A 139508-nucleotide genomic window follows, 5' to 3' on the forward strand; every position below is an offset into this window, starting at 1 on the left:
CGCCTCTCCTCCTCGCGTGACCTGCTTTAGCCGAGCTCTGGTGGATGAAGCAGATCCGTGTACAGGGTGGTCTTGGGCTCTGGCACCCGCCTTGCCATCTCCCCCCCGCCTCTTGCCTCTTGCCCGGTTCTCCTTTTTATAGACTGGGAATAATAAGCAGCCGATTATCCCCCCGCGGCAAAGGGCCAGAGTGAGAGGCTGTGTGCACCTGACGCGCAGGAGAGAAGCTCTGCTCTGAGGAGCCGCTGGCACTGCAGGCCCACTGGCCTCAACCGCAGCCGCAGCGTCCCCGGGGCAGGGTCCATGCCTGCGCAAACACCGTTCCCGCGGAACTGGAAGCTCTTTCGCTTGGTCTCTGAAGCACAAATGGAGTTAGTTATTAGTCAGAGCACTCTTGCAAAAGGGTAAACTTTAACCAGCCGCGATTTAGGGTGGCTTTCGAGAGGAGGGGAGAGTAGCAGTAACTCCCAGGTCACCTGCACTAGGAGAGGGGTCTTTGAATAGAGTAACTGCACAGGACTGATTGGGGTTTGACTCTTCAGCTTCTCGTGGGGAAATGTATTTTCATCCAGTGGTTACAAGCAGTGTTCCTAGTTACGGGACATACATTGCCAAGGAGGGAACACCCCTTGGGACAACAAAACTGATTGGAAGTACTTGTCAGGGGCACGTTTCTTGGTACATGAAATCGTTATATTTTTGTGTCTTGGGTCTTTTAAAGTTCATAGCCGAAAGGAAGCCACGAAACTATCAATTGGAGCCCTCACCAGGGACAGAACCCGGGGGCTCCACTGAAATGTCTGGCTGGTGCCAGGCCACCGCCCGTGATCTCTGGGCACTGGAGCTTCCCCGGCTCCTGGCAGGAGACCCTGTTACAGACAAACAGCGTCGTGGCAACTGCACCCCAGGGACCAGCTGCCGATGGATGCCTCCTCCCCCGCAAATTCTCTTCAGTCTTTAGGGAAGAAAGACCCAATTTCAGCAGATAGTGAGGAGACCTTTAAAAAAAAAAAGTTTGATTTATGTAAGTTGAGTAACGGCCAGACCATCTAAATACGGAAATTCTGGTCAGGGGCCTGCTATCTTGTAATCCCTCTTCCATCTGATCTTAAGCACAGCCTTGTGCTTCTTGTAAGATAAGATAACTCCCAGGAGGCGAAAGTCCCTCTTGTCATGTAATCTCCCTTAAGGAGATAAAGCTGGTCCTGTGTCTGTAGTAAAAATTTCACTTTCTCGACCCAGTTACCATCAGTTCTGTTAATGTGCATGACACAGGCTTCCCCTTCATTAAGCATTTCAGATCAGTGTCTGCATTTGAGGTCGTGAGAACTGGTTTTTTGTTCCCTCTTAAGAGTGTGGAATTAAAAGAAAACAGCTTAAAAACTAGGGTAGTCAGAATGCTCGCTGGTTTGCACCCAGGCAGGTTCTCATGCGAAAGCATCCCATGCTGAAGGGCCAGCAGGAGGAATAGGATAAGGGGGCCCTTTGACAGGCCCTCCGTTCTGTCCTTTGTCCATCACACTTTCCAAAGAGATTGATTTGGGGTGGTGTTTTTGTTTTTCTGTTTTCTTTCTTTTTTTTTTTTAATTGGAAGAATATTCCTTTAATAATATTTGTTCAAACACAGTTGTTATGGAACATATATATTGCACAAATCATAGTTCCCCCCAAATTTTTCCTACACAAAATTTTCTTAAATTAATTCCCATCAAATATTTCATATATTTCTCTAGCAATCACTTAATTAGAATGGATATAATAATATACACATTATTATACCAATATAAAATTTGAAATTAAACTTTAAAATAATATACATTAAATATTTTCTCCTCTTCACTATTTTCCTTAAAAAACAAAGAAACACACACATACACACACACACACAAAAAAAAACCCCAAAGGCAAAAATTACTTATGATAAGAAGAATATTCTTTTCAGCATACCACTGAAATAATTTTAAATGTTAGATTTTTTTCGGACCCCTGCCTCTGTATGTTTATCCATATAAACATAAAATGACCAGTGTAATAACTTTTACTTACATGGTGGGCACTCTGTAAATGTCTATAACAATTGTATATACAAATTAAAAGTAGTTATGCCCTGGCCTTGCAAAAAGTAAGAGTATGTGAGGTTTATTTCAGAAAGAGAAGTCTAATTTACATAAATCAGTAGAAAGCATATTTTCAAAAATGTATTTCCTTGAACATTAACCTCACACCATATACAAAAATTAACTCAAAATGGATCAAAGATCTAACTGGAAGTCCTAAAATTCTTTTTTTTTTAAATTTTTTTATTGTTTAAAGTATTACATGTACTAGTACATATATCTCCTTTTTTTTTCCCCATTGACCTTCCCCCAACCTCCCTTACCCCCTGTCACATGCCCTCATCCCACCCCTCCAGTGTCTTGTGTCCATTGGTTATGCTTATATGCATGCATACAAGTCCTTCGGTTGATCTCTTACCCCCCTCCCCAACACTCCCCAGCCTTCCCGCTGTAATTTGACAGTCTGTTCGGTGCTTTACTGTCTCTGTATCTATCTTTTGGTTCATCAGGTTATAATGTTCTTTATTTTCCATAAATGAGTGAGATCATGTGGTATTTTTCTTTCATTGCCTGGCTTATTTCACTTAGCATACTGCTCTCCAGGTCCATCCATGCTGCGGCAAATGGTAAGAATTCCTTCTTTTTTATAGCAGCGTAGTATTCCATTGTGTAGATGTACCATAGTTTTCTAATCCACTCATCTGCTGATGGGCATTTGGGCTGTTTCCAAATCTTAGCTATGGTGAATTGTGCTGCTATGAACTTAGGGGTGCATATATCCTTTCTGATTCGTGTTTCTAGTTTCTTGGGATATATTCCCAGAAGATTACTGGGTCTGTTATTTTTCTGTTTTCAATATAAAGTTCTTAATTGAGAATACATGTCAATTTCCAATCAATGTGATAAAAGAGAGGAAAAGGCTAATAATTCAATGCAACTGTTTTATGTATTGGAAAGCAAGGACCTGTATTAAGGTTTGTGTTTGATACACCTTGGCTGGCCATAGAAGAGTGCTTTCAACCAGTGGTTCTCAAAATGTGATCCCTGGTCCAACAGCTGGGAACTTGTTCAAAACATGCACCATTGAATGCATTCTCTTCGGCCCCATCCCAGACCTATTGGATCAGAAACCCTGGGGGTGGGGCCCAACAGTTTGGGTACAACAAGCCTTCTGTTTGGTTCCGATGCACACTAGAGCTGGAGAACCACTGCTGGTTTATCTCAGGCCAAAGGATCCGCCGGGACCCAGCCCTCACCCTTTTTTTCACATTGGAGAAGGTAACTTGGCCTCAGTGATGTTGAGACAGACCCGTATGGCACCCGTCTGTCTGGCACGACAGCACCAGTGGAATCCCGTGCTGGGAGCCTTCTTTGCCTTTCCTGGAAATCATTTCCTTCGCGCTTGGATGCCTCGTCCCTGTGCAGGAGTCACCGGCGATAACACGAACTCTTTTCTCCTCGACGAATCCCACTGTCCTTTACCTCTTCTGCCGCGTCCGCTTTTTATCCTGTGACTTTGGATAAGAATCCTGCCTGCTATTGAACCTCTCACAGATTCAGGTCTTGGTTCTGAGTTTTGTTTTGTTTTTCTTTTCATTCCCTTTCTGGTAAAAACAACTGGTCCCTGAAAATGTCTTTGACAAACCACAGATGTTCATGTTAAGACTGGAGCAAAGAGGTCCAGCTGGTGCGGCTCAGAGGTTGAGCATCGACCTAGGAACCAGGAGGTCATGGTTAGATTCCCGGTCAGGGCACAGGCCCAGGTTTCGATCCCCAGTGTGGGGTGTGCAGGAGGCAGCCGATCGATAATTCTCTCTCATCATTGGTGTTTCTATCTCTCTCTCCCTTCCCTTTCCTCTCTGAAATAAATAATATATATATATATATATATATATATATATATATATACACACACACACACACACACACATATATATATATGTATGTGTGTGTATATATATATATATACATACATACATATATATATACACACATATACATATATATTTTTTTTTAAAGACTGGAGTAAAGAGAACATGCATATTGCTCCTTTAATGGCCTGCATCTCACCCTGGATAACCCACCCTGGCTAACTTGTACTTCTTCCAATGTTGTCTTGCTAATAACAGTAGCTTCTCTTGTTGAGTGCTTATGTTTGAGGAATCGAGGAACCCCCTTGAACATTTCCCATGCCTTCTACCATTGAACCCTCCCAGTAGTTCCAGGAGGCACAGGCAATATCATGACACCCCATCACAGAAGAAGAAATTGAGGCGGAGACCGTCATACAGCGTGCTCCAGATCCCAGAGCCTGACAACGCCACCCTCGGCCACCTTTTGATTGACACTGACCAGTTGCCTTTTGGCTCCCTTCACTTGCTTCCCAGAATATCCAGCCTCTAGCAGGAGCTTGGGGAGCAGTGAATTGACCAAAAATAGATGAAAAGAGAGATATGAGGAAACAACAAAAAATACAAACCTCTCGACAGAAAGTCATGGACCTGGTTTTGAGCTCCGGTTCTCACTAACCAGCCAGGCCCTTGGCAAGACGCTTACCTCCCCGGGTTTCGGCTTCTCAGATTGTTCTCGATGTCCGATGTCCGTAACACACGCTGCTCAGAGCTGTGAGGATCAGAAGTGGCACTGCCTGGCAGGAGGCCTCCCAGCAGTCATTCCCCGCGGGGACGAGAAGTAATCAGGCCTCCACAGCCTCGGGAGGAGCAGCCTCAGCTGCGGAACCACAGGGCCTGCCATGCCCGCTGCTGAGGGAAACTGCATTTCTGACTGTTTTGTCTTGAGGGTGGGATGATGGTGCGATGTAGGTAAATAAGGGGATGGGAGAAGGGCTGGGAACCATGCCGCCACCTGGCCTCCATGCTTCTGGGCTGCCTCTTCTCTGCCCCTCTCCATGTGCCTTGCTTCAGGCACTATCTGTTCATTTACTCTGAGTGGCCAGGTTATTATGATCTCTGAACGCATAATAATCTGGTCACTCAGTGTGTGTGTGTGTGTGTATGAAAAAATATATATATATTAGAGGCCCGGTGCATGAATTCGTGCATGGGTGGGGTCTGGCCAGCCTGGCCAGGGGGAGGGGACAAGGGCAGTTGGCCGGCCTGCCTGCTGGTCAAACTCCTGGTCGAGGGGACAATTTGCATATTAGCCTTTTATTATATAGGATATACACCGAGTGGCCAGATTATTATGCGTTCAGAGATCATAATAATCTGGCCACTCAGTGTGTACTTTCCTGTGAAATAGCTGCCATGCAATGGGCTTCTGATGCACATCAGGGTACTTGTGGATGGAGCCAGACATCAGGAAGGGCACAGACCCGGCCTGCCTCAGAGCAGCTCTCTCCTGGCTGGTCACATCTCCCTGGGCAGGTCGTGGGGGTAGCGCTTGGTGAGAACGATAGATAGCTAGCATCCCTCAGGAAGCATTTCATATGGGAGCGTTGCCTAGGAAATAGAACGATAGCATTGTGGACTGGGGAGGAGAGGGGTCGAGAGTGGTGTGAACTCCCTCTTAAGGCTGCAGTGGATTCCTGTAGAGGAGGATGGGGGGTGATGGGAGGCCTGGAATTTACACCCCACCTGGGTGGGTAGACTCCAGCGGCCAGCCTAGGACAGGCCTCTGGTGGCTCAGTCTTGGGGAGGGGGGGACAGCTGCTGGTGAATGGAAAGTGAGTGTGAAACTTAAGTAGGGAAAAAAGGGTGACAAGCTAGTTCCTCGAGGAAGTGGCTCACGGCTAGGGGTGGTCCTGCACCTGAGTCCACAAGATTTCAACGCTATTCCATGTACGCTCAGACACCTAGCGTTCTCTCTTTCTTTTTACAGCAGGATTTTCTTTGTAATCCTCACCTGAGGATATGTTTTCTTATTGATTTTTAGAGAGAGAGAGAGAGAGAGAAGGTAGAGAGACATAGCGATGCCAGAGAGAAACGTAAGTCAGTTGCCTCCCATATGTGCCCTAACCAGGGATCAAACCCACAACTGAAATATGTGTCCTGCCTGGGAATCGAACCTGATGCTCTTTGGTGTTCAGGACGATGCTCCAACCCACGGAGCCGCCTGAATGTGGCTGTGCTCGTGTGTGTGAGAGAAACAGGCAGAGCATCAAGTGTTTGTGTGCCTTGGAGGCTGGGAGGCTGGCAGGGGCTTCTCTCCGAGCTCTGCTTATCAACGCAGCCCAAGACCTGTTCCCCTCTGGGTCTCCCGTTTGTCTCCCCATAACGACATGCTCTTTAGGAAAGGAAATCCTTTCTCAGCTGAGCTGGGACGCTCCAGTGCCTGGTGCCGCCCCGGTCGGTCGGTCGGTCGTGGGTATCATGGGCAGGACAAGAAAGGAGGCAGCTGCTCGGGCTCCTGGCCTCCCCTGCCCTTCCCAGGAGTGCCGGGCCCACTCTGGAGGGAGAGTGCCCTCCCCCCAGCAGGAGCCTGCCAGCCTGCCGCCGGGCATGGCTGTGGCACGGATGCTGTGAGGAAACCAAGGCCAGGCTGAGATTAGGTGGTGGAAAGAGGCCTGTGTCACAAGGGCCCTGGGGAAGCTGAGTTGTTTATTCACTGCCCCTCAGCTGCTGCCTGGGAGTGAGAGGGAGCGTGGCCGTCCCACCCCTGCTGTGTACAGCTGCTGGGGACAGAGCCGGCTGCTTCAGGCTTGGCTGGAGGGAGGCTGGGACACAGTGGGGGGACAGGGGGGGGCATTGGCTGAGGTCCTGGGACAGGGCTGCCAAGCCTTCCTCTCCCCCGGGCCTCCCTCAGTCAGCAGAGTCCCTGGGAGGTGGCTTTAGAAAACAGTCCCAAGAGGGGCTGTAGGTGAGGGGGGCGAGGAGGGAGCGTTTATGGGGCAGGAAACAGCTGGGCTGCTGCTTCCCCAGAAAAGTTACTCATGAAGCAGATTTCAGGATGATGTGAGGGTTATGGGCACCTTTCCTCTTTCCACTCTTGGGGGGACGGAGAGGGAGAGACAGAGACAGAGAGAGAGGAAGAGAGAGGACACACCCCACCGTGGCTCAGCAGTCTCCTCAGTACCGACAGGGACTCAGTGCTGGGCAGCCCGGAGGGAGCGGGCCTCTCTGTTGCTTTCTCTGACCCCCTGACCTCGGCTACTCCAAGGTTCTAAGTGCCCCCTCCCAATTCGCCTTTAAAAAATGCCAGGGCAATGAGGGGATCCGGACACATATGTAATACCGTAACCAATAAAGTAGAAAAAAAAAATGCCCACGTTTGGGAGGAGATGGGGATTGGAAAAGCAGGCAGCGCTTCTGGTCCTTCACTGCCCGCTCGGCAATTTCTTCCTGGGAGAACCACGTACTCGGCTTCAGCTACATCCAGCCTGGAGTCGGAGGAGCAGAGAAAAGAAGCGGGGCACGTGGAGACTCTAAGCCTCTTGAGCACAGGGGATCGCTTAAGTCTTTTTTTATAATTGGATTTTTTATTGAGATCATCATAAATTCACAGGCAGTTAAAATAATAATAACACAGAGAGATCCCTTGTGCGCTTTGCCCAGTTTTCCCCTGTAATAAAGTTTTGCAAAACTACTAGTACAGCCCTAGCTGATTGGGCTCAGTGGATAGAGCGTCAGGCCTGCGGACTGAAGGGTCCCAGGTTTGATTCGGGTCAAGGGCACATGCCCGGGTTGTGGGTCCGGTCCCCGGTTGGGGGCGTGCAGGAGGCAGCCAATCAATGATTCTCTCTCATCATTGATGTTTCTATCTCTCTATCCTCTCCCTTCCTCTCTGAAATCAATAAAAATATATATAAAAAAAAAACAAAAACTACTAGTATAGTACGACATCACAGCCAGGGTGTTAACTCCAATCAATCCTCAGATCTTATTCCGAATTCCCACTGTCCTTTGCGTGCGTGCTCCCGTGCGATGCACGTGTGTAGTTCGGTCTGTGCGATGCTGTCACCTGTGTGTGCCTGCACTGTCACATTCCGCTTCTGAACAGTTCCAACACGGCAGCGGACAGGGACCCCTCCGGTTGCCCTTTGAGACCACAGCCTCCTCACGCGTCCCTAGCCCTTGGCAACCACTGTTCCGTGCTTCCTTTCTGGAGCTTTATTTCAAAACTGTTCTGTGGGAGGAATCCCATGGCACACGGTTCTCTGGGTCTGGCGGTTCTCTCCGCATCACGCCGCCCACGGTGCCCTCTGCCGCGGCATCGCTCCCCTCTGTGTTGGTGAGCCGGCCCTCGTGCTGTGCTAGGACCAGAGCTTGTTAACTGTGCACCCGTCGAAGACACTTAGGCTGTTTCCACGTGGGGGCGATTACACATACGGCCACGATGGCCATTCACCTCTAGTTTTATGTGAGCGTCAAGTGGTCCCTTTATCCAGTGACAGCATCCACAGGGGCCCCTCAGCCCGTGTTCCTCGGTAGCGACTGAGGACAATCTGCTCTGGCACTTCTGTCCGGCTCGGGGTGAAGGAAGAGGAGAGGATGAATGACGGTGGTTACCTTCAACCACCAACCAAGCATCAAGGCACCGTCTGAAGAAAGGATTGGCCAAAGGATTGATCAACAGACACAGGGTCATCATTGGCCCTGAGCAGTCGGGATGACGGGACAGCAGATTGTAGTGGAAACAAAGGCAGGTAAGGGTTCAAAATCCAGGTGAGAGGGAAGAAGGGCCAGGGACAGGGCATGGCGGTGTGAAGTGACTCACCAGGGCCTCGCGGGAGTGCCGGGGGCTCTGGAAGCCGGCCTGATCCGTATCTCGCCTCCACCACTTCTTAGCTGTGTGTTCCGGGCAAGGCACTCACATCTCTGAGTCGCCACTTCCTGATCTGTTCATGGAGATAAATCTCTTTCTCAGAAGAGTCACAGGGAATCAAGAAAACAGAATTTATAAAGTTCTTCCCGCGAAGGAGCCCCTGAATAAACGCGTTTCCTTCCTCCCCTCCCTCCCCATGGGAGCGAGGCCGACCAGGAGAGGCCTTGGGCGGGCGGGAGTCTGGTCTAAAGGAGCCTCAGAGTCATGGGGTGGATTTGGGCGAAGGCGGGCGGTGGGGGGTGGGGGGGGGTTTGGGGGGCCTCAGCAGCGGCTGGGTGAGGTGCAGGCTGCCTCTCTGCAGCATTGGTGTCGGCTCAAAGCACAGCAGGACCAGGCAAAGGGCCTGGGAGACACCGGTTCGGCTCCCACTCGGCTTTTCTGCATTCAAGCGGAGCGTCTCCTGGCTTTCTTAGAGGACTGAGATGGACGGTGGGCACCCCTCTTTGGAATGGTTATTGGGGTGTGCTGGGCAGGATGCCTCCCCCTCCAAACACGTGCAAACTGTCCACAAACCACCCCTCCCTTCAAATTCTACACCCCAAGTAGCCAAAGCCCTTGTTGCCTCCAACGCCTTCCAGAAACTGCCTGGCCCCAGCACTGCCCTCTTCCCAGCCTCGCCTTTGGTCTGACAGAGATGTTTAACCTTCTGATCCTATCATGGGACTTTCTCCAGCTGTAGCCACTGGAAAAGGGGAAACTCCTGTTTCTTTGGAACAAGCATTGCCTCCCTCTGGGTCTCTCCCCTGGAAGAGAAGGAGATGCAGGGTCTTGACACCCTGTTCCCTGTTCTCATCTCCTCACCCCGCCTCTGGCGCCTCCCAGGTCCAGGCTGGGGCCAGAGCTGTGGCTGGGAAGAGCCCTGGCCTTTGAAGCCAGTCGTCGGGAGGACAGGGGCCAGCAGGCCACCACCCTCCCAAATGCCTCGGCCTTCTCACTCTGCCGGTTCGCTCTCCGTGGCTCTCGGGGTGTCAGAGGGCTTGTTTCCTCTAGTGTGGGGGTGGCTGTAGGAGAGATAAGAGAAGGAAGATGGAGACAGAGTTCCCCTTGCATGTGACCAATCAGAAGGAGCCTCCCACCCTGTTCAGGGCCCTCCATGCCATAGTGGTCACAGAAAAAGTCCTGTTCTATTCTGTTCCCAACGTCTTTGTGCCCATCATCACTTTTTTCACTGAATTTATTGATACTCCCCTCTGCCAGACTTATACCTCCCAAAGTGATCTCTCTTTTCTTTTTATTTAAAAAAAATATTTTATTGATTTTTTACAGAGAGGAAGGAAGAAGGAGAGAGAGTTAGAAACATCGATGAGAGAGAAACATCGATCAGCTGCCTCCTGCACACTCCCCACTGGGGATGTGCCAGCAACCAAGGTACATGCCCTTGACCGGAATCGAACCTGGGACCCTTCTGTCCGCAGGCTGACGCTCTATCCACTGAGCCAAACTGGTTAGGGTGATCTTTATTTTCTTTTATTAAAATTTGTTTTTATTGATTTAGAGAGAGAGAGAGAGAAACATCCATTTGTTGTTCCAAACAACAAATTGATGCATTCTTTAATTGGTTCATGCATGTGCCCTGACCAAGGATCGAACTCACCACCTTGGCATATCGGGACGATGTTCCAACCAACTGAGCTGCCTGGCCAGGGCCCAAAATGGTCTTTAAAAACATAAATTAGATCATGTCACTGCTCTGCTTGACTCCTTCTATGTCTTCCTTGTTGCACAAGAATAAAATTCTCACAGTCCGGTTTCTGCTTACTTATCCAACCCCGTCTCTGCCTCCTCCTCTTGCTCTGGCTTTCTTTCCATTCCTGGCTCTCATCTTTCTTACTGGCTGGTCCTGCCTCAGGACCTTTGCATCTGCTGTTCCGTTTCCCTGTGCCTTCCTCTCAGATCTTCCTGGGGTGGGCTTCTTAATTTTCACGATCCAGCTCAAGTGTCATCTCCTCAGAGGGTCCTTTCTTTCTTGAATCCCTCCCTATCCCCGCCCACAGGCCCTCTAACTCATCGTCTTGTCTTTCTTCCTTCATCGCTATCTGAAGTTATTCAGTTATGAGTGTGGTCTCCCTACTGAAATGTATACTTCAAGATGTAGGGACCTTGTCTGTCCCATTTACCAGTGTATCCCCAGCATCTGGAAAGGGCTTAACATCCATTGTGTTGGATGTTAATGAATCCGCCTGAGGTTGCAGTGGGGCAGGTCAGATCCACAATGAGGGCAGAACGCTGGCCCCAGAGACTAGAAAACCAAGTATAGGTTTGGACGTCGGCTTAACCAGATGGTAATTGTGCAGCCCCAGAGACATGGCGTTACCTCTTTGCATCATTTTCCTCAGATGACAAGGAGAAGTGCTTCCAGTTGGCTTCATGAGATTGTGGGGAGAATGAGAGAATTGTGCGAAAGCACAAAATGAATATGGAATAAGCGCTGGTTTGAAAAGTAAATCCATTGCCCAGGACCAAACCAGAGAGAGTCGGACCTGCATTGCCACCATTTGTCCACCATCCAGAACTGTAATGTCAGTGCTGACATGTACACATAAGGAACTGGTGGACATTGAAATTGGGTCTCAAAAGAACTGTTGGCCCAGAAAGAAACTCACTACAGACTGATTCATTTGCCTGTCACCATAACCATTATTGCTTGTCTCATTTTTGGTTCTTATAAGTGTATTTCTAATAGCACATGATCTCACTCATCTAGGGGAAATAATGAACAACATAAACTGATGAACAAAAACAAAAACAAAACAAAAAAGAAAAGTAAATCCAGCCTGGATGGCGAGGCTCAGTGGTTGAGCATTGATCTCTGAACCAGGAGGTCACGATTCAATTCCTGGTCGGACCATATACCTGGGTTGCGGGCTCGATCCCCAGTGTGGGGCGTTCAGGAGGCAGCTGATCAATGATTCTCTCTCATTGTTGATGTTTCTATTTCTCTCTCCCTCTCCCTTTCCTCTCTGAAATCAATACAAATACATTTTTTTTTTTAAAAGTAAATCCACAGGGTTATCCAAAGATAGCAAAGTAGAGCCTGGGTACTGTTACACTCCTTTAATCAACTTCATCGTTGTTTTTATTTAAGGAGGCCGATACCCAAGGCTGCTCCGATGGAGAGACACACAGAAAACGGCCTCCCGCAGGCCAAACCCAGGTTACCACTGGTTTTCACATGGCCCATGAGTAATAAGGGTTTTCACAGTTTAAAAAATATATTTTTATTGATTTCAAAGAGGAAGGGAGAGGGAGAGGGAGATAGAAACGTCAATGATGAGAGAGAATTATTGATCAGCTGCCTCCTGCACGCCCCCTACTGGGGATCGAACCTGCAACCCGGGCATATGGCCTGACTGGGAATTGAACTGTGACCTCCTGGTTTATAGGTCGATGCTCAACCACTGAGCCACACCGGCCAGGCAGGGTTTTCATATTTTTTTAAAATACATCTTTATTGATTTCAGAGAGGAAGGGAGAAGGAGAGAGAGATAGAAACGTCAGTGATGAGAGAGAATCATTGATCGGCTGCCTCCTGTACACTCCATACTGGAGATCGAGCCCGCAACCCAGGCATGTGTCCTTGACTAGAATCGAACCTGGGACCCTTCAGTCTGCAGGCCGACGCTCTATCCACTGAGCCAAACCATCTCGGGCAAGAGTTTTCACATTTTTAAGTGGTTGAAAGAAAATCAAAAGAAGACTATTTCATGACATGTGAAAACTGTATGAAATTCACATTTCAGGGTCCATCCATAAAGCTTTATTGGAACACAGCCATGCCCATTCGCATCACGTGTGCACTGTGTCCGTGCCTGCTTCTGTGTTACAAGGGCAGAGTTGAGTAGTTGTGACAGAGACCACGTGGCCTCTGAAGAATTTACTATTTGGTCCTTCACAGAGGACGTGTGCGGGTTCCTGGCTGGCTCTACAGTGGGGAAGGGATTGTCTAAGAGGCTGGCTGGCAGGAGGACACGTGGCCTCGGCGGCCCGTGCCTCGGGCTTTCTGCTGCCTGCTGCAGGAGGCCCTGTCTCACCCCTCGCCACAGACACAGTGCCAGCCTCCTGGACTCCAGAGAGAGACTGAGGGGAGATGCACCTCCATGAAGCCTTTGGGGGAAGGGGTCCCCAAAGGGGTGTCCCACAGGAGTCCCGTGACCTGTTGCAGCTCAACCAACCTCCCTTTCCCCTTAGTGTTTTCTAGAAGGTGGGAGGTGGGGCGGTTAAATTGGTTTAACCTCCCCCGGACATCAGCTCTCAAAGACAAAGTCCACCTACCCAACAGAGGAACCCCAGGGCCCCCTCTCCTCCCAGCGGCTGCCCCACTCCTCCCCGCAGGCCCTCCAGGAGGAAAGCCTGGGCAGAGCGCTGTTAGAAACAGACAGTGACAGGGAGCTCGCTGCTTCGGGAAGTGGAGTGTCTGCTCCTAATGACAGGCCTGTCTCTCTGGGGAGCTTGTAATCACCTTGTCAGGCTCCCGCTTCCTGTGGCAGAGATGCGGGCCAATGGAGCCAGGAGATCCCCGGAGGCGGCTGTGTGGCCTTGGGGGTGGGGATGTGTGTGCAACAGTCTCTGGGGTGTGGAGGGAAAGAACAAGAATCAAAATGCGAATACAAAGCCAGGGTGCCGGGGATGAACGGGAAGCCGGGAGCAGGAGGGGCCACGGCTGCCGTCCCCAGCTCAGCGGGGGGGCACAGTGCACAGATGTGCCATTGCGATGCCACCTTCCTTCCCCCTGTCCTTCCTCCACCTGCTCGGGGAGGTCCGCGGGGCTGGGGCCAACCCCCACCCCCCCCACCCCCGATCCCACTCCCTCGAAGGAAGAAAAGGCCCTTTTCACCACAGACTTCTCAGAGAGCAGACGCTGTCCTGTCTGCCTCCTGCTCAGCCTTCACCCAGCAGCCTCATGCCCTGGGGCCGCCTCCCTGGGCAGTAGACGTGGTCAGAGGACTGGCGGTCAAGGCCAGGCTCCGACACTTAGGGCCGTGCGGCCCCAGTCAGTCCCCGCCTACTTCTCTAAGTTCCCATTTCCCTCCTTTAGTAAGACCTGTCTCCCCAGGTCACTGGGAGGTCGGAAGGACACCCTGTACATGAAGCCACGTTGAAACCATAAAGACCAGAAAGGGGTGTTCGTGGGAATGAGCGACAACCTTTGTGTCCACGCCGTCCCTATGGGCAGTGAGCCTGCCCATTGCACTAACCAACGGTGAGCCCGGCCCAAAGCGAGTAACTCTGGGATAAACTAAGCATAGCATGGCCCACGCAGAGCGAGCGGGCGGGAGGCTTCTATCGCTAAGACGAGGAGATGTGAGTGAGGGGAGGAAGGCCCTGCAGATGCCATCGCAGGCTCTCTTCACAGGCTCCCACGGTGCCCTGCTTGTGGTCGGACCTCAGCATCTCTCTGTGGGGCCCACCTTCCTGTGCCAGCCCGGCAGTCAGAGGAGACAGGGGCCTGCCTCCCACCAAGGCCAGTGCCACAGCCTCCCCTGGTCCTCGGCTCTCCTCTCTGCTGCTCGTCTGCTCAGGGCTGGGCTGGGCTGGGCGGGTGGAGGACAGGTTTTTAATGGGCCGGTTTCAGCTGTCACCTGCCTCTCCCCTCTGTGACTCTTGGAAGGTGTCAGTCAAGTTCTAGAAACCCCCATATGACACCGGGCGAGCTCAGCACAAAGGGAATGGGCTTGGGTTCTAATCCAGCCCTGCCACTCGGGAGCCACAAAACCCTCGGTAAGTCTGACACCATTCCTGTCCGCCCCTCAGAGCGGCAAAGGGCAAATGGGAGGTGTCTGAGCAAGTGCTTTGCAAACGATGTTTTCATAGAACGGGTACTCAGACATAGACTCAGGGTGATGGCACAGAACCGGTAATGGCCCTGAGCGGCCGGGGGGAGGCAGGGGATGGGAGGGAAGGAACGAGGACAGTAATTATTTACTGCTCTGTCAGGCATGAAACGAAGCCCTCTCCGATTCTCACACAGCCCTGTGGGATGGGAACTATAATCCCCACTTCACAGAGGGCAGTCTAGGCTCAGCAACGTTAGGTCATTTGCCCCAAGTTTACCGCTGGTGAGGGCAGCGCAGGGCAGCGAGCCCAGTCTGTGTAACCTCAGCGCCCGTGATCTTTGCACACTACCAAGTCTATAAGAGCTCATTCCTGGTGAGGGCCCAGGACTAAAGTGGGGGGGCGGAGGAGGAGGAGGAGGAGGAGAGTGAACGCAGTGGAGGACGGAACAGGAAGTATGTCTCAGTGCCGGGCACAGTGCCTGGTCCACCGAAGGTGCCAGGGCGACTCCCAGCCCATAGAGCACTTTTATGCAAATTAGAAAAGGCAGGTACGGCCAAGAGCCTTGCCTCCCTGTGCTTGCAAAGTGAATAACATGTACAACTGTATTAGTACGTGGCAGCCCTGGGAGGCACTCCGGAATGAATTAAGAAAAGAAACAACGAAGTCTAGGAAACAAGGGAGTTGAACAATAAAGAGTAACTGGGGATGGGGAAGAAGAAAAAATGTGGGGAACAATATGCAAATGAGGAGGAGTGTCAAAGGGGCTGTCATTGCTGAGATGGGGGTGGAGGGAGGACGCGGCCTGCCCGCTCCAGATGCAGACCCCATGCATTGTGTGGCGTCTCCAAACAGCTGCTATAGTAACACACCTTGCTCACAGCTGCTTCACCTGCTGGACAATCAGCTCTGGACAGGCAGTGGGTCGATGTTGTAGCGTTCTTTCTCTTCCGTTCTCATTGAATGGAGGAGGCATCTTTAGGCCAACATGGCTAGCTGGTGCTCGGTCACTACCGTGCAATTAATTGTACGCAGCAGCCCTGAGAGGGACTTTGAAATTAATTAATTAAGAAAAATAAGCCTGGCCCCTGACCGGTTTGGCTAGAGTGTCAGCCTGCAGACTGAAAGGTCCCAGGTTCAATTCCGGTCAAGGGCATGTACCTTGGTTGCGGGCACATCCCCAGAAGGAGGTGTGCAGAAGGCAGCTGATCGATGTTTCTCACTCTCTATTCCTCTCTATAAAAAATCAATAAAATATTTTTAAAAAAAAGAAAAAGGAAAAGAAAAATAAGCCTGGTCAGTGTGGTTCAGTGGTTGAGCATGGACCTATGAACCAGGAGGTCACAGTTCAATTCCCGGTCAGGGCACATGCCCAGTGTGGGGTGTGCAGGAGGCAGCCGATCAACGATTCTTTCTTATCATTGATATTTCTTTTTTTTTTTTAATATATTTTATTGATTTTTTACAAAGAAGAAAGGATAGGGATAGAGAGGTAGAAACATCGATCAGCCCCCTCCTGCAGACCTCCCACTGGAGTTGTGCCCCCAACCAAGGTACATGCCCTTGACCAGAATTGAACCTGGGACCTTTCAGTCCACAGGCCAATGTTCTATCCACTGAGCCAAACCGGTTAGGGCTATCATTGATATTTCTATCTCTCTCTCCCTCCCTTCCTCTCTGAAATCAATAGAAATACGTTAAATTTTAAAAAAGAAAGATACAAAACAAAACAAAGTCTAGGCTATAGATTTTGTGGCTTGTTCCGCCTCCCTTACTTGACCTTGGAGCCCAGCAGGAGGTGGGATGGGGGTCCCCACCAGATCCTTCTGCTCCTCTGGAGCTCCAGCGTCTGGGGCTGGCGCCCCTGCCCAGGTACCTGGATTCAGACCCGTCCTCTCTTTCCTGCAGGCCTGGGGATGGATCGTGCAAAAGTGGTACCTACATACCCTGAGTCAAGTGGTTAGTTCACAACCTAATTACTAATTACTCAGTTGCTTATTACCTTGAGCATTGCATCAGGACCGTGAGAATGGCTTTATAGCCACTTAAATTAGCATCAGCTCCCCTCACCCCCAGACACACACACAGATTCAGTAGTAAATCCTGCCAAAAGTCACTCCAGCCCCAGCCTATCCCCCACAACTCCTGGCACATTCAGGCCATCCCCTCCAGAACGGGAAAAGCTGCCCAGCCTGCAGGATCCCCAACATCAGATCCCCAACTAACCCTGCCACAGGTCCCCTCACCCATCCCTTATCCCTGGGCTGTACTGCACTGGACTCCGAGAGCTCGGGGTCGGGGACACTTCGGGAAGAGGGTTAGAGATTTTACATCTTATCTCAGGTGCCCAGGGAAGTCCCTCCTCGAGTCTGACTCCCATTCCTTCTTGCTGCAGTTGTAGTGTTTCCCCTTTTGTTTGGCCCTCCTTGCCTCTGGGCGAGTCAATAGTGTGAGAGCATTTGATGGCCTGGGGTATCGCAGACTCATCCTCCTTGTATTCCTGCCTCACAGCCTAGAGTCAGCCAAACCGGGAAATGGGAGCAAGACCTTGGGGCCTCTTCCCTTGCACCCTCCTGCCCCTCGCTTGACCCCTCTGTTCCCCCACTCTGAGCTCCTCTGCCTGCTGATCTGGGCCCTGGCTGGGCCTGCTGCTGCTGTAGCAACGCCACCAAGGCGCAGCACTGATGTAGTGAGAGCTGAGCCCTGGCTTCTGCTGCCACGCAGGGACCGCAGGTCTCTGAGCACACGCAGGTGCAACGGTGAGGACGAGGGTGAGGGCTTTAGCTCTGCTACCCTGGGCAAGTTACTTGACCCCAGTTTCCCCAGGTGGCACCTGCCTACCTTACAGGTACTGTGAGAACTGAACCTGACCATGTCTGTGAAAGGACTTTGTAAGCCGTTAAGCACAGACCAGAAACAAGTAATTATCACTCACTGGCACCGTCACGCTGATTTGAACACTCAGTTCAAAACTTCCCCGCGCTGCCCAGCTTCCCTGGGCTTATCCCACTGAGCTCTGATCGCTTAAGGCCTCTGGAGCTGGGTCAGGGCCTTGAGAGTCTGCCGACATGCTGCTGAGTAATCTTTTTGCGCCACTCTCATTTCCCAGAGAAGACGGAAACCTCCATGAGGGCAGAGGATGGTCCTTGTATGTCCTTCTGCATCTCATTTAGGATTCTGTACACAAGACAGAATGAACAAACATGCATTGAGATTCTCCTCCAAGGACATTACTTACAAAATAGCCCTCATTATTCTCAACGAGCTTTCTGCATACATTTATTTTATTTTATTTATTGATGAGAGAGGGGGGGGGCGGGGGAAGAGAGAGAGAGACATTGATTGTTTGTTCCATTTATTTATAGATTCATTCATTGGTTGCTTCTTATATGTGCCCTGAGCAGGGATTGAGCCCAAAACCTTGGCTCTAACCAACCGAGCACCCCGGCCGGCCAGAGCTCTGATTAGAAATTGAGACTCAGAAGTTAAATGACTCACTTGCAGGCGTAAGGTTACTGTATTGTAGCATCGAGCCTGATTCATAATTATTACTTAATAAATGTTTATTGAATGAGAACGGAATGTCTAGATGCATAGTCAGTGGCCTTGGATCTATCTGGTCCCTGAGCCCACATTTTTTCTACGAAAGCACATAGCATCTCATTGACTCACGTGCAGGACCTGCGTGGGGGTATGGAGCTGGCAGCTCTGTCGCCTCCGGCTGTCCCTCCCCATTCTCAACCCACCCGTAGTTAGCCCCTCAGGCACCCAGCTCCAGAGCAGAATTCCGGGTATTCACCGTGAAGTAATCACCTCCTTGCTCCAGGCATTTCACAGCCCAGCCCAGTTAACGAAGTGTCTTTCCCATTTAGAGACTGGCTTAGGAAGGCTGTCTGGTGCACGCCTGAAACCTTAAAGGGAAGGGACAGCATTACCATCTTTGCCTCTGCTTAATGCCCTGAACGAGTCCCATCAAGCATCGAATCCTAGTCCCAGTCTGTCCTGATACTTCAGTTTCTAACATTGAGCAGGTACAGTTCTAGGCTTTGAACTAGGCTTCCTTGACGGAGCATTCTGCTGGTGCCCCCCTCTCCCCGCCCCCCCCCCCCCATATGGGAGGTGGCCAGACAGAGTTCCTGCCTTTGAGAGGAGAGTGGGTGGGCTTCATCGACTCTCAGAGCTGGAAAGGACTATTGTGCTCATCTAGGCTCACCCCTTCCCCGGTGCCTGAGAGCCCTGCAGAGCCCCTCGCCTCTCACACTTCACCTGTTTAAAGCTGCTTCGGACCTGCCCCTTAGTGAACTCACTATGATCTGGCTCCTCATAACTCTCCTCTGGTCTAGCTTGGCCCTCTGAAGCCATTGCCTTTTTTGAAAAATATTTTTTTTATTGATTTCAGAAAGGAAGAGAGAGGGAGAGAAAGATAGAAACATCAGTGATAGCCCCCTACTGGGGATCAAGCCCACAACCTTCAACCAGTTTCCCCTGGTATGAATACAACCATAGAACAATGATCAAAACCGAGAAATTAAGCCAAAACCGGTTTGGCTCAGTGGATAGAGCGTCGGCCTGCAGACTGAAAGGTCCCAGGTTCGATTCCGGTCAAGGACATGTACCTTGGTTGCGGGCACATCCCCAGTGGGGGGTGTGCAGGAGGCAGCTGATCGATGTTTCTCTCTCATTGATGTTTCTGGCTCTCTGTCCCTCTCCCTTCCTCTCTGTAAAAAAATCAATAAAATATATTAAAAAAAAAAAACAAAAACGAGAAATTAATACTGGAGTACCACTTACTAAACTGCAGACCTTATTCAGTTCCTACCAGCTTTCCACTAATATCCCTTTTCTGTTCCAAGATCCAGTTCAGGAGATCACGTTGCATTAGTATACACCTACTTTTAATTGATATTTTTTAGAGAGGGAAGAAGAGAGAGAGAAACATCAAAGTGAGAGAGATACATTGATTGTTTGCCTCCCATACATGCCCTGACCAGGAATGGAGCAGGCAACTCCAGGTATGTGCCCTGACTGGGAATCGAACCCACAAACTTCTGGTGCACAGGATGACACTCCAACCAACTGAGCCCCAGTAATTGTAATTACTATTTTGTAGCTGGCTGTTTTCATTGGTAAGCCTATATAACAAAACCCTAATATGCAAATTGACCAAACGGTGGAACAACCGGTCGCTATGACACACACTGACCACCAGGGGGCAGATGCTGAATGCAGGAGCTGCCCTCTGGTGGTCAGTGTGCTCCCACAGGGGGAGCGCCACTCAGCCAGAAGCTGGGCTCACGACTGGTGAGTGCAGTGGTGGTGGCAGGAGCCTCTTCTGCCTCTGCGCTAAGGACCCCTCGGGGGATGTCCGACTGCCAGTTTAGGCCTGCTCCTAAGCTGGCAGTCAGACATCCCCTGAGGGGTCCTGGATTTAGAGAGGGCACAGGCAGGGCTGAGGGACCCCCCCCCCCCCACCCAGTGCACAAATGTCAGGCACCTGGCCTCTACTATATTATAAACATTTCCCAGTCAATTAAAATTCTTCCATTATCACCACTTTCAATGGCAGCATAATGTTCCATTATATGGATTTTTCATAATTTTGCTTAGCCAATAGCTTATTATTCTACATTTAAATTATTTCTAATTTTTCACTATTATGAAGAATGAGATGAATATCATGCACATACTTTTTTTTTTTAACCTCTTTATTTCCTTCCAGAATAATTTTCAGGCTACAGAGTCTCATTTTAGAATCTTTGTCTTTCCTTTTACAACCGCACATACTTTTTAAAAATATATATATTTCTTTATTGATTTCAGAGAGGAAGGAAGAGGGAGAGATAGAAACATCAATGGTGAGTGAGAATCATTGATTGGCTGCCTCCTGCATGCTCCCCACTGGGGATTGAGCCCGCAATCCAGGCATGTGCCCTTGGCCAGAATCGAACCTGGGACCCTTCAGTCCACAGGCCGACGCTCTATCCACTGAGCCAAACTAGCTAGGGCATCAGATACTTTTTTAAAAAAAAAATGTTTTTATTGATTCCAGAGGGAGAGGGAGAGGGAGAGAAACATCTATGGATCAGCTGCCTCCTGCACGCCCCCTACTGGGGATTGAGCCTGCAACCCAGACATGTGCCTAGACAGGGAATCGAACTAGTGACCTCTTGGTGCATGGGTCAGCACTCAACCACTGAGCCACACTGGCCCGGCCACATACTTTTGATATACATACCTGATTATTTTGCCACAAAGCAAAATCCCAGAAATGGAATTGTGTCCAGAGGACCTCTCCCTCCCGCTCCCAAGTCCATAGCCAGGATTTGGCCCTGCTGGTGGCCTTTATATTTAAAAGACTGCTCGCCCCTGAACTTAGAGCAGGCAGGGGAAGACGCAGAGAGACCTCAAAGGGGACCACGGCCTGTGGATGGTGGAGATGGCAAGAGGAGATGGGAGCATCAGGAGAACTCCAGGTGCTGCTGGCTTCTCAGCCTTCTCCCAGGGCAACCAGCCCCAGCTAGGAGGCTTGCTCTGTAGGAAGAGAATAATGCTTGCTCTGAGCCCAAGGATAATGGGAAGGGGCTGTGGGGGGAGGGGGGAGAAGCGGCTAATGCATTTTTGCCAGCATCTTTGGTTTCTCCAATATTCAGCCAGACAATTAGCAGGTCCCCAAGGATGGCCTTGCTCCTCACGTCATCCCCATTTCCTATAAATGGGAAGTGGCTGGGGAGTAGGGGGTGTGTGTGCGTGTGTGTGTGTGTGTGTGTGTGTGTGTGTGGTGAGGGAGGAAGGGAGGAAGGGAAAGGGACATAATGGTTTTCCTACCACTGACTTAGTGGGCAGCTGAGACCCAAAGAAGCATCTACTTGCCCAGAATGGCCCAGCCTTGTGAGGAGTAGTGTGGGTGCTGGGACTTTCTCTAAGGCTCTGAAGTCACTGGCCAGGCTAAGGGAGGGATTGCTGCCTCTGCCTGGTTCCTGGAGCCCAGAGACTGTGTGTGCTGTGTCTGTGTGTGTAGGGGGAGGGGGGAGGGAGAGGAAGGGAAAGGGGGAGAGGATAGTGATTGGACTGAAGGATTGCCTCAGTTTATCTGAAAATAGTACCTATCTCTTGAATGTCATAAGAATTAAGTGAGTTAAATACATGAAAAGCATTTAGAACAGTGCTTGGCACAATCAGTAATACGTATCGACTACTATTATTATTACACGAGGAGGCTTAGCCAGCAGAAAAAGGGGGTGGCCTTTATACTTAAAAGACTGCTCACCCATGACCCTAAGGCGGACAGGGGAAGAAGCAGAGCGACCTCAAAGGGGACCCCAGCCTCTGGAGGGTGGAGATGGCGCGAGGAGATGGGAGCATTTTCACAGCACCCGGTGCAGGGCAGGCCCTGGACAGTGCATCCGCCCGGCTTGGTCCAGAAGGGTCACCTGCACTGGGGAGGTGTGACCTGGCACCTATCCAGGTGAACAGGCCCTGGGTGGGTCCAGGATCTCACACCAGGCTGTTGGCGCACAAGGTGTAAGGCATGTAGGCCTCTGGCAAAAGATGAGGGAGAGGAGAAGGGGACTCCTACTGCTCTGAGCCAGAAAACCTCCCTCTTGCTCCCAGTGCGCCTTCCCCACGCCTGGAAAATACCACGTGCAGTCTCTCTCGGCTCTGTAATTTTCCAACTGACCTGGAATTCCCCCTGACTCCTGCCCTCCTTTGCGGGGCAGTGGGGACACCCGCTCAGAGACCCAGGGGCTCCTCGTCGCTCTGTTGGCCACAAATGGGGATGCCAAAGGCTTTGGAAAGCCCCTGGGAACCTGGAGGGTCACCTGCTGGAGGGGTAAGTGCTTCCTAGTTTTCATGTTAAACTCGTTAAATGACTCAAAGATAGATTTTTTTTTAAATTGATTTTTAGAGAGAGAGGAAGGGAGAGGGAGAGAGAAACATGCCTGCCCCCTATGGGGGAATGAAGCCGAAACCCCGACCAGAATCGATCCTGTAACCTTTCAAATCCTAGAAGATGCCCAACCAACTGAGCCACACTGGCCAGGGCTCAAAAGGCAGATTCTTGATTCTTTTCTCTTCTCTGCTCCCTCCTGCACCACTCTGTTCCCAGGCCACCAGGGCTCCAGGGTTTCCCTGTCTCTTCTCTCTTTCCCATTCTTCTTTGCCTCCCAGCTGGAGGCGCCCTTAGAGAGGACCTGGCCAAGCCTTCTCTGTCCTGAAGCCCAGAATAAGGAAGGGACTCGCTCCACATCACACCTGCTTGGTGGCAGAGCCAGCGCTGGAATCCAGTGCCCCCAGTGCCCAGCCCGTGGCCACAGCAAGGCCGTCCCTTCACAGGCATCTTCCTGTGATTTTGAAGTCTGCAAGTCAACAGCGCACGGCAATGGCATCTATCCCTCCCGATAAAACTCCAGGGAGGAAGCGAAGACACTGGCCAGCCGGGGCCTCCAGCGCTCTGCCTCCCACCTGCATTGTCCAGACGCTTGTCAAAGGCCCCTGGGAACAGGTATCTGTGGGGACCTTGTTCAACAACTGACAAAGGGAACATTTTACTGGCAAGTATCAACCCCTCATCCCCACACACACCCCAAGGAGAGAGAGAGAGAAAAAAAAAAAGGAATTTGGCTTTTAACTTCAGGAAGAGGGATTGAGTCAGGTATCAGGAAGCTCTTTCTGCCTCAGAGAATAGCAAACAGTAGAAGGAGTAACTCAGGGCAGAATGTGACATCTCCTTTCAAGGGCTGGTCCTGCATGGGCGGGGTGCCGCTCTGCCTGGGGACAGGGGCTTGGCCCGCAGAGCCGGAGCAGGTCACGGTCACAGACTGGCTCCCGAGAGGGGAGGTGGCCCGCGGTGCCGGGTCGCTTTTACCTAAATGTTTGGGTGGCAGCGGCGAGGGGGCGGTGCGCTGCCCTAGGTAATGACAGGGCAGTCGGGAGCCGTGCGGGGGCTGCCCGTCGCGGTCGCGGCTGCAAAGACAGCCTGGAGACCTCGCGCTTCCTCGGCGGGGGGACCACCCCACCCCGCGGACCCCCTCCGGCCCGCTCGCCCCGCCCCCTCCTGGCCGCCCCAGCGCGCATGCTCTCTCCCCCCGCGGAGTAACCTGGAGATTTAAAAGCCGCCGGCTGGCGCGCGTGGGGCAGCCGGAGGCCGAGCTCGGCCGCGCCGGCCCGTGACAGCCGCTCGCCTCGGCCAGGTAGGAGCGCGCCCCCGCTTCTCCGGGGGACGGGGTCCCGGCGCGGGAAGGGGAGGCGCGCGGCGCGGCGCGGCGCGGCCCCGCGATGTCGCGTGCTTCGCGCCCCGCGGGCTGGGACCGACCGCGCGGTGGCCGTCTGGGCGCCGCCGTCACCTCGGGTCCCAGGGGAGGTGGCGGGGCGGCCGGGGCTGCGGAGGGCGGCGCACCCGCTCGGGGTCCCCGCAGGGCTGTTCGTTCTCGGCGGGAGGCCGGCTGGGCTGGGCGCCCGGGCCCCGCGGTCCCCGGCTGGCGGCGGGTGGGCGGCCGCGGGCGGCCGGGCGCTCGCTCCTGTTGCACCTCCGCGTCGGAGTTTTCTTTGGAAAGTTGCATGTATTTTCTTCCCTTGTCTCGCGGCACCGGAAAGGGGCAGATGAGTCACCGCGGCGCGCACAGTCCCGGACTCGGGAGCCGGGAAAGGGGCCGGACGCCCGCGGGAAAGGTGACTGAGCCCTTTGGGGCGTTCGTCTTGGCGCCGGGCTCTGGGCAGGGAGTTGAGGCTGGAGCGTGTGTGTGTTGGGAGGGGGGGGGGGGGGCAGGAGGAGGGGTTCCTCTGCTCCTTCTCAGCCTGGGTTACCCCTCGGGGGAGAAGGGGAAAGGGAAGCTGAGTGCCCTGCCCTCCTGCCTTGCAGCTGCCAGGGCTCGGGGAGGGAGGCGAGGATCTGAGACCAGCAAACGGTGTGATGAGGGGGGTCCCTGGGCCCCTGCTGCAGCTCCCCAGGGCTCTGGGCTCAGGCTCCCCTGCTGGAGAAGTCCCCGGGGCCCTGCAGGGTTTCTCCAGGACGAGGGGCCGTCCTTCCCAGGGTCTCCTGGAGCCCTGTGATTTGCTCTTGCCCTTGACCTCTGGGATCAGCTTCCCTCTTGCTGGCGGACACTTTTGACCTCCTCAGCTTTTCCTTCTCCCCAGGGCTTCTCCCCTGTGCTTCCTCTTTTCTCAGGAGGCCGGCGTTGGGGGTAGGGAGAGGTTTGGCATGGTGGTGGGTCCCCGCCTCGGGCTGGCCCTTCTGCTGTTACACGGACCTGGCCTCCGTGGGGCAGGGACTAAGAATAGCCCCGCTGCTGCTCGCTCGCTGCCCTGGAGCCTGCAGCTGGGCACAGCCAGTGGGCCAGGGCCCGGAGTGACGCTTGCCCGGCTCCTGGAAGCATTGCTCGGAGACGGAGTTGAGGCTCCGGGGGGCCTCTGGCTGCTTCTCCGGAGGCACTTAGCCGGTCCCCCTCAGAGCCAGCCTTGGTGTGGACTCACCTGCCCGAGCCCGGGGAACAGGCTGGCTTCTGAGGGTGGGGAAGGCAGGGGCCGGGAGGTGCAGGCTGGATGGGAAGCCTGAGGAAACCCACAGAGCAACTTCTCCTAGGGAGGGAGTGGGAGCATTTGGGAGGTCACAGGCCCTTTAGTTGGATGGGTCCCATTCCCTCATTCCTCCCTTATCTCCTCCCCCCAGGCCTGTCAGGGAGCCAGGACTCTGTTGTTCTAAAAGGGCTCAGAAAACTGAAGCTTGAGTCAGCAGGATGAGTCTGAAGATAAAAATACAGCTGTGGATGAATGTGCAGCTGTGGGCATACAGGCCCCAATTTAGTGGGGGGGTGGGGGGGGTGGTTCGTATGGACTGGCGGAGTGTGTGGTGACCTCTCCTGCTCTCCTGGCTCTCTGAGTTACCCTGACAGGAGGAAAAGGAGGAGGAGCTGGACAGTGATTCTTGGTGGTCCACTCAGCTCCTTCTGGGCCAGTGGGTGGTGGAGGGATGGTGTGGATTCCCCTTTCCCAGCCTGTCCAGGCCTCTGGAGAGAAGAGGCAGAGAGGCGGGGATGGCTGAGGACTCCAGAAGGGAAATTAAGCACTATTATCAGGACCATTATCATCTAATAGCACAACATTATGGATAAGAACCCAGACTGTCAGAAAGACAGGGTTTATGTCTTGGCTACTCTCTTAGCTATGGAATGTTTTGCAAGTTATTTAACCTCTTCTCTAAGCTTCACTATCCGTGGCTGCAAAGTGAGGATGAGGATAATAATAATAATGATAATACCTACTTGTAGCTTTATTATTTATTAGACAACAAATATAACAAATGAAAATATTTATAAATATAGTTCTATATAATATAGAAAAGATATGCAAGCATAGCTCTCTTAAACGACACTGATAGAGCACTGGACTGACTGTGCCTGATAGGAAAGAAGTGCTCAATAAATGTCAGCTAGGCCCTAGCCGGCTTGGCTCAGTGAATAGAGCGTCAGCCTGCGGACTGAAGGGTCCCTGGTTCGATTCTAGCCAAGGGCACATGCCTGGGTTGCGGGCTCAATCCCCAGTAGGGGGTGTGCAGGAGGCAGCCGATCAATGATTCTCTCTCACTATTGATGTTTCTGTCTCTCTCTCCTTCTCTCTTCCTCTCTAAAATCAATAAAGGAATATATATATTTTTAAAAAGTGTCAGCTAGTATTAACCACATCCAGTGTATCTGTCACTGTCACTGACTGGATGGCGGCCCCCAGCCTGGGACTCCCTTCTTGGGTTCTGCTCTAGACCTTGTTTCTTTGGGAGCGAGGTCTCCCGGACTTTGGGGGGTCAGTATGATGAGGTAAGAGGCTGAGCTGTAGCACCCCGTTGCCTGGGTTTGAATCCTATTTCCTCTTTTGAAAGTTACTTCACCCCTCTGTGCTTCCTCTTCCCCCTCTCAGAATGAGGATAAGGGCGCCCACCTCACAGTATTGTGAGGATTAAATGAGCGCACGCAGCTGAAGCTCCGAACGCAGCAGCTGTAGGTAAAAAGAGCTGGATAAGTGCCAGCTGCTGCTATTTGGTGGCAATGAAGACAATTGTTGTGGTTTACAGTTCGAGACCAGAGTTTCTTAGCGAGGGAATCACACCATATAAAACTATATGCAAACTGTGAATGACACATAATGCGGTTGAACTTGTGGTTTGGTGCAAAGAACACACCAGGACTGGATGTCCTGGACTCTCCCTGTCAGTATCGTGTGTGACTTGTTTCTTCATCTGTCCAGTCACCCCTGTCCCCCTTCCCTCCTCAAGTGGTGATGGAAGTGAATTGTGAGGTGATAGATAATATACACTGAGTGGCCAGATTATGATGATCTCTGAATGTATAATAATCTGGCCACTCGGTGTGTGTGTGTGTGTGTGTGTGTGTGTAGTATATATATATTAGAGGCCCGGTGCATGAATTCGTGCATGGGTGGGGTCTGGCCAGCGTGGCCAGGGGGAGGGGACATGGGTGGTTGGACTGCCTGCCTGCTGGTCGAACTCCTGGTCGAGGGGACAATTTGCATATTAGCCTTTTATTATATAGGATATACACCGAGTGGCCAGATTATTATGCGTTCAGAGATCATCATCATCTGGCCACTCAGTGTATATTCTGAAAGGTCAAGAGCCTTCCATGCAGAAAGGTTATCTGTTGCGATTTTTAGGGGAACTGTGATGGGGAGGGTGTGCCCTGAATGTGGGTTCAGCTCCTTCTCCCCTCCCCACGGGGATCCTCGCTCTGCTCTCTGGTGTCCAGCCTAGCTTCCGTTGGAACAGTCGGTGGCCCTGTGTGCTGGACAGCAAGGGTTGAGGCTGGACCAGGGGGTGCCAGGCCCAGTGTCTCGAGCGCCGACACCACCGGACTCCCAGCAGCAGCGCTGAAGTGTGGAGCTTTGTCCAGTGTGTTAAGTGTCCCTGTGTGGGGCCAGGGGCTGGTGACAGAGCCGTCACGGGATGGTCCTGACATCTTGCCAGAACGTCCTGTTTAATCCCCTTTTCTGCTGCATGGTGTTCGCTCTTTACGGGATGAAGTGCCGCTGGGCCCTGAATGACTTGCAGGGGGCCTCTCGCTTCTGATGTCAGAGACGGGCCTTTCTCACCCGTTGCCTTGTTTCTGTGTCTGTGAAATGGAGAAGATAATATTCACGCTGCAAGGTAAATGAGAGAGGCACGTTTAGCGAAGTGCTTGCACAGACCAGGAGCTCAATACATGTTTATTTCCTTCCCGTCCTTGTTCATTCTGGATACCGACTCTCTGGGAGCTGGGATGAGACGGCAAGAAGGGTCCCATAGCCCCACAGGCCTTCAGTCACCAAAGTGAGGCCATACCGGATGCCTAGCCAGGTAGGATGGCCTCAGGAGCGGCCAGCCTGTGACCACAGTCCCTCTTTCCCAGTTGGCTCTGTCGTGCGCTCTGCCTCTCTAATCTCAAGTGTCCTTTGAGCTGACAAATAGTGTCCAAGCTGGCAGCATGTGGCCCATCCCTAGGGATGTGACGATAGAGCTTCCCCCTCCCGGCTCCAGCCATGAGAGAGAGCTGAGCACCCGGAAACCTTGGGTGTGGTCCTGCCATGAATCAATCCCAGGGGCGCAGGTTAAATCACATCAGACAGGAACCCTGATTCAGCTTCCCGTGTGAGGCCTTCTGTAGAGCACCCCTCTTCCCAGGGTCTGGGCAGGCTGTGCTCCCTGCTTTCTAGGTGCCGAAGGCCTCAGGGGAGCAGGGCTGCCTGGGAAGTTTGGGAGAAAAGGGGGATCCTTGACAGCGTGGATCCCAGGCAGTGCTGCAGGATGGGTGGGACTTGAGCTGGACAGGGCTCAGGTGAGAGGCCCTGGAGGGCAGGTGACTGGAAGCAAAAACAGGCCCAGTGCTGATGAATATCCTCTTGGACCCAGATCTGAGAGCAAAACTCGCCCCTTGATTTGGGGTCTGGTATTCTTTCTTTCTTTCTTTTTAAAAAAATATTAAAAAAAATTTTTTTTTTATTTCAGAGAGAAAGGGAGAAGGAGAGAGAGAAACATTAATGCTGAGAGAGAATCATTGATTGGCTGCCTCCTGCACGCCCCCCACTGGGGATCAAGCCTGCAACCTGGGCATGTGCCCTTGACTGGAATCGAACCCAGGACCCTTCAGTCTACAGGCCGATGCTCTATCCACTGAGCCACACCAGCTGGGGCGGGTCTGGTACTCTTTCCACCACGCCTCACTGGGGAGGGGCCAAAAGGGGGGGTGGTATGGAAGGCCCAGGCCTCAGGGGCTGTGTTTTGCAGATATATACCCTTTTTTGCATCGTGTTCACCTGTTTATCTTTCTTTCTCTCTCTCTCTCTTTTTTTTTTTTTAACCTGCTCATCCTTCAAGGCTCAGCAACATGGCTACCTCCTCTAGGAGGTCCTAGAACTGAACACGCCCCACTGGAGGGACTTGTGTCTTTGCACCTGTACCACCTCTGCGAACAGGGCTGCAGTCCATTGTTCCAGCACCTTCTCAGGGGGCTAGCACACAGTGGGGCTCAGAGACTATTGGATGGGTAGTGGGTGAGTTTCAGTGCTCTTTGGTGTTCCTTTGGGGGAGTTTAGGTTGTACTCACTGAGGCATACTTCCTCCAAAGGTGGGCAAACTAGAGCTCTTTAATACTCATACTCATACTCATAATCGAGGCTTTTTTGGAGCCTGCTTCCACCTTGCTCGCCAGTGACTATTTTTGAGGGCACATTTCCATAGGATGGAGTCTGGCCTCTGATGACAAATGGGACTGGTCACAGACCCGGATATCAGGGCTGAAAGGTCCTTAGAGACCGTCCCATTTGAGATCCTAGAGGTGGGACATGGCAGAGCTGGGAGCAGCACCCTTGTATGACTCCCCGCTCTGCTCTGCTCATCTGCGGGTCTGCCTGGACCCTCCACCCCGGCCTCATTCCTGTACCCCTTCCCTCCGAGGGAGGCCAGGCTGCAGGTAGAGGACAAGGGTCATCTGTGCAGATGGGGAGAGCTGCCTGGACTGGCTGACTGGCAAAGTTCAAGTTCACTAGGAGGGAGGCCAGTTCGGGTTTCACGTTGCAGGGGCTGTAGGAAGAAGAGAGAACAGGGAGGGGGAACTTCCCAGTGGCTTGGAGGATGTGCCCAACTCCCCATCCTCCCACCTCCGTCCTCTTTCCCCACCCTGGGCTTAGGGATTTCTGGGGACCACTGCCCCACATTGTAGGGAAGCATTTATTGTGGCCCAAGTAGAGGAAGAATTTGGTTAACTAATTTCAGCCAGTGACAGAGTCCAATTCTGAGAGGGCATAGGGAAAAGGGCAAATTCTGCCCCCAGCTGTCTCGGTTACTTGGCTCAGTTTCAGGTGACTGCTGACCCTTGGCACTCTGACGTACCGGAGCGGGAGCGGTGTGAAGGCAGGTGAAGGAGGGTTTTTGGTGGTGGTGGTGGTGGTGGTGGTGGTGGTGGGTGTGAGATCGCATAGCTTGTGGAGTGGCAGAGAACCCGAGACAGCATCCAGGCTCGTGCTCACGTTACAGATGTGGCAGCCGAGTCCCTGAGAGGTGAAACGGGTTCTCCAGGCAGCACAGCTGTAAGAGTTGCTGAAACTGGACCACACTGTCCTGGCTCCCGGTTCAGAGCACTTTCCAGAATTTTCAAACGGTGTGAATTCTTCATTCAACCCTTTTTATCTATGCAGCCTTGGGCATGTTCGTGGATTTCTCAATTTTCATTCTTGGGCAATAGGAATATTAAATAGTGCCTACTTTGTAGGATTGTAGAAATGGTATGAATTAGAGAGAGAAGGTATGTCAGTTACCCAGCACATGCCGGACACCTCCTGGACAGTTGGTAGGTATCAGCCACGGTGATGGTTTCCCCTGAGGACCGGAACCTCCCTGTCTTATAACATTGGGATGTTTATCCGTCCCTCCACCTGCCTTCCCAGCCTCCGACGGCAGGCAGGTCTGCTGCACTGACCTCTGCTCACCTGTTGGGGCCAACACCTGGGAAGGCATTTACATTCTTGGCATTCCTCTTGCCTCTGGGGCTGGAAGAGGCGCTAGAGGGGAGGTGGGGGGGACTCCAGTTGAGAGGAGAATGGAAGAGAAAATAAAGGGGTAGCTGGTTGCCCTCTGACCTCTGCTGCTCCTGTTGGGGAAAGAGCAACCTCTCCAGATTGCTCTGCCGAGGAAGCCTGGGCAGCTGAAGAAGAGGCCGCCAGGAACTTCCATAGGGAAGGCTGTTCGAAAACCGAATCATTTTCCCCCATTAGAAATAATGTAAATTGAATTAATCCACACCAGGCCCCCAAATGATTCCCTGTTTTAATCTTTCTTATACATAGTACATGTCTATTGTACTGTTTATAAATAAACACTTTAAAAACAAAAAGGACACTAAATGTAAATGAAAATTTAACAAAAAGGAAAGGAAATGTACAGTAAAAAAGGAAAATCTATAATAATAAAAGCATAATATGCTAATTAGACCGGACAGCTGAACAACCTTCCGGACATCATTCTGGACGTCCTTCTGGATGAAGCCGCTGGGGCGGGGGCCGAGGCAGAGGTGGTTAGGGGCGATCAGGCAGGCAGGCCAGTGGTTAGGAGCAATCAGGCAGGCAGGCAGAGTGGTTAGGGGTGATCAGGCAGGCAGGCAGAGTGGTTAGGGGCGACCAGGCAGGCAGGCAGAGTGGTTAGGGGCGACCAGGCAGGCAGGCAGGCAGGCAAGTGGTTAGGAGCCAGCGGTCCTGGATTGCGAGAGGGATGTCTGACTGCTGAGGGATCAGGCCTAAACTGGCAGTTGGACATCCCCCTAGGGGTCCTGGATTACAAGAGGGTGCAGGCCGGGCTGAGGGACCTCCCCCCCACCCTGTGCACGAATTTCGTGCACCAGGCCTCTAATCTATAATAATAAAAGCATAATATGCTAATTAGACTAGATGTCCTTCTGGACGATCTTCCAGATGAAAGTTGGGCTGTGTGTGAAGCCCAGGTCCCGGGTGCCAGAGGGAAGCTGGTGCCAGTAGCTGGGGGAGGGGGAGGGGGGGGGGGGAGGAAGGCCTACTCTTGCACGAATTTCATCCATCAGACCTCTAGTTTAACAATAATTATAAGCAGCAAAAACAAACAAACAAAAAAAAACAGGAAAATATTCACAGAACAATATCCTGAGATTTTAACAGTGAGTGGTAAACTGACTCATATTTGCACATGCTTTCCTTTGTCACCCGAGAGATGTGTGACTGATCATACAGGAATCGGCATGAAAGGGTTGTCAGGTTGAGAAGGGAATTGTTCAAGATGGGAGACGTTCGAGAAACCAAGGTCTCACTGTACTTTCTGTCAAACCTAATGGCTATGAAGTTGGTCGTATTGAGCCAAGTTTTCTTGCCTGTCAAATGGGTCTACTCATGTACCCACCTCATCAGGCAGGTGGGAGATTGAAATGCTCGCTCGGAAGACTGCCTGGCACATAGTGTCTCGATAGTAGCTGCTATTATTAACTGCAGATGAGAAAGCTAAGGCTCAGGGAGGTCAATGAGCAAGGTCACAGTCAGAATAAGGGGTGGAGTTGGCATGCAAACCCAGGTCAGACTGATAGCAGAGTCTAGGTCACCCTCAGCACCTGCCAGGTTCAGGGGTCTGCGGCCTCGGGCTGGGGGTGGGGGGTGGGGGAGTGAAAGAGAGCTACCCAGGTTGTCTTGGTGTGGAGGGTACTTGGTCAAGGTGACTCAGTGTGACCTTGGGTCACAGCTGTTCCCAGGAAGGAAGCCTGGTTGGGAGACCCATTGCCTAGAGTCAGATGCGCATTTGTGTCGACTGTCACCATGGTGCCAGGTGACCCTTGGGAGGTGCTTGGCCTCGACTTAGGCTAGCCAAGGTGAGGGTCAGGCCTGTCGTTGGATTGGAGAGGGGAGGAGAGATCAGAGTGAGCTCAGGGACTGTCCTCCCCTCCCTTCCCCCAGCCTCCTCTGGCATTTGCTCCTTTCAGAAGCTGGGCTGCGGCTCAGACAGGGCAACAAAAGCAACTTTCCTCCAAGCCACTGCCACCTGTTGGGTTTTCACACATTGGGGCTGAGTGCGGGGAGGGAGCCGTTGCCCTTTTCCCAGTGTCTGTGGTGTGCCCCCTCCGGCCCCCCAGGGCCTGGGATTCTCTTTGCTGCCTAACGTGACAGGGCTCATGAGCTGGAGGGGGTGGGGGCCCACAGCAGCTGGAAGGGGAATTGAGTGGGAAGGGGCTGGTGCTGGCAGCCGGGGGAGAGTTTGATGGATTACTCTGTGGGCCTGGAGGTTTCTCCCTAATCCCCCTTTGTGTCCCAGCCTGCAGCCCCCTCGCTCTCTCTGACAAGCTGCTAAGCAGAAGGCTTCCAGTCCCAGTGAAGAAAAGGCAGCGCAGCGGGCGAACTCTAAATCCCTGGCCTCTGGGCCCCGGGGGAGGCGGGAGCAAGGGAGCCAGTCTGGGAGGGGACTGATCTTCCTCCTTCAGCCTGGCCCTTATTCTCACAAGTCTCGTAAGGTGCAGGGGTTGCATTCGGAGTGGTGTGGGCAGGTGTCTGTGGGAGTCCTAAGTCGTGCGCCGTGGCTATTTGTGCAAATCCCGGCCTTTTTATGGGGTGGGATCAGGGAAAGCAGACCCTCGCTTCTTTGGAAGTATTTGAGCCCAGAGCATCAAAGACTAACGATGGGTTGGAGGGTGCTGAACCATGATGCAGTCTGATCCTGTGCCCCTTCGCCTAGCTGCCCAGGGCGGGACACGGCCCTGAGACAGTGGCGGCTCCTCGCCTCACAAGGATGCTCACTTTCAGGGGCCCTGGCTGCCAGCATGGCTTCTTTCTGGGGTGTCCTCGGGCTTCCGGTGGAGCTGCATCTCTGGAATGCAGTGCGCTGGGGTTTGCTGGGTCAGGCCAAGGACATTGGTCCCAGGGACTGCGGCCAGGGGGTGGCTGACAGGTGGCTGGGCTGGTGAATCCCCAGGTCTCTTCCCTGCCCCCCACCTAGAGGGCCTGGGAGAGCTCAACCTGGAACCAGATTCTGGGGTCCAGTCCTATGTGGAGGAAGGGGGGCGGGGTCCTCCCAACCTCGAGGTCTTGCAGCCTCCACCTGAAGGTTGCTCCCCACCCTCAGTCCTGGCCTGGGGTGGGACCTCCGCCTCCTGCAGGGTGGTTCGTTGGGGAGATTGGCTTGGAGTAACCCCACCCCTCTGCCGCTGAGTCATTACCCCCCTGGCTAGCCTGCCCGGTCCCCAGTTTCCTCCTGGGGGAGGGGGAGGGGGACAGGAGCGAGCCTCCCCAGGAGCTGTGAGAAAGCCGGCTGTCTTTGTGAGTGTGGAGGGAGGAGGGCACCGTCGCCTGCCCGGCGGGGTCAGGGTGGGGGCTGCTGCCGTTTGATGTGCCCGGGCGGGGTGTGGGGACGCTGGCCCGAATAAAGAGGCCATAGAATTGCTGCCTGACACGGGCCCACCGCGGGGCTGCCTCCGCCCGGCTCCCTCGGCCTCTGTCTGTCAGTGTCAGCCCAGGGACTCTGCTCCCCACAGCTCCCCTTCAGCCTTGCGTGCGGGGTGGCAGGATCCCCTTTGAAAGCCCTCAAAGGCCCCTTTATCCGTCCCTCTGACCCTCCCCGCCGTAGGGCGCTGAGGGAGGGGGCTCGGTCGCCTCTCCTCCCGCCTCCTCCCCTGGGATCAGAATTTTGGAGAAAGTTCAGGCTTAGCTCCTGGCGTGGCTGTTTCGTTTCCCCACACTCCCCGCTGGGCCTGACCTGAAGTGGGTGTGGCCGAGCCCACCGCCTGCTGAGGGGCTGGGGGGGGGGGATGCCACGTGGTGGAGCAGGGGCGCTGTCTAGGTCTTCGTGTCTGGAGCTGGACAGACTGAAGGCAAGTTCACGGACCCCGCCGGACCCTTGGCTCTCTGAGGGGCCGGGGTCCTGCTCCCCAGGGTGAGGAAGGATGGCGCACTTGGGCGGAGCCCCAGGGAGGTGCGCAGAGTCGGGCTCCCTCCAGCTTTCTTGTTGCCCTGTCCTGGGGGCCAGGAGAAGACGGGGGCCATTTGGAACTTGAGAGGGTCTTGCCCTCGAAGGCGGAGGGCCGTGGTTCCTTTCTGGGAGGTCTGGCCAGACCCCCCCGCCCCCCTTTCAGTGCCTCCTCAGCCCTCCCCACCAGGTGTGTGGAGTCTGCCTCTGTAGGTTGATCTTCTGTTTGCCAGACAAGGCAGATGCTCCCAGAGCAGTGGCTGGAGGGTGTGAGTCAGAAGCATCTCTGAGCCTGGAGGGAACGTGGGGGGTGGGGATTGGGTCCTGTCTCCCTTCCTCCGACCCTGAAGGGGACAGGGAGGGAGCTCCCCACACAGGGGACTGGCAGTGCTCCATCACCTGCAAGTTTTAGCCTGCACCCTGGGGCTGCTTGTAGGAGTGTAGCCAGGGCAGTGGTACTGACCCCCTTCCTCTCCTCCCACCTCTCTGGGCTCTGGGCCTGGGAGCCAGAGGGCCTGCGCTGCCCCCCCCCCCCCCCACCCCATGCCCAGGGAAGTGGGCCTGGAGGGACTGGAGTTAGTGCTGAGGGTGCCCCTTGGTCACCTCCTCCCCTGAGGGCCCGGAGTGGGGGTGAAGGGGGCAGCCTGGGGCACTGGGGACGATGCACGGAGAAGAAAGGGGCTTTGGAGGGGAGAGCATCCTTTTGGCTTGGGATTTCTCAGGCACTTCCTGGCGGGAGTAAAGCCCGAGGGTGGTGAGAGTGCCCTGGACCCCCCCCCCCCCCACACACACACACACAACATAGACATGCAAAAGAGACGGCTCAGTAACCGAAGAACAGTGGGCAGAGCAGGGCCCGGAGCCAGCCGACTTCCTAACCTACTCCTTTCAGTGAATTCCTCACCTGGCCCAGCCCCTGGTTTCCAGGTTAGGCCTCTGTGGGGAGGGGAGAGGTGCTGAGGAGGGGGCACGGGGAATGGGCTATCTGGGTTGTAGGTGGGTGAGGGGAGAGTCCTCTCTGCACCCCCTTTTCTCTTTCTCCCTTGTGGGCTGAGGAGCTGGGTTCAGGGAGGGAGGGAGGCGGGGAGGCAGGTGGGTCATTAGTAGCAGCTGGAGAGCTGCAGTTTATTTTAAACGACAGCAACCTGGTCTTGGAAATGGGGGAAGGCTGTGGGTGAGGCTGGGTCTGACCACTTCTGTTTGCCCAGGGAGGGCCTGGCCCTTAAAATCCCGAGCAGGTGAGTGTCCAGGGTCCGCCCAGGCTGAGGGCAGGGAGTGGACTGGGCTGGAAGCCTTCTGACCCAGAACCCCTCCCTCCAAGCTGGAAAGCACCCCTGGCCTCTGTGCCATCTACTGCTTTCCTTCTGGGGGTGCTGCGGCCAGGCAGCCTCTGGGGAGGGGCTTGGCTCAAGCCGAACCGACGCTGCCCAGCTGAGAGTGGCAGCCGATACCCCCTTCTCCCTTTTGGGGCCTTGTGGGCCAGTGTTTTACACTCTCCCCATGCCACCGAGTCCCAAAGCAGACGGGCTGGGTCTGAGCGGAACTTTGGGGAGGAGAGGGCTCAGCCTTATCTGATCTGCCAGCTGCAGAGCCCCAGTGGCAGTTGTGGGATGGAGAACTCTGCCCAGGATTGATAGCCATCTGATTTCTCTGTGGCACAGTGCAGAGAGCACCCACGACACGCTGAGTAACACCCACGGCCCTGGGGAGCTGTCATTTGAAAAGATAAAAGAGGTTGAAGTGCCAGATTATGAGATGCTGAGTGAGACTGGAAGAGGGGGTGAGTGGAGGCCGAGGGTGCTCCGGGTGGGGAGGAGACTGGAGCCTGGCCCGCTGCCACCGTGGACTTCACACAGCATCTGTGGGACTGAGCCCGCGAGGCAAGGGAGGCTCCCGACCCCGGCCCCCTGCGGCCTGGGCTCTGTGCACCCACCTCCTTCGACATGGAGGACAGGTTAGAGCAGTGGTCGGCAAACTCACTAGTCAACAGAGCCAAATATCAACAGGACAACGATTGAAATTTCTTTTGAGAGCCGAAAACCCGACTTCTGCGCATGGGCCACGAAGTTTCAATCGCACTGTGCGTGTGCGCCCGCACGTGGTATTTTGTGGAAGAGCACACTCAAGGGGCCAAAGAGCCGCATGTGGCTCGCGAGCCGCAGTTTGCTGACCACTGGGTTAGAGGACTTGCCTTTTCACACCCGGATGCCCCTTCTATGCCTCCTCTTCGTGGCTGACTTGATCTTCCCTCTTTTGTGGTCACTTCTGAACAGGGAAGACTGCAGTAGGTGCTGTTATAAAGCAGGACCTGGAGGCCAGCTTCCCTGGGTCTGGGGAGGGGGGCACAGGGAGGGTGCTAGGACCTGGAGGCCAGCTTCCCCGGGACTGGGGCTGGGGGGGCGAATAGGGTGGGATCTCTATGCACAGGGGTCAGGCCTGGAAGGAAGGGCTGAGGGACTTCTCTGCTGAGAGTGGAGTTGTTTGGGGAGCAGGGAAAGGCTGCCGGTGGAAGTGGTGGGGCATCCTGCCAGCCCAGGGGTCACAGGGCAAGGCAGTTGCTGACAGTTGGTGGTTTCACACCCCGGCGAGGTGGGCACCTGGGAACAGCCTGGCCGAGCCGTGGCCCCACTGTCCCCACTGCCCCGGGACAGTCGGGCAGCTCAGGTGGGAATGTTTCCTCTCCGTGAAGGCCGAGCGCGGGAAGAAGCTAAGGGAGAGGGGTTCAGGCCCAGGTTCTTGGAGAGGAGCGCTCTGTCAGTGGGTCAGTGACAGACTCAGACCCACGCAACCAACCACAGCCTCCCTTCCCTTCCCCTCGTCCTGTCGCGGGGGCGGGGGGGGGGGGGCGCGTTCTGGTGCAACATGGCTCAGGGCCAGGCAGTGCAGAACAGGAGGCGCTGCTCTTAACAGGAACGGCCCAGCTTTGGGAAATGAGAGAGGAGCCTGGTGGGGATCTCCAGGGGCACCTCGATAACAGGGCCTGGGGATCCGGGAATTCAGTTGGTTTTTTTTTTTTTTCCACACCAGCAGGCGAGGGCAATTGCAAGGGTATGTATCCAAGACAGAGAATAACCAACATCTGTTTGGCTCTGGAGTGTGCGGAGGTTTAACCGTCATATTTACCTTATTCATTATCTCAGCCTCGGGCTAATAGGAACATGCATTTCCTGACTGGGCAGGTGGCACCTAGGTGGCAGGGCCCGGCACCAGCCTGGGAGTGACCAGGTTTCGGGGCCGTCAGCGCAAATCCTGGAGACCCCGGTTCCCAGGACCTCGCCCTCAGTGCTGGATGTGTTCCTGCCCTTTTAGGACCTGAAGGACATGCCCCCACCGCGGCACCCACGGCAGCGGGCACTTGTCACGGGCTGAGAAGCGGGACCTGCACGGAGGGCTGGCAGAAATGGGCTCCCGGCTGAGTCCTCGGCAGTCTGTGGCAGCGAGGAGGAGAGGCCTGGGCGTCTGGAGCGGGGCTGGGACGAGGTGGCTCTGGAGTGAGTGACGGGGTCAGAGCCCTGCCCCCCCCCCCCCCCCCCCGGCCCGCCATGGTCCAGAGGCTGTGGGTGAGCCACCTGCTGCGGCATCGGAAAGCCCAGCTCCTGCTGGTCAACCTGCTGACCTTCGGCCTGGAGGTGTGTCTGGCCGCAGGCATCACGTACGTGCCACCCCTGCTGCTGGAAGTGGGGGTAGAAGAGAAGTTCATGACCATGGTGCTGGGTAAGTCACCACTTCCTCCCGCCTCCGGTTCCAGATCCATGCCACCTGGGCCCAGGGCAACGGTGCCTCTGTCCACAGAGCAAACTTGGAGGGAGCGGGGGCTGTCTGCTGGGGGTTGGTTGGCTGGGGTCAGGGGTGACTCTGGGCTGAGAGGGTCCCAAGAGGAAGAAAAGGGTACAGGGACATGCCCTGGTCATCACTATACCCCCCTGGCCTTGCATCATGACCGGCTCATAGGAGACACGGTAGAAATGGCCCTTCCCCTTGGGCTGGCCCTGTCTAACTGTTATCTATTATCTCATGTAATGCCTGCTGCAAGCCTTGGAGGGTATCTAGTCCACAGAGAAGATAATGGAGGTCTCTAAGAAGATAGCTGACCTGGCCAGCTGTACAGCTGGATCCTGGGTAGTAGGGTCAGGGTCTCCCAGCCTGGGCTCCTGCTTACCTGTGGGATGAATTCTGCCAAAGCCACTAAAGGCAAGTGGGCAGCATCGCGAGTGCCCCAGGCGGCAGGGGCTCTGCCAGGACGATGGGCTCTGGAGTCAGACCGCCTGCCGAAGCCCTGCCTCCTGCCCTCCTCGCCCTAGCCCTGGACACGAGTCTCACTCACCAGGCGCTCCGTGCCTCAGTTTTCCCACCTGAAAATGGGGCGTCAGGGATCCTAGCTGTGAGGAGTCCGTTAGAGTCCCTGAGTACTCAGCACAGTGCCCAGGACAGGAGCGGTCCATCACGGTCATTTCCATCCTTCCCTAGGAGGTTGGTCTCCCCGCCCCCGCCCCCGCCCCCGCCTCGGGCTCACACGACTTGCCTTTCTTGCAGGCATCGGCCCGGTGCTGGGCCTGGTCTCGGTCCCACTCCTGGGCTCAGCCAGTGACCACTGGCGTGGGCGCTATGGTCGCCGGAGGCCCTTCATCTGGGCCCTGTCCCTGGGCGTCCTGCTGAGCCTCTTCCTCATCCCGAGGGCCGGCTGGCTGGCGGGGCTGCTGTGCCCGGACACCAGGCCCCTGGAGCTGGCACTGCTGATCGTGGGCGTGGGGCTGCTGGACTTCTGCGGCCAGGTGTGCTTCACCCCCCTAGAGGCCCTGCTCTCTGACCTCTTCCGGGACCCAGACCACTGCCGCCAGGCCTTCTCCGTCTACGCTTTCATGATCAGCCTCGGCGGCTGCCTGGGCTACCTCCTGCCTGCCATCGACTGGGACGCCAGCGCCCTGGCCCCGTACCTGGGCACCCAGGAAGAGTGCCTCTTTGGCCTGCTCACTCTCATCTTCCTCACCTGCATGGCGGCCACCCTGTTTGTGGTCGAGGAGGCGGCGGCGCTGGGCCCAGCCGAGCCAGCGGAAGCGCTGTCCGTCCCCCCCAGGCCAGCCCGTGGCTGCCCGTGTCGCGCCCGCCTGGCTCTCCGGAACCTGGGCGCCCTGCTTCCCCGGCTGCACCAGCTCTGCTGCCGCGTGCCGCGTGCCCTGCGCCGGCTCTTTGTGGCCGAGCTGTGCAGCTGGATGGCGTTCATGACCTTCACGCTGTTTTACACGGACTTCGTGGGTGAGGGGCTGTACCAGGGTGTGCCCAGGGCTGAGCCAGGCACTGAAGCCCGGAGACACTACGATGAAGGTAAGGCTCCTTGGCGGGGGGAGCGGAGAGGAGGGGTTTGGGGGGCTCAGGCCTAGGGGCATGCCCACCACCTGTGCCTGGGCAGGTAGCTGTGCACCCCTGCACCCTGACTCCCCCATTAGGAAAACGGGCCCAGCCTCTGTGTGCAGCTCCTCGAGGTTATGGGGCAGCTGAGCCTGCCGTCTCGGTAGAGCCTGGGGCTGCTCTGGGAGTTTGGTCAGGGCCCTTGTCCCACAGTGACAGAAAAGGCCGCGCTGATTTAAGGTCCAAAGGGAGTGGAGGAGTCCAGGCTGGCGTGTCAGGTCTGCCTGGTCGATGGTGTCCCCTACTCCCACTCCTGACTTTCCAAATCCCCTGACTTTCCAAATTCCAACACCTTGCGGCCCAGGTGTCCTGGAATCTCGGAGCCTCTGGCCGAACTGTCTTTGTGTCCCTCTCGTCCTCCTAGCCAGCTGAGCACTAGCTGGGGCTGCCGATCCACCCTCAGAGTGGCTTCCTCTGCCCTTAGCCAGTAGCTCTGGCCACATTCCCTGAGATCGGTGGGACAGCCTAGACTCCTGGGGTTTACAGGTAGGGTAGGAGGGTGCTGGGGAGCAGGGCCCCTAATTCTGAGCACCCCCCAGATTGTATTGGGCCCCTCGCCCTCCCTGTCTGACTGCCTCTTTCCCCTCCTCTCTGTCTAGGAGTCCGGATGGGCAGCCTGGGGCTGTTCCTGCAGTGTGCCACCTCCCTGCTCTTCTCCCTGGTCATGGACCGGCTGGTGCAGCGGTTCGGCACCCGGGCAGTCTACCTGGCCAGCGTGGTGGCTTTCCCCGTGGCTGCTGGCGCCACGTGCCTGTCCCGCAGCGTGGCTGTTGTGACCGCCTCAGCCGCGCTCACCGGGTTCACCTTCTCCACCCTGCAGATCCTGCCCTACACACTGGCCTCCCTCTACCACCGGGAGAGGCAGGTACTCACACCGGATGCTGCCTTGGGGGGGCGGGGTGGAGTGGGGCTGGCCTGCCCAGAACTGGGCTCAGGCGAGAGTCGTTGGAGAAAGCAGTCTTTGATCCGAGGGGAAGGCCACGCAGCCCCAGGGCCAGAGACGTGGGCTGCGGAAGGAGGGTATAGATTAGATTCTGGGAATGACTTCCTGGTGTCAGGATTATAAAGCACTTGAGTGGATGATTGCAGGAAATGCAAAATCCTTCTCTGGGGGAGTCCTGAGGAGGCCTGCCAACAAGCCCTCTGACTGCTGGGTTGTGCTGTGGAGGCCGGGGGCTGGGCCAGGTGACCTTGGGGCCCAGCCTCTGCAGACGGGAGTGGGGAAGGCCCGGTGTGGGGCAGAGGCTGGGAGGGCGGACTGACCTGGGCCTGCTTTGTTCTCCCAGATGGGGAAGGCTCCTCACTGTCCCCTCTCCTGCTTTATCTTCGTCTTCCTATCGAGTTCTCTCTCTTTCATTTTCCTGCTTTTTTCCTCTTCCTTTGTTCCCTTCCCCCACCCCCTCAGCCTGACACCACTTGCCTGGACACTTTGTAAGTGGGGGCCTTACACTAGCCCCTCCAGGGCCCCCCTTTTGTGGGAAGCCCCCTGACCAGGCTATACGGTCAATGTTGTCTCCTCCGCTGGCCCCACTGAGCTACAGTCCTGGGTGCAGACGGGCAAGAAGCTGGGGTGTCCCCAGGGAGGAGATGCAGGTGTGTCCTCAGAGCTTCCAGACTTGGGGAGACGTGTGTCTATGCCCTTGTAGGACATGAGTGGGTTGCAGAGAAGCAGCAAACTGAAGGCTGGTGAGCCGAATCGGTAGCTGCCAGGGTGGAAGGGATGGAGGGAGGGGCCAGGGTTCTGGTTGGGGGAGCCTGGTTCCTGAGACCCCTGTCCGCACACCGATAACCTTCATCAGCCTCCACGCCTCTGCTGCCCTGGCTGCGGGCTTGGGGCTGATGTCCCGAGGCCAGGCTTGGGCACGTGCACTGGTGCCAGAGAACATCCAGGGGCCGGTCCTCCCCATGGACCGAGGAGCAATTCTATCTCCAGGGGCCTCTCTAGGCTCCAGCCTCACTGGTCTTTCCTGGGGTTGCAGGCAGGGGGGGGGGGGGGCTTGGGAGGCCCATTCCAGCAGTTGCTGATGGCACACCTGGGCCTGTGCATCGCCTGCACCTGTCTTTGCCCACTTCCGTGAGTGGTGGGCTCCCCGGGGGTCAGGGATGAGCTCTGCTATGGATCTCAGACCTAATGCAGCCAACTAGACTTCTAGCTTCAGATTTGTCCTGTCCCTGCCCCCTGCCCGTCTCCCACTCCTGAAGAGAGTTCTGACTCGACCCAGACCAAGCTCAGGTTTCTGACCCGCTGCCTGGTTTTCACTAAGGCCCGTGGACTGCTTTGTTATCGCTGGGGGACCCCCACGCCTGGATACACACCTGTCCTCGTCCCCTTGTCCTTCCTTCTGTTCCCCCAGGTATTTCTTCCCAAGTACCGAGGAGATGCTGGTGGGGGTGCCACCGAAGATAGCCTGATGACCAGCTTCCCGCCCGGCCCCAAGGCCACGTCCCCCTTCCCCAACGGACACGTGGGTGCTGGAGGCAGCGGCCTGCTCCCCTCCGCGCCCGCGCTCTGCGGGGCCTCCGCCTGCGATGTCTCCATGCGTGTGGTGGTGGGCGAGCCGCCTGAGGCCAGGGCCGTTCCAGGCAGGGGCATCTGCCTGGACCTCGCCATCCTGGACAGTGCCTTCCTGTTGTCCCAGGTGGCCCCGTCCCTGTTCATGGGCTCCATCGTCCAGCTCAGCCAGTCCGTCACTGCCTATATGGTGTCGGCCGCAGGCCTGGGTCTGGTTGCCATTTACTTTGCTACGCGGGTAGTATTTGACAAGAGTGACTTAGCCAAATACTCGGTGTAGAGCACTTCCCACCCACTGTGCGGGGGGCCTGCCTCCCTGGGTCCCAGCTCCCCCCTCTTCCAGGCTCCATAGGGCTGTGGGGCTGGCCTCCCGGTTCCTATTGCTGCCGAAGTGGTGTGGCTCTCTGCTGCCACCCCATGGCGGTAAGGTGCGTAGCTGCACAGATAGGGCACTGTGGCTTCCCCATCTCTCCAATCATTAGAGCTGTGACTGAGTCCACACGGGGCTAAGTCTGGACTTACAGGGAGAGAAGGTCAGGGCATTTGACTAGCACCGTGCACTGGAATTCAGGACTCTCGCGGGATTACCCAGGCTCAGGGGTAACAGCTAGTGCCCTGATCAAGACATACCAAGAGAAGGTACTTGGGGAGCTGAGTAAACTCAGCCACCAGGTCTCTCTCCAAGCCCCCCTATCCTGTAGGTTCCCCCAATGTTGCTCTAGTGTGAAACTCTCTCCCCCAGGATTTGAAAGTATGAAAGTTACTTAGAGGGGCAGGTGTCTGAGGGGAGTGGGGACACTGCCTTTCCACTGATTCCCCCAGCCCTGTTTCATCAGGGCGTGGCTTGTGGGCCCCTGTGTCTCCATCATAGGGACACAGGCCTTTAAATACTTAACTTATTTATTTAAATAGAGGGGAACCGATTCCCAGCTCTGTGTTGTCGGTGCCTGGGAGGTGACATCCTTAACGACGGTCCCCTGAGATGGCTGGCTATTGGGCTAAGCATTGCCAGAATCCCCTTTTTCCTGGAGTGATTGGTTTGGCCCCAAAACTTTCTCACCCAGGAGCTTGGAAGCTCTGCTCGCCCCAGCTGATCCCGACTCCTCTCACCCAAGGCTGGTCAAGGCGGAGGAGGGCTGGGCTTCAGGTCTGAGCAGCCTCCCTGGACTGCCCTCCTCTCTTGGCCCAGCGTGCCCCGCCCGACTCCCCTCTGCTTCCTCTAGGACTGGGCTGATGAAGGAGCTGCCCACCCCCTACCTTTCTCCACTGGCTTCACAGCCTCTCTTTGGGGCTGTTTCGGGACCAGAAGCACTCAGCGTGGCTCCTCGAACCTTTATCCGTCTCAGCCCCCAGGGCATATCTGTGCTTGGGGACCCTCGCACAGAATCTCAGGAGCACCCCCTGCCTAGGCTAAGGAGGGCATATCTCTGGGGGGTTTTAAGTGCCGTTTGCAATAACGTCCTGTCTTATTTATTTAGCGGAGTAAATATTTTATACTGTATGTGAGCAATCAGAATATAATGTTTATGGTGATGAAATTAAAGGTTTCTTATATGTTTAATTGGCCTGTATTTATCTTCTCTGCCGGGAAGGACCAGATTTCTCAAAAATTATCCTCTGATCCCTTTTCATTGGAGTTGGGTTTTTGTGGAGGGGGGTTGAGGGGGAGGGCAGCTTCAGTTCTCAGCGTCACCAGCAGGTGGAGCCATAGACCAATACTCCGGTCCTTTGGTGATTGGGTATGGCTGTGCTACCCGCTGGATTGAGGGGTTCCTTTGGGAATGTGGGGGAGATGAAGGGTTGGGAGAGTAGGGAGTGAAGGGGAGTGGGGGCATTTTCCTTCTCAAAGGGCTCATCGTATGTCCAAGGAGATGGAGCAAGCACTCATTATCAACTACAGCAGTACGAACTCCCCTGACGTGCAGGTGAGGGTTTTGACCTCCCTGTGCCTTGGTCCTGCCCTTTCTCATCTCCTTCATCCTTCCTGCCAGGCTCAGGTCAAGTTCAGAGGCTTCTCTTCCTTGTCACCTCCCTCAACTTGACGGGTCTTCCTGTCCTTTAACTAGTTACTTAGCAAAAACTAGTTTTATTCATTTTTAAAATGTTCTATATTTTATTTAACTTTTTAGTATGGAAATTTCAAACATACATGAGTAATGAACCTGGTATAATGAGTCCAAGTTCAACAATTATTAATGTTCTGACATTTTTGTTCCATATCCTACACCCTAACTCCTGCCTTTTTTTGGGTGTGTGTGTGAGTGAGAGAGAGAGATATTAACAAAGAGCTTTTTATTTTATTTTTATTTTTCAAAATATTTTGCCTATCAAGTTGGCAATGACTTATTTATTTATTTTAATATAAATAAATATATATTTTATTGATTTTAGACAGGAAGGGAGAGGGAGAGAGAGAGAGAAACATCAATGATGAGAGGGAATCATTGATTGGCTGCCTCCTGCACGCCCTCTACTGGAGATCAAGCCCACAACCCAGGCATGTGCCCTTGACCGGAATCAAACCTGTGATTCTTCAGTCCGCAGGCTGACACTCTATCCACTGAGCCAAACTGGCTAGGGCTATTTTTATTTTTTTCTTATTGGAGAGAGAAAGGGAGAGAGAGAAACATCAATGTGAGCAAGAAATACCGATCGATTGCATCCTGTACACACCGTGACGGGGGATCAAACCAGCAACCTTTTGGTGCACGGGACAACACCCAACCAACTGAGCCACACGGCCAGAATCTATTTTTAAAAGATAAGGACTTATTTTAAAAACCACATAGCCACATTACTAGTATAAAAAAATTATTGTAATCAAATACCCAGTCAGTGTTTACATTTTCATCTCAAATTATTTTGTGAAGATTTTGTTCAAATTAGAACAAAATAAGTTCCACCTATTGCAATTGATTGGTGTGTCTTTTAAATTCTTATAATCCGTAGGTATCTCCTCAATTTTCATTTATTTATTTACTTTAAATATATTTTTATTGATTTCAGAGAAGAAGGGTGATGGAGAGAGAGATAGAAACATCAATGATGAGAATCATTGATCGGCTGCCTCCTGCACGCCCCACCCACACTGGGGATCGAGCCCGCAAACCCAAGCGTGTGCCTTGAGTGGGAATTGAACCATGACCTCCTGGTTCATAGGTCAACACTCAACCACTGAGCCACGCACGGCTGGGCGAATGTGCTTATTCTTTTTCCCTCGGACGGGTCCTCGTCCCCACGGTGCCAGCTGCTTCAGAGTACACAAAGGAGATTGCAAATCCCGAGGGAAGAAGAGGCTCGGGCTCAGAGGGCTTTTCTGGCAGGTTTTCAATATTTGGGACCAGATAAACCAGCTCACAGGCAATTGGAGCCTTCTGTTGGTGTTCCTCAAGTTTTAAAATGTTTCTCACAGAAACATCAGCTTGCTAACAAGTACAGCAAGCGAGGCGTGAAGCAGGAAGAAAGAGGACTCCGGACAGGAGGACCTGGTGTGTGGCCAGCCTCCAGGACCTCACAACTAAATCTGCTGAGTCCTCTCCACGGGGGTCCGGGACAAGTGCAATGTGGCTCACGCCCTTAAGGAACAAGCGTGTCTGAATCAAATGTACGTACATGTGCCGGGCAGGATGTATGTGGGGAATGCAGAACATGAACCCAAGATACTAATAGAGTTTAGGGGGCAGGAAAAATACGAATTTTTTTTTTTTTTTTAAATATATTTTATTGATTTTTTACAGAGAGGAAGGGAGAGGGATAGAGAGCTAGAAACATCGATGAGAGAGAAACATCGATCAGCTGCCTCCCGCACACCCCCCACCGGGGATGTGCCCGCAACCAATGTACACGCCCCTGACCGGAATCGAACCTGGGACCCCTCAGTCCGCAGGCCGACGCTCTATCCACTGAGCCAAACCGGTTTCAGCGAAAAATACGAATTTTTTGTGAGGGAGAAAGGGTCAGGCTAACCCACCGCCCTCTCCACCCCCATCATGTTGGATCCTGCCCAGCTCCCAGGGTGTGGGGGGAGCCCAGGGTCCTGGGCTGGAGAAAGGGGGGCTGGGCTGGAGTCAGTGGGTGGTGCCCCATCCCTGTACATTCATGGATCTTCCTTTCTGGCCTGGGGTGCCTTCCCTGCAGAGCCAGTGACAGTGGGATGGGGGAGCAGAGAGAGGAGGGGTGGGGAACATGGCCTGGGCAGCCTGGATCTCGGGTTACTTCTCGTGCTGTTGGGGAAAAAACCCTCGGTTTCCTGGCAGCTCTGTCACTGTTGGCCGGAGGGCTGCTCAGAGCTGGGGCTCCCTGACACCCAACACTGTCACTAGATCTCCACACACACGAGGAGGCAGCTTGTCACTTGATCCCAGTCTGCCTCTTGCTAGCATTTGACCTTTGACATGTCATTCTACTGTGGGTACAGTGAGGGGTTAATAGACACAGTAGACACAGCTCTAGAATTCCATGACTTCATGGTTCAGAGCCACTCCCCCACCCAATAAACTAGCCATTTACAGCCCCCATTAATGCTCCTTCCTTTTCATCAGATAATATCTGTCTACCTGCTGCATGCTGGACCTATGTTAGCCCTGGGGCTGTGGCAACGAAAGACACCCTCCCTCACTGCAGCTCAGATGGGCTGAGAGGAGGCCGCTGGGAGCAGCCCCAGGCCGGCTTAGGGATCCAGGTTCTGGGGGAAGCGGCTCCAGGGAGAGCCAGGTGTGGGTCAGCCAGCGAGAAGCAGGCTGCGGCGGGGGTCGGGGTGGGGGTGGCCGCCCTGACACAGAGGGCACCCCACTGGCTGGCCTTTCTCAGTGACTTCATTACGGTGACGTGGGAATGGCATGTGGCAGGCAGGCACTCACCCTTTCACCGGTGACAAACAGGCCTGCGGAGATGCCGCCACTGGTCCAGGGGCACTGCCTCCGGCTCTGCTTGTTCTGCCATCACAAGCTTAACAGGTGGCGGAGGTGAGGGGCATCTAGGAGGCCTCTGCATTGTCTCCATAGCTTTCCTGTGAATCTAATATCCTATATAATAAAAGCCTAGTATGCAAATTGTCCCCTCGTCCGGGAGTTGTCCGGGAGTTCCACCAGGAGGCAGGGCCGGCCGGGGGAAGGGAGGGAGGCCCTGGCCGGCAGTCGGCAGCCGCTAGGGACCCTACCAGTGCACAGATTTCGTGCACTGGGCCTCTAGTTCCAACATAAAAGGGTGACTTCTTCTTAATGTGGAGGACTTTTGATCTGTGCTGTGCTCTTCTGATAAGCACCAACCGATCAATTGTCAACCGTTAGCGTTGACTGGGTACCCGAGAGGGAAGGGCACCCGCGGGTGTGGAGGTGTGGGCAGTCCTTGCTCTCTGAGCTCTCAGATTTCCCTGGGAAAGAGGCTGTGTCCAGCGAAAAGTTATTTCTAACAGGACGAGGCCGTGTGACGAGCGCCAGCAACACAGGGCCGTGCAGAGGGCGCTGGCGGGAGAAACCACCACTGCAGCATGCTTTTAAAACGGGGACAAAGACTATCTCCTTCCACAGAACACGCTCGCGGCGTTTATGGCTCCATGAGCTCTCCCCGAATCCATGAGCACTTCCATCGATCGGACGTACATTTCCCCAGTCTTCGTGCATTAGTCATAAAGAAACCCACCCAGGCATATTGATTGTGCATCCTAAACACCCCTGCCATCGATCGCCTCCTTGCTAACCAGCCCTCGCCGCCGCTGTCATGTCATCGCTGTCTGGGACTAATACGTTAACCTCATCGATCCCCAGCTCACCTCCACGGCTAGCCGTTAAGTCCCTGCCTACCCTGCAGCCTGGTCTTCCCAAGGCACCCAGCGGACTCACCTTGGGAGACTCACCTGCACGCGGCAACGGCAACCAAGCTCCGTCCAGCTCTGTGTCCCCTTGGCCCGCCACTCTCCTGTTCCCTCAGCCCCCACACCCTGCTTCAGCCACAGTGAGCGTCTTCCCACGGCTCAGCCAAACCTGCCTCTGTTGACCTCAGTGCCTTTGCGCGTGATGTGTTCTCTGCATGACAAGCTCTCTGCCTCTTCTCTGTCTACTGAAGTTGTGTTTATTCTTCGACTCTCGGCTTCAACATCTCCTTCTCTGGCTCCTCGATGTTAATCACGTCCTCCTCCGTCTTCCCCTAACGTGCAGCCACTATGGCAGTCACGCACACGGGGCAAAACTTCATTTGACTTACTCATCTCCTAATTCTCTCCACAAACATGTATTAAGCAACCACCACGTGCCAGGGCTGTGGCAGGGTGGACACAGGAGCAGTCTCTACCCTCTTTCAAGTCCCTGACCGCTGAGGGTGCAGCGATACACAGAAGCAATTACCGAACACGTGGCGGTACTGTGGGGAGGGCCACGGGGCACGGGAAGTCCACAGAGGGGCCCTGGCCCAGTCCGGGGTGAGGCCTGCTAGTGGGGAACCGGAGAGGGTTTCCTAGGAGGAGTGAAGCTAAAATGAGATCTGAACCCTCAACAGGAATTCACAGCCCGTTCCCCCACCAAGTTCTGGAGCAAAAGCTTCGTCGTAGTCTCTATTTTTAAAAAAAATTTATTGATTTTTTACAGAGATGAAGGGAGAGGGATAGAGAGTTAGAAACATTGATGAGAGAGAAACATCGATCAGCTGCCTCCTGCACACTCCCCACTGGGGATGTGCCCGCAACCAAGGTACATGCCCTTGACTGGAATCGAACCTGGGACCCTTGAGTCCGCAGGCTGACGCTCTATCCACTGAGCCAAACCGGTTGGGGCAAAAGCTGCATCTTCTTGAGTGCTGTTTCAAATCTAGGTCTGTACCGACGCAGAATAGGTGCTCGATGCATCGGCTTGCTTGACTAAATGAATTCGTGAGCCACCAGAAGGAACGGGCAGATGAAGCCCGCCTTCCTTTTGGACACATGGACGTCCTCCGCGTAACCGTCCTGCTTCTGGCCCCGCTGGCTGCTGCAGTGCAGCGGGTTTGCCTTGGCAGGTCACGTGGTTCATCGCAGGACTTGTTTTGGACCTTGGCGTTCAGTGTAGTGATACTGTGTGAGCGATGGGTGGTTTCACGTGTGTTGGTGTGTTTTTTTTTAACGAGTTTGTGGTTTTTGTTTCAGTGTGCTGCAGAACGGAGTATTACATTTAATTTATTAATGCCTATGGATTTGATGGGTAATATGTTCCTTAGAGCTTTTTACGTTTTTCTCAATGTAAAAAAAGAAAAAGAATTAAAGTTGTGACGTGGGAGTGGAAATGGTGAGGCTGACGGGTAAGAGACAGGGAGAAGAGGTAGAGTCTTTAAGTCCAGGTGTTGAGAGAACGTTCCTATCTGACCTTTCTCTCCTTCTTTTTTTAAGTGTGTGTGTGTGTGTGTGTGTGTGTGTGTGTGTGTGTGTGTGTTTTAATTGATTTTAGAGAGAGAGAAAGGGAGAGGGAGAGAGAAAAACATCGATGAGATGCTTTGGTCACAATGTCTTGTTCACAACCAGGGACAGGCCTTTCGCATGACCGTCTGGACTCTCACAGTGTGATGGTTAATTTTATGTCAAATCACTGGGCCCCAGGCGGACAGCTATTTGCTCAAACATTACTCTGGGAGTGTCTTCGGGGTGCTTTTGGATGAGGTCAACATTTACATGGGTAGACTGAGTAAAGCCAAGGTAGGTGGGCCTCGGTCCATCAGTTGAAGGTCTGAATAGAACAACAACAACAACAAAGCTGGGCCCTAGCTGGTCTGGCTCAGTGGATAGAGCGTCAGCCTGCGGACTGAAAGGTCCCGGGTTTGGTTCCAGTCAAGGGCACATGCCTGGGTTGTGGGCTCCATCCCCAGTGGGGGGCGAGCAGGAGGCAGCCGATCAATGATTCTCTCTCATCATTGATGTTTCTATCTCCCTCTCCCTCTCCTTTCCTCTCTGAAATCAATAAAAAATATATTAAAAAGAAAAGAAAAGAAAAGAAAAAAGCTGGCCTGCCTCTGGTAAGAGAATTCCTCCTTCCTGGCTGCCTTTGAATCGGACATCACCGTCTTCCTGCCTTCAGACTCAAACTGAACCTTCAGCTGGGCCTGGAGCCTGTTGGCCCCCAGCCGGGAGCCACTCCACGGCTTCCAGGCCTCGTCTCCATAAGGGCGTGAGCCAATTCCTTATAATGAACCGTTCTATCTAGAGAAACCAATAGGAAACTACCTGTTGACTGATGACTAATTAGGCATGACTAATACAATGAGGTGTTATCCACACCACATCAATCATCGGCTCACAGACCGGAGCTGGAGCTCAAACATCCCCTCAGTTTGCAGGTGATGGAACGCAGCCCAGGAAGGAAGGCTCTCTCCACGGCACATTCCACCAGCCTGGGGAAATGGTGTCCTGACGCGGATTCGTGGGAGCGTGCGGAGGACTTGATAAAATGCCTTTTGGAAGAGCAGGTTTAGGCGGGGGAAGGCAGGGGGACAGGGTGAAGAGACGACACGGTTCCTCCCCCTTCGCAGGTCCTTGCTCACCGAGAACGTCAGGGATGTGCAGAAGCAAACTCCGCACAGTTTGGTTCTTTTTTAAAAATGTTTTTATTCATTTCAGAGACAGGAAGGGAGATGGAGAGACAGAGAAATATGGATGAGAGAGAGAGAGAGAGAGAGAGAGAGAGAGAGCCATCGACCGGCTGCCTCCTGCACGCCCCCTCCTGGGGATCGAGCCTGCAACCCAGGCACATGCCCAGACCCTGAACCGAACCGGTGACCTCTGTGGATGGGACAACGCGCAACCAACCGAGCCACACTGGCCGGGCCATGGTTTGGTTCTTGAAGGAGAAAGGCGGCATTCAGAACCATGGGAGGTGGTACAGGAGGGGCAGGGCGGCCCGCAGGCCTCGCCCCTGTGGTCTGTGTGACCCTGGGAAGCTGAGACGGTACACATCTGGGCGGGGGTCAATGGCTGGAGCTGGCCCAATCCCTAATTTCAGTGAGCTCCCAGAACATTCCGGGAAATACGGACGGTTAGCTACTACTGCTTGCATGTTTTTGAACGGGACATTTTTAGTGCACGCCGTCTGCCTCCCTGGTTCCAGTGGGAAGAGTTGTGGGTCGCGTGGGCGGCAGAGTGTTTGGAGCAGGGAGGAACCCGTAACCTATTTCCAAACCTTATGGGTAACTTTTTTTGTGTGTGGCTGTTTGCTTGTTTGAAGCTTATGATGGAATTTTCTCCTCAGGTCAATAGCTTGGAAAGGAAAGCCAGGCTCTGCCCCATGTGGTATCAGCATTGTCCATCCGATGTAGAGCCAGGGCAGTGGGCCACATGGTGAAGAGACTTGAAATCCCGTCCTATGGGGAAGGGGTGGGGGAAACGGAGATGTGTTTGGCTCGGCATCCTCGGGAGCCTGGAGAACAGTCCCCAGCTATTTAAAGGGCTCTTCTGTGGAGGAAGGAATGGGTTGTTCTGTGTTTTCCCGAGAGCAGGGGGCCGGAGAGAGGCACGGGAATCCAGATAGTGACGGAGTCGAAGGGTAAATCGAGGTAGGGAGCTCTCCTGGGACGCGGGCTGGACAAGTGCTTGGTGCAGGGTCAGGGAGGAGATTCGAGCGTTAAGAGATGGCAGGTGTATATTAAGCACCTTCTAACCCCGAGATTCTCTGTGAGCTAAGGCTGTAGCCATGGTCAGTGGCCACAAGCACAGATGTGTGAAGAGTGATGACCCATCCTTCAACCGGAGGTGCTGGTCTGCGGCGTACAAGCACTCTGTTTGGCTAGAGATACCAGGGTCCCCATCCCAAAGACACAAACGGCTCTGATACAAAAGAGAATGTTATCTAGGCCCGTGGTCAGCAAGTGGCGGCTCGAGAGCCACATGCGGCTCTTTGGCCCCTTGAGTGTGGCTCTCCCACAAAATACCACGGCCTGGGCGAGTCTATTTTGAAGAAGTGGCGTTAGAAGAAGTTTAAGTTTAAAAAATTGGGCTCTCAAAAGAAATTTCAATCGTTGTCCTGTTGATACTTGGCTCTGTTGACTAATGAGTTTGCCGACCACTGGTCTAGGCTATAAAGAGGCTCAACGCTTTTCTTCTTTTTTTGTTAGATACGCCTTCTTTGGTTAGGACAGTGGTCAGCAAACTGCGGCTCGCGAGCCACATGCGGCTCTTTGGCCCCTTGAGTTTTTAGCAAAGGCCAGCTTAGGAGTACCCTAATTAGGTTAATAACAATGTACCTACCTATACAGTTTAAGTTTAAAAAATGTGGCTCTCAAAAGAAATTTCAATCGTTGTCCTGTTGGTATTTGGCTCTGTGGACTAATGAGTTTGCCGACCACGGGGTTAGGACAACGTGGCAGAGCTTGCTAGCACCTAGGAGACTGTTTTAGGACAGCTAAGGAGAACCCGTCAGCAGAAGGGAGATGGGCAGCAGAGACAGAAAGAGACTCGGTGAGGAAGGTGCCGGAGTGATTGGCCCCACGTTGTTGTGGGGCAGTGGGGGGGGGGGGGGCAGGGATGGGGACGGGGACGGGGACGGGGTGGGGGGAGGGCTCTCTTGCCTGTAGCCCTGTTGTGTAGCTGGCCCATCTCATTGTCACATGCTATGGACTAAATGTTGGTGTCCCCCAAATTCGTATGTTGAAATCCTAATGCTCCAAGACGCTGGTGTTAAGCGATGGGAGGTGCTTGGGCCATGAGGGTGAGTGAGATCGGTGCCCTCAGAAGAGACCCCTGCACCTGTGAGGCCCCAGGGAGAAGGCTCAGCAGTGGCCCGGGAAGCACACTTGCGGCAGAAGGTGACGGCACTGGCTCCACCCGCAGGTACTGAGCAGCTCCCGGGGCAGGGGCTGTGCTGGGCGCTGGGCTGCACAGGCCAACAGGCCTCTAGGGGACCCCATCCCAAGGGCTGGGGAGACAAATAAGACACTTCGGGCCAATGTGGGGGTGCCACAAACAGAGCTGGTACTGTACACAACGGAAGACACTGGAGGTCACACTCCCAGTGTTGGGCTGGGGGGACTCCCTCCGGCAAATGCCATCGGAGCTGAGACCTCATGTGGGAGATGGCCTGGCGGGGCAGAGCAGGGGAGAAGGCATTCGAGCAAACTGCACCCTACACCCCCTCCCCAACTTCCTCTCAATCCCAGAGGCCCTGGAGTGCGTGATGCTCTCTGGGGAGAACATGATGTTCCTCCCGCCGGCTCCCCGCACCGAGCTTTCACCCTTATTTAACTGTACCCCTTCCTGCACCCGAGTGGTCTTCACCCCTCACCTACTAGAAACGTCTGAAGCCGAGAGGCTGGTCCCAGTCATCTCTGCATCCCCTCACAGCATCTTGTGCAGCCCCCAGACCATGGTGACGCATAAAAACACTGTGTGAAATGAAATCCTCTCAGGCCCACGGGCCAGTATCCCGGCTAATACATTTTCAAGGGGACACTGGCAGGGTTAAGGCCTGGAGGTAAAAAGGGAAAGGAGCCCTAACCGGTTTGGCTCAGTGGATAGAGCGTCAGCTTGGGGACTAAAGGGTTCCAGGTTCGATTCTGGTCAAGGGCATGTACCTTGGTTGTGGGCACATCCCCAGTAGGGGGTGTGCAGGAGGCAGCTGATCGATGTTTCTAACTCTATCCCTCTCCCTTCCTCTCTGTAAAAAATCAATAAAATATAAAAAAAAAAGGGGGGGAAAGGAAAGGTAGACACGGAAGAAAAATAAGGCTGATTTTTCCCCCCGGGCTGCTAGAAGATAAACCTTCATCATGAATGACACGGTAACCATCAGGACCAGGAAGTTCATGACCAACAGACCGCTTCAGCGGAAGCAAATGGTCATTGGTGTCCTTCACCCTGGGAAGGCAACAGTACCCAAGACAGAAACTCGGGGACAACTAGCCAGAATGTATAAGACCACACCTGCTGCCATCTTTGTGTTTGGATTCAGAACCCACTTTGGTGGTGGCAAGGCTTTGGCATGACTGATGATTCCTTGGATTACGCAGAGAAAAATGAACCCCAACACAGACTGGCAAGACATGGCCTGTATGAGAAGAAGAAGACCTCAAGAGCACAGAGAAAGGAACGCAAGGACAGAAGGAAGAAAGTCAGGGGGGACTGACTGCAAAGGCCAATGTTGGTGCAAAAAGTGAGCTGGAATTTGAACAACAGAAGGAGTAAAGATTCTTCGGTGACTTAATCTATGATGGTTGTGCAGATTTTTCATGAGAGGATTAATAAACTATGAACTTTAAAAAAAAAAGAAAAAGAAGGCTGAGAGAGGGGTTGGGATGAGGGGCGAGGAGGAGGAAAGGAAGGTAAAAGGCGCGCACATTGGCGGGAGTGCAGTGCCAAACAGAACCTCACCAGCGTGCTCCGTGCCCAGGAAGCCTTGGCTGGGGTTCCCTGTCCCTCGTGGGAGAACCCCATGCCTCTCACCGGGATCTGATTTCCACTGCATTTTCTGAGCAGTGGGGAGAAGCTGCGAGAAAGAAGGGAGAGAAAAAAGCCCCACAGACCCAACAATTCCCCCGTTTACAGGGTGAGCTGAGACAGACGGTCAGTGTCCATCCCGGGAGCCTGCGGGAGGGAAGCTGGTGGCTGTCACACTTCGGAATTGTCTGCACAACCCCCAAGCCAAGTTCCCGAGCGAGCGAGCGAGCGCACCTCCTTCTGTTTTGCAGCTGGATAAATACAGGAAGGAAGAGAGGAGCTGGCATTACACGTCCGAATTAGCACCAAGTCTCCCAGCCTCCACCCCTCAGGAAATGTCCCCACGGCCGCGGAGGAGGTAATCTCCTCCCTCTCCACGCCCTCCTCGGCCCGCAGAACCTGGTGAGAGCTGGGTTCTCCCTCCACTTGTCAGCCCGCCTTTGCCCTCCCCGTCCTCGCTGGATCCTCAGCTGGATTCTTTGTCTAAGTCAACGGGAGCAAGAGATCATGTGCGAGAAAGCTAACACTGATGGAAGGCGTGGACAGTGAGGATGGTCTCTGAGGGTTACTGGCCTGAGACGGAAAATTCCTAGAAAAAAAGAACAAAACCTTCCGGAGTGTCCTCTCTAGTAAACAGTATAGTACAGTGGTCGGCAAACGGCGGCTCGAGAGCCACATGCGGCTCTTTGGCCCCTTGAGTTTTTAGCAAAGGCCAGCTTAGGAGTACCCTAATTAAGTTAATAACAATGTACCTCCCTATACAGTTTAAGTTTAAAACATTTGGCTCTCAAAAGAAATTTCAATCGTTGCACTGTTGATACTTGGCTCTGTTGACTAACGAGTTTGCCGACCACTGGTCTAGTATATAGTAAACAGAATAGTATTATACATTCCTTTCCCTTCTTACCTCCAGGCCTTCACCCTGCCAGTGGCCCCTTGAAAAAAATCTAGCCGGGATACTGGTCCGTGGGCCTGAGAGGATTTCATTTCACACAGTGTTTTTAGGCATCACCATGGTCTGCACAAGATGCTGTAGGGGATGCAGAGATGACTGAGGCCAGCCTCTCCTCTTTAGACGTTTCTAGTAGGTGAGGGGGTAAAAAATCACTAGGGTACAGGAAGGGGTGCAGTTGAATAAGGGTGAAAACCAGGTGCTGGGAGCGGGGAGTGATGGGGGGCGGGGAAGGAACATCATGTTTCCCCCAGAGAACATGAATTAGTTGCAATCGAAAAAGAAACATTTTCCAGCTGGTCATCCTAAGATGTACAAGAGAGGGAACGAAACTTCCGGCTTAAAATGCCGAGCCGTCGGTATCCTACGAGGAGTTGGTCAAACGACCCAGAGTCTCGTACAGTTGACGCAGGAGGTGGGCGCCATGAGCTGTTACCGGGAACGTCTTTTCCAAAGCGCAGTTGGGAATGAAGTGACCGGCGTCCTCCTTTCTCTAGTACATGCTCCATCTCGATTTCCCAGAGAAAGCACATCCGTGAAAGACCAGTAAAAATGTTAGTGGAGGAGGGAAGGACTAGACTGGGTATAGATTCCAAAGATTAAAACGGGATGAAGTGATTCCTGAGGTATGTTTGGGACAGGTCATTAACTGTATTAGTTGCTACGCCCGGGCACGTAACGGCAATAAATAACTCATGTCTTGTCATGTCCTCTCCGCGGAAACAATGTGCTGTGGAATTACAGCCAGGGCTGAAAGATTGCCACGAGCTTTCCCCATAACCTAGAGGCCATAAGTACCTTGGTCAAGGGCCTGCTCGGGCGTCTTTCTCTGGACCTTGAATATCTGCTGATTATTAAGTCTTATTATTGGGCATTAAACGTCTTTGCCCAGATAAGAGCCATGGTGAAGCTATTTCTTTTTTTCAAAAAATATATTTTATTGATTTTTTTACAGAGAGGAAGGGAGAGGGATACAGAGTTAGAATCATCGATGAGAGAGAAACATCGATCAGCTGCCTCCTGCACACCTCCTACTGGGGATGTGCCCACAACCAAGGTACATGCCCTTGACAGGAATCGAACCTGGGACCTTTCAGTCCACAGGCCGACGCTCCATCCACTGAGCCAAACTGGGTAGGGCTGGTGAAAATATTTCTAAACATCACTTCCTTGGTCATCTTTGGTGAATTTCAGGGCCTCAATCGGGGTTAGCAAATGCTGCCAAATTCAATATACAGCAAGCCTGCATTTTATTTTTTAAAAAATTCTTAAAGTTTATTTATTTATTTTTAAATCCTCACCCGAGGATATTTTTCCATAAATTTTTAGGGAGAGTGGAAGAGAGAGGGAAAGACAGAGAGAAATACCGGTGTGAGAGAAACACATCAATTGATTGCCTCCTGCATGAGGCCTGACCAGGGGCCTGGGCCGGGGAGGAGCCTGCAACCGAGGTACGTGCCCTTGACAAGAATGGAACCCCGGACCCTTCGGTTCGCAGGCCGAAGTTCGTCCACTGAGCCAAACCAGCTATGGCCTGCAATTTATTTTTAAAGGTAGGTTTTCCTCTGTCTAAGATTCAGTTCCCACATATACAATAATTACAGGTCATTTAACAAGCGCTCAAAGCAAATTTGATTTGAGATAGTCCTCAATAGCTAAGGCTAAGATTGGAATCTATGTATCTGGAGGGAAAATGTCCCAACAAGATAACAAAAAAGCACAACTGTTTTGGTTGACCAATATAACCACGATGGAGTTTGCAAAAGCAGGACCATCTGCTGTGTGAGGAGCCATGGAGAGAGATTCTGTATTTATAGAATCCTGAGTGGGAAAACCAGGCACAGGAATAAACTTTTTTTCTCCCGAGTCCACTCATCTGAAATCTATTTTTCTTCTAGTTTCTGTCAACATATACTGTTGTTGTTGTTTTAAGACAATTTAATAGCAGACAGACTTGCTATGAAGAACTCCCAAAGCAGGATCTTTTCCTAAAATACATTGCAATTGACAATACTGTCGGTTCAGTCTCAGGGGGTTATGATGCAACTGTGGACCCCGAGGCTGACTCAGGTGTTCATTGCTCACCAGGGCAGAGCAGGGTAGGACTCCACCACCATCAACTGTTCTTAGTATGGGCCTTTAAAAAGGAACCTTTCTATAAACAAATGTCTCCAGTGGATGTACCGTAGCCGACCTGAGAAATTCTTATTTTTCCTCTTGGTTTTTTTAAATGGAAGCTATTGCAAGGAAAATTTTTATATTAGGTGCCAAGAGTGGTAGGCTGTTTCATATAGTCCATGTTCCTTTAAAAACGCATTATTTCTTACATCCTTTGGTAAAATTAGAGAATCTGACATCTTTTGGTAGCGTTGCTTTTACAGGAATACCTCTGTGTATTAGAATTACTCTGTATCATGGTGGAGAAGGTTGGAAATCAAAGGGAGAGGTGATTTCTCTTTCAAAAGCCTATAAAGGAATGATAGGGTCATGTTTCACTCAGTGAATTCAATGAATTTTACCCTGAATCCAACTGTGGGGTGGGGGAGGAATAAGGGACATCATTATTTACCCGGTGCCTACGATGTGCCACGTAATACCCTAAGCACATTAATATAGCCTTTATCTCTTTTAAGTGTTCTCAGCAATGCTCATCATCACCTGCATTGTACCTGAGGGACTGAGGTTCAGAGAGGTTAAGCAACTCACTGCAGGTCACACAGCTCCTAAGTGGGTAGGCACAAGTAGCTCCGACACTGGCCTGTCTTTGGTTTCCTGTTAAGTAGAACAGGCAATCTATTTCGTGGAGGTTTCGTTCAGCAGTCCAGCTAATTGACTGCGCATCCCTCCTGCTGCTAAATTATTTAAGGAGCCTCTTGTACCACGTGTGACCTGGTTCCTTAAGAATTACAGCTAATGAGAACCTTCTGGGCTAGAGACTCTGCAGGGTGATGTATGCACCTGATCTCCTTTCATTATCGCAAGTGGAAGAGGTGGCGTTTTCTCCATGTTACAGAAGACGAGCTGTCTTGGGAGGTTAAGAAAGTTGCTAAGATCACCGAGTGAGTGGGGGGTAGAGCCAGGACTGGACTCAGGTCTGACCCCAAGGCCAGAACGAGCTGCCCCACGACACCCGAGCTCCACGTGCCCGTCCCCAGGCTAGAGAGCCTGGGTGCGGATTTAACATTTATCAGGTGTCTGCGGTGTCCCGGGATCGGGCACGTGGACGAGAAAGCTGCGGTGGCCCCAACTTCTCCGTCCTCGCCGCGGGGGAGAAGGCTGCACCGGGCAGCACCCGGCTCGGCAGCGAGAGACGAGGTCCCGGGGCGGCGCCGGGCGGGAGAAACGCGGGCGGGCGGCCCGGGGTCCCGGCGGCGGCGTAGGTGCGGAGGGACCGGTCTGCGCCTCGCACACCGCCGGGCGGAGAGCGGCGAGGGGGGGCCAGCGGTGCCCTAAGAGCTCACGTCCGCCCGCAACCCGGCCCCGCGCACCCGGCAGGGGCGGGCGCGGCTCGGACCCCCCGGGGAGCGGCCCCCGCGGCCACGCCCCCAGAAGTGACGCGGCGGCTACGGCGTCCGGGAGGGGCCCCCAGCCGCCGGGGGGTTCAAGACGGGCGGCGGCCGGGGCGACTGGCAGGCAGAGCGGCGGCCAGGAACGCGGAGCGCGCGCCCGCGTTTAGCGGCCCGACGACCGCGTGCGGGGGCGGCAGGGCGGGGCGCAGAGCCGCGGCGGGGCGGGGGCGGCGGGAGATGCGGGCGGCTGCGGGCACCCGGCGGGCTGGGCTCGGCCGCCGCCGCCTTCTCCGGCTCCGCCGCGGGGGTCGCCGTGGCTGCCGCGCCGTCCCCGAGGTCCCGGCGTGAGGAGGAGGCGGCGGGCGGAGAGCAGCGTCCTGTTCGAGACGGAGACCCCGAGGGAGCCCCGCGCGCGTCCTCGGTGAGCGGCGCGCCCCGTCGGGGTCTCGCAGACGCCGCCCTGGGAGCATGGAGTGGGGTCGGGGGGCGGCGGGCTCCCCTGGGACGCTCCCCTGGGACCCTCCCCGGCGCTGTCCCTCGGGGTCCCGCCCTGTCCCGCGGCGCGCACAGGTGGACCCGCGGCGCCCGTCCGCTCCCGTCGCCCCTGATTCGGTCCCGCAGGTCCCGCGGGCGCGGGCGGCGGCGGCTTGTTGGTTTGTTTTGCTGGGGGAGGGGGCGCCGAGCGGGGCCGTCCGACCGTAGTGACAGGAAGTTGGAAACTGAAAGTACAGTCACTCGGCGCTCCCCGGGCCCGGGCGGCCGGCGCTTCCTCCGAACTTTGATCTTCCCCGCGGCGCGCGGCCGCCCGCTTCCTCCTCTCCGCGAGCTCGCCTTCATCCGGTGTCGAGTTTCTCGTCTTTTCCTACTTCTCGCGCCTGCGAATCTCCTCCCCCTTCTCTTTCCGCTTCACGTGGAGCTGGGCCGGGAGCTTAACGCCTAGGAAGACCCATTGGAGTCACCTTTTAGGGGCGGAATATTAACCGGCTCTGCTAGGAAAGAAGAGGTTTTGTTTGGGGGGAGATGCGCGCACAGTCGGCGATTTCCCGGCTTACTGCTGTTTGAAGTTTAGGGCGTTTACATCAAGACTCTGAGCTGTCTTCATCAGAACGGTTCGGCCCGTCTCTCAGGTGGTTGGGTCAGGTCTTCCCTCCACACTGCTTTGCAAAACGTGGTGCTTCAACTTTTAAGACGGTCAGAGGTGTTTTCGTTAAAACGTAGTTACGATTCAACCCCTCCCTCCAGCTCTCTCCTCATTGATTTTATTTAAGCACTAAAGTTACATAAGTGGAATTCATGACATTCCTAGGGAACTATTGTCTTCCAGTTGTATTGTAACATAGCAGTATACTTTTATTTTTAAATGTATTTTATTGATTTTTTTTTTTTTTTTTTTTTTACAGAGAGGAAGGGAGAGGGATAGAGAGTCAGAAACATCGATCAGCTGCCTCCTGCACACCCCCTACCTTGGTTACCAAGGTACATGCCCTTGACCGGAATCAAACCTGGGACCCTACAGTCCGCAGGCCGACACTCTATCCACTGAGCCAAACCGGTTAGGGCGCAGTATACTTTTAATAATATTCTCTTATGTAGGCTACTGTACAGTTAGACAGCTGGTTACTTTTTGACAACGACGATGATTTGATTCAAGACAAGTCTTGATACATTTTATAATCCGGTGTTGCATTGAAGCAGCCCGCTGGATTTGGAGACTTTTTTTTTTTCTGGGTCTCAGCTACTGTTTCTGGAAAAAAAGTTGGGCTGTGGGTCACCACAGCAACTGGACTTTGTGTATTATAAACATATTTAGGGTGGAAAAGTTTTAATTTAATAGAGACTTCCTTTCCCTAATAGGTTATTTCAACATGCTCCCTCTTTCATTTTAGCTCAGGGATTTGTCTACTGTCTTGGAAGTGTTAAGGTAGAATCAGTTGAGTTTTCACCATTTAGCCCCTCAAAAATCAGAGTCCTTAATTTGGATCAGGTGTTTCCCTCCCTCATTATATTTCTAAAAAAAAAACAACCAAAAAAACTTTTTAAACTGTGATTGTAGGAAACTTGAGATTTTCGTGAGAAGAAAAAGGGTTGTTTTTATTTATTTTTTGACTGATAGGTGGCAAGAATAAAAGTATACTTTTTGACTCTTCATTTCACCTTTGTAATTTTAAAATTGTCTTCTGAAATCTTTTTCCTTTAGTTCTCTTTTATGACTGAGGGAATCATTGGATTTCATATTAATAGCACACCTTTAGGAACTAAAATGAAGAGATTCAACTTAACCTTATACCCAGCGGTCCCCCAACTTTTCAAACAAGGAATAACCTGGTATCAACATTGAATGAATAAAATGTGTCTTTAAAGTGCCCTCTGAAGATGTCCCTTGTATGTCTTTGGTTTTTTGTTTTTTGTGTGTGTGTGTTTCGCAAAAGAAAATTCTCTTCCAGTACCTCAGTCCAAAACCACAGTGCCATTTCTTTTATTCTCAACAGCCTTTACCCCAGAGACTGTGGAGGGTAGCACCAGCATTTTCCACAGCAGTTAGGTTCTGCCTTAAAACATCAAACAGCTCAGCACGCTCGCTCCCCGAGTAGCCAGCCCGGTGAAAGTACAGGCACCTTGGAAACACCTGCACTTTGGGAAGCTCCCCTCTGCTCAGGTGGCACCTGCGTGCTCACTGTGGCGCTGTTGATGCTCTTCTGTCTTTGCATGTACAGCTTGGCTGTTATAAATCTGTGGGGCTCCGGCATGATCTACATGAGAGGTATCGAGACTTTAGGATTTGGTTTTGGGACTTTTCCCAAAAACATGGACTTATAGGCACCAAATTTGTAGTAGTCTTTACTTTCTTCTTCCTTTTCCCTCTTCCCTTCGCCCTCCCCCCATCCTTCCATCACCATGATCATTGAATTCGAACATTCACACCCCTCCTATAAGCATTCTTTTTTTTTAAACATATATTTAATTTTTTTTTTTTTTTTTTTTTTTTTTTTTTTTTTTTTTTTTTACTGATTTCAGAGAGGAAGAGAGAAGGGAGAGAGAGATAGTAATATCAATGATGAGAGAGAATCATTGATCGGCCACCTCCTGCATGCCCCCTACTGGGGATCAAGACCGCAACCCAGGCACATGCCCTGACTGGAATCGAACCTGGGACCCTTCAGTCTGCAGGCCAACGCTCTATCCACTGAACCAAACCAGCCAGAGCTGTAAGCATTCTTGATAATGAAGATGATATCTGGAATTGTAGAGACTTTTCTTTGGTTTAGCTAAAATTTACTAGGGAGTAGTTTTAACAGGTTTATAGTAACAAGCAATTGTTTAAATGGGAAACACACGTAAGTTAAAAAGTAACTTGCCATGAACGGGCATCAGAAGAAGGCCTCTCTGGTAAACTTGGAGAAATAACAGGGAACCCCCCTCCCCTGCCCCCCAGTGCTTGATGGATAGACTATAAGCCACTATTTGAACCCAGCTTAAGTGAGGTTTTGGGAAACTGGTTTCTAGTGGGCTTGGTTATTTAGCATTAAAGTAGCACTTGGTAGTTGTGGGTTATTTAGTATCTAATATGTAATAGTTCTTTACAACCGACTGGCCAGGTGTGAATGCTTCTGTCCATGAAGGGGAGTAGTTTCCCTAATGAACAGCAGGTGACCTGTGGTGAAAGGGAGTTGGATTCGTGGCCTCAGCTTCTCCGTGAACTCGGGAACTGTGGGAGGCATCTCCCCCTTTCTGTTCTTTGCTATTTCCCCACCTCTGCTTTTGGATGACAGTACCTCTGTATAACCGGCTTTCAACGTGATAACTCTGAGGGTAGTTGGGGGACATTTTGAGTGTCTCAGAAAAGTTATAGAAACCCAAATATTTTCCACTTAAGGTCCTTATCTCTGCCCTTTTTGGAAGCATGCATGGGTGACTCCTAAGGATCCCGGCCTCTGTGAGTTATACCTTACTAGAGGCCGGGTGCACAAAATTCGTGCACTTGTGGGCGGGGGGGGGGGGGGGGCGCCCTCAGCCCAGATTGCGAGAGGGCGCAGGCCAGGCCTAGGGACCCCACCAGTGCACGATCGGGGCTGGGGAGGGACACGGGAGGTTGGCCAGCCAGGGAGGGACTGTGGGAGGGCTCCAGGGCATATCCGGCCCATCTCCCTCAGTCCCAATCAGCCAGACCCCAGCAGCAAGCTAACCTACTGGTCAGAGTTTCTGCCCCCTGGTGGTCAGTGCACGTCATAGCGACTGGATGACCAGTTGACTGTCTGCCCCCTGTTGGTCAGTGCACGTCATAGCGAGCAGTTGAGTGTCCTTAGCATAGCATTAGCATATTATGCTTTGTTTGGTTGAATGGACGACCGGACACTTAGCATATTAGGCTTTTATTATATAGGGTTGGATTGAGCTTCTCAGGCCTACCTTTTGTAATGTTTATAGCAGTGATGGGCAACCTTTTGAGCTTGGTGTGTCAAACTTCACCAAAAAACTGAGCATAACTCGGGTAGCGCGTCACTTTGAGGAAAAAACATTATTTTGCAAATGTTTCATCCTCAGGAGCAGCAAATGTTTCATCCTCTGCGTGTCATCAGAAATGGCTACGTGTGTCAGTGCTGACACGCGTGTCATAGGTTCGCCATCACTGGTTTATAGTATTAGTTTGTTTTTAACCTCTGTTGAGATATAATTCACATACCATAAAATTCACCTACCTAGAATGTAAAATTAAATGCTTTTAGTTTATTCACAGAGTTGTGTAACCACCACCACAATCGAAGTTTAGAAAATTTAAATCACTCCATCAATAGTCACTCTCCCCTCTTCTTCCCAACCATCTTCCATCCCTCAGCAACTGGTCTACTTTCTGTGTCTGATAGATTTGCCTATTCTGGACATTTTATATAAATGGGATTACACAATACCTGTCCTTTTGGGTCTGGCTTCTTTCATTTAGCATAATGTTTTCAAGGTTTATCCACGTTGTAGCATGTATCAGTACTTCATTCTGTTTTCTGGATGGATAATATTCTACTGTATGATTGTATTACATTTTGTTTATACAATTATCAGTTGATGGACATCTGGGTTGTTTCTACTTTTTCGATATTATGAGTAATGCTGTTGTGAACATTCCTGTACAAGTGTCTGTGTAGACATAAATTTCCATTTTTCTTGGGTCTGGAGCAAAGGGTGGAATTGCTGGGTCATGAGGTAACTCTATTTAGCATTTTTAAGAAACCATCAAAACTGTCTTTCCCGTGGCTATACCATTTTACATTCCCACCTGCAATGTATGAGGGTTTCACTTCCTCCACATCCTTGCTAACACTTGTTATTGTCTGTCTTTTTAATTACAGCTATCCTAAGTGTGAAGTGGTATCTAAGGTGGTTTTCATTTTCATTCCCCTAATAAGCATCTTTTCATGTGCATATTGGTCATTTGTATATCTTTGGGGAAATGTCTTTTCAAATCCTTTGCCTATTTTTCTGTTTTTTTCTTTAATTGTAAGAGTTCTTTATAATTTTTTTATATAGGTCTCTGTGATTTGAAAATATTTTCCCCATTCTACAGATTGTCTTCTTACTTGATGATATTGTTTGCAGCTCAGAAGTTTCATTTTTTTAATTATTACTTTAAATAATTCTTTATTGTTGAAAGTATTACCTATGTCTCCTTTTTTCTCCCATTGACCCCCTCCAGCCCGCCCCAGGCCCTCACTGCGCCATAGATGCATGGCCTCCTCTGTGTCCATGGGCCATGCATATATGCATACAAGGTCCTTGGTTGATTACCTCCCACCCAACCCACCTCCCCTGCCTTCCCACTGAGATTCCGCCCTCTGTTCCATGCTTCCATGTCCCTGCATCCGTTCATCAGTTTATTTTGTTACTTAGATTCCACACATGAGTGCGATCATGTCATACTTATCTTTCTCTAACTGACTTATTTCATTTAGCATGCTACTCTCCAGGTCCCTCCATGCTGTCTCAAAGGGTAAGAGTCTTCTTTTTCCTGTGCAGCACAGAAGTTTTGAGTTTTTTGTAGTGTTTTAATGGCTTGACTTAATTGTTTTCAAGTCCTATCCCGATTCATTGAGATCTCGTTTCTGGATTTAAAGAAGGAAGTTTTTGTTTTTGTGTTGGTATTGTTCAGTTACAGGCTTCTTAGATGTGCTTATATGTATTTGGCCAGAGTTTTCGCCCTAAAGAATTCTTCCTGTTAAACAAGGTGTTTTTAAGTTTTATGAGAAAAACTAGGGGCCCGGTGCACAAAATTTATGCACTGGGGTTGGGGGTCCCTCAGCCCAACCTGCCCCCTCTCACATACTGGGTGCCCTCAGGGGATGTCCTACTGATGGCTTAGGCCCGCTCCCCACGCTCCTTTGTGGGAGGCAACCGGGCTGATCAGGGGAAGGCACCAGCCCCACCACCCTGCTGCTGCAGCCATTGCCAGTCACCACAGCCACCAAGGTGTTTTCATCAACACGGACTCCAGTCCCTTCACCAAGAAAAAATGACAACTTTCTTTAGGCATTTTCAAGATGTGTCTTTCATAGGATATGCTTTTTTTTTTTAATCCTCACCTGAGGGTATGTTCCCATTGATTTTTAGAGTGTGGAAGAGAGAGGGAGAGACAGAGAAAACATCAATGTGAGAGGGACACTTTGATTGGTTGCCTCCTGTATGAGCCCGACCATGGGCACCAGGCTGGGGGGCATGCAGGGACCCCTGGGCCGCACGCAGCGGTGGCCGCCGAGGGTCTCCACACACCCCAGAGGCCAGCAGCCAGCCCCCATCGGTGTGCGCCAGGCTGGGGGCGTGGACCCAAACTGCCTCTTGGTGCTGGAGCATTCCCAAGCGGCTGGGGGCACTATGGTGACAGGGGATGTTTCCACCCCACCCCGCCCCCAGCCCCTTGGCTCCTGCACCTATAGGCTCAAAGTGGCCAGGGGGCGTTCTGGGAACCCTGCCGCTCAGGACCTAAGCAAGGGGCCTACAGGCTCTGAGTGGCCTGGGTCCTGAGGATGGGGCCTACAGGCTCTGAGTGGCCTGGGTCCTGAGGATGTGTGCGGGACCCAGCCCCTTGGCGCCTGTACCCTTAGGCTCCAAGTGGCCAGGGGGCATTCTGGGCCCCTGCCGCTCAGGACCTAAGCGCGGGCCTACAGGCTCTGTGCAGCCTGGGTCCGAAGGATGTTTACGGGACCCAGGTCACTCAGCGCCGCATATGCAAATTAACTGCCATCTTCTTCGCTCTGATTGGCTGTGGGCGTAGCGGAGGTGCGGTCAATTTGCATGTTTGTCTATTATTAGGTTAGATAACTTTGTGCAAGCAGTTCCTTGCTGCTCCATTGCCTAACCCAGTGGTTTTCGACGGGATGGCTTTGCACCCGGGAGGACATTTGGCAGTCTCTGCGGGCATCTTTGATTGTCACAGTTGGGCAGGAGGTGCTGCAAGGCACCTGGTGGGTAGAGGACAGGGATGCTGCTAAACAATGCCCAGAGCAGCTTCCAGGAACAGAGGATGATCTGGCCCAGAATGTCAGTAGCTGGGAAACTCTGGCTTAACTAGGGAGGTCCTAAAATTTGGGATATTGAAGGATTTTTCAGCTCATGTCTTGATAATCAAATAAAGGTTACTAATCAAATTAAAGGTGGATTGCCCCGGCCAGTGTGGCTGGGTTGGTTGGGCGTGGTACCGTGCACGGAAAGGTTGCTGTTTGATTCCCGGTTAGGACACGTGCCTGGGGTTGTGGGTTCGATCCCCAGTAGGGGGCGCACAGAGGCAGCCAATTGATGTTTCTCTCTCACATGGATGTTTTCGTCTCTCCCTCTCCCTTCCTCTCTCTCTAGAAATTAACAAACGATTCATAAATAAATAAATAAATTAATTAATTAATGGTGGATCTATGTGGAGGAAATCCCTGTGGGCAGTTAGATGGTGACAGAATTTGCAGGTTGAATCAGGGAACATTTTGCCCAATTTTCAGTGCTGCCAATTTATATGTAAATTATAGTTATCATAATGGAAACCATTTGAAGGGGAAATACCAGTGGAACAGAAGTAGATTATTCTATACCCCCGGGCCACACTGAGACACACACATACACATCCTGGCAAATAAATCAACTGGGCTGATTAAGATAGATGCCGAAATGGTGGTCTCCTCAGAGAATACGACAATGAGCTTGTAAGATAAATTTAATAACAGTAATACTCTAGTGATTGGCAGGCATCAGGCTGCTCCTGTAATTTATGGAACTGGCTTTGTCTCCCAAGCAAGACCTCCCTTAAGCAGTGTGGCATGATTGAGCGTGTAGACTCTGGATTTGACTGCCTAGGTTTAAGTCTCAGCTCCATCATTTGCTTGTGTGATCTTAGACAAATTATTTAGCTCTTTTATGAATCAGGGTTTTTTCCTTTCTTCATTATTAAAGTATTACATGTGTGTCCTTATCCTCCCATTGCCTCCCCACTCCTCCACTCATGCCCTCACTCCCTTGGTGTCCGTGTCCATTGGTTAGGCTTATATGCATGCATACAAGTCCTTTGGTTGATCTCTTCCCCTTACCCCACCCTCCCCTACCTTTCCTTTGATGATTCTCTGTCTCTGGATCGGTTTTTGTTCATCAGTTTATGTTGTTCATTATATTCCACAAATTAGTGAGATCATGTGATATTTATCTTTCTCTGACTGACTATTTTATTTTATTTTTTTAATATATATTGATTTTTCTTTTTTACAGAGAGGAAGGGATAGACAGTTAGAAACATTGGTGAGAGAGAAATATCGATCAGTTGCCTCCTGGACACCCCCTACTGGGGATGTGCCCGCAACCAAGGTACATGCCCTTGACCGGAATTGAACCTGGGACCCTTCATTCCGCAGGCTGACGCTCTATCCACTGAGCCAAACCAGTTAAGGCTGACTGACTTATTTCACTTAGCATAATGCTCTCCAGGTCCATCCATGCTGTTGCAAATGGTGAAAGTTCCTTCTTTTTTACCACAGTGTAGTATTCCATTGTATAGATGTACCACAGTTTTTTAATCCACTCATCTGCTGATGGGCACTCAGGCTGTTTCTAAATCTTAGCTATGGTAAATTGTGCTGCTGTGAACATAGGGGTGCACATATCCTTTCTGATTGGTGTTTCTAGTTTCTTGGAATATATTCCTAGAAGTGGGATCACTGGGTCAAATGGAAGTTCCATTTTTAGTTTTTTGAGGAAACTCCATACTGTTCTCCACAGTGGCTGCACCAGTCTGCATTCCCACCAGCAGTGCATGAGGGTTCCTTTTCTCTGCATCCTCGCCAGCACTTGTCATTTGCTGATTTGTTGATGATAGCCATTCTGACAGGTGTGAGATGGTACCTCATTGTCATTTCGATTTGCATCTCTTGGATAATAGTGACTTTGAGCATGTTTTCATATGTCTCTTGGCCTTCCTTATGTCCTCTTTTGAAAAGTATCTATTTAGGTCCGTTGCCCATTTTTTGATTGGGTTGTTTATCTTCCTTTTGTTGTATGAGTTCCCTGTAAATGTTGGAGATTAAACCCTTATTGGAGATAACATTGGCAAATATGTTCTCCCATGCAGTGGACTTTCTTGTTGTTTTGTTGATGGTTTCTTTTGCTGTGCAGAAGCTTTTTATTTTGATGTAGTCCCATTTGTTTATTTTCTCTCTAGTTTCCATTGCCCTAGGAGCTGTATCGGTGAAGATATTGCTTCGGCATATGTCTGAGATTTTGCTGCCTGTGGATTCCACTAAGATTTTTATGGTTTCCTGTCTTACATTTAAGTCCTTTATTCATTTTGAGTTTATTTTTGTGTATGGTGTAAGTTGGTGGACTAATTTCATTTTTTTGCATGTATCTGTCCAATTTTCCCAACACCATTTATTGAAGAGACTATCTTGACTCCATTGTAAGCTCTTGCCTCCTTTGTCAAATATTAATTGAGCATAGTGGTTTGGGTCGATTTCTGGGTTCTCTATTCTTTTTTTTTTTTAATAAATCTTTATTGTTCAGATTATTATAATTGCTCCTCTTTTTCCCCCCCATAGCTCCCCTCCACCTGGTTCCGCCCCCCCCCCCGCCCTTACCCACCCCCACTGTCCTCATCCATAGGTGTACGATTTTTGTCCAGTTTCTTCCCACACCCCTTTTCCCCTGAGAATTGTCAGTCCACTCCCTTTCTATGCCCCTGATTCTATTATATTCACCAGTTTATTCTGTACATCAGATTTTTAATTCACTTGATTTTTAGATTCACTTGTTGATAGATATGTATTTGTTGTTCATAATTTTTATCTTTACCTTTTTCTTCTTCCTCTTCTTAAAGAATACCTTTCAGCATTTCATATAATACTGGTTTGGTGGTGATGAACTCCTTTAGTTTTTTCTTATCTGTGAAGCTCTTTATCTGACCTTCATTTCTGAATGATAGCTTTGCTGGGTAGAAATCTTGGTTGTAGGTTCTTGCTATTCATCACTTTGAATATTTCTTGCCACTCCCATCTGGCCTGCATAGTTTCTGTTGAGAAATCAGCTGACAATCGTATGGGTGCTCCCTTGTAGGTAACTGTTTTTCTCTTGCTGCTTTTTTTTATTATTATTATTAAATATATTTTTTTATTGATTTTTTACAGAGAGGAAGGGAGAGGGATAGAGAGCTAGAAACATTGATGAGAGAGAAACATCGATAAGCTGCCTCCTGCACACTCCCTACTGGGTATGTGCCCGCAACCAAGGTACATGCCCTTGACCAGAATCGAACCTGGGACCCTTGAGTCCGTAGGCCGATGCTCTATCCACTGAGCCAAACCGGTTAGGGTTCTCTCGCTGCTTTTAATATTCTCTCTTTGTCTTTTGCTCTTGGCATTTTAATTATGATGTGTCTTGGTGTGGTCCTCTTTGGATTCCTTTTGTTTGGGACTCTCTGCGCTTCCTGGACTTGTAAGTCTATTTCTTTCACCAGATTAGGGGAAGTTTTCTGTCATTATTTCTTCAAACAGGTTTTCAGTATCTTGCTCTCTCTCTTCTTCTGGCACCCCCATAATTCAGATGTTGGTACGCTTGAAGTTGTCCCAGAGGCTCCTTACACTATCTTCATATTTTTGGATTCTTTTTTCTTTTTCTTTTCCGGTTGGGTGTTTTTTGCTTCTTTTATTTCAAATCTTTGACTTGATTCTTGCGATCCTCTAGTCTGCTGCTGGATCTCTGTATATTATTTTTTATTTCAGTCAGTGTATGCTTAATTTCTAGTTGGTCTTTTTTCATATCCTCAAGGGTCTCACTAAATTTATCGGCCTTTTCTAGAAAATTCTTGAAAAACCTTTTAACCGTGGTTTTGAACTCTATATGCAGTTGTTTGCTTTCCTCCATTTCTTTGATTTGTGACCTGTTTCTTTGTCTCCGCATTTTGGCTGCTTCCCTGAGTTGATAGAGTGGCTTTGTGTGCTAGGTGTCCTATATGGCCCAGTGGCTCAGCCTCCCCAGTTACCTGAGGTGGACACTCTTGGTGCACCCCTTTGTGGGCTGTGTGCACCATCTTGTATTTAAGCCTTGATTGTTGTTGGTATCATTGGGAGGAATTGACCTCCAGGCCAATTGGCTGTGAGGATCAGCTGTGTCTACAATGGGAGAACTGTGCTGGAGACACCCTTATGAGGCAAGACTTGCTTCAGTGGGGCTTTGGTGCTCACTGAGTTTGCCCCCTGAGTGTGTCCCTTCTGGATCTGAGGAGTTGTAATCTGGATGGTCCTACTCTGACCCCTGGGTACACTGGCTCTTGGATCTCCAAGAAGGTGCTAATTTAGCCTCTGCCTGAGGCCACCTGACAGAAGCTATGGAGAGATCTGCAGATTCCTCTTCTTTGTTTGGGGTTTGGAGGTGCCCAGATGAGGCCCAGCTGTGAAGCAGTGCAAGCTGCTGCGGGGCCTTGGGCCTTCTTTTGGATGTTCTGGGTCTCTCTGACTCAGCTGCAGTTTGTTAGGTAAGTTTAGATTTCAAAGGACCAGGCCATTCATTGGCAAAAGCCTCTGCACACAGTTTGGATGGGGCAGAGTCTCAGGGTGTAGCAAACAGCAATGGCTTCCCGTCAGCCCTGCCCGGGTCTCAATGTCCCTTGATAATCGCTGCAAGCACCTCTGAGAGAAAGCCGCCCTCGAGTTCTGCCTGCTGCCAGACAGTCCAGTTTCTCCCCGAATGGGTCCCCAGAGTCTCGCCCAGAACTGGAGTTCAGAGTAGTTGGGAGCTTTTGTCTCCCTCCTGCTTGAAAAAGACAGCCGTGTACTCAGTTGCCAGCCCTCTCCGCGTGTGAGCCTCCGTACCTCTGCCTTTACTTCCACAGCTCCTCTGAGTCTCAGTGTGCTTTTCCTTTCTTTTTTTTTTTTTAAATATATTTTATTGATTTTTTACAGAGAGGAAGAGAGAGGGATAGAGAGCCAGAAACATCGATGAGAGAGAAACATCGATCAGCTGCCTCTTGCACACCCCCTACTGGGGATGTGCCCGCAACCAAGGTACATGCCTTGACCGGAATCGAACCCGGGACCCTTGAGTCCGCAGGCCGACACTCTATCCACTGAGCCAAACCGGTTTCAGCTCAGTGTGCTTTTCTCTTCCCTTCTAGTTGTAGAATTTCTACTTAGCCAGCCTTCCTGTGGTTCTGGATGATGTCCGTTTTGTCTTTTAGTTGTAGTTTTGAAGTTGTTGTGCAAGGCAGCAAATTCAGGTGTTTACCTATGCCGCCATCTTGGTTTCACCTCTGGGTTCTCTATTCATATGGACATCGGTCTATATGTCTGTTCTTGTGCCAGGACCAGGCAGTTTGGAGAACAGTGGCTTTGTAATACAGCTTGATATCTGGTATTGAGATCCCTCCTACTTTGTTCTTCTTTCTCAGGATTGCTACAGCTATTTATGAATCAGCTTTTCCATAAATAAAATAAGGCTGCAATCATGTCTGCTGTGGGGATGAACAGAAGTCATATATTTGGAGCACTTAAAACCGTGCCTGATATACGGTGATCTGGGAGCGTCAGCTGTTAATGTTGTTGTGTCTCTCCCTGTGTGCCTCTTTCAGCTCATTGCTATGGACAGTGCTATCACCCTATGGCAGTTCCTCCTTCAGCTCCTGCAGGAGCCTCAGAACAAGCACATGATCTGCTGGACCTCTGACAATGGGGAGTTCAAGCTTTTGCAGGCGGAAGAGGTGGCTCGGCTCTGGGGGATTCGCAAGAACAAACCTAATATGAACTACGACAAGCTCAGCCGAGCCCTCAGATACTATTATGTAAAGGTAATACACGTCCACCCGAGAGCAAGAAGCATTGCTTCTCTTCTGTTCAGGTTATAGGTACTAAGATGTTGATTTATTTAATTTTTAAAATCTATATATATAAAAGCCTAAGCGACCGTTACGACGGGACGACCAGAATGACCGGTTGCTATGACGCACACTGACTACCAGGGGGCAGACACTCAACACAGGAGCTGCCCCCAGCCCTCAGGCCCCGATCACTAATGGGGCCTGCCGTCCGACCTCCAAGTCCCCCCTCCTCCCCCCCCCCCCCCGGTTGGCAGGCCCCGATTGCCTGATGGGGGCTGGGCCCCCAGGCTGGGACAGGGGAACCTGGGGTGGGTGGCGGCAGATGCAGCCTCTTTCCCAGGGGCCAAGGGCCAGCTCCCTCCTTAGGGCTGGCAGCCAACCTCCCAGGCCCCTTTCCCCCCTTCATCCCTCCCCCCAGCTAGCAAGCTCAAATTGGCCCACTACCTGCCCGCCATGGTGGTGGTTGCATCCTCCCCTCAGCTGGCAGGTCCTGATCGCCCAATTGGGGCCGGGCCCCTGGGCTGGGACAGGGAACCAAGGGTGGGTGGTGGCAGATGTAGGTGGCAAGGGAAGGATGATGGGGGGAGACAGGGAACCATGCGGTGGCGGAACGTGGGTGGCAAGGGAAGGAGGAGGCGGGGAGGTGGGGGACCTGATCAGCCCGGATCGTCAGCCAGGCCTGGGGACCCCACCTGGGAATGAATTTCGTGCATCAGGCCTCTAGTTGAGATATAATTGAAATATGTTAGTTTCAGGTATACAACATAATGATTTGATATTTGTTTCCATTGCGAAATGATCACTGTCCTGGTTTATTTTAATCTAATTTATTTTATAACTTGAGCAGTTTGGAATTAGGATGGAGGCTGGAAATGTTCCAGTTGTCTTTCTGCAAACTGTTATTCAGTACCCCACCCTCATTGCACCTATCTTATTCCAAACAGTTGTCTGGAAAAGTAAGGATAGGGTTGAAATAAGGAAAAGGAAATCTGAGATTCTTGAGGATAAATATTATTTTGTATATCATGATTTACTTTAAAAATTGCCATAGATACTTGTTTCTTAGATTTACTTAGTTTTTACTTTTTAATTTAATCCAGAGAACACAATTAATGCATGCCTGTTTACCCATAGAATTGATTTCCTAGTTAAAATTTTTTTAAATTTTCTCATTTTGAATACACTTTGGGCCCTGAGGTAAAATAAATGACTCAAATGGATAGAACTGGAATGAGTAGCTGAGATCTTTATTTCTTTCACCTTTAAGTGATTTGTCTTATCAGCTTTGCTGTCTGAGACAGGAGTAAAAGCAACTACTGGAATTTTTGAAGGAAGTAGGAACCTTAGTGGAAGTGATGTTTTCCATTCCTTTTTGCTTACTCAGCATGTGTATGGCTTGTACCTTTGGGCTTATTTTAGATTGTGTGTAGGTCAGCGATTTTTGACAATACAGATAATCGGTTGAGAGTGTTAAGCAATTAAAGTCAGCTGTTATGTAACGTATTCAGTTCAGTTGTTAACACGACACGTAGAGGTCCTTAACTTACGCTCCACAACAGTAGGCACTGAGTGGAGCATGACTAGATAACTTAGATGATGTCAGGTGAATTTGAGGCTTGAAGTAAACTGCTTGTCACACAGAGGAGACACCATTAGGTCCGTTCTTTCACGCGCTACGCGAGATGAGATCCTAAGAAAGTATAAGAATGCTGCTTTTATTTATCTACAGAATATCATAAAGAAAGTGAATGGTCAGAAGTTCGTGTACAAGTTCGTGTCGTACCCGGAGATTCTGAGCATGGACCCGATGAAGGTGGGCAGGATTGAGGGAGACTGCGAGGCCTTGGGCGCCGGCGAGGTCGGCGGCGGTCCCAGAGACGTGGAGAGCGGAGGGAAGGAGAGGCCCCCGCAGGCCGGTGCCAAGGCCTCGAGCCGCAACGACTACATACACTCCGGCTTGTATTCTTCGTTTACCCTCAACTCTTTGAACGCCTCCAGGAGGAAGCTCCTCAAGTCTATAAAGATCGAGAATCCAGCTGAGAGATTGGCAGAGAAGAAATCTCAGAAGCCAGCACCGTCCGTCATTAAGTTCGTCACAACACCTTCCAAAAAGCCACCAGTTGAACCCGTGGCTGCCACCATTTCATCGGGCGCCAGTGTTTCCCCGTCTTCGGAAGAAACTCTCCAAGCGCTGGAGACGTTGGCCTCCCCCAAACTGCCTTCCCTGGAAGCCCCGGCCTCCGCCTGCAGTGCAGCCGCCGCCGCGTTTCCCGGCACACCCGTCCCGTCCCCTTCCTTCCCGGAGCCTCCGCGCACGCCCTCCCCGCCGCTCAGCTCCAACCCGGACATCGACACAGACATCGACTCTGTGGCCTCGCAGCCCCTGGGCCTGCCAGAGAACTTGGCGCTGGAGCCGAAGGACCGGGACTCGGCCTCGCCGGGAAAGGACAGAGCAAACACCTCGTCCAGATCCAAGAAGCCCAAGGGGTTGGAGCTGGCTCCCATCCTCCTGATCACGGGCAGCGACCCCAGCCCCCTGGGCATCCTGAGCCCCTCCCTCCCCACAGCTTCCCTTACGCCAGCACTGTTCTCACAGGTAGCTCCTCCTTTCTCTTCGGTGCCCCCGTGGTTTGCGTTCACTCACCTTCCCGAACAAAGCCAGATTTATAACCTCAAGTTTTCATTCTGCTATTTCGGTTTTTAAATGACCCCATGAGAGTAACCCGATCCCTTTCCTCAGTTAGGATCGCCAACACAGAAGGTTTGGAGTGCGGTGTTAAATAATTCATTGTTCCACAAGGAAAGAAATACTTTGGTTTTCCACTTCCTTCTATAGAAAATAAGTTTTCTCTCTTTTTTTTTTTTCTTGCTCGTATAAAAATCTTATTAAAAACAAACAGGGATAATCTCAACTTGCTTAAGTATAACATTTAAATGGATGGCTCGCTCACAGACCTCATTATTAAGGAAAAACTACATTTGTGACTCAGTTACCCGTTATTTTTCCATACCTGAATTCAGGTTGGTTTTTCTGTTTGAGAAAGACCCTACAAAAAACAGGTTAGAAAATATTTTGACCTTTATCTTTCTTCAGTTGTAAAAAATAATCTTTGAGTATTTTTCTTGTGATAAAATGTCAGACTCGGAGAGATTTATAGCGAAGAGGACAGTATTTGGGTTCAGGGCTATTGTTGTATCACCACCAGGATAAAGCATAACCCCGACGCGCCACTCAGTGAATGCTGTGCTTTGTGTGTTGCAGACGCCCATCCTACTGACTCCCAGCCCCTTGCTCTCCAGCATCCACTTCTGGAGCACCCTCAGCCCTGTCGCTCCCCTCAGCCCAGCCAGACTGCAAGGTGCTAACACACTCTTCCAGGTAAGTGGCGTGAAGCCCGTCTCTTGTAAGGGGGCCTGGTAACCGAAGAAAGAGGCGGGAACACAGTATCCCCCTCTTCGGTTTAAGCATTATGTGAAACTCCTATTTAATGAGTATTCTTTAGTTTTGGTTTTGAATTTCTAAGTGTTAATTTCCTAGCCAGCAAACAGGTCAGATAAATATTCACAGCAAAGTTTCCTTTTCATTGTTGACCATTTACATACATTGGAGTTAGACCAAGAACTGTTCATCACTGTAGTAGATTTTGAGACCACCCAGTTTTTTTTTTTTTATCATTTTAAACTGTAGAAATCCTTTTTTATTAGGAAAAATATGTATACACATATATATTCATACAAACACACACACACATATGTGTATATATGTGGAGGGGATTTTGGACATACATTTCCCCTTTTAACTGAGGATTTTTTAAAAAAAGAAACACTTGAGATAGTATATTAAATACTCCCATTTCCTCCTCAGAATATACATTTATTAACATTTTAAATATTTTTTTTAAATGACTATTGTATTATCTCTTAAGCAAGATCTTAGGCATAGTCTCACAGCTTTTAATTGTTATTTTGCCCAGAACATCTAGACTTTATAACTGGTAGGCTTTCTTATGGTTGATTCATTTACTATTCAGGGGTGACTCCCTGGAGGATTTTCTTATGTTTTTGTGATTTAACTCTTCATTACTTCTTTTGAAAATGAAATGTTAAAGAAAATAAAAACACTCCTACTTCTGCATTTTTTGACAAAAAGTTCTAAATTATTGAGTAGAAAAAGTTGAGACTTTTCCTTGTTTCATTTTTCTTTGCCTCTCGAAAACGGGTGATTGCGTTATAGAGGGATCTGAGACCTTAAGCAAAGTCCTGCTCAGGTAGCTTCGGCCTAGAATCTCCTTCTAGAATTGGCCTCAGAATATATGATGGGGAACCCTTTTCTGCAGTGAGCACCCTGTAACTATTTGCACCAGTTATAAATAGAATTAACAGGTGGGTGTCTCTTTCTGGACCTCTTTTTGACATTCTGCGATTTGCTTTGTAATTGAGTATTCTCTGTAGGGTTATTTACCGACCTTTCTAAAACCTTCAACTGAAGTTAAATGCAATCCTGTGCACCTTAGGATATGAGGAAAGGTGTAGGTTTGTGCTTTGCATTCCATCAGGGCAAGCTGGAGAGCGTTAATATTTTATATTCTTTTCTTTTTCTTTTTAATTTTTATTGATTTCAGAGAGGAAGGGAGAGGGAGAGAGAGAAACATCAAGGATGAGAGCGGATCATTGATCAGCTGCCTCCTGCATGCCTCACCCCGGGGATCGAGCCTGCAATCCGGGCCTGTACCCTGACCCGAACCGAATCGCGACCTCTTGGTTCATAGGTTGACGCTCAACCACTGAGCCATGCCAGCTGAGCAACATTCTTTTCTTTAAAATTTTGTTATGACATCATATTCTTTCATGATAAACAATTACTGCCTTTGTCCTATGAGCCACTGCTGATGGCTGTCATGTTCTGGCTCAGGGAACAGAAGGGACAGAAAATGAACGTTCGGTTGAGTCAAAGGATGATAATGTCTTTTCTTTTCTTTCTCAGTTTCCTTCTGTTCTGAACAGTCATGGGCCGTTCACTCTGTCTGGCCTGGATGGACCTTCCACCCCTGGCCCCTTTTCCCCAGATCTACAGAAGACATAATGGTGCACTTGCAGAAAGAGAGAACCAAAGAATAAAGAAACAGAGGGGCACGCCGCACGACTGCCTTTGAAGTGAGTGGCGGACAGTTGCGCAGTGCTGGTAATAGACTATCGTGATTTTTGCTATTCCCGTCAAAATGCCTTTTTAGGATTCCCTTCCAAGAAGACTCAAGTTGGACTGTGTTTAACAATGCCTTAATTGGAGTCTGAACTCCACCTCCCTCTTTTTCTTTCTTTTATTTTTCTAACAAATACTTGAGCTTTGTGTTAAGGAAATGTTTGGTGGGGTTTAGCAGCTAGCTATGGTTTGCCAGAGCAGTTAAGAACGAAGTTATTCCTTCTGCCTTATTGGGACCCTTTGGTCAGGAAAAAAAAAAAAAAATTACGCTTTGAGCATATTATTTAAAGAAATACGAGTTAAATGAAATTGGCCATATCTCTAAGACTAAGTGTGCTTTGTTGGGTAACGAGAAGTGAGCTGTGCATAAGCAGGAGAGGAAAAAGACATTTCTGTTCCCACGGAGGAAGACTGGGGCTGGTTCTGTATTGCTGTGGAGTCTGACCTATGAGAAGCAACTCTGCAAAAGCGCATCCTACTTACGTTTGTTCAGGAGGGTCTCTCAGCCACACGTGTGTGATCTTGTCTGGGCCTGTCTACAGAGCATGGGGCTAGTCCGTTTCAGCGGAGGGAGACTTTTAAACCTGGAGTTTAAAACTGTTTGCAGCAGCCAGTGAGAACAGGGGGCCCCGTCTCCAGCACGGAAAAGTTGGCTGCTCGCGGGGTGCTCCCGTTCCACATCCGTGGGCGACAGCGCGGTGGAGGGCCGCTTTTAGGAGAAGAAGCCCGGGTTTGAGACTTAGAGGCATCTCTGAGTGAAAGATCCACGTGAATAACTTGAAACAGCATCTGTGGCCTTTCCCAGTTCGCGGATACATCCCTGCATGAAGGACGCTTTCTCGTTTCTGTGCCTTGCACCTCATTTTCTACCGTATGTTGCTCTTCTTTTAAATGTGAGGTTGAGAGAGGCTGTGACAGCTTTGAAGATGTAATTGGATGAAAAACCTCCAAATCCGTAGTGAGGCTAAGGTGTGCTGATGTCTTTGAATAGTTCTTTTTAAATTAGGGAGGAGCAGAAGTCCTTTGGGAATTCTCCTGCATAGGAATTAGATGGTTCCTATTAGTAGGGGAAAATTTGGGCCTTTGTCTCTACAGTACCAAGTTTATAAAATACTCCTTTGTGGTAATCAATGCCAGCTTTGTGGATGCCCCAAACTGAATTGATACCAACGTCTCAGTGGAATCTTTTGGCCTTAAAGTCCAAGATTAGATAGTATATGCGGCCATCCCCCACCCCCACCGCTCTGTCCATTAAACTAGTCTTTTACCCCTAGAAATAGTTCCTATAATTCAATCGCATGAACTAAATGGAATGAGGGAATAAAGAACTGAGGGCTCAAAAGGACCCTGATACAAACCAGCACCTTCCAGGTGTACAATCTGTTAAGTGTGTTTACACCCAGGGAGGAGGAGTGCTCGTGAAAGACGGCTGTGCTCGGCAGTGGCAGCGGAGGGACGGTATTCAGGGAGCTGCCTTTGCATTCGGAGCGTGGGAGACCCATTCCTGCTTCCTCGGGGTCTCAGCCGGGGCCTGTTCCTGAGACGTGCAATAGCCGTGTTGAGAGGTCGTGGTGTTCAGTAGTGATGCGGACAGAGTTCCCGGACGTCCCCCCCACCTTGCATCGTTTAGTCTGCATGCCTGTTTGAAAGTGGACCTCTCCGCAGCACTTTGGAATAGTTTTATTAGGTTGATTAACATTTTGTACATTAAATAAGTAAATTTTTAAAAATATATATTTTATTGATTTTTTTACAGAGAGGAAGGGAAAGGGATAGAGAGTTAGAAACATCGAAGAGAGAGAAACATCGATCAGCTGCATCCTGCACCCTCCCCACTGGGGATGTGCCCGCAACCAAGATACATGCCCTTGACCGGAATCGAACCTGGGACCCTTGAGTCCGCAGTCTGACGCTCTATCCACTGAGCCAAACCGGTTAGGGCAATAAGTAAATATTGATGGGTTGACTGAATTAGATATTTAAAATGGTGAAAGCACAAGAAATATCTTTTGGAATTAAAGGAGAAAAGCCATTGGTTTGTTTTCCCAGATGCTCTCTTTAGTAATTCACTGTTTCAGCACAGCGGTGCCTGGGAAGCGAGGACACCATTGGAACTGAGTCAGAGCAACTTCCTAGGAACGAGTGTGGGTGAGCCCTCGGTCCATAAACCTATCCTGGAGGCCTCTGAGTGGTGTGGGCCTCTCGGAGGCTGATGGTGACCTGCTTTCTCTGTGAGATCACTTAAGCTTGTGTGTGTGTGTGTGTGTGTGTGTCCTTTTTTAAATGAAAGTTTACAACCTTAGCTCAAGTGTCCGAGACTGTTCTATTTGTAAACTACCTCCTCCCTGGAGAAGTCTCAGCTTCCTGTTTTTTTGAACATCCATGGAGTGACATACCACTGCGGACCAGTACACTGGAGAGACTTCCATTTGGTAGCTGTCGCTGGTATCCATCGCGAGTCGCTTTGCCAGGATGAATGTTGGTGGGCAAAGGCAGCCTAAGTTAAGCTCGGGGAGCAGGCTGCATGAGTCTTGGAGCCCTCTGCTGCGATTATCCTAGCTCTCCGTCTGCTCTGGTCCATATCTACTCAGTTGTCTGCTGGAAACTGTTTAACTGCCAGGCTCTCTGAAGGGGAAAAGAAGCCCTTATATGTAGCATTTGCTGATTCCCATGTGAGAGTTCTCCCCATAGGGCTGATTTTAGCTACCGCATTGGAGCTGGGAAGGGACGTGCACAGCCGCACCCTCAGCCAGCAGCCCGCTGTCTTCCTTCCGCCCTGGGGTGGTGGATTTTCACATAGCTTCTAAAACATTTTTTTTTTCATATGCTGATTTTTAAAAATACAAAATTAAAACCACATGTCTGACGTCAGTAATCTTTTTTTTCATGGTCTGTCTCAGTGCTTTTGTGATGTTAGATTCCTCATGGCGTATTTTGTGTGTTCAAACAAAGGTGGAAACTGCCATTGATTTTTTAAAATATATATATAATGAGAATCCAAAAACCCTCAAAAGGTCAACCTTCAGCTTCTTAGAGTTAAAATATAGGTTTAATTTTTCTTATTTTTATGGTTAAAAAATAAGTTTAATTCTTTTTCTTCAAATTTTGATGGGAAAAGTAAGCTCATGAGCCTATACTATATAGTAAAAGGGTCTGGATTTATATATATATATATATATATATATATATATATTTTAATTGATTTCCGAGAGGGAAGGAGAGGAAGAGAGATAGAAACATCAATGATGAGAGAGAATGATTGATCAGCTGCCTCCTGCATGCCTCCCACTGGGGATCAATCCTGCAACCCAGGCATGTGCCCTTGACTGGAATTGAACCCAGGACCCTTCACTCTGCAGGCTGACACTCTATCCACCGAGCCAAACCAGCTAGGGCTGGATTTTTTTTTAAACTGGAAGAATTTCTTAAAGATTTATGTACTATGTTAGAGATTTTAAAAAGGCAGGACTATTTATCTGATACAGTTTCTAGCGTCTCCATATTATGTGTCACTTCAGCTTTCTGTTGCTACTATTACTTCAGTTCCCTTCACGTCTGGCAGTGTATGACATCATCAAGTGACATTGTTTCATCCTGACCTCAGAATGTGTGTTACGATTCTAAAGTTCTAAAGGCAGTTTTGTGTGTTTCTAGTGAATTTTAAGCACATTAGAGACACTCATTGGCATTTCAGAAAATCAGTCTCCAACCTTTTTGACCATACACCTTGATCAGTAAACGTTTTTGAACACAAATTCCCTCTTGCAAATTCGTACCTGTTAAGTTATACACCGCTGTACTAAGGTAATATGTACATAAGACAGACACAAAAACAGAAATAGGGTGGCATAAAAAGTAAGTCTTGAGGCCCTGGCAGGATGGCTCAGATGGTTGGAACTTGGTCCCGCACACCAAAAGGTGGCAGGCTCGATTCCCAGTCAGGGCCCATACTTAGGTTGTGGGTTCGATCTCTGGTTGGGGCGAGCGCAGAGGCAACCAATTGGATGTTTCTCTCACATCCACATTTCTCTTTCTCTCCCCCTCCCTCCCTCTAAAGAAAAAAAAAAAAAAAAGTAAGTCTTGAGTAGAAGTTCTATTTCTTCCTGCACTGGTGGCTTGTCTGGCCACATGCACTCTAAGGACCACTGACTCAGGATATGCTTCTTAGTCTGATATTGAAAACAAAAAACAAAAACAAAAACCAACCGTGGATGCTTTTGTTGGATGTATAGAGAAATCCTTTACATATTTGATCTGATTTTCATGTAAAATCTGTCGTAGTGATTTGGAATCTTTCAGGAGAGCTTGTCATCAACTTTCTGAAATTTCATATTCTTTTTCATAAGTTACCAAGTAACCCATTACCAGATGTTTTCCAGAGCTTCATGCATATTGTTTTGGACAGATAACCTCTTTTTCCTTCAGCGTAGGCGTAACTCTATCATGTACTTTTATTTTACTAATCTGCTTACAAACTTCTCTGGCCTAATTAGTATTATATTTTACCAACAAATTCAGAATTATTTTGAGTTGCTTTATGTTACAATACATAGTAACCTCCATTTTATTGCTGCATTAGTAAGTTTTTCTTCTCTTTTTCTTTGTAACATTTCAGCATCTGAAGAACTACCTTTCTGGATGGGCCTGTTCTCTTGGTCACTTCATTTATTTTACTTACCCACGCCGGAAAGCTAGGACTGTGCCGAGGAGGCACCGTTCTTAGGGTGTCAACAGGTGTAGAGACAAATGCAGGCCTCGGAGCAGAAACCTGGGGCTCTGAAGGATTACCAAACCAATAGGGAAGTTAAAAGATGCATGATATATGCAGTCTGTTTTATCTGAGGGTGTGACAGAATATATCGTTTCTAAAAAGGCATCAAGAAGTTAGTTAATCCATCGTAGTGAAGTGGAGGTAAACCATAGTTGTGTTTCTTTAGCAGGTACTCTGACCAGAGAATGGGTTCTATGGAAAGTATTTTGTTAAGTTACCTTCTCGATTTGGGGTCAGCAAGTAAACATGTTATTATTGTTTTTAAATCTGCAGGCACAGCCTGCAACAAGGTGCTTTGTTATTCCTCTGAGGTCAGAATTCTGCTTTCCGAAGCCAATGTCTTCATCTTAGGATCTGGAGATCTTGTGGGTGGTAGTGTATTAAGCAAAGAAGGCGGTTTGATTTCATTTCTCATACTTGGTGGAACCTCTTATATATAAAAATGAAGTTTTGACCTGTAAACAGAGCAGATCTGAAAGGTGAGTTGTTGATGTAGTATAAATATTCCATTGGAAGCTGCCAGGTTCTTCAAGCGATTTTTCTGGTGGGGGGCGGGGGGTGGGGTGGAAATTGCCACAGACTGACAGCCTGTCAGAATATAGCAGTTTCTCGGTGCTGCCATTCACGCTCAGCCATTGTGAAAGCTGGGATCCAGAGTGGTCTGTGGACAGGGAAATGATGGCTTTAAGCTTTCTTTAGAAACCAGAAAATTCAAGTTGTCGTTAACATAAAATGAATCCTTTAACAAGAAAATTCATGAGGGATACAATCAAACATAGTAAATTGCTTGAACTTTAGTCTTTTGAGTATAATACACATCAGGAAGTTTTATGAGGTTTAAAATTTTATTTTTAAATATTTAATTAGGAGACTAGAGCATTTCTTCCCAAGTGTCCTGATTTATTGGCTGAGTACATGTATGTGTATGTGTATATATTGACTCTGTGTGTGTGTGTGTGTGTGTGTGAATCTGTTTTTCAGAGGAACCATTTATTATTCATCCTCTAGGATGGCTCCTGGGCTATTTTATACTAAAACTTAAAAGAAATTGGCGCACTTTGCAATTGCCACTTTTTAAAAATCAATGCCTTGCACATTTCAGTTTTTTTAAAATGCGTAGACTCATAGGCCTTAAAGACTAACTGCTTGCCAATATTTTAGAACTACAGCGCTGTATGTGACATATGTTAGTCATCTTAATCTGTTCTCTTCTGTATTATTGAGCAAATAAGGATGTCCTTTCTTAAACTGTCTACATTTACTTTTGCTTTTGTGTAAAACCCTTATTACATTGGGTTCTGAGTTTCTCAGAGTAGAGGTTTATACTGTAATATTTCTGAAGTACTGATTTGCCCATGGATTGATATAATAGTGGAGGAATTCTGACATTGTAGCTTCATTTAACCTCTTAAACCAGGGGTCCTCAAACTTTTTAAACAGGGGGCCAGGTCACTGTCCCTCAAACCGTTGGAGGGCCGGACTATAGTTTTAAAAAAACTATGAACAAATTCCTATGCACACTGCACATATCTTATTTTGACGTGAAAAAAAAAAAAACAAAACGGCAAAAACACCCGCACGTGGCCTGCGGGCCGTAGTTTGAGGACACCTGTCTTAAACTGTACGTAGTAAGTATTAGAAACCTCAGAGTATCTTGGGCTGAATGTTCTCAACTTTGCCTTGTTTTCCATCTCATAAGGGCCCATGCTGGTTCTTGTCCCTCCTGAGGATTATGAGCGGTGCTAGGACGGGCCTGGGGTCTTCTGGACGGGGGTGGGGGTGCCCTGTGGCTGCGCCAGAGTTCTAGCCAATGCGATCATTAAAGTAGGCCTGGAGTTCAGGGGTGGGAATGCCAAATATTGGTATTAATTCACGTGGCACTTTTTTGGGGCACCTTTATTAGCACTGTTTTGTTTTTAATAACTGGAAGCACTTAATGATTATTTTGTTTAATTCCAACTTATGGATGTTAAGAGTCAGGGAATTAAAGTTTATTTCTCATTTATGTTTTCTGGAACTTAAGACTGTTTGGAGAAGGGGTAAATGGATTGCCGTTCTTTTAGGCTCTGTAGGTGTGCTCTTTTGCCTAGGATGTTTTAAGTAACTTACAAGCTTTTAATTTTCTGCTTGGTAGAAATGTATGACTTTTGATGATTTGCAATTGGTAGGTTATACTCAACTTTTTAAACTCTTCAGTTTTAAGTTTCTTTTCTGTTTAATCATGGTTGTTTACTGTCTGTTATTTAGGGGGTACTGTCTGTTATTTAGGGGGTGCAGTTCCTTTTAAGACATTTCATATTTTTTTTTGTTTTTGAGGACTGTAGTACCAGTGGCCTCTGTATGTACATTATATTCATTGCTTATGTGGTAAAGTAGCATATTTGATGAACTTCCCTGCTCCGTTATCAGTGAAATTAAGGTGCAGATAGAAAGCAGTACAATTACTGTTCTATTACTTAAGGCCTATTTATCCTGTTTGGCCATTCAGTTGTCTCTAATTATAGTCATATCTGTTTTTTTCACTTTTTGCCTTCTGGCAGTTTCGTTTATCTTTGTGGGTAGGGAAGGTTATATATGAAACTCAATCCAGTCATTTTGCTACTGGTTAGCTTTGGTTTGAGGCAATAAAATTTTACTAAAATTAGTTTTTTTAAATTATGCCCTTTAAGTCACCAAATAATCAAGTTGGCTAAAAATAAAGTGTTTAACTTTGTATTTTGAAGAACAAACAATTTTTAAATGAGTTCTACTGGATCTTCAGTGTTGACATCACTTGAAAATTAAAAATGGTGTTAAATAATAAACTTTCAACTTCCATTCACCCAATTCAGAAGAAAAGTCTGCTGTGGCATTAACACAGAAGAGAGGTGTTTTTTTCTGTCCGTGTCTTAGTTTTAGGACATGTGGGAATAAGAACTTGTCAGGGTGCTCTCCTTAACCCTAGATCAGCTCAACGGAGAAGACCGTTACTTCATTTTTTATTTACCCTCTTGTTTATTTTCTTGAAATCTGCCCCTCATAATACCCAGCATCTACCACTCTTGTATAAGTAGAATACTTATCTATGAAGTGCAAGTGTCATTAGTAACTTGTCTTAATTTCAGTGTAATTTATATGAGGGAGACTTTCAAAGTATTAAATATTTTTCCTTTAAAAAAAAAAGGCAATTAAAAAGCAATTAAAACTGCTAACACTTACTAAAATCGTTCGTTTTGATGTAACAGAGAGAAATTGCCCTCCCCTCCAGCTAAGCAGTCTGACCCAGCTAACCTGTTGGGAAACAAAGGATGTTGTTTTAAGTCTTTATTTACGACAGACATAGAAACACGACCCCACGTTTAGGTGGGCGAGGGTGAGGGTGCGCCAGCACTTTGAGGGCTTTGAATCCACTGCTTTTCAGAGAAACAAGGTGTGGTTGACACTCAGTGGGTCTTCACCATTGCTCTGAATAACTTTTTCTGTCACTTCAAGTGTTATGCAAAAATTTTGTTAAATTCTGTAATGATAAGCATTTTATTAGAAAGATGACATTAAAAAACTATTTTATATAAGGACTGACAGGAAATTGCTTTGTATAATGGCTAGCTGGCTTTAAGCACTGTATCAAATTTACTGAAGTCCAAAATTATATAGACATGTTAAGAGATACATGTGCGACTAGATATGGACAATTGTATTTTTTTAAGTAAATGTTTTTAACAAAATGGCTTTCTGAATTATTCATCTCCCTCCTCTCACATCTGTGTCCTAGACACCATCTCCTATGTTGTTTATTGCAATGGTAACCTTGCCTGTGTCCACCATGTTATTCTTGCCCCTCACCTGCTCACAACTCTTCTAATAACTCACGTAACTTAAAAAAAAAAAAATCTAGACTCCTCACACGGCTTGTATGATCTGGCCCCTCGCTCCCACTCCCACCGGTTTCCTGCCCTCTTCTCCCTCGCACACTGGCCTCTCGCCAGTCCTCGGGACAAGCAGTGCAGCCCAAGGCCCTTGCACTGCGTCCCCCGCCTGGTCCAGTCTCTCCCGGGCACTTGGATGGCTTGCTCCCGTCTCTCCTGCAGGTTTCTGCACAAGCGGTACCTCCTTAGAAAGGCCTTCCAGGCCATCTCGTGACATTCCCTCTCCCACCCCTTTCCCTGCTTTCCTTTTCTTTGTGGCCCTCAGGTATCCCGCTTCCTGTGGCCTGTTATCTCTGTTTATCGTCTGTATGTCTTCAACTGCAGACTGATCTCTGGGCGGCAGGGCCTTCCATCTCATGTTCTGCTCTGTCTTTGCACATAGATCAGTGCCGTGAGCACAGTAGGTGCTCAGCAAATCCCTTTGAATGAGTAAGTGCATTCCCTCCAGCACCTGTCACGGTACCTCCCGTTAGCGAGCCTGGCGCACTGATGCTGGGTTCGGTCCCCGCGTCCAGTAGCAGAGGGAACTCCGGAAACGGAAAGTCCACGGCAGCCTGGAATCGCCGAACTCTTAAAAGAAGATCAGAGAACTGAGTGTGCAGCCTGCTGTCAGCACCTACCCGCCTCTCCTTACTCTGATCCTAAGAGGGAATCGTGGTTCTCAGTCCTGTCTGGTAAGATTTTGTTTCTTCTAAAATATTAGCCATGGGAACTCACACTAGGTTAAAGACCCGTCTCTGGGGGAACCTTTGGTCATTTGTTTCTGGGGTTATATAAAAGGATCAGTTGCCCTTGATAATAGATAACACGCTTATTCAATTTAAAATGTTTTATTTTAGAAAAGGCAGTCTTAAATTTGTTTCAGTCTTGTTTTCTATAGTCACACATTAATCTTGGTCATCGTAGATATAGCCACGGATTCTTCTTTCTAACTCTGTATAAAAAGGATGTTTTCTTGAAAAAAAAAAAAAACACACAAGGAAAATACAACTGTTTTCTTTTTGTCCCAGTTAGGCACTCCCTACCGTTAGGTTACACATTTACGTTTGGCTGGCACGGAATACTTTTAAGTATTTACAGACATAGTTAAAACTATACCCCGAGACCACCAGCTTTCAAAAGAATTTGGATCTGTTTGACTTACAAACATATAACAAACATATGAACAATTTCTAAGCTGCTTCTGAGGAGGTTTTATAAGCAATTTGTCAGGCATATGAATAATTCCACAAATTCACCAAATTTTTTCAGAATTCCTTTGAGGTAGGGCAATTCCTTCTAGAAACGTCACTTTACAGATGATAAAAGCGAAGCTGGAAGAGCCTCAGTGACGTGCCTGCCCAGGGCCACAGGGAGACGCGGAGGCCGATGGGATCGCCCCTCCGTGCTGCTGGCTGCTGACAGCAACGCCTCCAGGCCCGGGACGCACCTTTTCACGTCGGGCACGCGAACCGCATTCCTGGGACAGGTTACTGCGAATCATGACCCACTTCCTTTTTATAGGTGTACATGTGTATACAGACAGAGAAAGAGCAGGTGCACTAAATACAGTCACCGTGACAGCCAGGTCATGACTGACAGCGCAGGGCTCACCCCTTTCCAGGTCGCCGAGTGTGTAGAGCTACGGGACTTGCTCTGGACGGGCAGGCGTGGTTACTCTTTGACAGGCAGGCACGGCTTTCAGGGTACTGCGAGCTTGAATTGCTCAGAAGTCCCGTTTTTTATCCAAGAACTTGACATTGGTATACAGGCATACCTCATTTAATTGTGATTTGCTTTATTATGTTTCACAGATGTTGCTTTTTTTTTTTTTTTTTTTACAAATTGAAGGCGAGAGCCTCTACCAGCAAAAAGATTGCAACTCACTTGATTGTGACACTCGCTTTATTGCGATGGTCTGGAACTGGACCCGCCATATTCCTGAGGTATGCCTGTAAAGAGCTGTTTTCTCTATAGAAGTAAAGTTTAACTTAGATATTTTTGAGAAATTCTTAGAGCCGTTTCTACACCTTTTATAAGCTCTAGTCAGTGTCAGTAAAGAAAAACAGAACATCCATCTCATTCTCTCAGGCAACTTCTGGACCAATTCGCATTGATTTCTAGCAGTGGTGTGCTGGCAGATGTTTAACATCTGGATCTCCAGGGGAGAAAAGCCATGCTTTGTAGCTTTTGCCAATTTCTGTGGTGTAAATACTCCCACTCTGGCTGACCTCAAGTCAGCAACACCTTATCACTGAAAGTGATAGTGTTTCTACAATACAGATATGACAGTCATCAATTCCTCCAAGAGCACAGATATAGAAAAATCAGGGAGTGATGAGTTTTGAGTAGGCATTACCTTTGTTTTTAATGTAATTGTAAGTTTCTATAATTTAAATTTTAATAATGGCTGCATTTAACAAACAGCTCTCAAAATGAAATTTTAACAATCAGCCTTTATTTTTATAAACTGGTAGGAGCTAGCCCAGCATACCACTGAATTAGTGTCCCGAAGAAAGCAAGATTCAACGTTTTCTTTTGCTGTTTTATATCACGGATGAGCTACTGATAACCAGCAGCGGGAATTTGAGGGACTTTGGACTATGAATAAGGAAAAAGCACACAAATCCTATGAGCATGCCACGGAATAACTTGGGGTTTGTTCTGATTAACTTAAAATAGATCTACATAGAACAGTGATCATCAAGCTTTGTAATTTCAACCTATATTTTCAAAATCATCTAAGAGTGACCTTCAAACCTGGGGTGTGGTCCGTGCAGGAGGCGGCCAGTGGAGTGGAGGGATGATCGTCCTCCTCCTCCCCAGGCGGGCATCCTGGACAGCTCTGAGCAAGTCTCCCCAGGGAGGAGGAAAGTCACCGGAATAGCTGGGTAAAATCCTAATGATTTGCCCAGGGAGGACCCAGATACCAGAACTCGATTTAATTTCTTCTATGCCAGTATTCAGTGGAGAAGACTTGACCCGAGGCGCCGGGGGACCGATCGCCTCCGCGTTCACCCAGCTTTCTTCCACGCTTTGGTCTCTGCTGGTGCTCAAGAGGCCGGAGGTCTTCGCCTGCCTCCTTCCCCCACTTCTATCTCTGGTAGCACTCGGCGCTTTCCATCCCACGTAGTCTGTCCTGGGGAGGAACTACAACAACAACAACAATAAAAACCAGGCAGCACGTTTCCGCGGCTCTGATGGGGCTGCAGCCAGCGCTGCAGAGAGAGCTGCCCCAGCCTTTGCTTCTCTGCCGCTCGTGGCTCCTTAGCGAGCCGGGTGGGAAGTTAGACCTACTGGATATGGACAACTGTAGGTGGAGGCAGTTTGTTGAGACTAGTGTCTGGGGCTTAGGGACTATGTCTTTCTTTTTGCCTCCCTTGATTAGGGACTTGGTGAAGTGTTCCTCATTGGACATTCAGCAAACACTGCTTGAACATGGGGCCTAAAGGAGGGCTCTGAGCTGAGTGCTAGACCGGACGGCCGCTGGTACCGGGCACCTCACAGCACGACTGTCGTTAGAGCCGATTGGGGGACCCCATCGCTCTTCTGGGCTTCACACTGATGGCTTACAGCGGGCATGTGCCCACCTGCTGAGAGAGGACTGTGGCTGCCCGCCCCTCCAGACTGTGCTTTCCATGGGGAGGACGAGGGCTCTGCCGGGCACCTTCTCTTAGGACCTGGCCATGTGCACGGCTGAAGCAGTTGCGGGGACGTGGAGACTCGGGCGGGAAGGCAGGGGAGGGCTCCAGCAACGAAAATAGCTTTGGGACTCCCCCAGCCCGGGTTCTGCGGCCGTGAGACTTGTTAGGTGTGCCTGTCCTGAAGGAGCTTTTCTTTGCCACTTGGCCCCGAGCACTTCTTTTTGACAAAAAGATTTGGACTCGAGTCAAAATCCGAAACTGCAGGGAGAGGGCCAATTGGGCTGCTGGGCTGAGTTCCAGCCAAGGAGGCAGGCTGTGCCTCTCAGGGCCCCGTGCAGGCCAGGCGAGTCCTGGCTCGCGGTCCTGCGGCCCGTGGGATGCAGGAAGCCAAGGTCACATCCATGCCCCTCTCCTAGCAGAGAAACCATGAGCCAGCCCCTCCTCGTCGCTCCTGCCCTGAGAGCGCAGCGCAGACAATCGCCTAGCAAAGCAGGAAGAGGGGAGAGGAAGCTGTGGAAAAATAAACATTTCCTTGCATTTTTCTTGGAACAGAACAGCCCTGGTGGCGTGCTGAGGGCCAGAGCATCTCCCACGTCCTCCCCTGCTCCGTCTTCCTCCCCTTGTGTAGAAACAGCTTCTTCCCTACCTGATGAGAGTCCAGGGTGCATCCTGTGGAAAAACAGGAGCAAGATGTAGAAGGTGAAAGCCAAGCAGGCAAAGATCACGCCGCAGACCAGGAAGCTGTAGCTGCCCCGAGCCTGGAACACCTGCCAAAGGGGAAAGCACAGAGACGGGGCCCTCAGAGCCTCACACGAGGATGTATGGGCGGAAGCGGCCTTGGCCGGCCCTTGGCGGGTTTTCTAGCCACGCCGAGGACGGTCACCCCGAGAGACAGGAACGTGGGCAGCAGGAACGTGTTGGCCTCGTTTCAAGGTCATGTTTCTGGAGGAGACGGAACTCCTGCTCTACAGCAGGGGTCGGACCCGGGGACCCCGGCAGTCCCTTTCAGCTCTACGCCTGGAAACTTCTGAAAAACGTCCCTATCTTCCTTACACCAGTCACTGGGTGTTCCTCTCCCCACAAGGCCTGACCAGAACTTTGCAGAGGACACACACGGACACACGTTAAAGCAGCAGATGGAACGCCCATGGACCCACCACCAACTTCAGCAGTTGGCACCAGTTTCCCCCGTAGCCCCCACGAGATCACACGGAAGCCCATCTGAGTCCCCTCGTTTGCGCACACACGGCCCTGTGCTATGCAGCTCCTCCCTGCCCAGCAGGCCAGGGCAGGGGAGCAGTGAGGAGGGGACTCTGGAGACGGAAAGACCTGGGTTGGGGGTCGTCCCGACAGTCACTAGAAGTGGGGTGGCCGAGGCGAGCTGCTTAGTTGACCTGGGCTACAGTCTGCTCCACTGCAGAAGGGGCGGGGGGGTGACAGTGTCTACACTCCAGTCTTCAGTAAACAGCAGGCTCATTTCCCCTGGTGAACACATGCTTGGTGGGTGTGGGGCAAGAACTGGAGAGCTGGCCCAGGTCCAGGGTAGGCACGGGGTCTGGGCAGGCAAGCTGGGCCCTTTGCAGGTGGCCAGAGGCTCCGAGAGGCAGGCCGAGGGAGTGGCCGGTTGAGAAGCGACGGACAAAGAACTCTGCAGCCCGATCCCTCCCAGGCCCGGGAGCTAAACGTTCCCACGGGGCCCCCTGGCCCTGCTCCCAGACATGACTTGTGTTTGCGTTGGCCTCTCGCATCCCTTCCCAGCTCCAGGTTCCCCGTCTGGAGGCTCAGCTTCCAGGGCTGGCTCAGCAGTGGGGACAGGTAACCCCGAGGGGGCCCTGCTTGCCTTCCCACCTGCTTGAAGGAGCGCACCCCAAGTGCTCCTCCTCCTTCCAGAGTTTTCCACTTACCCAGCCAACCAGCATCTGGAGGGACATCTCGCCCAGTCCTGCCCCTGTCACCAGCACGGTGGTCGCACAGCCTACGAAAAGAGAAGGCTCGGTTTAGCGAGAACAAGTCAGGAGACAGAAGGCGGCCGGCGTGATCCGGGTGGTTCTGGGAGGGGCCGGAGAGCAGCACGGCTGCCAGGGAGGACCTGCCATTCCTAAGGTTTCTCCAACTAGCTCCTACCTGGGCTTTGGGAAGGCTCGGGTCCGCTGTCATTACGGCCCTTCCCTGTCCTGAGACCTTCAACTGTTCATTGCCTCCTTGGTAAATTCCAAATCGCTTAGCCTGGCATCCAGGGCCCTTCCCAATCGGCCCGCCATCCACCTTTCCAGAAAGTCTTCTGGACCCAGGCCACCTCCACTCTGGGCAGAACGGTGTCCTGGTGCCCTGGCCAGCGCACCGCTCACCAGCCTGGCACCGACTTTCAGAGCCCACACTTCAGAATCAGCCTGGTCCCACGCCCGCCGGGTCCCCTGCAGCTCTGTGACCGGAGGCAAGTTCTCTCCCTTTTCTGGGCCTCGGTTTCCGTCTGGGAAATGGGCGCCGCAGGGTTGCTGTATGGGTCACTCTGGTGCGAGGCGTGGAGTGCTTAGCACAGTCCCGGACACGGCAAGCCCCCGGAGCCAGGCCAGCTCTCTGCTGAAACCCTCCAGCCTGCCTCAGGATCAAGTCCGAGTGCAGCCGGGGTTTCCAGGGCCCTTTATAACCTGTGCCTGCGGAGAGCCAGACTCCTCTCACACCCCCTGCTGGCAGACTGCTCTCCGGCAGGGAGAAACCATCAGCTTCGCACCTGCCCGCGCACGCACTCACCCGCTGGTCCCACACGTGCATTCCCCCTCCTCCTCCTCGTTGGGCGAACTCCTGCTCAGCTTCCAGTCCTGCCTGGATTTCCTTCTGTTCTCTCCTCATCCCATCCCTCACCCTGGGTTAGCTGCTGCTCCTCTGTGCTCCCTCAGCCCCCTCATCCCTCTCATGTCCCTCCCACCCCTCCTGGATCTCCATCCTTCTCCAGCATCTCTCCCTCCCTCCCAGCCTCGCCCACCGGGGTCAAGCCCCCGAGAGGACGTGCTGTGGCTGTTAGTGCAGTGGATGCATCACTGCTTCATCGCACTGTGGCCAGCGGATGGACGGAAGACGGTGTTTTTTGAATAACGCAGATCGTTTCCTCTGTCTCTGCATTCTCTCTCACACTGGCCCCCGCCCCGCCCTTCCCCGGAATGCCTTTCCTTTTTCCTTCTGCCTTTCCAAATTCCAGGCCAGCTCACGTCCCATCTCCCCACGAGGCCACATCGAGCTTTACCACCGGCCACTCCCTTCTCTGAATCCCAGTGGCACCCACTGTCTGTTCCACCCATTCATTCGAAAACCTTCCAGGACCTTCTGTGCATCAAGTACTGTGATGAGCACTGATGAATAACTAGAGTTAACATATATATTGGGCCCCTGTGAGCCAGTTAAGCTGCTAAGTCAAGAGCTTCACGTTCCCTCTAATGCACAAAACAATCCTCACAGGGAAGTACTGGCATCCCCACTTTTCAAATGAGAAGACTGAGGCTCAGAGGGGAAAGAAATCGAGTCACACCAGGCCACAAAGCCAGAGAGAGGAAGGCTAGACGGACGGATACTCAGGTCTGCTGACGACCTCATAGCCCTCGCCTGGCCCTCGTGCCTGGCTGGTGCCCCGGGGAGTGTGTTGTCAAGGAGAAGATGCAGATAACGGGGTACAAAAGCCTTGAGGGGATCAAACGTGAGAAGCAGGGACAGAGGAGGGGGTACCTTTCAGTGGGGATCAGGGAAGCTTCTGGGAGGGACTGAGTCGAAGGCTTTCCATGCAGAGGGTTCACGTGCCGTCGGAGTAGCCGGCCGGAATGCCGGCTCCGAGGGGAGCAGGGTGGGAGAAGGCGGGAAAGGAGGAGAGCTCCAGGGGAAGACGCAAAGGCCAGGGCCAGCTGCGTGGAGGCGGCCCCTCTGCGGCAGCTCCAGGGCGGCTGCGTGAGGGGCCCTCGCCCTGGCTCCACGTTAGAATCACCCAGCAGCTCCCGACCAATGGCATCAGACTTGGTGGAGAGGAAGCCCAGGTGCTGGGCTTTGGAACAAGGGCCCCAGGTGATTCTAATGGGGAACGGGCACGGAGAACCTCTGATGGGGGCCAAGGTGAAGGCCAGGAGACCTGCCGAGGCAGCGATGGAGGTGGTCAGACACGGGGAGAGCTGGGTGCTGTTAGAGATTCCTAGCAGGAGGGTGATCAAGGCCCGAACCAAGGCAGGGTGGGGAGAGATGAAGAGAAGATGGGTCTGAGGGATCATCTGCAGGCAGAACCAACCACTGGAACTCACTGTTATTACTGTGAAACTCTAACGCCTGCTGATCACGTAAAACTCTGTGGGATGCAGTGTGTGACATACATCAACATTATTTCCCGACTTCATTTACTTGCTGGAGGTTTGGGGATTATCCTTAGATTTCAAGGATAATTTCATTGCCATGGAACGGAGCTGGGTGTACTAGTAGCTCTAATTGCTCTGCCCCCCCCCCCACCGCCCCAATACACCAATTTCCCCCTTCCTCCTCGAAAGAAACCACCCATCTTTAATGCTGCTTTTCCGACACTCAAGGCCTAGAGTCTAGAGCAGTGGTCGGCAAACTGCGGCTCTTTGGCCCCTCGAGTGTGGCTCTTCCACAAAATACCACGGCCTGGGAGAGTCTATTTTGAAGAAGTGGCGTTAGAAGTTTAAGTTTAAAAAATTCGGCTCTCAAAAGAAATTTCAATCGTCGTCCTGTTCATATGTGGCTCTGTTGACTAATGAGTTTGCCGACCACTGGTCTAGGGCATCTCCAGGCACTTGTAAAGCAGCGGTCGCCAACCTTTCGGGCCTCACGGGCCACCAGTGGCCCGCGGACCACGGGTTGGCGACTGCTGTTCTAAAGGTAATGTTAACTGTTCAAAACACAACTATTTTCCATGAACTCGTTTTACGAAAGGTTTTCGCTACCTGCATTTGAGAGGCCACAGAAAGAGCAGGAAACGAGTGACGAGCATTCGAGGTTTCTACATCAGAGAAGCCGCGTCAGCACCCACAGCAGCGGCGGGTGCTGCTCCCATCCTGTGTGTGGAGCAGCAGCCACGGGAACAAGCCAGGGGGCGCGATTACTATGAGGTGTCAGACCCCTCTCCCAGGCTGTGGCTTCTGTGCTATGGAATGTCCACGCATGTTACACACAACGCCAGCTGGGGGTCAGCAGAGATCACTATGGGGAAAGGAAGTGGGCGGGAGAAGCGTACTGCTTCTCTGAGGCCTGAAATCACACACTGAGGTATCGTGTTGAAGAGGGGAGCCCCCTGGATCAGAACAGCCCCCCTGCAGAACCTGCTCCCACCAGTCAGGAGCATCACAGAAGATGGGGGGGGGGGCGGTGCGCCGGGCCCGAGGGAGCGGCCCGCCCCTGCGCTCAGCCCTGCGCGCGTGCACACTCACCTTTGTACTGCAGAATGTCCTCCGTGTAGGCCAGCATGCTGGGGAAGGTGCTGCTGAGGAACAGGCCCAGGCAGGCTGTGCCCACGAACAGGAAGAGGACGTTGTAGGAGAAAGCGAGCAGCACCAGGTGTGTCACCACCGCGCCGACCTGTCACGGCGGGGACGGAGGTGATGAGAAACGGAAACGCCGGGTGTCCATCTGAGAGGACAACCTGGAGGGGTCGGTCTCCTGACCTGGACAGTGAGGCCTCAGCAGCAGCGCTGTGGCCAGTGTGCCCCCCTGTGGAAGACGTGGGGACTGCACCTGCCGTAGTCCCCGGCTGCCAATGGAGCCCAGAGGGGTGAGCCCACCCAGCCATCGCCAACAAATGGCCTATCCCCACGCCCAGGAAGTGCCTGGTGAGGGGCCCTGACTGTCCCCAGGGCCCTGTGTGTAAGCACAGGGAACTCCATCCAAGGCATGAGCTCTGGGCCTGCTGGCTAGAGGCAGGGGACCCCACTCCTCACCAAGAGGAACTGCTTCTTCCTTAAAGGCCCCAAGTTCGCAGAGGAAGCCCGGGTAGCAGGAGAGGTGGTAGTGGCTGCCGGGTCCCCAGCGCCCAGGAATCCCGGCAGGACTCCCAGAGAGGGTCAGCGGCTGTGGCAGGCCAGTGTGGCTCCCCCCAGATTCGGCTCAGAATCCACGGGCAGATGGCAGCCCCTGTGATGCGCTAGGGGACCAGCAATCTTCCTAGTTCAGTCAGGGGACTGCCCCATGGGAATGTTTTTGGTAAAACAACCCTTTAAAATTTCTTTTAAAAATGTGTTTGCTGCCCTGGCTGGTTTGGCTCAGTGGATAGAGCATCGGCCTGTGGACCGAAGGGTCCCAGGTTCCATTCTGGTCAAGGGCACATGCCCGGGTTGTGGGCTCGATCCCCAGTGTGGGCCATGCAGGAGGCAGCCGATCAATGATTCTCTCTCATCGTTGATGTTTCTATCTCTCTCCCCTTCTCCCTTCCTCTCTGAAATCCATAAAAATATATTTAAAAAATAAAAATGTGTTTGTCAACATTGACTAATTTCTATACAAAGTGCATCTGGGCCCAGCTGGTGTGGCTCAGTGGTTGAGCATCAGCCCGGGCACCAGGAGGTCACCAGCTGGGTTCCTGGTCAGGGCACGTGCCCGGATGGCGGGCTCAAGCATGCAGGAGTCAGCTGATGCAGCCGATAGATGTTTCTATCTCTCTATCCCTCACCCTTCTTCTCTCTCTCTGAAATCAATAAAAGCATTTTTTTAAAAAAGCATGTGGGAAGAAACCCAGGCAGCAGCGATTTGGAGCCAGAAGACCAGGTGTAAGTGCCCTCCGTCTGGGCCTCAGAGTGGCCGATCTCTGATTCCTAGCCTCCTGCTCTGCACGGGGCCACAAAAGCCTCACCGAGGAGCAGTGGGACACAAAGCTGACAAGGGGCTCTTCAAGGGCAAAGCTTAGACAAGCCTCAGCCCGAGTCTGTGTGAGCTTTTCTTAAAGTCTCAGGAGATACGGGTCTTCTACAAGCCCCACAGCGCTGAGGTAAAATTCTCCTGGGTGAGTGCATCTGTTTCTAGGAAAAGTAAGATCCTATATAATCCTATATAATAAAAGCCTAACACGCTGTCTGGTCGTCGGTCTCCGATCAACCAATCAAAGCGCAATATGCTAATGATATGCTAAGGCCACTCAACCGCTCGTTATGACGTGCACTGACCACCAGGGGGCAGATGCTCTGACCAGTAGGTTAGCTTGCTGCTGGGGTCTGGCCAATTGAGACTGAGCGAGACAGGCCAGCCACACCCTGGAACCCTCCCACCGTCCCTCCCCAGTTGGCCAACCTCCTGTATCCCTCCCCAGCCTCGATTGTGCACCAGTGGGGTCCTTAGGCCTGGCCTGCGCCCTCTTGCAATCCGGGATCCCTCAGGGGATGTCGGAGAGCCGGTTTCGGCCTGATCCTGCTCAACGCAAGAGCTGCCCCCTGGTGGTCAGTGCGCTCCCACAGGGGGGGCACTGGCGAGTGCAGCGGCAGTGGCGGGAGCCTCTCCCAACTCCACAGCAGCGCTAAGGATGTCTGACTGACAGCCATCCATCCCCTGGAGGGCTCCTGGACTGTGAGAGGGCGCAGGCTGGGCTGAGGGACACCTCCCCCACCTGAGTGCACAAATTTCGTGCACTGGGCCTCTAGTATAGTTATAGAGAGCTAGACAGTATGGGAGAAGTCACAGCTACCCCAGGCCCGTCTGCTTTACAGATGAGTGTGAGGGAGGAAGGACTGTCACACTCACAGGTGGACCCTGAGGGATCTCCAACTGGGAAGCAAAGGCAGTGGCCGCAGCTGTGAGCCCCTCCCGTTCCTCTCCTTCCCTGGCCCCCGTCCCAGGTCCCATGCAGGTCCTCTGAGAGGCCAGGCTCCTATGGAAGCTCGGCGTCCTTACTGAGAGAGGCTCGCTGTCCAGAGAGGGATGCGCCACCAACACATCCTCTCCCCACGTGAAACACGCAAGCCACGGGCCTATCTGTGCTTCCAAATGGAATGATTTTCTTGGCGTAGAACACGGTCCTGCAGAGCCATCTGCTCTTTCTTCCTTCTCGGCCCAATTTCTAAACACGAGAGGCTGCTGTGGCGCTTCTTTGTCTGCATTTCCCACCGTCCAGCTCCGCGGTTTCAAAGGCCTCTGTGCTTGGACTCACACCCGTCCCTCCAGCCCGACCTGTGCCCAGAACCCGAGACCTGCCGAGAAAACTGTCCCTTTGACATGTCGCTGGATGACTAACAACGGGGCCCACATGGGACTTTCCCTTTCCTCCCCAAGCCTGCTCTCCCTCACATCAGCTAGCAGCTCCTGCCCTCCGGGCTCAGACCTGCATCGAAGGTGGTCAGTCCCGATCCCTCCTTTCCTCACCTACGTTCATGCCAACAGCAAGTCCTGTCACCTCCCCCCTCAAAAACCGCTCCACAAACTTTGGATCTCCCCAAACCCACCCTGACGCGCTCACCCAGCGCCGCCTCTCACGCCTGGACTGCGTGGCATCTCAGGTGGCCCGCAGGACCGGCCTCTCTGCTCAGGAAGTCTGGGTTGGGCCCCAGAATCCGATTCTCCTTTTTAAAAACCTTCACTCTGCCCTAACCGGTTTGGCTCAGTGGATAGAGCGTCCGCCTGCAGACTGAAGGGTCCCAGGTTCGATTCCGGTCAAGGGCATGTACCTTGCTTGGGGGCACATCCCCAGTAGGGAGTGTGCAAGAGACAGCTGATTGATGTTTCTCTCTCATCAATGTTTCTAACTCTCTATCCCTCTCCCTTCCTCTGTGTAAAAAATCAATAAAATATATATTTTAAAAAATAATAATAAAAACCTTCACTCCGTGTGAGTTTTCATCGTCGTGCCTAGGATGCTTCAGACGTTCTTCCTTCTCTGAGACCCAGATGCCCGCCCTCTCCTCTCTCTAAACAGCTGGCCTCGTGGCCTACAGGTCTGGTCACCAGCAGGGCCTGCACCTCACTGGTCTCCACCTCTTCTGCCGGGCACCATGTCCCCGCAGCTCCCTGAACTCCCCACTGCCTTCCCTGCTGCCCTTCATCCCCTCCCCCCTCTCCCAGGGCCCTCTTCTCTCAGTTCCTCTCTGACAATGGTGTCCTCACAGGCCGCCCAACCCTTCAGGCTCTGCCTACAAACAGGCTCACACCACCCTGACTCCTGCCGAACAGAACTCCCTTCCGCTCAGAAATATGTGCAATACTCTCACCTCCACCTCCACCTCCCTCCCACCCTCAGTCTCCTGAGCTTGGCTTCCACCTGCCCACCCAACCGCCATCTACCTTGAACAGAAATTTCTTTCTGGAGGGTCATAAACCCGTACAAGGCAAACCCAAAACCTTTCTTGGGACTCATCGTGTTCGGTCTGTGTAGCCCCAATCCAACAGTGTTTCCCAACCCCCCGCTCTGCTAGAAACCCAACCCAAGGAAGGACTTTCTGACAGTAGAGGGGCTACGTGGGAAGGGAGCGAGTTCCCAGTCCCTGGAGGTTTAAACAGACCGTGTGTCTCTCCTCGAACAGGGGTGTTATGGAGGTCAGTCCAGCCCTTCCAGGAGGTTGGGTAGAGACCTTTCTGGAATCTGGGATCCGGACCCTCGGTCATAGGTGGTGACAGAGATACATTTCAGGGTGAAAGCTAAGACCCATCACTCAGGCCCCGACCTCCCGCCTCCTGGGCAGACCAGTTCCTGGAAGGCGGCCCACATGCCAGCCTGGCTACTTGAGAATCGCCTGGGAGAGTTTCAAAATGCAAATGCCAGGTTCCAGCCCAGGGAGGGTGATTCTGAAGGCCAGGGGTTCCCCGGCTTCCACTGGTCACAAGGCTCTGCCAGCTGGGCACCAAGGAGGGCACGGGACCAACGCCAGAACCTGCTTCCCTTGCAGCTAGGTTGTGAGCTGGGACCTACCCACACACAACAGGAATCACCTCCTTCCTTGTCGGAGTACAAATGGGGGGAGGGCAGAGGGAGGAAGGGACCATAGATGGGGCTACGTGGGAAGGGAGTGAGTGCCCAGTCCCTGGAGGTTTAAACAGACTGTGTGGCCCCTCTCAGGGCGCAAGGGTAGGCTCCACTTCCTGGGTCTCCATCCTTCTTCCCCAGCATCTCCCTCCCTCTACCCTGACATCCCACCCCATTGGCAGAGCTCAGTCCTGAGCGGAGGCCTGGGGCTGTGGTAGGGCCAGGAGTGAATGGTTCTCTGAGGCTCCAAGAAGCGAGAGGAGGCCACTTACCACATTGATGAAAACCATGGAGGCCGGCTTCACGCGGGAGGAGATGGGGATGGAGACGAGCTGACCCAGGGTGATGAAGCCCCAGAACAGGCTGGGGAGGTAGCCAGCCATCTTGTGTCCCACAGACAGCGGCTTCTCCACGGCATAGCTGTACACGAAGGTGGAATAGGCGCCCTGTGGAGACAGGCCCGCTGAGCACGCCTGCAGCGCGGCCAGACCAGACCCCTGGGGGAGGAAGCCCTGGCCGGGCAGGCGGGGGAGGACCCTCCTGCTCCGAGACGCTCGACAAAGGGCGGGCTTGGGGCCAAGATCACCCAGTGCACACGGGCTGGAGCTGAGCACAGACCCTGGGCGCCACGGCTCCCGGACGGCACCTGCGCTGGCCTCGGGGTCCAGGGAGGGGCGGAGGCTCCGTGGCCCCTCGCCAGATGCAGGCCCACTACGTGTCTTATTTGTCCTGATTCCACAGAAAGCTTTTCGCTGAAGGACGTCTGCTAACGGGTGTGTGTACAAGCATCTCATTTTACAGATGAGGGGGGAGCAGCGACTTGCCCGTGGTCACACTGCGAGGTGGAAGTCACCAGCACTGGCCGCCAGGACTTTCTCCCTGGAGAGCCCCTCGTGTGGCCATCAGTGAATCAGCCACTCACACCGTCCTAATTAACCCTTAGAGGTTTCTAGAAAAAGGCATTAAACAGTGTGACAGAGGTCACCAGCGGACTGGACCGCCGGGCCCCGATCCGTCTGCGGCTGGTTTGTGTGACATGGCGAAGGAGCCCAGGTGCGGAATGTGTTCCAGGGAGCAGAGTGCCCCTGAGTTCACTTGGCATGACCTCTGCTTGGAAGAACAGGGCTCTGCCCCTTTAAATATATATATATTTTATTGATTTTTTACAGAGAGGAAGGGAGAGGGATAGAAAGCTAGAAACATCGATGAGAGAGAAACATCGACCAGCTGCCTCCTGCACACCCCCTACCGGGGATGTGCCCGCAACCAAGGTACATGCCCTTGACCGGAATCGAACCTGGGACCTTTCAGTCCGCAGGCCGACTGCTCTATCCACTGAGCCAAACCGGTTTTGGCAGGGCTCTGCCCCTTTAAAAAAAAATCGGGGTAGCCTGCACTTAGTAACAAACCCATAGGCCCCTCTCTCCAGAGTTAACGAACATGTAAACCACTGGCTGGGACAGAAGACCGTGGTACCAAGGGGCTGTGAGCGATTCTGGAAACAGTCACCCCAGAACTTTTATTTAAAGTTTTGGATCGACTGAACCACAGGTGAGGTCTCTAGGAAACCTCGATGCCTCTCTCCTGCTCTTGCCATCCCCAGATTGGAGGGTCCCAGGCAGGCCCCCCCCCCCCCCGAGGGCAGGCTCACCGTCATCCCATCGGTCATGAACAGGACCAGGGCAGCTGTGACGTGGATGGCGAAGAAGGAGTAAGGGGCCCCTTTGAAGTTCCTCCTCTGGCAGCAGCTGAACAGGTCCTCGTGCGCTGGATGAGACAGAAGCGCAGGGCTGAGCCCCGCTCCCGCCCCGGCCCCCTGCGTGCCCAGGGGAAGTGGCTGGCAGCATGGAGGACCACTCACTGCCTCCTACCTTCTCTAGCTTCAACCAACCATCTGTTAGAATCAGCCCCTGTCCACCTCACAGTCCTGGTGGAAGCAAGGCTCAGAGAGGTCAAGTAACTTGCCCCAGGTCACACAGCAAGGTTAGGCAGAATGGAGGCTGCAGCCGGAAGCCTGCCTTCCCGGTTCCCTTTGGCCAGGCTGCTCCACCTCCTGCCTCGTGAGACCACTGGTGCCAAGGTCCTTTTCCAACCTTTATCGCCTGTGACCTACGTCACCCTCTGGGGGAGGGGTTCCCGGAGAAGCCTCGGTGCGGGGCGGTGACATGAAGGTTCGTGAGAGCCCCCACCTGGGTGTGACTGAACCTTTGGGGGCAGCGAGGAGGCGGCTTCCTTCTCGGGAGGCTGTGTCTCCAGGGCGAGCTCATCTGCAGACAGGAGCAGCGGCCTCCTCTGCGGGCAGCAGGTCAGCAGCCGCTCTTTGGACAGCAGATACAGCACAGCCATGGGCACCGGGAGCTGGGGGTGGGCAGAGGGTCAGGAGAGCCCTGTTCCCGTCAGGCTCCCCCCTTCCCACGCCGGGCCCACTGCGTTCGCCTGCACGGTCGTGGGGCGCGGGTCTGCGCGGTCCTGGGAGAAGATAGCTCTTTTCCAAGGGCGCCCACCTGAGAGGCAGCCCAGCTAATGCAGCCTCGACCCCGCGCAGGCTTGGTGGAACTGCTGCCCAGCCTGAACTGCCTCTGTTTCCCTGAAAAGACAGGCACGTGCCACCTGCAAAGCTTAGACGCGCACCGGGCCTCTGCTGGCCAGGAGAGGTGCCAGAGGTCAACTCGTTTCCATAGAAGTTCTGCTTTGGTTCACCTCGGCTCTATAAACCGTGCTGGGGGATTATTATCCCCGTTTTCCAGATGGGGCCAAGGAGGCTCAAGGTGATCACTTAGTCAGAACCTGTTAGAACTGGAAGAGACCCGAGAGGTGAGCCAGAGACCCAGCGAGCATTAGCGCGGGTCACACAGCTGACTTCGGGCAGAGCAGGGCTGGCCCCCCCGGGCACCCTCGGGAGTTGTCTGGGTGATGTTCTACCCTGGGAGGCAGAGGCTGTCCTCAGGGGCTTGGTGTCCAAATGGGAAACAGAGACTCGGACTCCTTTTGATTTAAAAATGCCTGCCACAAGCAACACGCCCAAGGCCAGTGTTAGGGTGGCCGCTGAGGCGTTATGAACTCCCAGAGCAGGGAGAAGGGTCTCCCGTCTGAGGTGCCCGGAGAAGCCTCTGCCACCTCCCTCGGGTGCCCTGCATGTGTCTAGCCACCTGCTGCCAGGAGGGCCTCATCCAGTCCGGGCTCTGCCCTCACTGCCGCATCCCACCCAGCTCCTCCTCTTGGGAAAGAGGAGGCTCGGGAGCTCTGGAGGTTTCCCTGAGGCCGCGGGCCCCTCTGGCTGACGGAGGGTGGAGGGGGGAGTGTGCCCGGGCTGCGGAGAGGGAGCCTCCCCCAGCCTGCAGCCAGGCTGGCTCGCTCCAGCATTTTCCAAGCCGCCTGCACACCAGCCTGTGCTGGCACCTCCCTGCGGGCACCTTGGGGGCCTCCCTCCACCCTCCAAAGTAAGTCCAAGGTCAGACTCTGCCTGGAGAGTGAGAGCCACAGAGTGGGCCTGAATGGAGGGAGACAGTTCCCGCCCTCCGGAGGCCGGGTCTGGGGTGACGAAGCTCTCCCTCCGGTCTGATGGGGAAACAGGAACCCACACGAGGCCGAGGCCGCTGGTGCAGAAGGCCCAATGCCCGAGTGAGGGCCAAGGCACATGGCTGCGAAGAGGCCAATCACTCAGGCGGGGCTTCCAGGGAGGCGGGTGGTGGGGAGACGTCACACCTGGCATTGCCACAGGAACACACTTCATCTTCAGAAGAAGCCACCTTGGAAGTCAGAGAGTGCCAGGTGGGCAGTGTGTGTGTGTGTGTGTGTGTGTGTGCATATGTGTGTGTGCATGTGTATATGTGTGTGCACGTGTCTCTGTGTGTACGCGTGTTTCTCTCTCTGTGTGTGTGCATGCATGTGTGTACGTGCACATGCATGTGTGTGTGAGTGTGCATGCACGCCCACCCACCATCGCCCACATGCTCGCCTGCACGGCCTCATTCTCTTCTGTGTGGGCGGTTTACCTTCAGACACAAAGCGATGGAAAAAGTACGGAAACCCTGCAGCAAACAAAGCGCCTCCAGCCTGCACCTTGGGGGGGGGCAGGAGAAACCTCGGGCTTTTGTGGACCTCCAGCCTCCTGGCCCCAGAGTCCCAGCTGGCATGGTACTGACACTGTTCCTTTCCTGTGCAGGGTCTCCTTGGACATCGCGGCCCAACGCGGCCTTGTTCCCAAGCAATGATGGGCAGGCAGGAGAGGGAAGGAGCGGAGGGAGAGGGGAAGATTCTGTTCCGGGAACAGGAAGTTACAAAGGGGAGGGAAGGCCACTGAGCAGTGACTGCAGGCAGGAGTTTGTGCTGGGAGTCGGGCTTCCAGCCTGGCCTGGCCTCTTGCTGGCCCCCATCAGGGCGCTGAGCCGTGACGGTGTGACACCGAGGCTCAGAGGGACTGACCGGTGGTCTCAAGAGCCCCTTTCAGTGCCACGTGCACCGCAGCACCCCGAGTCCCAGCAGCAGCCGGGCAGCTGCCGGTCTTGCCGGAACCCAGCCGGCCCGCCTCTGGGGGTGACAAGTCGGCTTGGTGCAGGAGAAGCTCTAAGGCAGAGTGACAAGCCACACGGTGACTCCATCCCAGTCAGCAGGCCAGTGGCCACCGAAACACTCCCCACTCCCAGCCCCTGCTGGGCTCAAGCCGGGAGGCCAGGGCTGCTCCTGAGTTCCCCCCAAACAGGACCAGAGGCTGGGGTGGGGGGAATCTCCCCCCTCTCCTCCTGCCCCAGCCCAGGCTACCGTGGGAGGACCGGGCATGGGGTACAGAGCAGCAGCGGAGGTTTCCAGCAAGAGACCCGAGTCTGTGCTGATGGGGAGGGTGTGAGCTGGGGCCTCCGAGGGGCCTCAGTGTCTGACCCAGTCCAGTGAGGTAGTCAGTTTCCATTCAGGACCCTGGAGAAGAGCCCGGCCTGGCCCGCAGCCTCCGGCCCAGGGTCACCTTTACCTGACGACTTGCAGGTGGGCCCTGACTTCCCTGGGCCAACCCTTGCCCTGCTCTGTCTCCCCAGCGAACTGCAGTCACAGGGCGCCGCCCCGAAGGACTTGGAGGTGAGCTTTCCAGCCCTCCCTGTGCTCAGATAAACCCTGGGGGTCGGCTCTCCCACCCGCTTGCTTTCTCGAGGGCACTCTCAGCCCCAACCCGTTTCTCAGAATCAGAAAAATCCTCAGCAGGAGCTGGGATGGACTGGTGCTCACGACTGTGACTGCCTGCTAGTCCCCGCCCCACCCGCCCACCCAGGGGCACTCACGTTGATCAGGGCCATGATCCAGAAGGCGTAGGACACGCGGGTTCCTGCTCCGTCTGGCGGGGACGGCCCGGGGAGCGTCTGGTTGGCCCACGGCCGGGCCTCCACGTGGTGCTGGCCCAGGACCCTGGAGGCGTGGAAGAGGTGGCTGCCGGCCGTGACGTTGACCGTGCTGTTGGCCGGCAAGCAGCTGTTCTCCGACAGGAAGGGGTCAGCAATGAGGGGGCTCAGCAGAGCCCCAAAGCCCACAAAGAAATGGAGAACCTGGGGAAGGAGAGGTAGAATGGGGGGGGGGGGTGATGGCTCAGGCATCATACCCCACCCGCGTCTGCGTCCCCTCGGGGAGCCCCTGCCTGGCCCAGGTGGGAGCGAGGGCGTGGGAGGCAGGAGAGGGAGTGAGCTCCCCAGCCACCCGCGTGTCCTGGGATGATGATGACAGTGGCTACTCTCCCTCCTTTCCCAAATCTTCACCCCCCAGTCGGGGGCTGTTCCCCTGTTAGCATCCACCAAAGGGGAGAGGGCTGGAGTCCCGGGTAACTGGAGGACGAGGAAACAAGAAGAAATGCAGAGGGTGGAAGGAGACAGGAGGAACACAGCCCCCCGTCACGCCACTTCCCGGGGACAGCAAACTCTCCGGTGGGTGCTCAGACTCCCGGGAGCACCCTGCAGGCAGGGCCGTTTCTACGTCCAGACACGCCGGCCCCGCTGGTCACCCTGACCTGCGCCCCTGGTGCCGTTTCTGCATCCCCACCCTGAGGCCTGGGCAGAGGCGCTGGGAGAGACGGGCAGAGGGCCAGGCACCCTCCCGCCCCCAGCGCGTGCCCACGTGGGCTCACCTGGAGGAAGATGGCCGAGTCCTTCTGGTAGATCCTCACCAGCTGCATGTTGGCCACCGTGTCGATGCAGCCCATGGCCAGGCCCGCCAGCGCCATGACGGCGGCCAGCACCTTCACGTCGCGGCAGAAGGGGATGACGGTGAACACCAGGGAGATGGTCAGAGAGGAGGTGAAGAGCGCCCACAGCGACTGCGCCAGGCTGCGGTCAGGGAGGGGCGCGGTCAGTGGAGGGGCCCGGAGCCCGCGGGGCAGGCCCCCCACGCCGCGGTGGAAGGGAAAGGACGCTGGGAAGAGGCTCTGGGCTGCGGGCAAGATGTTGAACGAGCCCAAGTCTCAGGGAGCAGCCCCCCTCAGGGGCCGTGTTGTGAGGACTCCAGAGAGTATGTGCGGGGACACACGGGCCTTAACCAAGTGTAGCTGCTATTATTTTATTACAACAAGTCTATATTGTTTACCTGTAAATGCTTAGAGGGGAGTCTGGTTTAAGTATTTCAAGGGAACTGGGCCACATGCATGAAGCACCGTTCCCTGAACCCAAGGCCCCGCAGCGAGGTGTCGGGGCGATTTGGTGACCCCTCGATGGGCAGAGCTGTTGGGCCCTGTATCTGGCAAGTATCCAGATGGGGGGCTCTGTGGGCACCCCCACTGAGAGGCATCCCCCGGAGGAGCCCACCGCAGGTGGGCGGAGGGCCTGTCCCCCACGAGGGAATGAATGGACGAGAGAGGGGATGAATGGGGCGCCTGAGGCTCTGTCCAGGTCTTTTCCGTACACCCTGCCTGACAACCACTCTCGGAGGAAGGAAGGAAGCCTCGTGTTTCTGGGACCAGCCTGCAAGGCTGATGTGGGGAGGAAGGAGGCTGGGCAGCAAGGGGTTCTGGGAGGGAGAAGCTGTGGAGAAACCTTCTCGACTTCTGAGGAGTTGGGGAGGCCCTGCCAGCCTCTGGCTGCTGAGCGTGGGAAGGTGCAGGGCACGTGGCGAGATGTGTCTGAATCGGCAGCTCCCCCAGGCCCTGCCGCTGCCTCCCCCGGAGGTTCCGGCCTCTGCGCCCTTGGCTCAGCTCTCATCTTGCCCATCTTTGATTAAATCCTTTATCAGAGGGCTCTGCTGACCGCAGCAGTCCGCTATTTTCTCTTTCTTGTTTCCAGGCTGATCTGCCAGACAGTTTACTGACCATGACCCCTGCCTGTTCCCACTCCGCACGGTGTGAGGGGCGTGGGAAAGCTCGCTCACCCTGGCCACTGGGAGGAAAACAGGGACGCCCTGTCCCTGCCCCGGCCCCGCCAGCCCTGCTCTGTGGCCCCCAGCGCTGGCAGCCCGGGCTGCTCACTGAGTCACCTGCCTCTGATGCCAACACAGGTGATGCCCATGCCTCCATGGGGCACTGACAACGCAGGACTTCCATAACAGCTCTCCCTCCCCTTCTTTCCCCGACACAGATGTCTAAGGAGCCCAGATGCTGCACCCTCCTGGCTGGCCCGACGTCAGGGACCCCAAGAGGGTCCCTCTCTCCTTCAAATATCCCCTGCGCTGACCCAGGGCACAGCGGTGACATCCCCACCACTCACTCACCCCCTGGGGAAAGCACAGATGCCCGGGGACAGGTGCTCTCCTGAAGAGCTGGCACAGGGCCACCTGCCCCGGAGCCCTGAGTGAGCGCTCGGTCATCCGTCCTGGGGCAGGTCGAGGGACCGGCCAGGCTCAGTCACCGGGACGGGAAGGAGCTGGGGCGCGGGAGAAAGTTCACACGACAACGACTAACACTTTAGTGTCCAAGACACCTGCACATGACCATGCTGTGAGGCAGACTTTGCCATTGTTGACCCAAAGTAAACTGAGGCTGAGAAAGGCCGAGAAAGGAGCTGACAGAGACTGGACTTAACCCCAGGTCTTCCATGCCATGCTCCACGTCCAGGGAGGAGGGCACATGTGCATGTGTGTGTGCCTGCATGTGTGCGCATGTGTGCATGCGTGCATGTGTGTGTGTGTGCATGTGTGCGTGTGTGTGTGTGGCTGGAAGGCTGGTGTTGGACCACAGTCCCCGCCAGGTGGAGGGGGTGGCCAGCAGGGAGCATGCGGGAGCCTGTGCTGAGGCTGCTCTCAGGAAGCAACGCGCACAGCTACGGTCGCTGGAACATGAGCCCCGGGTCCCTCTGCTGGTGTTATGGGAGCTCCAGGCGCACTGCTGGCCTCGTCGCCCCCCTCCTCCCAGGCACCTGCTGCCGCCTGTGCATTGTGGGACCCCGTGCCTGGCACTGTGCTCGGCCCTGAGAAGGTGCTGAAAGCGGCTGGGGAAATGGGACGAGTGCTTGAGGAAGGCCTGTCTCCTCCCAGCGCACAGGATGGCGCGGGGAAAGCATGGGGGACTGGCGGGCTGATGTGGGACTCGGGGGGCGGCAGAGGCGGCGGCAGAGACATGCCAGGAAGGTGCTGAGTAGGGAAAGGGGCTGGGGGAGGGCTGGTGGCCGGTGGGCTGCCCTGTCCAGGCCTCTCCTCTCTCCCAGCTGGACCCTCTCACCCTGTCATTCTTGAGAAGGACGCCTGTGCCCAGGCCCAGTGACAGGTAGGAGGGAGGCACAGAGGCCGGCAGAAAGGAGAGGCGGGGGAGCCTGCCCAGGAAGTGCCCTCCCTGCCTCGCCTGGCCCTGCTGGGCAGCGGTGGGAGCTTGCACCCACCGGCTGAGGCCCAGGCGGGCTGACCCATCGGGGCCTGGGCTCCTGGGCATGAGGGGATGGAGACTGTTCCCAGTGAATGGGGGCAGCTGCGTGTGGATCCCAGGCTGCTATCCTCCCCGCTGGTCCTCCCAGCTGGTCCGCAGGGCCATTCCTGGGCATTCCCAAACCAGCCGGAACCAATTTCTTTAGAACAGAGAGGGACCCCTGGGGCTCATGTTCTGGCAGCCAGAGCTGTGCACCGCGTGCTTCCTGAGACCAGGCTCTGCACAGTGTCCCCTGTGCTCCCTGCTGGCCACCCCCTCCCACAATCTCCCCCCATGCTCCCTGGGTGACTCTGAGGCTGGTCCAGGGACAGCTAGAGTGACAAGGGCCTAGAAGGCCTCCCCTCATATTACAGATCAGGAACCGGGCCCGGACACGGAAGGAGGGCAGGGTAACGCTGAGCCAGGATCCAGTTTCTTGACTCGCAATCCTGGCAGAGGCCAGCGTGGAGTCGTTGATCTGCCCTCCCCTGGTCCTGGGTTCAGCGGGTAAATCAGGCTGGTTATGGGAAGAGCCCCAGGCCCAGGAACAGCGTGGGCAGTGCCGGGAGCGTTCCTTAGGAAGCTGGGAAATGTCCAAGTTACTCATTACCAGCTCCACAGGGAAGGTTAGCGAGAACAGGGAGGGAGGGCAAGGAGCCAGGTCCGCCCCGTGCCTGGTGGTGGCTCTCCTGGAGGTGCCAGCCCCGCCAGTGTGCTGGGTGACCTTGAGCATAAGCTGACCCTGTCAGCCAGGTGCTCTGCCTTACCCAGAGGGCACACGTGATCCATCACCTTGACCTGGCTTCGTGTGGTCAAGGGGCTGCTTGGCTTCAAAACAAGGACTCACAGTGAGGTGTCCGCAGCCTGTCCTGCCTTCCACCCCCCAGGGTTGGGGGAAATGACTGCCCCTGGTCGCCTCAGACTGAGCGACCCCAGGTTCGCCAGGTGAACAAGCTGCTGGCGAAAGAGGTGCAGGCTTTCTTGATGGGAAACCAACCACGGGCTCAGACCAGAGGAAGGAACTGGCCTGTGTATTGTGTCCCCGCAGGAGCCAGCATCGTGGGGAAGCAGGTCTGAGAGTGGCCTGGGGAGTCTTGCACAGAAGACTGGGTCTCGTGCAAGGGGCAGGAGGGAGCTGGAGCTGGGTCATGAGCAGGGTAGGACTTGCAGGAATTGGAGGAAGGAAGGAAGGAAGGAAAGAAAGAGGGAAGGAAGGAGGGAGGGAAGGCAGGAGGGAGGGAGGGAGGGAGGGAGATAGTGAATGGGGCAAAGAGGGGAAGAACTCAATAGGCTTCAGTTAGGAGGGTGTATCCAGGGGAGAGGCCAAGGTGAGGCTGGGAGGAGATGGGGAAGCTCGGAAAAACCACTCACCTACCCTGATGCCTTTCAGATAAAGGGGTCTCCTAAACTGCCCAGGGTGGTTAGACAGGTCCCCGGGAAACCAGGAAAGACACTCTCAACTTTTGTCTGAATACCCCCCCCCCTTCCTGTCTGACAAAGCACATACCTGCACACCCTGCCTACCACGTGGCTGTGTGTTTTATTTGAGCTATTTCCTGCTCTCCAATGGAAGGTCTAGTCCTGATTCTTCTGGCCCTAATTTGCACCCTTCTCCCTCTTGGCCTGCATGCGGTGGCCTCCTTCAACATCTCTCTCTGCTAGAAGAGAGCTAGAGCTAGAGAGAGAGAGAGATAGAGAGAACAAACAGCGTGCACACTGGTTCCTCCCCTGCACCCATTCTAACACCAAGGCTTTCCACACCCAGTCCCTCCACTGCATGTCTCCAGAGGCATCCCGGAACTATTCAGCCCTGGCCCTGGGTCTGGGGCCAGCAGCAGGCAGAACTGAGCAGGAACCCTAGAGAAAGAAGCTGCCGGGACTCTCCTCTCCAAGGCTCTGCACTCTCCCCACTCCTCTGCAACAGCTGGCCCTCTGCACGGCTCAGCCAATCCCCCCTGACAAGCAGGAGCCTGTGCAGAAGCCAGTAATCACTTAAGCTGAAAAGCACTTGCGGGGTATTAGCACTTTAACTGAGAGGTGGGGAGGCCCCGAGGAATCGAGCTTTAGAGGCTGGTTTCAGGGCTGGTGGAGGTTGTGTTTGTTGGGGAATCATGATGAGCTACCCAGCTCTGGCCAGGTGGTGACTGCCATTTACAGACGGGCCAGCCTGTGATATCCCTCCATTTCCACTGCTTTGCTCTGAACCAAAGGAGAGGGTTCTTCCCAGCATTTTGTCCTGGGGATGGAAGGACTAAGGTCCAGAATTTAAACCTGAAACACTGCCAGGACCTGCTCCCCCTCGCCCCCTCCCTCCCATCCCATCCGCCCTGCCCTACCCCCACCCCTCTGCCCCCAGCAGGAAGCCCCAGAGGCCCACAGTTTCCTTCCCAGGAGTGTCAGCTCAGGGAGAGTCAGCCGTGCCTGGGCCCAGGAGTACAGGGGATAGATACCTTGTACCCCGAAGAGCTGAAAAGGACCTACTCATAGAGCAAGAGGCGTTTCACGGTATCTGGTTCTAGAGACAAATGCCTGGGTTCACACCCAGACCAGGCCTCTTCACAGCTGTGGGACCTGGGGCAAGTCTCTTAACCTCTCTGTGCCTCAGCTCCCTTCTGCAAAACATGGAGATAACAGTAGAACGCTTCAGGGTTGCTGTGAAGACTAAGTGAGTTGACACAAGTGAGGTGCTAAGGGCAGTGCCTGGCACTGGGTAAGTGCTCAGTAAAGTTAGTTATTATTGTTGCCATGATCGTTTTCCTTTTCTGCGAGTAGGTTTCCTGCTGCAAGACCCTTTCCGCTGCCTGTTCAGAGCCCCCTGCTGAGTAAGGAGCCTGAGGGAGGTGCAGAGCCAGCGAGGAAGAGATGACCCACCTGGACGTGTATCTGCGCGCCCCCCCCCCCCCCCCTTTCACAAAGTCCGGCACAACAGCCTGCCATTTAGAACGACACTCATTCCCCTTTTGGTTCAGTGCACGAAAAGGTTGCGGGTAAGGGAGCGTTTGTAAATCAAAATACTTAGAAAACAAGAACAAAGCCAGAAAAACACCTTGACCGACCTCTAATTAAACTCCAGGCAGACCGCCTCACACCTGTCAGAACGGCGACCATCAATAAATCGACAAGCACGCGCTGGCAAGGATGTGGAGGAAAGGGAGCCCTCGTGCACAATCGGTGGGACTGCAAATTGGCGCCGCCACAGTGAAAAACAGTATGGGCGTTCCTCAAAAAAAAATTAAAAACAGAACTTCCATAGGACCAGCAATTCCACTCCCGGAAGAAATCTAAAACGCTAATTGGAAAAGACAGACGCACCCCTACATGGACTGCAGCCGTATTTACGATAGCCGAGATATGGAAACTACCCAAGTGCCCATCCGTAGACAAGTGGATAAAAACGTGGCGGTACATAAATGCAATGGAACATGACTCGACCACCAACGACGAATGAAGTCTGGTCTTTTGTGACAACATGGATGGACCGAGAGGCTATGTTGCTAAGTGAAATAAGTCAGACAGAAAAAGACAAATACCAGGTGATTTCACTTACTAGTCTATGTGAAATCTAAAAAAAAAAAACCCACAAGCAAACAAAACAGAAATAAACTCACAGATACAGAGAACAAACTGATGGTTGCCACATGGGAAGGAGGCTGAGGAGGATGGGTGAAAAGGGTGAAAGGATTAAGAAGTACAAATTTCCAGTTATAAAAATAGGCACAGGCTGTAAAATACAGCATAGGGAATAGAGTCAAGAATATTTTAATGCCCGTGTCTGGTGCCAGATGGGTACGAGACGTAGCAGGGTGATCAGTTGACAAGGTATATAAATGCCTAACCACTATGTTGTACCCCTCACACTAATATAATATTGTATGTCAAATGCAATTTTAGAAGTAAATTAAGAAACACCTCTAGGCAGAATCAGAATGGATCTTAACGCTTTTAAAGATTTTCTGAATCTCATATACACCATATCCTGCACAAAACCCACAGAAACGTTAGTATTCACAAGGAGAGGTGCTTATTCAGAGGAGAATTCTTCCGTTTACGAGAGAATTTCGTAGTGGGGATAATTGCTCCCTAACTGATCATGTTTTGCCATTTGAGTGGCTTAAAGTGGGGCCCATCTGTATGACACCTGTGCCCCTCTCCATCCGCTCTGGAAGTGAGGCGGACAGGAAAGCCTGCCCTCCTGGATACCTCTAGGAATGAGCCCAAAGGGGTGGCCCTTGGCCCAGCGTGGCCCCCCAGAGCTGTCTCTGGGAGAGCCCTACTGAGGTTCTGCTCCCAGGCTGTGGGCCTGCTCCAGCCCCTGCAACCCAGGAAACCGGCCGGCCGCGCGGGGACTAGAAAAATCTCCCAGCAGCTTCTGGCTTGCAAGTCATCTACCCCCGTTTTGGCTCTGCTCTCCCAGCTGCACTGGGAGGGCGATCCTGTACCTTCCCACAGGGCTCCCTGGAGGCGCCCCATCCAAATCGAGCAGGGGATTGAAGCTCTGCAATGAAATCCAAAAGGAAGTCTCTGGGGCCATGCCAGGCACTCCAGGGCCAGTCCTGGGCAGGGGCCAGGGAGGAGTAACTGGGGTGAGGGAGTGGAGGGGAGCTGGCACAGGGACAGGGCCACCTTTCCCCGCTATAGGTAAGACACCTGCACCTGCCCTGCAGGCCCTGGAGGGAGGTCTCGCAGGTGAACGGGCTCTGCCTCCAGGTGCCCTCTTCCTCCAGTGCTGGCCCCTGGCCCCTCAGGAGCAGGAACACACGGGACCCTCGAGCCTGTGCCACCTGGGACCAGCGACAGCCTGTGGCAGCTGATCTGAACTGATGGTGAGCGCGGAGCTTGCCCGGGGGCTCGGTCAAGCCTCAGCCGGCTCTGGCACCTCGCCGGCCCCAGAGGGGTGACTCCCATTCTCCTTCCACCTCACGTCCAATCCCCCAGGTGCAGAGGCTGAGGACAGACCTCAGACCCGCGCAGGAGGGGCCCTCCCTACAAACTCCATCACCCCTCTGCCCGCGGGGTGTGGGTGGGGGAAGCGGCTGAGAGCTGGGCTGACCCCCTCCAGGGGTGAGTGGCGGCCAATAAACAATCCAGTCTCGGGGGAGAGTTTCCCGGGAGAGCTGGCGTGGGGGGGAGGCCTGGGGGACACGCAGCGGGCGGAGGGGGAGAGTGGTCGCAGCACCAGCGCCGTGGGGCCGTGCCGGCCGGGGGGCAGGGCCGGGGTGGGCAGGGCAGGGCCGGGCAGGGTCGCGGGCCGCACTCACGTCCTCTTGAAGACGCCCCCGAGGACGCTGCCCAGCAGGAGGCAGAGCTGCTGCGAGAAGAAGACCCAGGAGATCTGGGCGAGCGAGCTGTGCGTCTGGCAGCGCAGGTCCAGCAGCGTGGGCCCCAGGAAGGCGATGCACAGGCCGAAGCTGAAGAAGACGCTCCAGTAGGTGAGCGTGGGCTGCAGGTGGCGGCGGAGCAGCCCCGACAAGCGGCCGTCGCAGCCCATGGCCCCGGCCGGCGGCGGCTGCCCGGAGCGCGGTGCCGAGTGCCGCCCGCGGAGGGCCCGCTGGCCCGCAGGCCGGCGCCGGGGGAGGGGCCGGGAGGGGCGCCCGGGAGGGCCCCGCCCCTGGGCCGGGGGTGGGGGCGGGTCTGCGGCCGCGGGCTCCGTGTCCGGTGCAGCCTCGCGATCCTTCCCGCACCCACAGTTCTCCCGCCCCCGCGTCGGAAGGCCAACCAGGAGCCGCTCTCCACGCCGCCCTCCTCCCACCCGGCTCCCGGTCCCGCCAGCCTTCCTACGCAGCCCCCAGGTCGGAGGGGCCCCGAGTGCCCATTTTAGAGCCGGGCACACTGAGGCCCGAGGGGTCATGGGCGTGCGGAGAGGCTGGGAGAGCGCCTTCCCCAGACACCAGCCTGGGCTTTGGCCGTAGAGGAGCCCCCAGCCTCCCTCCTAAACTGGAGGCTTCGCAGGCGGAATTCAGAGTCTGCCAGCGCCTCCCATCCTCTGAACAGGAGGCACAATCTCCTACATCTATTTTTCCATGGTTTTCAATAGAACCCTTAGGACAGAAAGCCCTAGAAGCTACCCATCTTGGCCCTAAGCTCAGCGGAAGGGCTTGTAGCCCATCCTCAGCTGCAGCGCGTCCCTTGCTCCTTGGACAGGTGCGGGGATGGGGGGAATGTGGATGCTGGTCCAGACGTCCTCCTTCCTATTTGGGGGAGCAGAGGGGACAGAAAGGGGAGGGTGGTGGCCTGGGGAATCCCAGGAGAAACCTGGAAATAACCCTCTAGGAGAGAAGAGTTCTGGGGGAAATTCCTGTTTTGCTGGGAAAAGCCGGAAGGCGTCGGGATGGGAGGATGTTAGCCTCCAGGCGGGGAGTCCTTGGAGGGCCTGCCTCCCCCACAGGTGGCCCCTCAGCCCAGGTGGTCACAGGGCTGGTGGTGCTGGTGTGTGTGGTCCTGCCCCTGAGCCCGGACTCTGGCCCTGCATTGTTCCCTGGAGGCAGAGCAGTAAGGCCCTGCACTGCCACCCCTGCCCTGGTGTCCTGGTGGTGGTGGGAGCCATTATTCATGCCCACTCACACACACCCCGGGGGGGGGGGGGGGGGACCAGGGCTAAAAGGACTGAGGAGGTTGTGGTGCCCTGTGACAACCTGGCATGAAATAGGGACAACCTACTTCTCCTGCAGGTGCTGGCCCCATGTCCCAGTGTCCCCCCCCCCAGCATCTGCTCCCCCCACCCCCCCATACCGTGAGCACCAGGCAGGGGAGCCCTGAGGTCTCTGGCTCAGTTGGCTTGTAGGTGGTGATACTTATTCAGCCCTGATAATGGTGGGCCTCACAGTACTTGTGCTTAAAAACGTCTACTCTTGCCCTAACTGGTTTGGCTGGGTGGATAGAGCATCAGCCTGAGGACTGAAGGGTCCCAGGTTCGATTCCAGTCAAGGGCATGTACCTTGGTTGCGGACACATACCCATTGGGGAGTGTGCAGGAGGCAGCTGATTGATGTTTCTCTCTCATCGATATTTCTAACTCTCTATCCCTCTCCCTTCCTCTCTGTAAAAAATCAATAAAATATATTTTAAAAAATAAATAAAAACGTCTCCTCTGGAAAAACGAACAATTCATAACCACAGTGTTTGATTGAGTCTTCTGAGCTACTGTCGCAGAATTCCGGAATCAGCAGCTCCTGAGTTGGAGGGAGCCATCTCCAGTAAAGTCCCGCCCCCTTCCCCCCACCTCCACTCTTCTCCCCCTCCCCCCATCATCACCGATAAAGGTTTGTCAGCCCTGTTCCAGACGGGTACCTTGTATTAATGGGAACCTTACTTATCATTTCCTGGGGGTCGGCACTGTGGTAGGAAGGGTTTCATGCTTAACTGAAAGGCGCCTCCCTGTGGCTCCCCACTGCCACCTACAGGACGTCTAGGGGCTCTTGCCCTGTTAGTCCTTCTCACAAATAATGACCTGGCCCCAGCACTGGGCTTCTGCAGCCCAAACTCCTGAAATCCTTTCATAACGTCCTGCGGCTGTCCACTGGCTCAGCTCCTCCGGCCACGGCGGCAGCGACCTGTTAACGGAGGGGCAGCCGGCAGTGTCTGGGCCACTAGACACATCCTGTGACTTGATCTGGGTGGTGGTTTCACCCAGGTAAGCATATTGCATTGTCCGCTGGGCTGTATGCTTAGGATTGGTGCCCTTTCCTGTATGTGAATTATATTTCAATAAAATTGTAAGCAGACTATGGTGGGTGCAATACCCAGCCCCACTGCAATCAAAGGCCTCCCTTTTTCCTTTCCTTTCTTCTTTTTTTCTTTTGTGGGGGGCCCTTGAGTTGAGACAAGCCATAAGGAAGCCAGTACAGCAATGAGATACATTCTATACTAGGGGTGCTTTGAGTTCCTGGAGAAGGTCCCATGTTGCCTGGGAAGGCTTCATGGAGGAGGTGATTACTGAACTGGATCTGAAGGATAAGTACGTAAAAAGTCTTGCTTCTTCCCTTTCCTTCTCTTTCCCTGTGCCACTATTTTCCAGCATCATCACATTGTCCACCTCCTCCAGGAACTTTTCCCAGAAAAATTCTACCCGAACCCCAAATTCCAAGGAGCTTCAGACTCACTTCTTGCCCCCCTACTGTCTTCACAGTGTCAGCTATCATACAGGGTGGGGCAGAAGTAGGCGTACAGTGGTTCATATGGAAAATAATACAATCTATCTATATATAAAAGGCTAAGCAACCAGATGACCAGCCAGTAGCTATGACGCGCTCTGATCACCAGGGGGCAGACGCTCAACGCGGGAGCTGCCGAGCGACAGCAACTTTGCAGAGTGCCCTCTCGCACTCTGGGACCCCTCAGGGGATGTCGGGCTGCCGGTTCGGCCCGATCCCCACAGGCCAGGCTGAGGGACCCCACCTGCTGGAGGGACCCCACTCACTACGCAGATACCCTTCCAGCCCGGCGCCGCCCCAGGTGTGGCTGGCTGGGGAGGGACCGTGGGAGGTTGGCTCCAGGGCGTGTCTGGCCCATCTCACCCAATCCCACCCAATCCCACCCAAACCCACTTCTAATTAATTTGCTTTCAATGTGCACGAATCTGTGCACTGGGCCTCTAGTGATTAATAAATAATAATATAAGAATAAACTGTGTTTCATGTGCTCACAATTGTAAACCTACTTTGCCTCACCCAGTATTCCACCAACTGTTAGCTGCCTCTTCCTGCCACACTGCCTCCCCCAAGCCAGTTACACTGTGAGTATTTAAGAGCTGGGACTGTATTTACCTTTGTTTCTAACACTTCCCACCCCTGCCCAGGTGTCTCACAAAATACCTGCACATAGAGTGCTGGATAAACAGCTGGGGAAGTGAATTATTTGCACGACACCTTTGCAATTATTCTGGATGCTTTATTGACATACTAGTGACCTGGTGCACAAAATTCATGCACATTAAAAAGGAATTAATTAGAGGAAATAATTTAATATTGCCATTTGCCCTTTCTCTATAATAGAAGTGTCAGAGATGAAAGAAAATTAGTAAAATGTACATGAAAACCTTCCTCCTGTCAGAGTCTGGGGCTCACCATGGGACCCAGAGTCAAGACCCTGCCCACCCACATGCAAAATCGTGTGAGACCCAGACCCGGCCGCCCCCCCTCCCCCATTGGGCTAGATCCAGACCCAGCCAGTCCCACCCTTGTCAAGCCCTGCTGGGCAGGGGGCGTAGCCTCAGGTCCCCTGGCCCGGTGTCAGGATGGGGGCGTGACCTGAGGTCCCCCAGCCCAGACTGGGGCGGGGGGCATGCCTTGAGGTCCTTCATCAAGCCCTGCCAGGTGGGGGATACATCCTGAGATCCCCCGTCAAGCCCCACCAGGCGGGGGGGTGCAGCCTCAGGTCCCCTGTCAAGCCCCACTGAGCGGGGGAGCAGCCTGAGTTCCCCCGACCCAGCACTGGAGGGGCACCTTGAGGTCCCCAGTCAAGCCCTGCTGGGTGAGGGGCGTGGCCTGAGGTCCCCAGTCAAGCCCCATGGAGGCAGGGGAGGGCGTAGCCTCAGGTCCCTGCTGATTGCTCGTGAAGGCTCCTTGTGGGAACTTGGCCTCAGCTGTGGGTGCAGCCCTCTTTGTGACGGAGTGATGGTCAATTAGCATATTCCCTCTTTATTAGGATCTTATTTGCCAATGAAAGCAAGTTCCCCAAGGCCCTTGGGCCAAGGGCAAAGGCTGCCTATTTCCCTGTGCTTTGTATCCAAATCTCTAGCCCATTAGCTGGGCACCTGTGGTTACTATTCAATTAGGAAGACATAACCTTGGCCCTGGCCCGCGTTGCTCAGTGGTTAGAGCATCAGCCTGCGCAACCAAAGGGATGCAGGTTCCATTCCTGGTCAAGGGCACATGTACCTTGGTTGCAGGTTTGATCCCCGGCCTCGGTCGGGGTACATGCAGGAGGCGACTAATCGATGTGTCCCTCTCAGATGGATGTTTCTCCCTCGCCACCCCCCCCCCCACCGACCAATCCTTTGCCCCCTTCTACTCTCTCTAAAAAATCAATGGAAAAATTACCCTCAAGTGAGGATAAAAAATTTCTAAAATCACAACCTTGCATGGTCCCTTCGTCATACTCTGACTTCCCTCCTTGTAAATTGGAAGGGACGGATCCCTGCCCCTCAGGCTCTGGAGAGCAGTTTGAGGCCCCAACTACGGAAAGACGAATGGGTCGGCGGAAAGGAGCTGTAGGAGTGAAGGGTCCTCAACGCTTGCCAACCGAAACCGACTCCTTTGCCTCAAAGGTCACCTCCACCGGGAAGCTTTTTTCCACCCTCCCAGGGTCCCTCCGTGGGGCTGCCAGCCTGAACCATTGCTGGTGGTGCTTTGGCCACCCCTCCAAGGCCAGGGCCAGGGCCAGGGCCAGGGCCAGGGGTTTGCTCTTCACTGGGTGTGGGCGGTGACTCCTGGGGGAGAGGTGTTTGCACTACAGAGAGGCGCTGTCACTTACACCTGGAAGTTGCTAAGCAATAAAGCAGCAGCGTCTCGGGCCATTGACAGGTGATCTACATCCTGGAAATACTCAAGGAGAAAGCAAACAAGATAATATAAGACGGAGCGAAATAAGAGCCGGATACCCTCACCACGATCCTTTCACATGCAACACAGCTGCCCAAATTCCTTCGTGGGGAAACCCCTCACGTACATTTTATTTTCTCACTGATGCTGTTAGAATTGAAAACCTTAAATATAAAAAAGAACGTGGGCTCCTCTAACTGACCAGGGGCCTGCCCTGGGTCCCCAGGACCCTCGAGTCGCTGCTTGCCAGACTCTCAGGAGGCCAGGCAGGAGCAGTAGAGTGAAGTCTCTAGTTCAAGGTCACCAAGCACATTCTGCAGTTCCCCTGGCCATTCTGGGGCACGAGGCCGCCCCTCCTCCACCTCCAGATTTTGGTCTTCTCGGCCCCCACGTCACTGCCTTGCTGCCCAGGGTGTGGAGAGTGGATTGGCATGCTCTCTCTAAGGTTGGCACGGGGCAGGTGGCAGACAGCTTGGTGCCACGGACTGCACCCGGATGAAACAGCCACCCTACCCCATGTGAATGCAAACAGTAGAGCTGGGTGTGTGCACAAAGGGCCTCCTTTTCAAATATCCGGATGAACCAAGTTTTCAGCTCGCCTGGCGAGTGAGGGGGTGGTCACTGCAGGTGGCAAGGAAGAGAGGAGAGGCAGGGGCAGGGGAGACGCACCAGAGCATCTTAGAGTTAGCTCGGTGGCCACACATATCCTGAGGGAATGTTGCATAATGCCTGGCATTTAGTTGGTGCTGAATAAGTGTTAGTGCTTGAAAGTGCTAGCTGAAGCCAGTCTAACTTCAAGAGTCGGAAAAACTCTCTGAAATGATCTACTACCATCTCCCACTGAGAAACAGAATTCCTTTTACTGTACAGGGAGCCGCTCAGCCTCACCTTCAGCACTGGAGTCAGAAAGACCTGTGAGGCCTGTGAAATACTGAGGCTCAGCTCCCTCCCCCCTCCTAAAATGGGGAGAATAGTTGAGAAAATGTAGACAGAGTGTGTAACACAGGGGCTGACGCACCAGCTTCTCCATAAAGAGCTCTTCTCTTTCCCCTTCTCCTCCCCCTTCCTCAGCCTTCTCCCCCTTTCTCCTGCTCTCCTCCTTCTCCCCCTTTCTCCTCCTTTCCCGCTCCTCTTTTCCTTTCCCCCCCTTCCTCCTCCTCCACCCCCCTCCTTCCCAGCAACACAAACTGCGTCGCTGGGCTGGTGTGTACCGTAGGACAGTGATAAGCAGAGTGTGGCTGGACCAGCGGCATCAACCTTTCCCTGGAACTTGTTAGAAATGCAGATTCTCAGTCTGCCCCGGACCGGCTGAGTCACACACTCTGAGGGTGCGGCTCAGGTTCTGCCCTAATAAACCCTCTGGGGGCCTCAGTGCAGCTGGGGTTTGAGAATCTCTCTCTAGAGCCACAAAGGGAAACGTCTACAGAGAGCCAGCCGTTCACTATCTGAAAACACTCTTCGTGTTCCTCCTCCGTGTTATTCCCACCAGCACCCTCTCCACCTCTTTCAGCCACTCCTCATTGACCGTGGATTCCAGACCCTTTGCCGTCTTTTTCTCACCATCAGGTCATGCTTTCATCGTCAGTGACCCTCTCAAAAAGGGGGCTCCGCCTGGCCGGTTTGGCTCAGGTGTTGGCCTGTGGACTGAAGGGTCTCAGGTTCAGTTCCCATCAAGGGCACATACCTCAGTTGCAGGCTCGATCCCTGGCCCCAGTCGGAGCGCATGCAGGAGGCAACCAATCCATGTGTCTGTCTCACATCCATGTCTGTCTGTCTGTCTGTCTGTCTGTCTGTCTGTCTCTCTCTCTCTCTTTCTCTGACTCTCCCCCTCCCTTCCACTGTCTAGAAGAATCAATGGGAAAATGTCCTCAGGTGAGGATTAACAAAAATAAAGGGTGACTCCTAGCACTATAGCAGGATTCCCAGCACACTAAGCAGCTCGCAGTGCACGTGTGCACTTGAACATATGTAAGGTTAGCCCAGTGGTCGGCAAACCGCGGCTCGCGAGCCACATGCGGCTCTTTGGCCCCTTAAGTGTTCTAACGCCACTTCTTCAAAATAGACTCGCCCAGGCCGAAAACCGACTTCTGCGCATGGGCCACGAAGTTTCAATCGCACTGTACGTGCACGCACGCACGTGGTATTTTGTGGAAGAGCCACACTCAAGGGGCCAAAGAGCTGCATGTGGCTCGCGGGCCGCGGTTTGCCGACCACGGGGTTAGCCTGAGTAAAAAGAAACATCAATGATGAGAGAGAGAATCATTGATGGGCTGCCTTCTGCACATCCCACACTGGGGGTCAAGCCCGAAACCTGGGCATGTGCCCTGACTGGGAATCGAACCATGACTTCCTGGTTCATAGGTCAAAGCTCAACCACTGAGCCATGCTGGTGGGGCTTCTATCTACCTTTAAAATGGTGTGTCTCTCCCTGGCCAGTGTAGTTCAGTTGGTTGGAATGTCATCCTGTGTGGACTGAAGGGTGTGGGTTCAATCCCCAGTTAGGGGCGTGTGGGAGGCAGCCAACGGATGTTTCTCTCTCACACTGATGTTTCTCTCTCGCCTTTAAAAAATAAAAACATAAAAATTTTTAAATTGGGTTGTCTCTCTTTTAAACTTTTATTTAGGAGTTCTTGATATATTCTGGATGAGTCCTTTTTCAGTTCATTTATTGTGCATACCTTCTCATTGTCTGTACCTACATTATCTTTAATCTTCACAATGATCCTGTGAGATAAGCATCATTTTGCTCCATTTTACGGATAAGGAAAGTGAGGCACACAGTCACATAGCTAGGGAGTATTGAAGCTGAATTTTGAGCCAAAATTCCTGACTCCAAAGTCCAGATCCTTCCCTCAGGGATCAAGAGGGAATCATTTTAGTCGCCTTTCCCTGCTCCCAAGTGTCATTTACTAGTAACTTTGGTTTGTCCTCCTCTTCCCTGCCAGCCCTCTTGGGGGGGTCCCCCATCCAGCCACAAGGCAGAGGGCCCTTCCTCCAGCTGTTCCAGAGTAAAGATGGCACCTCATGTTATAATGCACTGTGACCGACAGTCATCCAAGCCACCGAGGCAAGTACTGAGTGCAGTGCGCCATTCTCTACCTTCTGTTTCCTGGTCATCCTTTCCTTCGGGGCTCTGTGAGCTATCCATTCTGCTAGGAGCGCCCTCCCCCGCCCCCCCCCCCAGGGCTGCCCAGGAGCCCGCCTTGTGTGCCGGCTACCTCCTCACGTACTACCCTTCCTGTGGTCCCCAGCTGGGGTGTCTGTGACACAGATCAACGTCAGCTCCTTGAGGATGGAGGTTGGGCCACTCATTAATCCTTTTATCTCAGGGCCCCGCGCAGCACCTGCCTAGCACACAGCAGGCATTCAGAAAATAGTGCCTACCCAAACGTGTGTTTAGTTACTCTAACCTTGAACGTATGAAAACCTCTGAAGCAAGAAATAATATTCTTCGAGGATTTCACGAGGAATGTACAACTTATCCGTCTCACCAGTGGTTCTCAGACTTGGCTATATATTTGAATCATCAGCCAGAAAGACTCTCTGGCTGATGGAAACCTGCCTGGATGTTTTGCAAAAGCTCCCCAGGGCTCTCTAATGTGCGGTTAAGGTTGGGAACCACTGCTGCGGCGAGCCTACATTTTACCATCGGAGAGTTACCAGTGCTTACCTGTCCTGGGCTGTGTAGGCCCCTCATGAACGTGCCTTTACTGACTTACGTGTGGGCTTCATGCCTTGCTTGCGTGGGCCTAGGTCACAGTGATGGGCAACCTTTTGAGCTCGGTGTGTCAAACTTCGCCAAAAAACTGAGCATAACTCGGGTAGTGTGTCACTTGGAGGAAAAAACTAACTCCAAGACTCTAGTCGCAAATGTTTCATCCTCAGGAGCAGCAAATGTTTCATCCTTGGCATGCGGCCGCGTGTCATCAGAAATGGCTACGCGTGTCAGTGCTGACACGCGTGTCATAGGATCGCCATCCCTGGCTAGGATGTGTTACAGTGGAGATATTGGGGCCACGGGGACAGCTTTCGATTGGGCATCAGCATCAGGAAAAGCTGTGATTCTCCTGAGCAACCAGTTCATGTTGACCCTAAGGATGCTGGGAATCCTGTGCTAACACTGTTTCCCAAGCTCATGGTGGCTGCTGGAAAGCGCACGGCCGAAGTCACGGTCCACCTTCATCGCCTGCATAGAGTTGTATGTCCTGTGTGTTGTGTACAGACTTGGTCTTTATTTTCTGTCCTTTTCTCCCCACCCTCTTTTCTTTGTTCTTTCCCCCTACAATCATGCTACCTAATTGAGATATAATTCGTGTATCATACAATTCACCCTTAGAAGACGGTTCAGTGGTTTTTAGTAGAGTTACTAGGTTTTGTGACCATCACACTGCCTGATTCCAGAACATTTTCTTCCCCCGAAGAAGAAACTCTGTACCCAATTGGCGGTCATTCCCCATTGCCCCCTCCCTTCGGCCTTTGGTAACCAACAGTCCACTTCCTGTATCTGTGGACATTTCATATACATGGGAGCATGTAGTATGTGGTCATACATGTTGTAGCAGGTATCAGTACTTCCTTCCCTTTTATGGCTGAATAATATCCCATTGTATCGATGAACCACCTTTCGTTTATCCCTTCATCAGTGGGTGGGCTTTGGGGTTTCCACTTCTTGGCTAGCATGAGTAACGCTGCTATGAACACGCGTGCACAAGTTTTTATGTGAACATGTTTCCACTCCCTTGGGTACTGTACCTAAATGGGCGGACTTCTTGGGTCATATAAGAACTCTATTTACCCTTTTGATCATCTTTTCTTATTAAAATTTCTTTTCATTTTACTGTATTGCATGTATCTCTGTAAGCCTCTGAAAATCCTCCTTTTTGGAATGAGGCGAAGTATAAATAAATAAAATGGATAAGCCACAAAGCACCCCCAAGCCATCTGTTTAATAATCTGCACTAGAATTTTGCCAGGATTCTATATTGAGCTGCTTGGCCTATAGTTTCCAGAAATACCTTCTGTCTCTTTGTGGAAATCAGGACGTGTTCTCGTCTCCCATGTCCTCCTCATTTATCCGGGTTGTTTTTCAGTCCTACCTGCAAGGCAGTTCGTGACTCCGGTGTCTAGCTCACCTGGATCCGGCCCCCGGCACTCATGGGCAGTCACATAAGCTCTCACCATCCACCTTCCCCTCTATGGGGTGATGTCCTCAAGATTTTCTATCCAAGTAACTCGTGCACGTGGCTAAAAATAAAATAGAACAGAAGCTCCTCCAGCGAATTGTCCTGCCTCTCCCCTCCCTCCTCCAGTCCTGCTCCCCGGAGGCAGAGCCCTCGAACGCCTTCAGCATCTCATTCTGGGAGGGACTTCCATCTCTCTAAACAACATGCTTATGTTGCTGTTTCTGGATTTCTCCATTTTAAACATCCTTCACTGATCTATAACTATGACAGATGAGGACTGAATTCACACATATCACCCAAACAACCCTCCCCACCCTACTCCCAACATGGCTAAATAGCTGTTTTCATTTAGTTTCCTCTAAATAAAATAAATCTGATGACTACTCTGTCGCTTTAAGTAACGTATGTGTATCTTTATTTCTCATCCCACGAGCCATTGGCAATATCCACCGAAATTATAACTGCATCTGCCCTTTGCACTTCCAGGAGGTCACCCTGCTCATAGAGTTGCACTTGTGCACAATGACGCATGCCCAAACTTATTTATTACAGCACTTTTATAAAAGCAAAAGAGTGCAGACAACCCAACTATTAGTAGAGACTTGCTAAATAATTGACAAGACATCCATATAATGAAATATTATGCAGCCATAAAATTGAGAAAACTCTTTATATATTGATAGGAAATAGCTCCTAAGATCTAGTAAGTAAAAAACTAAAGGATGCAGAACACGTGGCTAACACGTGTGTAGCATCTGTGCAAAGGGGGAGAAAATAATGTGTTTATCTTCTTGGCTATTCATTAAATTCCCAGAATGTTACAGCAATATCAAGGCGGCAAACCAGGTGGTGGGAGGTATTTCCACTATATGCACTCCTGAGCCTTTCGAATTATGGAGTGCATGAATGTGTTGTCTATTAAAAATAGCCGAAACCGGTTTGGCTCAGCGGATAGAGCGTCGGCCTGCGGACTGAAGGGTCCCAGGTTTGATTCCGGTCAAGGGCATGTATCTTGGTTGCGGGCACATCCCCAGTAGGAGGTGTGCAGGAGGCAGCTGATCAATGTTTCTCTCTCATTGATGTTTCTAACTCTCCATCTCTCCCGCTTCCTCTCTGTAAAAAAAAAATCAATAAAAACATATTTAAAAAAAATAAGTAAATAAAATTTCAAACTCTCCCTTTGTAGCATCTCAGTGTTGTTTTTTAAGAAAGCACATATATTGTGCTAAGTTGTTATTCAGAGTTGGGCAAAAGTAGGTTCACAGTTGTAATACAAATAATACAATAATTAATAAATAACGACACAAGAATAAACTGTTTCATGTACTACTCAAAACTGCAAAGCTACTTTTGTCCAGCCCTGTGAAATAACTTGTATGTTACTCTGTAGATTCTCTGAATTCATATGCTCTAATATAACATAACCTTTTAATATTGGAGATGCATTTTGCTATGCCAATATGCCTATATATTCCATATTGCATTTATCCTACATATATACTCTTTTTAAAGGCCTCTTTATAAAAAAGGTTCTGAAAGGGAAACAGCAAAATGTTAGCAGTGGTTATTTCTGGGTAGTTGGCATATGAGTGGTTTTAAGTCTCTTTTTTATCCTTTCTCCGTTTCTCCCCCGAGTGGTTAGGATAAGGACATGCTGCTTCTGATAATCAGGAAGAAAGCATATATGCTACCTCCTCTCGCCGTCCCCAGGGGAAAGCCCAATCCCGTCCGTGTGCCTGTCAAGGCCCCTGTCTGCATGTCCATCCTCTCCCATCATCCCCCACGGCCCCCCACGGGAGGGCCTGTGACCCCTGAACAGGCCTCCTGCTGGCTGCTCTCCACTGACCTGCCGAAATGTGACCCGGCCTTCGCTGCCCGGCTCAAATGTCCCTCCCAGATAGAATCGGGGCTCCCTCCTTTGGTCCAGGTGACACCTGTCTCCTCTGGACGGGATGCCTCACATGTGTGGCCCTTGTCTCAGGAGTCACTGAGTTCTCAGGGGTGGCCCAGGCCCTGACTCAGGATGAAGGCTGGGAATGTGTGGCTCAGCAGCCTCCTGCTGCTTCCCCCCCCCCCCCCCGCACCCCCAACCGCGAGTCGAGGTGCTAACCGAGCTGCTGCTGGCGGCAGGCCTCACTTCACTCGGTGTCCCCTTTCTGTTTGCTCGAGCGCCTGGGGTGTGATCTTGGTGTTCTGCCTGCCCTGGCTGCAGGCCTGCTTCCCTCCTGGCAGGCCTCTACCTGGCGGCATCTTCAGGCGGCTGCATCTTCCAAACCAGGACCTGTCTGGGCCAACCCCAGCGGTCCAGCTTGAGCGGAAAGGGCTCTCCCAGGATGGCTGGTCTGCCGGAGGGAGAAGAGGGGGAGAAGGGGTCCTTCCCTCATGTCTGTGGGAGCAAGTGGGGCTGGGAGATGAGGTGACATTTTCCCCAGAGACTTTCACAGCCCCCTGCCCCCCAACTCCCCTTCCAGAGGAGAGGGATAGCCTGCTAACATCCAGAGGGAATGTAGCCGGAAGGGGAGGAGATGGGGCAGGAGGAGGGACTAAAGCAGACTCCACCACCCACCTCCCTCCCCTGGAGGACTGAGTCTGTGCCTTCCGGAAGGTTCCTGCAGAAGGCAGAGCTCCCCCAGAAGCCCACTCCTTCCCAGTTTCTCAGGGCAGAGACCTAGGGGCTCACAGATACCCACCCTTCTCTCACCAAGCCCTACCCCCAGCTCACGTGGAAGCCATAGAGGCAAAGGCAGAGAGGAGCAGATGTCACATTCCTTTCCTGTCCATCTGGGCCCTGGCTTAGGAGGTACTCACAGTCCCCCCTGCCCCCCCAATCCGGCCCTGAGGCACTCATCCTTATCCTTATCCTCAAGGAGATTTACCCAGAGGATAAACCCCGGCCGGAAGTTGGCCACTGAGCTCCATAGACAGCACCTGCCGGCGAGGGCAGCCAGAGCTCACCTTGGATGTGGGGGGCGCACAGCCCTGGATGGACCCCGGCAGACCTACGAAGTCTAGACTATAAAAACATCTCCCCAAGCGCAAACCGGTTTGGCTCAGTGGATAGAGCGTCGGCCTGCAGACTGAAGGGTCCCAGGTTTGATTCCGGTCAAGAGCATGTACCTTGGTTGCAGGCACATCCCCAGTGTGGGGCGTGCAGGAGGCAGCTGGTTGATGTTTCTCTCTCATTCATGTTTCTAGCTCTCTATCCCTCTCCCTTTCTCTCTGTAAAAAAATCAATAAAATATATATTTTTAAAAAATCTCCCCAAGTTCAAAGTCCTTCCACCAAGAAGCAGCATGGCTGTTTCCCGAGCATCTAATATGTGCCAGGCAGTTCCGCGTCCTTTCCCCGCGCTAAGGACGTGGACCCGGGTATCACACGTTTGTTTTACACAGAGTCCGCGTTCTGAGCCCGCGCCCCAGGCAAAGCCGATTGCATGTGAACGCCTGAGAAACCCTGCTGGGCCACATGGACTTTGGAGTGCCACAGGCCTGGGTTCCGATCCCAGATCTGCCTCGAGATGGGCTGTGTGGCCTGGAGGCTCGTTTCTTCATCTGTAAGAAATGAGGCACCATGCCTGCTGGTGTTGCTGTGAGGATTAAGTGAAATCAGGAGCAAACCGATGCACGTGGCACCCAGGAAGCCCTCTGTGGGCACACCCGGCGCGTGGTACTGAGAGGGCGGCACAATTCATGCCTTCGCCGGGAGGGCACTGGGACACATTACTCTCCCATGGCAAACAATGGGCTGCTTCAAAATAACTCTGACCTTGCATTCCTCCGGGGAGAGCGCAAAGAAGCTTTTCAAGACCAGGTCCCGTCCCATCCTCAGGGGCGAGCCATCTCAAGTTGGGGTTAGATGTTGTAAACAAAATACCATTCAATTTGGGCTCAATGCCCCCATCCCAAACCCTGCATCCACCAGCCCTTTCCCGCTCCTGCTCCCACTTCCCCTCCACGTTCCATTCCCAAACCCTCATGCTGAAGGGCCAGGCCCCCATGGCGAGCGCAGGTCTGCCAAGGTCCCTGGTAGCTGCTGCAGCAGCGGGGAGCCTCCAAGTGCTTCCTGTCCTGGGCTCCCCCAGTCGGGCTGGTGGGGAATGCCAGAGCTGTTGAAAAGCTTCAGCCATTCATAACGGGTCAGTTCCCTCTGGAAATGTTCCCAGCCCCGCCGAGGGCCTGCCAGGCCGCCTGGTGACGCCCAGCTCCCAGCCCACACCACGGGCAGGGCAGAACAATGCCGAGCAGAAAAAACATCCCACCCGTCCACGGGCTCACATCCTCCTGGGACCCCACCCGAGGCTCCCAGAGCTGGGGAGGGGGTGGGGTGGGGGAAGCAGCTGTGGACCAGGGGAAGGGGAGGAGTGGGAGCGCGACCAACTTCCCCAGCTTGGCTGCACTCTGAACCAGCTGGGCGAGTCAGATTAGAAGTCAGATCTGCTTATTCTGGCTCCCCTGCCAGCCCCGGCCTCTGCTCCACAGCCTGTCCCCCGAGCGAAGTCAAACCTGAGCTGGCAAACAGCAGTTCAGAGGGCAGGGCGGCGGGTAGGCGGTGTGGTGGGACGCCTGGCGTTGCCACTTAACTGGCCAGGGCAAGGTGTTCAGTCTCCTGGGGCCTCCGCTCCCGTGTCCATGGATAGGGCCCGCTCCATCTCACAGGTTGTCTACAGAGCAAAATAGGCTACTGGGCTCCAAAGTGTCTTACTAATGACAAAGGAATTACTTGATCACCAACTGGTGTTGCTACTAACAAAGCAATCGGGGGTGGGGTGGCCCACCTGAGGGAGATCACACTCAAGAGGCACTCTTCAACCCAGGCAGTTTACAGCCTAAGAGACCTAGTACATAGATACTGCAAAGCTCAAGTGTAGACTACAGACGGTTAGAATTTCTAGATCGTAGGACTTGAGTGTAGGGCTGTGGGGGGCGTGGGGGAGGGGGGGAGAGGTCTGACCGAGAACTCAGATTTCCTTACTAAACCCTCTGTTTTTACTTAGGGCGTGTATATCTGGGTGGCCTTTTGGACGATGGAGGTTATGAGAGTCTAAGACAGGGGTCCTCAAACTTTTTAAACAGGGGGCCAGTTCACTGTCCCTCTGACCGTTGGAGGGCCGGACTATAGTTTTTAAAAAAACTATGAACAAATTCCTATGCACACTGCACATATCTTATTTTGAAGTAAAAAAACAAAACGGCAAAAACACCCACCTGTGGCCCGCGGGCCGTAGTTTGAGGACGCCTGGTCTAAGACCTCCATGAACCCCTTGCATCGGCACTGGTGGAGGCCCACTTGGTGCCAACAGAACCAGCCCATAAAGTGTGCACGCAGTTGACCAAGGAAGGCTTCTTGGAGGAGGAGAGTTTGAGGCCTGCTTGAAAGAAGAGAAAGAAATGGTTCCTACAAAACTAAAGTGGGAGCAGATAGGGTGACGTCAAACTGGGAGCAGGGGGGACACTCAAAGGTCATCTGCTGCCCCCTTCATTGCAGGGACAGCAGCACCGAGTCCCAGCAAGGGGCCAGCACCTGCCCAAGGCCGGTGAGCCTGACTGAGCTGGAGCTGCAGGGGGGAGTCCAGGCGGAGGGAACGTGGACGGTGGAGGTGCAACGGCTTGAGGGAGGGGGCGCCTTCAGGGAGAGGCGGGGCCTGGATCTGGTGGAAGCAGAGTGTGCAGCGGGTGGCCAGACCCTGAGCGGGAGAGAGAGGCGGTCAGGGCTGGGCACAAGGCCATGGGCACCTTGCTAGCGGGGATCGCCCCTTAGGGACGACAGTGGGACAGTCAGTGAGGGGTCTTGAAATCCTTTGCAGCTTGGGGGCCACATTCTTCTGAGTATTCTTGGGGGAAGATATGGGCTGGGGAGGTGTAGTTTGGAAACGCCTAGAAATAAGACCATGTGACTTTAAATGGGCACTCACAGCTAAAGAGGCTGGAGCGTGCCAGGCCGGCGTGGCTCAGTGGTTGAGCATTGACCTATGATCTAGGACAGTGATGGCGAACCTACGACACGCGTGTCAGCACTGACACGCGTAGCCATTTCTGATGACACACGGCCGCTGTGGCGGCCGCATGCCGAGGATGAAACATTTGCTGCTCCTGAGGATGAAACATTTGCGAAATAATGTTTTTTCCTCAAAGTGACACACTACCCGAGTTATGCTCAGTTTTTTGGCAAAGTTTGACAGAGCAAGCTCAAAAGGTTGCCCATCACTGATCTAGGAGGTCACGGTTTGATTCCCAGTCAGGGCACATGCCTGGGTTACATGCCTGGGTTGCGGGCTCAATCCCCACTGTGAGGCCTGCAGGAGGCAGCCGATTGATGATTCTCTCTCATCATTGATGTTTCTCTCTCTCTCCCTCTCCCTTCCTCTCTGAAATAAATAAAAATATATGTTAAAAATAAAATGAGACAGGGGAAGGTAGGGATTGGGGAAGGTTCCTAGGTATCAGATGTCTCGTTTTGATGCTGATTCGTTTCATTGAGAACTTAGAACTGAGCCAATAGGGTGGAGGCCCAAGTCCCTTTCTGAGGCTGGCGAGGCCGGTGCTGCAGAGGCTGAGGAAGGGCACGGGCGGCGGGAGGGAGGCGGCGGGGAGCCAGCCCTGGGTCCAGCTGCTCACACCCTCTGGGATTACTGCTGAGCATCTGGGAAATGCGGGTACCAGGGCCCACTTTGAAGCCATTACTGTTACTATTTCTGCAGTTGACTTCCCTGTCCCTGAGCGGACTGTGAGTTCCTTGAGCAGAGAGCACTGTTGACTTACTTCTGAGTCTTTAGTGTTTCACAGAGCGGTTAGGGGCAAGGAGATTTTTTTAAATGTTTGTTAAATGACATTTCCCCCCTAAATTTAGATGATGTTTGTTAGGGTCACAGCACCTTGTCTAACACACATATCTGTTAGGATTAGGGGCTTCAGGATTCGTGGCAGCGTGGGAGGATGGGTGGTCCCCACAGGGACAAGGTTGCTTTTTTAAAATAATATTGTTATGGGTTTCAGAGAGGAAGGGAGAGGGAGAGAGAGATGGAAACATCAGTGATGAGAGAGAATCATCGATGGGCTGCCTCCTACACGCCCCCTACTGGGGATCCACCGCACCCCAGGCATGTGCCCTGACCTGGGATTGAACCATGACCTCCTGGTTCATAGGTCGACAGTCAGCCACTGAGCCACACCGGCCGGGCAGAAGGGGCTGCATCCACTCCTGTGCCCCCTACAAGTCTTTCCCCTCTAGTGAGCGATGCCTGCTTCTACCCGGAGACGGATGACCTAACAGCCAACACCTATGTGGTGCTTTCTATGTGGCCAGTAGATTCTGAAAGCTTCCCATGTGTTAACTCAATCCCCATGCTCATTCTATCACCACTTCAACTTACAGAAGGGGAAACTGAGGCATGTGTCCCATAACTAGGAGGGGGTGGAGCCAGGATTCAAGCCGAGGCAGCCTGGCACTAGAGCGGTGCTCTTGACCCCGCACGGCACTGCCTCCATTGCTTGCAGATCCCAGTCCCCGCCCTCCTCTGGCACCAGGACGCCGGGCAGCCAGTTCCATTGCCAGGCACAGTGCTTTCCTGGAGGTGGAGGCCACCAGTGGCTGAGGGTAACCCAAGGCCAGAAAGAGAACTGGGCCCGAAGCTTTGGGCCCATGCCCTCTTCCCCGAGGTAGCCCTCCCACCCTCATCAGCTCCAGCTCTGGGAATCCCAGGTGAGTTTACTCCTAACGCCAGAGTCAGTTCCAGGTCTTAAAGGGCCAGGGTAGCCTGGCCTCTAAGTGAGCAGCCAGAGTGGGAAGATGCCCAGGGGTCCCGGAATCAGAGGGAAGGTGTTTGCCAGCCCAGAGGCCACATTCCCCTCGGCTTCTCTGAGGAGCACTTCCCTCACACTAATAATGTCAGACCAGGTGCAGATCTGGCCGATCTCAATCGGGCCCCTTTTTTCAAAAGCCTGGGAAGGCCTCCCAGTGGCATGCATGCCCGTGGGGTTCCCATCCAGGGGTCTCCCGGCCTCCGCTTGAATGCTCCTAGGGACGGAGTGCTCACCATCCCAGAAGACCGCGGATCCACATGGAGTGACCCCCGTGGCCCCTTGCTTTTCATCGCAGATTCTCTCCCCGTGTTCACTTCCCCAGCTACACTTAAACCTCTCTGGAGACAAAGCTCTGGCCTGAGGTCATCTTCTTCTACTTTTTTTTTTTTTTTAAGATATTTTTATTAATTTCAGAGAGGAAGGAAGAGGAAGAGAGAGATAGAAACATCGATGATGAGAGAATCATTGATTGGCTGCCTCCTGCACGCTCCCCACTGGGAGGTCGAGCCCACAACCCGGACCCTTTCGTCCGCAGGTTGACTCTCTATCCATTAAGCCAAACCGGCGAGGGCCCTGAGGTCATATTCTTAACGTCTTACCAGATCTTTTCGTTAAATATGCTTAATACATTCTTCCTAACTGAGATCTTGTGGAGGGTGAAGAAAGCAAGAAAAGAAAATGCATGACCCCATTTAATGCCAGGACTGGGACCCGCGGCGGAGCTGGGATTTCTGCTGGTGGAGAAGCGGGTGGGCACGTGCAGGGAGAAGTTAATGCTGCCACTTACTGAGCGCTGAGACAGGACCCTCACAGCCTTGTGAAAAGGGTGTTAAAATCTTCGTTTTAAAGAGGAGGAAACCGAGGTACAGAGAGGGTGAGTCACATGCCCGAGGTGGCACAGCTGGCAAGAGCTGGGATTCGAATCCACGTCTGTCCGTGTGTTTTGGGGCCTGGATGTGCAAGACTCCTCCCGGGAGCCCAGGACCAGCCGGTCCCTCCTCCTGGGAAGGCATGGATGGCACAGAGCATTTGTGTTTGTGTCTGAAATTTTTTTCAAAAACATCGGTAAATTTTAAAAGAATGGCTAGTGGGCAATTCCCTTTCCCCCAAGTCACCGAGACCTCATGAGAGGAAGCAAAGACCACATCCTCACGGACCCGGAGACTCTGGGCTCCCTCAGGGAGGGTCTAAGGCAGAGCTGCGTATGCCAGGGGCAGGAAGCCTCAGGCGAAGGATGAGTGAATGAGGAAGGGAGGGCTCAGGCGGTCAGGGGAGAGGAACGGGCTAGAAGCTTCGAGCAGGGGGAGTGCTGGCCGCATCCAGGAAGGCAGGGCCACAGGTCTGCCACTCTCCCGTTGAACCCCAGGCCACACAGCCGCTGCCACTGCGCCCCAGGCCTTGAGTTGACACCCCGGACATGGGCCGGGATCAGGAGAGAGAGATGATGCTTGACCCCAAGAGAACTCTTGGGTCGTGAGGCCTGGGGGCCGTGAGGAGAGGCTGCGATCTCGATCTCGTCAGTAGGGAAGAGTCCAGGGGAGAGGCTTGGTCTCCGGTTTCGGGGTTGCTCGGGGCCACTCCGAAGAAGAAGGGAGGGAGGGGCAGGAAAAGGGGGGTAACGGTGGGAAAGAGGGAGAGAGGTAGAAAAAGAGATGGAGGGTGGGAGGGATGGAGGAAAGGTGGATGAGCATGGAAGGCAGGGGCGGGGGGTGGGGGGCATCGGCTATTCCATCAGCGCTGCCCTCCCCCCTCCATCCTGTGTGAGGACAGCTGGCATACCTTCACTGAGGCTGGCACTGACCCTCAGAAAGGACGCCGGGCACCGCATGGAGCAGAAAGCAGGGCTTCCAGTGCCCAATGCTGCCCTCTGAGTTGGTGGATGGTGGGATGGCCAAGAGGGTGCAGAGAAGGAGGCTGGGCGATGCCAGGGGGCATGGTGGGGGGGTGACCAACCCTCTGGTGCCTACTGGCTGCTGTCAGCCCTCCTGGTAGGAGGGTGAGGGTGCTGCTCCGTCCCCAGGAATCCAGCCAACAAGTGAGGTGACCTCTGGTGTCGGCCGCCCACACCTCCCCGAGGCAGGTGGAATGCAGGGAGCAGGGCGCTGCTCAGGCCCTCGGACCTGGGGTTGAGTCCTAACAGCCCCCCTCCCTCTGCGTGGCCAGGCACGGTGCCTCACCCAGAGCCTCAGCCCTCACCGTGATGGGTCTCACAGCACAGCCCTGAGCAGATGCCTCCCTCCTTCCTCCGCTCCTGGCCGAAGCCGCCTCCTATGCCTGCAGGGCTGCGGGGTGTCCTCCCCCCTCCCCCCCCAGCACCGTCCTCGTGGGGGCTGACATCTGTCAGCCTCTCCACGCCATTAAAGACAGAGTCAGTGGCTTCCCTTCTCAGAAAGAAGTCTGGAGCCCCCGCTGCCTGATGACCCCACCAGAGGGGTTCTCACCCCGGCCTGCCATCAGGGTCAGCGGGAGCTGCAAACCCACGGCTGCCTGCCCTGCTGCCAGGAACTCTGAGCGAATGGGGCTGAGCTGGAGCCGGCTGTCGGTGCTTCCTGGGCCCCCCACCCCCACAGTGGACCTGCAGAACCACTGTCCGCAGGAGGCGGAGCCAGCCGCCCGCCACTCTGCCCGCCTCTGTGCTCCAGCCTCGCCGCCTCCTTGCTTGTCCTCACACACGCTCCCTTCCGGGCCTTCGCTGGAACTGCTGTCCTGGGGGCCACACGGCTCCCCCGCTTACCCCGTGCCGTCACATCTCCCCTGGCCCTGCTCCATTTGGCTTCGTCCCGTTTGACCCCTCGAAGGGCCATGCCTGCATGCGGGTGGTGCCTTTCTAAGCTCTAGGAGAGCGACACCGTGGTCTTATTCCTGCCCCATCCTCGGTGCCCAGCACAGTGCCTGGCACACAGTGGGTGCTTGATGAGAACCTGCGCTGAGAAAGGCCATTTCCGCAGCAGGGCTGAGCTTCTGGAAGGCGAGGGTGGAGTCATGCACGGGGCCCGGCTATGACCAATTCCTGGTGCTGATCATTTGCTCTGGAGATGGAGGGGCTCATGGGTGCTGTGGGTGCCAAGACTGAGAGCAGGGGACGGGGCAAAGATGGGCCCCAGGGGCTGAGCTGCTTCGAGAAGGAAGGAAGGAGGTCTGACAAGTGATCGCTGGGCCCAGACCAGACCAGACGGTAGGAACAGGATGACCGGGAGCCCACGGGAAGGGAAGGGTGGGCAGGGGAGCCGGCCCCAGGTCCCATCTTCGAGGCAGCTGACGTGGGGCAGGGTCTGGCATGTGACCTGGCGTCACCGCCCCCCTTGCAAATAAGACCTTCCGCCAGGCCCTGCAGGGCTCCCAGCTGTGGGCACAGGAAAGGAACAGCCAGTTGGAGCCCTGGGCATTCCTGACCCATCCCAGGAGCAGATGGCGGGCGGCCGGAGGGGGAAATGGCTGCCTGAACGTGCTTAGGCCCAGACCCCAGCGGAATGGGGCAGGCTCCTGCTTGTAAGAGCCATCGGGAGGCAGGAGAGGGGGGCGGGGCGCCCAGGAAAGAGGGTGCCAGGCCACAGGCCCTGTGCTGTGGCCGTCTGGTCACCGGGGAACCCGGGGCAGCCCCAGCAATTCTGCCACTTGGTCCCCCCGGCTTCCTTCTCAGAAGCCATCGTTTCTCCATTGGAAGCCTTTGGACACCAACAACTACAGAGTGTGAGCCTGTCCAGCGGAACCCCCAGGCTTTCTAGGGCCGAAGCTCAGAGTCCCAGGAGCCTTCACAAAAGGCCTGAAGTTGCGGCAGCAGGACCAGCCGCCCCTCCCCCCGGGAAGACTCTCAGAGGAGCAGGAGCCTCTGACCCGGTGGGGCCACTGCCCGCCTCAGGGGTGGTCTTGCCAGGTGCTCCAGCGAAGCAGCGTCTGCCCGGGGCCCTTCCTGTTGCCCCGGTTCCTGGGGCTCCGCACTGTCTAACCTCCCCCTTCTCCACTCCCACCCGTCCTTGAAGACCAAGGGCTGGGCTGGCAGGCAGACCTGGGATTCAGACAAGCCTTTTAACCCTGCAAAGTGGGGATAAATGGAGATCAAGAGACGCCTCCTGCAGTCATCCTGCAGTTTGATGACTGGCTGTCTACAGGTGAGGAGGTCTAGGCTGCTGACCTGGAGAATCAAGCCCTGGTCCACTCCTTCCTTCTGGGGCCTCGGGAGACATCACCCCACCTCTCACATCAGCTTCCTCCTCTGGAAAGCATCCCACACACTGGAAAGCTCTTGCCCGAGCTGAGCCCCCTGGACAGGGGAGGTCGGGGGCGTGGCTGAGGGGGGCCTCACATTCTCCCGGTGGCCCTGGGAAGAACAAACCTAATCTAGGAATTGGAAAACGGAGCAGGATGCCGAGAGCTTTGGACGATGTGTGTGAAGGAGGGTGTAGCCAGACGCCAGGCCAGAGGCGACCGGGCAGCGGAGGGAGCCAAGGTGGTGGCAGTCACGGCTGGGCCAGAATCCCTGAGGCTTGTACCCTCGTTTTTGCTTCCCTGGCCTTGGCCATTCCCCACGTCAACCCTCTCGAATCGTCCTCCCTCCCAAGAAGTCAGGGAGCCATCTGGTTGGGGGAGCACAGGGTTGGCTACGGCACCCGGAACTGCAGAGCCCCCCACCGGGCCTGCCTCAGGGCTCCCTGGCTGACCCCCCTCCTCAGGCACCGGCCTGGGCCCAGGCTGGACGCAGGCCTCCTCCGCGCCCACAGGCACCAGCCTGGCCCCAAACACAGCCGCGTTGGGGGTACAGCAGGGAGGGCGCAGGGCACCCTCCCACAGCCCCGGGGGATTCAGAGAGACACACAGGCCAAACGCTCTCTCCACTTTATACACACACACACACACACACACACACACAGACACACACACACCCGCACTCCCGAGGCCCAGGAGGCCTCCGTCTTTGGCATCCATCTGTCAAACTCAGCTTTTCTGCGCGAGACTGCGGCTCCTTTCTGTACATGAATTAAATATGGCGTCTGTCTCTGTGCTGAGTGAGTCCCAGGACGTTCACAGTTCACAGTACCGTGGGGGAGGAGTGGGGGGCCCTGCAGGAGGCGAAGACCCTCCAGGGCGGCCCCTCAGGCGGAGGCGGGGCAGGGCAGGGGCTGGTAGGGCAAGGTCGGGCCTGGCCTCCCCTTGGCCTTGGTATTCAAGGCTCAGCCACGCGTGGAGGTGCCCTTGGGGACACAGCGGGCACGCTCCGGAGGGGTGCTGGGGAGGGCCTTCTCCAGGGGCCCAGGCCCCTCAGACTGCCACCCCCTGTGCTGCCCACCCCACCTGCCTCTACCTCAGACTGGCCTTCTCATGACCACCCTTCGGGGTGGCTGGTGCCAGGATCGGGCGGAGCAAGGACAGGGCCACGGGGGCTGGGAAGGAGGGCACGGGGAGGCCGTGCCAGTCCCAAGGAGCCAAGGCCAGCCTGGCACCAGTGCCGGGGTGACCCTGCCTATCTGGGCGCTGACCCAGGACCCTGGGCCCGGGCTGGCTTATCAGCACTCGGGTGTGATCAGCAGGAGCTGCTCTCGGGAAAGGCTGGGCAGGTCGGAGCTCGGGTCAGAGCCCCAAGGGCAGTGCGTGCTCCCCGCCTACCAACTTAAGGCAATCAACCCCTTCAGACTAGGGAGAGGGCGGGCGGAGGCGCAGGAGTGCCGCGGGCGGGGCCAGGCCTCCGCACGCAGCGGGCCTCCAGCAGCATTCGGGGCCTCTGGCGAGGAGGGGGAATGGGAACAGGTGGGGCGGTGGAGTGGGGTTAGGCCTACTATTTCCCCTGTTGCTCTGGGGGCACCTGCCCCTCAGGGGCTTTGGCTCACAAGGGTCCCCGAAAAGGTGCCACGTCGCTTCCTGCTCTCAGAGGGGAGGAGGTGAACGAGGGGCCCATAAGGGGATCTACAAACGGGTGAGACAGGCCGGCCCTGGGGGAGGCGTGTCCAGGGCACGTGCTCAGCCCGGCAGCTGGATCCTCCTGTCCCCGTGGGTCCCACGCGGGTGCCCGAGGGCTTCGGGACGGAAAAGCCTCCGAGGTCCTTCCTGCCTCTCACCTCCTCCCAGGGCAGGTGATGGAGGGGTTGATGTCTGGGCTGCGGCCACGGGGGAGACGTGGGGAGCAGGTCGGGACCCAGCTGTGCCCAGCAGGGCTGCAGAGGTCTTCCGGGCCGGCCTCACCCTCAATCCTCCGTCCTCCGGGGCCGCAGGAGCCACCCTGCCTGCAGCTGCTCAGTGCGCCCTCTCCCTCCGGCCGCATGGGGCGGGCGCAGCTCAGAAGATGCTCTGTCGCCGGCTCTTCCCTCGTCCTGGAGAGCAGAGGGGGAGAGGGGGCTGCAGTGAGGCAGCCGGGCCGGAGGGCAGGGCGTGCTCCAGAACTGGGGGTAGAGCGAGCAAGGGCACGCACTTGGGAGCCAGTCAGTCCTGGGTTCAAACCCTGTCTCTGCGACTTAGGAGCTGCATGCAGTTGAGACTTAACCTCTTCACAGCCTCAGTTCCACGGACTGGGGAGCATGACTAGTACCAATGTCAGGTGTTTTCAGGATTAAATGGGAAAATGCATGGAAAGTGCCTGTCACTTCCAAGGCCGGCAGCTGTTTCCGAGCCCAAGTACAGCTCTCCAGGGTGCAGGCTAGCTGGAGAGCTCAGAGCGAGCAGAGAATGCCCAGAGAGCGTGTGCCTTCTGGGCTGGGAGAGGCAGCCAGTTCTGTCTGGGTGGGGGTCGGGGTGGGGGAGGGAGACACGAGAGGAGGAAGCCTGGGCTGGAGATAGGGAAACCAGTCCTTCCCTGCTCCCCACAGGCCCCCGGAAGGGAGGCCAACGTCCAGGAGGCCATGCTGATTTCCCATCACAAGAGGGGCTGCTGGGCCCCATCTCTGACCCCGAGAGGGAGGAGCAGCCTGTCCTGTCTCCTCTACTAAGCGGGGAGCGGGGGGTAAGGGGGCGTAAGGCCCTACCTGGCTGCTGGAAGGCCAGGCCCCGGCACCCTGGGTCCTTCTGGAGCTGGATCTCCTTCAGGGAGAAGATGGAGGCAGCTGGCGTGGAGGACAGGGAGAGAGCTGGGTGGAGCCGGCCCTGCGCTGGGAGCCTGCGCCCCACACCCAGAGTGCATGGAGCTGGGAGCGCCCCCTG

General features: G+C 53.1%; 4 protein-coding genes and 1 pseudogene across 5 annotated transcripts in view; 3 read left to right on the forward strand and 2 right to left on the reverse strand.

Moving 5' to 3' along the window:
• Window positions 1–23316: 23316 nt before the first annotated feature.
• On the forward strand, window positions 23317–44036 carry SLC45A3 (solute carrier family 45 member 3). 2 transcript variants are annotated; one of them, XM_028129277.2, is made up of 6 exons: window positions 23317–23803; window positions 24207–24281; window positions 37867–38271; window positions 39091–39879; window positions 40563–40828; window positions 42318–44036. In XM_028129277.2, the coding sequence occupies exons 3-6, from the start codon at window positions 38100–38102 to the stop codon at window positions 42753–42755; spliced, it is 1665 nt and encodes a 554-aa protein (XP_027985078.1). In that variant the 5' UTR covers window positions 23317–23803; window positions 24207–24281; window positions 37867–38099; the 3' UTR covers window positions 42756–44036. The 2 variants fall into 2 exon arrangements, with proteins under 2 accessions (XP_027985078.1, XP_008152418.1); XM_008154196.3 differs by lacking the exon at window positions 24207–24281.
• Window positions 44037–54171: 10135 nt separating this feature from the next.
• LOC103297560 (40S ribosomal protein S24-like) lies at window positions 54172–54605 on the forward strand (annotated as a pseudogene).
• A 4894-nt stretch (window positions 54606–59499) lies between these two features.
• On the forward strand, window positions 59500–80961 carry ELK4 (ETS transcription factor ELK4). Its single transcript, XM_008154197.3, has 5 exons — window positions 59500–59739; window positions 72394–72609; window positions 74369–75235; window positions 75902–76018; window positions 77624–80961. Exons 2-5 carry the CDS (start codon window positions 72403–72405, stop codon window positions 77720–77722), a joined length of 1290 nt encoding a protein of 429 aa, XP_008152419.2. The 5' UTR covers window positions 59500–59739; window positions 72394–72402; the 3' UTR covers window positions 77723–80961.
• An 8569-nt stretch (window positions 80962–89530) lies between these two features.
• Window positions 89531–114370, reverse strand: MFSD4A (major facilitator superfamily domain containing 4A). The gene is made up of 10 exons (XM_054712153.1): window positions 114122–114370; window positions 106167–106365; window positions 105334–105594; window positions 102253–102421; window positions 101715–101830; window positions 100336–100509; window positions 95556–95703; window positions 92043–92113; window positions 90785–90905; window positions 89531–89644 (listed from the first exon to the last, which is right to left on the reverse strand). The coding sequence occupies exons 1-10, from the start codon at window positions 114349–114351 to the stop codon at window positions 89589–89591; spliced, it is 1545 nt and encodes a 514-aa protein (XP_054568128.1). The 5' UTR covers window positions 114352–114370; the 3' UTR covers window positions 89531–89588.
• A 24228-nt stretch (window positions 114371–138598) lies between these two features.
• CDK18 (cyclin dependent kinase 18) overlaps window positions 138599–139508 on the reverse strand; it is a 7561-nt gene continuing 6651 nt past the window's right edge. Inside the window, exons 14-15 of the mRNA XM_054711716.1 lie at window positions 139334–139411; window positions 138599–138685 (exon numbers count right to left, since the gene is read on the reverse strand). Of these exons, the coding sequence (XP_054567691.1) occupies window positions 138651–138685; window positions 139334–139411 (113 nt within the window). The 3' untranslated portion in view covers window positions 138599–138650. The remainder of the gene's footprint in view (window positions 138686–139333; window positions 139412–139508) is intronic.

The sequence above is a fragment of the Eptesicus fuscus genome, chromosome 22 (genome assembly GCF_027574615.1).
Source record: "Eptesicus fuscus isolate TK198812 chromosome 22, DD_ASM_mEF_20220401, whole genome shotgun sequence".
NCBI lineage: Eukaryota > Metazoa > Chordata > Mammalia > Chiroptera > Vespertilionidae > Eptesicus > Eptesicus fuscus.

Excerpts from the sequence above, each read along its gene's own strand:
- SLC45A3 (XM_028129277.2), top strand. The coding sequence starts at position 38,100 with ATGGTCCAGAGGCTGTGGGTGAGCCACCTGCTGCGGCATCGGAAAGCC. Across the intron at positions 38,272-39,090 it reads GTTCATGACCATGGTGCTGG|GCATCGGCCCGGTGCTGGGC; the intron begins GTAAGTCACCAC and ends CCTTTCTTGCAG. Across the intron at positions 39,880-40,562 it reads CCGGAGACACTACGATGAAG|GAGTCCGGATGGGCAGCCTG; the intron begins GTAAGGCTCCTT and ends CTCTCTGTCTAG.
- MFSD4A (XM_054712153.1), bottom strand. The coding sequence starts at position 114,351 with ATGGGCTGCGACGGCCGCTTGTCGGGGCTGCTCCGCCGCCACCTGCAG. Across the intron at positions 90,906-92,042 it reads TCCAGATGCTGGTTGGCTGG|GTGTTCCAGGCTCGGGGCAG; the intron begins GTAAGTGGAAAA and ends CCCCTTTGGCAG. Across the intron at positions 89,645-90,784 it reads GCACCCTGGACTCTCATCAG|TTCCTCCCCAGGACAGACTA; the intron begins GTAGGGAAGAAG and ends TTGTTGTTGTAG.
- ELK4 (XM_008154197.3), top strand. The coding sequence starts at position 72,403 with ATGGACAGTGCTATCACCCTATGGCAGTTCCTCCTTCAGCTCCTGCAG. Across the intron at positions 72,610-74,368 it reads TCAGATACTATTATGTAAAG|AATATCATAAAGAAAGTGAA; the intron begins GTAATACACGTC and ends ATTTATCTACAG. Across the intron at positions 75,236-75,901 it reads CGCCAGCACTGTTCTCACAG|ACGCCCATCCTACTGACTCC; the intron begins GTAGCTCCTCCT and ends TGTGTGTTGCAG.